Raw genomic sequence first — 144179 nt, 5'->3', positions numbered from 1 at the left:
GACAAGCATAAAATGATATGCTTGTAAGTGATGGTCGACTAAAAGATATAATAAGAGGGATGAGAGGGAAACAGAAAAAAGGAGAGAAAAAACAATAATTAAAGAAGAAAAAAATAAAAATAAAAATAATAAGTAAAAATCTGTTGTATTAAGTGGAGTGAAGACTAAATACAATGGAGACTTTGGGTTGGGAGGAATGCTAGTGAGTTAAAAAGCAAAGTAAAAAGTGCCCAAAATGCCACAAATACAAACAAATAAAGGAAAACCGGGAACAAAAGCAGAAGAAGAAAAAAAAGAACAACAACAACAAAAAAAACCCCACAGAAACTTGAGTCCCAAATTAAATAATTTGTTCGTGATTGAGGCTTAAATGGGAGGAAAAGTAAAAGGAGAAAGGAAGAAATGAATAGAAAGGAAAAAATAAGAGTAAGAGAGAAGCGAAGGAAGAAAAAAAGGAAAGGAAAAAAAAACAAAAAGGGAGAGAGTGAGAGTTAAAGGTTTTGGAGTGTAACCCTAAAGGAGAGTGAGGATGAAGAAAAGAAATAAAATGTAACACTCATGGGTAGTGTAGTTCAAGAAAAAGGTAGCATAAGATGGGCAGAGAGTAAAAGGACCAAGGTGGAAGAAATAGAAATAATAATAAAGGCAATAAGATAGAAGAAAGAAACAACAACAACAAAGAATTAGTGGAACAAGTTATAAAGTCTGTGGATTTTTCTTGATTTTGAGAGGTTAACTTCTTCCTTTTTTCTTTTCTCTCCCTCTTCCTGGTCAGTGACTCTGTACCCCAGGTTCTGCCCCTGTGTCACGCTTAGGTGGTCCTTTTACTTAGGTGTCACGCTTCCACCTTGGTCCTTTTACTCTCTGCCCATCTTATGCTACCTTTTTCTTGAACTACACTACCCATGAGTGTTACATTTTATTTCTTTTCTTAGGGATTTGCAGTTGATGGGATTCTATGGCAATGTCATATAATTGGCTTTAGTCTCGCTGGTAGTCAAGGCTTGTTGGCGTTTGCAGAGTCCAACAATGAGAGAGTTTGCTTTCCTGGAGTCTCTTTCCTAGTCTCCCCTTCCTGAATTAGCAGCCTGGTGATCCAGCTATGAGGCTGCCACTGCTTCTGTCTGGGGAGTAAGAGGCTCAAAGAGCTGGGAAATCCCCACTCTATCCTCACTCAGCGCAAGGCTCTGGGTAAGGCTCTGGCAGTCAGAGCTTCCAGTGTAATCAGGTGGGGCTGGGAGTCAATTGTTGTCAAGGTGACTGTTCAGCGCCTATCATTCAGTTGGACCACTCAACCCAGGCTTTCCACACTTGGTAGCCTGTTTTGGCTGGGAAGAAGAAGCACTAGTCGCTATTTGCTTTATGGATCTTAATATCTGCCAAGTCCCTCTTGTTAGGTATATCCCTGAATATGTAGGCTCTGTCAATCAGAAGTTGCCCCCGCCCCTTTAGCGAAAGGCACTGAAAAATATCACGCCTCTTATCTTGGATCGCTGAACTGGGAGAGGTCTTATCAATTAGAGCCCAGTGGGTGCGTAGATTTTGTAGGTTAAGCTAATTTCAGTGATTGGATCCGCAGCTGTGCTCCAGAAAGTATTTCAGGCTGTCTGCGTGCCCCTCCCCCCAACGCTTGATTGTTAGCTTGAATGGCTGGGTGAGGTGCCCCGCCCTCGGAGGGAATCTCCTGACTAGGAAAGATAGCCTTGGCGCCCCTCCCGAACCGGGGCTCGGGGCGCGTGCGCGGTTTCTCAGCACGCCAGTGGACGGGGACCGCGGCACGGGGCGCGCGCACGGTTTCTCAGCACACCAGTGGACGAGGACTGCGGCATGGGGCGCGCGCGGGGTTTCTCCGCACGCCAGTGGCCGGGGACCGTGGCACGGGGCGCACGCGCGGTTTCTCAGCACGCCAGTGGACGGGGACCGCGGCACGGTTCACGCGCGCGGTTTCTCGTCACGCCAGTCATCGGACCGCGGCACGGGGGGGCGCGAGCAGTTTCTCAGGGTATGCTGGGGAGGCTGCCAGTGCCCAGGCTGCCGTCCCCGAGTGTGGGTGGGCAGCTGCACGTGTGGGTTGACTCACCACAGGTGTACTCCCTCCTCGGCAACAGTCCCCTTGCTTTCAGTGTGTGTGTGGAACTCCGGAATGCTCCGAGGATAAATTTCTCTGTTTCTAGTTGATAAATTTGTTGAGATTTTGGGGAGATCTGTCGGACGCGCTGCTCACGGCGCCATTTCCGTGACGTCACTCCAATTGTCTTTAAATTTAAATCCAGTTTGGAGGGAATGAAGATCTTTTAATGGCACTGGGGATTCTGTCCCATGCACATAAGCAAAAAAAAAAAAATAACCAGTATCATTCAGTAACAATTGTGTTTAGATCCAGGTTTTATGTTGTTTTTATATTAAACTTGGTTAGTTTAAAATGTTTAATTAAGTGGTATTTGTAAGGAAGTTCTCATAATCTTGTGTACTATTTAAAAAGATATATATACTTTTAGAAAAAGATAACCTTCTTTGATGAAAACCAGTCACATACATTGCTAAAGCTATGTTTGAAAGAGGCACTGTAGCACCTGTTTGTTTTTACTCCTATGACTATATATATGAACTGAGGTGAGTTTTTAACTGCTTTATTAAATTAAATAACTTCTTTTTGTAAAAGGCATAGTATATTTAGTTCTCTGGGAGTACTTCAGGAAAAAAACAATCAAGACAAAAAAACTTAATGAAATAGTTCTGCATATTAGCAGAATATCCTTATTTTTACAATTTTTTTAATAGAAAACACAGTTTTCCATAAGATGCTTATGAAATCATGGTTTCCACCTGCAATGCTGGGCACCTCTAATAGGTCTTAAAGAATGTGTCCTGGTGGACCACTATCTATAACATGTGAAGGAAATAGAACCTAAAGCAAATATGAAAACTTGAAAGCTTATAACTTGGCAGCCTACCAATTCAAACAGTGTGTGGCAGGTGTGTCATATAATTGTAGAGCCAAAATAAATGGCCACAAGAAATTGCGAGGTAATACAGATATAAAGAAAATTTAAAATGGAAGAAAGAAAACATTGTTTTTATTGTTTATTCAGGAGGTTGATAAATTCATTTAAGAAAGTGCATCTTCAGATATTGCTTTACATGCCAAATAGTATCGTAATGATTTCCTGGAACAGATATTGACAATGTTCCTGTTATGTGCTGGTTTGTGGAAGTAAAGGAAAAGAAAGAAGGTGACAAGGAAAATGTAGAAAAATTAGGCAAAAGTAGGTGCTGGCAGTGGCCTTGCAAACAGCTCTGGTACAAGTTACTATTTCCATTAGATCAATAGAAAATATATATTTCTTTTGTTTTACAAAGAAAACTTTCAACAGAAAATCTGTGAAACTTTAAAGATATATATATCATATATATTAGATATATATATATATCTCATATACATTTCAAATTGATTAATTAATTAATTATATAATATATATTTTATACTTTTTTAAAAGGAAGCACCTAATTACTTATTGTGTGTGTACTTTAAATAAAAACTTTTATATTTTTCTTATAACTTATCTAGACTTCTTATAGATGAGCATTAATTAAAAGTCAAGGAGAGATGATGTCAGAGTAATGGTGGTGTGAGAGATACTTCTGATGTCTCCCCTTGAAATTTTTAAAAATTGAACAACTATAATGCAGTGAGGAAACCCCATCTGGGCTCACAAGAATGCTTGAAATATCCATGCTCTGAATGGACTAAAGTTGTTTTTATTGGAGTTCAAAATAATACCACTCTCAAAGGCCATCAAGGAAGAAAAAAGTGAATACCATGGCTGCCTAAGACAGACAAGTAATTCAGAAAGAAAATAAAAATACTTCAGAGAGCAATCTCAATCACATGGAAACCTTGGAATTAAGTGATAGAGAATTCGAAATTAAATTTTTCAAAATACTAAATAATGTGAGGATTCATTGAGATGGAATTTAATGAGCTCAAAAAACAAATTCATGAACAAAATGAGTACTTCACCAAGGAGATTGAAATGATAAAAACAGAGATGAAGAACTCAATATATAAATGGAGAACTGAAGTAGAAAGTTTAGCTAATATAATAGACCATATAGAGAAAAGAATCAATGACATTGAAGATAGGCAACCAGGGATGCTAGAGAGAGAAGAGAGAGACTCACAAATTAAAATAATGAGAAAGCTCTACAAGAATTGTCTGACTCCATTAGAAAGAGCAATATGAGAATAATGGGTATATCAGAAGAAGAAAAGCAGGAGAAGGGAATGGAAAACCTGTTCAAACAGATAATTGATGAGAACTTCCCAAGCCTATGGAAAGAGTTAGAGCCTTGAATCCAAGAAGCAAACAAAACACCAAGTGACTTCAAACAAAACAGACCTACTCTAAGGCAATTGTAATAAAAATGTCAAAAATCAATGACAAAGAATGAATCCTCAAGACAGCTAGTGAAAAGCAGTATGTAACATATGAAGGAAGGCCAACTATATTATCATGGGCTTCTCAGAAGAAGAAAGCCAAAACAGAGTGGACCAAAACATTTAAAGTACTGAAAGAGAGGAATTACCAGCCAAGAATACTACATACATCAAAGCTATCAAGCTATCCTTAAAATATGAAGGAGAAATAAGAACTTTTACTGACATAGAGAAGCTGATGGAATTTATAATAAGAAAACCTCTACTGCAGGAAATACTCAGGGGAGTCATTCAACCAGATACAAAGAACAAAACAAATCAAAACTACAAGTAAAAGGTTTAACAAGGCCACAATAAAAACAAGGATTATCTGTGACAACAATAACAAAAAAGGAGAGGATAAAGATCTGCAGTAGCAAAGGAAGATGGAGTGATGAAGCACACATAGAACAAAAGACTCTTGTACACATGAATATTTTTCTCTTAATAATTTAATGGTAACCATCTACTAAAAAGCCATTACTGAAATATGGGGCTTAAAAGCAGAAAAAAAAAAAACAGGAAAAATAAATATGCAGTATCACCAACAAAACTAAGTAAGAGAAACTCAAACAGAAGAATCAAACTAGACACAGAGGTACCAGAAAACAAAACATAAAATAGCTATAGAAAATCCACAAGCATCAATTATTACCTTTAATGTAAATGGATTGAACTCACAATAAAGAGGAACAGAGTATCAAATTGGATCAAAAAGCAAAACCCAACTGTATGCTGCCTTCAAGGGACACATCTAAGCTGCAAGGACAAAAGTAGACTCAAAGTGAAAGTTTGAAAAAAGCTTCTGCAAGCAAATAATATTCAAAGGAAAAGTAGTGTTGCCATGCTCATATATGACAATGTTGACTTTAAGACAAAAAAGGTAACGAGAGCCAAAGCTGGACATTTCATAATGGTAAATGGGATATTATATTAAAAAGACATAACACTCCTTAATTTATATGCATCAAATCAGGGAGCACCAAAATACATAAGGCATCTATCTACTAACTGATCAAAAAATAGAAGCAGACAAAAAGCACAGTCAGCCCTGGCCGGTTGGCTCAGCGGTAGAGCGTTGGCCTGGCATGCGGGGAACCCGGGTTCAATTCCCAGCCAGGGCACATAGGAGAAACACCCATTTGCTTCTCCCCCCTCCCCCCTCCTTCCTCTCTGTTTCTCTCTTCCCCTCCCGCAGCCAAGGCTTCATTGGAGCAAAGATGGCCCAGGCGCTGGGGATGGCTCCTTGGCCTCTGCCCCAGGCACTAGAGTGGCTCTGGTCACGGCAGAGCAATGCCCAGGAGGGGCAGAGCTTCGCCCCCTGGTGGGCAGAGCGTCACCCCTGGTGGGCGTGCCGGGTGATCCCCGTCGGGCGCATGCGGGAGTCTGTCTGACTGTCTCTCCCCGTTTCCAGCTTCAGGAAAAAAAAAAAAGCACAGTCATACTTGGAGATCTCAACACACTATTGACCTCTTTAGATAGATCATCTAAGCAGAAAATCAATAAAGAATATTGTCTTGAAAGGACACACTAGATCAAAAGAACATAATAGGCATTTACAAGACATTTCATCCCAGATCATCACATTATATATTCTTCTCCATTGTGCCTGAAACATTCTTCAGATTATACCATATGTTGCACCACAAAACTAATAACTCTGATACCAAAACCTAGCAAGGACAGAAAAACAAAAAAGAAAACTACAGACCGATATCTCTAATAAATACAGATGCAAAAATCCTAAACAAAATACTAGCAAATCAAATACAAAAACACAGTAAAATAATAAATCACTATCAACACAAGGATGTTCCAACATATGGAAATCATTTAACATATTACACCACATCAACAAAACAAAGGACATAAATTGTATGATCTTATCAATAGATGCAGAAAATTTATTTGATAAGATACAACACCTTTTTATATTTTAAACACACAATAAAATAGATGTAGAATTAAAGTATCTCTTCATAATAAAGGCCATATATGACAAACCATTTGCTACGTCATACTAAATAGTGAAGAAATAAGGGCTTTCTGGCTCAAATCAGGAACAAGACAAGGCTTAACACTCTCTCCACTCTTATTCAACATATTGCTGGAAGTTTCAGCCAGAGCAATCAGTCAAGGGAAAGAAATAAAAAGCATTCTTATTGGGAAAGAAGAAGTAAAAGTACCACTTTTTGCAGATATAAAAAATCCCAAATACTCCATAGAAAAACTATAAGAAAAGTTGCAGGATACAAAATCAATATACAAAGTCTATTGCTTTCCAATACACAAACAATGAAACTTCAGAAAATGAACTTGAAAATATAATTCATTTTAAAATTGCATCAAAAAATAAAATACCTGGGAATAAACTTAACAAAAGATTTGAAGGATCTATGTACTTAAACTACAAAGCACTCTTGAAAGAAATTGAAAAAGACACAATGAAGTGGAAAAATTTTTTATCTTCATGGATTAGAATAATCAACATAGTTAAAATGGCCATATAACCCAAAACAATATACAAATTTAATGCAATCCTCATTAAAATCCCAATGTAATTTTTAAAGGAAATAGAACAATAAATCACCAGGTTTGTATGGAACCATAAAAAGCCCTCAATAGTCAAAGCAATACTGAGGAAAAAGAATAAAGCTAGAGGTATCACACTACCTGATGTTAATTATACTATAGAACTAAGATAATCAAAATAGCATGATATTGGCAGAAAAACAAACATACAGACTAATGTAACAGAATAGAGAACGCAGAAATAAAACCATATATATATGGACAGATTATCTTTGAGAAAGGAGCTAAAAACACAATGGAGAAAAGAAAGCCTAGTCAACAAATGATGCTGGGAAAATTGGAAAGCCACATACAAAAGAATGAAACTTGACTACAGTTTGTCCCCCTGCACAAAAATTAATTCAAAATGGATCAAAGACCTAAATATAAGATCTGAAACAATAAATTACATAGAAGAAAACAAAGGTATTAAACTCATGGACCTTAGCCGTAGAGAATAATTTCTGAATTTGACCCTAAAAGGCAAAGGAAGAAAAACAAAAATAAATGAATGGGACTATATTAAACTAAAAAGCTTCTGCAGAACAATAGAAATTGATAACAAACAAATAGGCAGCCAACCAAATGGGAGATGATGATTGCAACCAACATATTTGGAAGGGGCTTATATCCAAAATATATAAAGAACTCACAAAGCTCAGCAACAAAGTATTGATAGCAAACAATGCAATTAAACAAATGGTGAGAGGACCTGAATAGACACTTCCAAGAGGACATACAAATGCCCAACAGATATATGAAAAGATGCTCATCTTCATGAACTATTAGAGAAATGGAAATGAAAACTACAATGAGTTAACACCTCACACCTGTTAGATTGGCTATTATCAAAAAGACAGGTAATAACAAGTGTTGGAGAGGCTGTGGAGAAAAAGGAACACACATTCACTCCTAGTGGCAATGGAAACAATACAACCATTATGGAAGAAAATATGGTGGTTTATCAAAAAAATTAAGACTATAACTACCATATGACCCAACAATTCTTATAGTGGGTATCTATCCCCAAAACTAGAAAGCATTGGTACATAAAGACAAATGCACCCCCAAGTTTATTGCAGCATTATTCACAGTGGCCAAGACATAGAAATAAGCAAAGTGTCCTTTGATAGAGCATAGAATAAAAAATATGTGGTACATATATGCAATGAAATATTACCCAGCCATAAGAAAAGATGATATTGTGACATTTACAACATGGATGAACCTTGATAGCATTATAAAGAGTGAAATAAGTAAATCTGAAAAGGTTAAGAACTATATGATTTCACACATCGATGGGATATAAAACTGAGACTCATGAAGAAAGATAAAATTGAAGTGGTTACCAGGAGGAGGGAGAATTAGGGGAGGGGGTTGAGGAAAAAGAGTTAAGAGGGACATTATAAGGTGACAGAAAATGATTTGACTTTGAGTGATGTATATACAACATAATCAACAGTTCAAATGCTATAAAAACGGTTAGCTGAAACCTATGTACCCTTATTGATTAATGTCACCCTGTTAAAGTTAGTTTTCTAAATAAAATTTTTAAAAAGTCATGAAAGAATACTTTGGGCATGTTTACTTCTATGGCTCACTGTGAAATATCCTTTCACCCCCACCCCCAGTTCAGTTTCATCACATTGATTATTGGGCAAAAATATTTCAAAGATTAAAACTATTATCCAAATATATAAGCAGAGATTACTTGGGTATTCAAAGTTTTTACTCTAAATCCGGGATAAGATCTCACTGTTATCAAATAAACAAGGGTAGATTACTCCTTATGACAACTGAATGCTCCATAGATCAAGAGTCTCAGGTATTAGCATTCCAACTTGAAAGTTTAAATTGTGAGAAAATACTCAATTTTACAGGTTTAATAAATTAAAAACTGACAGAGATGGCTAAAGCTCAGTCTGCCTTGAAAGTGCTCACCTGACAAAGCTCTTTGCTAGCATGGTACAATAGAAGGGTTAATATTGAATTATCATTTAACCTTTGACTTTTCAAAACAGTAATCTTAGGGAGTGCTAAGAAACTCTTATCTTCCAATGAAAAGGTAGAACCAGCAAAATCGAGTAACACATAATCTCTACCCTTAAGAATTTTCAAATCTAATAATGGAGAAAATTTAAGGTTATAAAGGAAAAATGTGATATGTGCCATTAGAGACACATAGTATTGTGCCATAATGAAGAGAGTAGGCTCTTGACTTAGACTGCCTGGGTTTGAATCATTGTTTAATGACCTACTAGCAAAACAGTTGTGCAGTTTGAATTAGTAAAACTTTCTCCACTTCTGTTTCTCAATCTGTAAAATGGGAACAGCACTACACTCTCTAAGAGAGATCTGGAAAGAATTAAGATTTCATGTAATTCTGAGGTATTTCTTTTCATAACTCATTTCTGTGCAGCAGTGTTTAAGTGTGTGTTTAAGAACATTCTTGAAACACAGCCTTTGGTGTAAAATTCATGGTGATTTAGAGTCTGATGTTGGAGTACTTAGTGTGTATTTCTAGAACTAGAACTACATAAACTCTCATAATCATTTTGCTTTTCTGTGGCTTAGGTCTTTTCTCTATTTAAATGAGCCAAAGGAAGTTCCATGACAGCAGAGACCTTACCAGTCTTGTTCAATATCTAGAACAGTGCCCAGCACATAGTAGACAATAGATAAATATTGGTGCAATACAACTCAGGGATATTATGAAGATGGTGACACAACAGACATGAATGTACTTTTGAGAAAGAATAAAGAGTACTACAAAAAAATGACTAGCACTTCTTCTTTAAGATTCCCAGGAGAGGGCCTTGACCAGTTGGCTCAGTGGTACAGTATTGGCCCAGCATGTGGAATTCTCCAGTTTGAGTCCCAGTCAGGACACAGAGGAGAAGCAACCATATGCTTCTCTTCCCCCCTTCCTTTCCCACAGCCATGGCTCAGTTGGCTCCAGTGAGTTGGCCTCAGGCACTGAGGATTGCTCAATGGCCTCTGCCTCAGGCGCTAAAAAAATGGCTCCTGTTGCAATGGAGCAATATTCCCAGATGGGTAGAGCATCGCTGTCTAGTGGGCTTAACAGGTGGATCCTGGTCAAGGGGCATGTGGGAGTCTGACTCTTTGCCTCTCCTCCTCTCACTAGAAAGAAAGAAAAAAAGGATTCCCAAGAGAGATAAGAGATGTGAAATGATCTCTATTATAGTTCTCTGTTGGGAATTTTTATTTATTTTTTATTTATTCATTTTTAGAGAGGAGAGAGAGAGGGAGAGAGGGGGGTAAAGGGGGGACGAGCTGGAAGCATCAACTCCCATATGTGCCTTGACCAGGCAAGCCCAGGGTTTTGAACCGGCAACCTCAGCATTTCCAGGTCGACGCTTTATCCACTGCGCCACCACAGGTCAGGCCTCTGTTGGGAATTTAACATGAATTTTCCCAACAGTCAGAAGATCTTGCCTCAACTTGTGGCTTTAACACTTAATGCTTTTTAACCTCAGATAAGTAACCTCTAAGAGCTTTATTTCCTTCTTTGATGTTTTGGGGTTATCACCTTTGCTTTAGAGCAGGTGTCCCCAAACTACGGCCCACAGGCTGCATGTGGCTCCCTGAGGCCATTTATCCGGCCCTCCGCAGCACTTCCGGAAGGGGCACCTCTTTCATTGGTGATCAGTGAGAGGAGCACTGTATGTGGTGGCCCTCCAGTGGTCTGAGGGACAGTGAACTGGCCCCCTGTGTAAAAAGTTTGGGGACCCCTGCTTTAGAGTTATTTTTTAGAGCTCCAGTGATAAATGAAATAAAAACACTTGTGAATTGTAAATATACAAGTAAGAATGTGCTAAGCAATGGTAAGTTTATGCTTTGCATTAGAGGATCATAAGTCATAAAAAGCATAATTCTGTTCTTTTTATTCAAGTCTAAGGTAGTGAAGATAAAGCTATATTGTCCTCAAAAGTTACTTTTTAAAACAAAGAGGAAAAATAAACACTCTCCCTGTCTTTTATACACAAACAAGCAGAGCTGCACGAAAGAACTTCTTTCTATCACCACATTAGCTTCCTTTAGTTGTTGTATCTAGCTTTTTCTATGCTAAATCCAGAAACAGTTCCATTCTTAAGGAAGTGGTTTTGGGCATTTGACTAGGGCCCCAAAAGAAGTTACAGGAGAAGAAGGAAGGAAGGAGGGAAGGAAGGAAGGAAGGAAGGAAGGAAGGAAGGAAGGAAGGAAGGAAGGAAGGAAGGAAGGAAGGAAGGAAGGAAGGAAGGAAGAATAAGGGAAAGAAGGAAGGAAGAAAGGTAGGAAGAAAGAAAAAGGAAGGGAGGAAGGATGGAAGGAAGGAAGGAGGCAAGGAAGGAAAAAAGGAAGGAAAGAAGGAAGGAGATGAAGAGAAATAAAGAGAGAGAAAGAAAGAAAGAAAGAAAGAAAGAAAGAAAGAAAGAAAGAAAGAAAGAAAGAAAGAAAGAAAGAAAGAAAGAAAGGAGATGAGAATTAAAGAGAGCAAGGAAAAAGAAGAAAAAAGAGAGAACGAAAGAAAGAAAGAAAGAAAGAAAGAAGATCCCTTCTTCGATTACCCTTATCTTACATAAATTGTATGAGATCATGTCCATTTTCGTTTTCATTTTTTATTTGTAAAAGTTTATTTTTTTCTTTTTTTTTCTTTTTTTTTAAATTTATTTTTAATGCAGTGACATCAGTAAATCAAGATACATATATTCAAAGATAACATGTCCAGATTATCTTGTCGTTCAATTATGTTGCATACCCATCACCCAAAGTCAGATTGTCCTCTGTCACCCTCTATCTAGTTCTCTTTGTGCCCCTCCCCCTCCCCTTCCCTCTCCCTCTCCCCCCTCCCCCCGTAACCACCACACTCTTATCAATGTCTCTTGGTCTCACTTTTATGTCCCATCTACGAATGGAATAATGCAGTTCCTGGTTTTTTCTGATTTACTTATTTCACTCCGTATAATGTTGTCAAGATCCCACCATTTTGCTATAAATGATCCGATGTCATCACTTCTTATGGCTGAGTAGTATTCCATAGTGTATATGTGCCACATCTTCTTTAACCAGTCATCTATTGACGGGCTTTTTGGTTGTTTCCATGTCCTGGCCACTGTGAACAATGCTGCAATGAACATGGGGCTGCATGTGTCTTTACGTATCAATGTTTCTGAGTTTTTGGGGTATATACCCAGTAGAGGGATTGCTGGGTCATAAGGTAGTTCTATTTTCAGTTTTTTGAGGAACCACCATACTTTCTTCCATAATGGTTGTACTACTTTATATTCCCACCAACAGTGGATGAGGGTTCCTTTTTCTCCACAACCTCTCCAACATTTGCTATTACCTGTCTTGTTAATAATAGCTAATCTAACAGGTGTGAGGTGGTATCTCATTGCAGTTTTGATTTGCATTTCTCTAATAACTAAAGAAGATGAGCATCTTTTCATATATCTTTGGCCATTTGTATTTCTTCCTGGGAGAAGTGTCTGTTCATATCCTCTTCCCATTTTTTTATTGGATTGTTTGTTTGTTTGTTGTTGAGTTTTATGAGTTCTTTGTATATTTTGGATATTAGGCCCTTATCTGAGCAGGTGTTTAAAAATATCATTTCCCAATTAGTTGGCTGTCTGTTTATCTTGTTATCAGTTTCTCTTGCTGAGCAAAAACTTCTTAGTCTGATGTAGTCCCATTCATTAATTTTTGCTTTCACTTCTCTTGCCTGTGGAGTCAAATTCATAAAATGCTCTTTAAAGCCCAGGTCCATGAGTTTAGTACCTATGTCTTCTTCTATGTACTTAATTGTTTCAGGTCTTATGTTTAGATCTTTGATCCATTTTGAGTTAATTTTAGTACAGGGGGACAAACTGTAGTCTAGCTTCATTCTTTTGCATGTGGCTTTCCAGTTTTCCCAGCACCATTTGTTGAAGAGGCTTTCTTTTCTCCATTGTGTGTTGTTGGCCCCTTTATCAAAAATTATTTGACTATATATATGTGGTTTTATTTCTGGACTTTCTATTCTGTTCCATTGGTCTGAGTGTCTATTTTTCTGCTGTTTTGATTGTCGTGGCCCTATAATAGAGTTTGAAGTCAGGTATTGTAATGCCCCCAGCTTCATTCTTTTTCTTTAGGATTGCTTTGGCTATTCGGGGCTTTTTATAGTTCCATATAAATCTAATTATTTTTTGCTCCATTTCTTTAAAAAATGTTATTGGGATTTTGATGGGAATTGCATTAAATTTGTATATTGCTTTGGGTAATATGGCCATCTTGATTATATTTATTCTACCTAACCAAGAACAAGGAATATTCTTCCATCTCATAATATCTTTTTCGATTTCCCTTAACAATGGTTTATCGTTTTCATTGTATAAGTCCTTTCCATTCTTTGTTATGTTTATTCCTAGATATTTTATTTATTTTTTGTTGCAATCGTGAAGGGGATCATTCTTTTGAGTTCATTCTCAAATGTTTCATTGTTGGCATATAGAAAGGCTATTGACTTCTGTATGTTAATTTTGTATCCTGCAACCTTACTGTATTGGCTTATTGTTTCTAGTAGTCTTTTTGTGGATTCTTTGGGGTTTTCGATGTATAGGATCATATCTGCAAAAAGTGATACCTTTACGTCTTCTTTTCCGATATGGATGCCTTTTATTTATTTGTCTTGTCTGATTGCTGTGGCAAGAACATCTAGTACCACATTAAATAAGAATGGAGAGAGTGGACAACCCTGTCTTGTTCCTTATTTAAGGGGGAAAGCCTTCAGTTTTGTGCCATTTAGTATGATGTTAGCTGATGGTTTATCATATATGGCCTTTCTCATGTTGAGATATTTTCCTTCTATACCCATTTTGTTGAGAGTCTTAAACATAAAATTGTGTTGTATTTTATCAAAAGCCTTTTCTGCATCTATTGATAATATCATGTGGTTCTTGTTCTTTGCTTTGTTGATATGGTGTATTTTGTTAACCGTTTTACATATGTTGAACCATCCTTGAGATTCTGGGATGAATCCCACTTGATCATGATGTATTATTTTTTTAATATGTTGTTGTATTCGATTTGCTAGAATTTTGTTTAGTATTTTAGCGTCTGTATTCTTTAGAGATATTGGTCTGTAGTTTTCTTTTTTTGTGCCATCCTTGCCTGGTTTTGGTATAAGGGTTATGTTTGCCTCATAAAATGTGTTTGGAAGTATTGCTTCTTCTTCAATTTTTTGGAAAAGTTTCTGTAGAATAGGAACCAAGTCTTCTTTGAAGGTTTGATAAAATTCGCTGGTATAGCCGTCTGGGCCTGGACTTTTATTTTTGGGGAGGTTTTTAATGGTTTTTTCTATTTCTTCTCTACTAATAGGTCTGTTTAGGCTTTCTGCTTCTTCATGACTCAGTCTAGGAAGGTTGTATTGTTCTAGGAATTTATCCATTTCTTCTGGGTTGTTGAATTTAGTGGTATAAAGTTTTTCATAGTATTCTACAATAATTCTTTGTATATCTACGATGTCCGTGGTGATTTCTCTTCTTTCATTTTGGATTTTGTTTATATGAGTTCTTTCTCTTTTTTCCTTGGTAAATCTTGCCAAGGGTTTGTCAATTTTGTTGATCTTTTCAAAGAACCAGCTCCTTGTTCTATTAATTTTTTCTATAGTTTTTCTGTTCTCTATTTCATTTATTTCTGCTCTGATTTTTATTATCTCCTTTCTTCGGCTGGTTTTGGGTTGTCTTTGTTCTTCATTTTCTAGTTCCTTAAGGTATGAAGTTAAGTGGTTCACCTGGGCTCTCTCTTGTTTGTTCATATATGCCTGAAGAGATATGAACTTCCCTTTTATCACTGCTTTTTCTGCATCCCATAGATTCTGATATGTCGTATTGTCATTTTCATTTGTCTCTATATATCTTTTGATCTCTGCACTTATTTCTTCCTTGACCCATTCATTCTTTAAAAGTATGTTGTTTAGTTTCCACATTTTTGTGGGATTTTTTCCCTCTTTTTTGCAGTTGAATTCAAGTTTCAAGGCTTTATGATCAGAAAATATGCTTGGAACAACTTCGATTTTTCTGAATTTGCTGACGTTGTTTTTGTGGCCCAACATATGGTCAATTCTTGAGAATGATCCATGTACATTGGAGAAAAATGTATACTCAGTCACGTTGGGATGAAATGTCCTGTAGATGTCTATCATATCCAGGTGCTCTAGTGTTTTGTTTAAGGCCGCTATATCTTTGTTGATTCTTTGTTTGGATGACTGATCTAGAGCCATCAGCGGTGTATTGAGGTCTCCAAGTATGATTGTATTTTTGTCAGTTTTTGTTTTAAGGTCAATAAGTAGCTGTCTTATATATTTTGGTGCTCCTTGGTTTGGTGCATATATATTAAGAATTGTTATGTCTTCTTGATTCAGTGTCCCCTTAGCCATTATGAAATGCCCATTTTTGTCTCTTAGTACTTTTGCTGTCTTGTAGTCAGCATCATCAGATATGAGTATTGCTACGCCTGCTTTTTTTTGGATGTTATTTGCTTGGAGTATTGTTTTCCAGCCTTTCACTTTGAATTTGTTTTTATCCTTGTTACTTAGATGAGTTTCTTGTAGGCAGCATACAGTTGGATTTTCTTTTTTGATCCATTCAGCTACTCTGTGCCTTTTTATTGGTGAGTTTAATCCGTTTACATTTAGTGCAATTATTGACACTTGTGAGTTCCTTATTGCCATTTTATAGATTGCTTTCTGTTAGTTTTGTGCCTTGTTTGATTCTTCTCTTTCGTTTGTTTATCTTTTGTTTTTATTTGGTTGTGTTCCATACGTCTTTCCCCTGTTGCTATCTTTTTTAAATCATGTGCTTCTGTGGTGGTTTTTTCAATGGTGGTTACCATTAAGTAATGAAAAGTTTTCCTACCCTGTTCATTGTAGTGCACTATTTTGTGAGTACTTTTGCACTCCATCACCCTTTGCTACTGTTAATCTCCATCCTCTCCCCCCCTTTCTTATTGTTGTCAGAGTTTAAAGTTGGTTTTGTTATGTTCTTCTTGGAGCTTTTACTTGTGGCTTTGTTGTTTTTTTTTTTTTATTCTTTGTATCTGATTGGAGAACCCCCTTTAGTATTTCCTGGAGTGGGGGCTTTCTGGTGATAAATTCTCTCAACTTTTCTGTATCTGTGAATGTTTTTATTTCTCCTTCATATTTGAAGGAGAGCTTTGATGGGTATAGTATTCGTGGCTGAAAGTTCCTCTCTTTCAAGACTTTAAATATTGGAGTCCACTCTCTTCTAGCTTGTAGAGTTTCTGTTGAGAAATCTGATGATAATCTAATGGGCCTTCCTTTATATGTTGTATTCTTCTTTTTCCTGGCTGCCTTGAGAATTTTTTCTTTGCAGTTGGTTTGTGCCAATTTTATTATGATGTGCCTTGAAGTAGGTGTGTTGGGGTTAAGAAAACTTGGAGTTCTGTTTCCTTCTAGAATTTGAGGTTTTAGTTCTTTCCAGAGGCTTGGGAAGTTCTCATCTATTATTTGTTTGAGTATGTTCTTCAATCCATTTTCTCTCTCTTCTCCCTCTGATGTACCTATTATTCTTATGTTATTCTTTTTGATAGAGTCAGATAATTCCTGTAGGGCTATCTCATTTTTTTTTAATTTTTGAATCTCTTTCTTCTTCTCTTTGTTGTGCCTCAAGTTGCTTGTCTTCTATTTCGCTAATCCTCTCTTCTATCTGGCCTGTTCTATTAGCTAAGCTTGTTACCTCGTTTTTCAGCTCGTGAATTGAGTTTTTCATCTCTGTTTGATTTGTTTTTATAGTTTCAATTTCCTTGGAGATATACTCTTTGTGTTCATCGAGTTGTTTTCTGAGCTCCCTAAATTGCCTTTCTGTGTTTTCTTGTATATCTCTGAGTATTTTTAGGATTTTTATTTTAAATTCTCTGTCGTTTAACTCCAAGGTTTCCAATATCTTAAATTTTTTCTCCATAGATTTTTTCTCATCTCTCTGTGTTACCTCTCTTTCTTTTGTATCCATGATATTCGATTTTCTCTTCTTTAATGGCATCTGAGGGTGGTTATCTTGATAGTATTAATGAGATTTTATAAGGAATAAAAAGTTAAAAAAATAAATATAAAAATAAAAAATTGCAGTTTTTTTAAAAAAATTAATCATTAAATAAAGAAAAATAAAATAAGATAAAAATTTGAGAAAAAAGGGAATTATTCCTTCCCCTCCTTTTTTCCTCTCCTCTCCTCTCCCCTCTTTCTTGAGAAAATCTTGTGATGAACTGTGAATTATATTGTACTAAATAGAACAAACAATACCTGTAGTGGAGGGCCTGAATTGGGGAGAAGTAGTAAAGGGGTAAAGGAAAAAGAAAAAAAAAAGAAAAATAAAAAATAAATAAATAAAAGAAAAAAATATATATATATATATAAAAACGGGGGGGCAGTATAGACCCACAAAAAGCAAATAAGGAAAAAATTTTGGTCAAGAATAAAATGATTTGCTTTTAGGTGTTGGCTGAATCCGAGTTATAATGAGAGGAATAAGAGGGAAACAGGAAAAAGGGGTGGAAAATTAAAAAATTACTATTGTATTTAGTGGAACAAGAACTAGATAAAATGGGGAGCCAGGGATGGGAGCACTGCTAATGTGTTAAAAAGGTGAAGTAAAAACCCTCCAAATTGCCACAAACTTAAGTTTGAGTCCCAGATAAGATAATTTGTTCGTTATTGAGTTTTGAATGAGAGAAGACATAAAGGAGAAAGGAAGAGACTAATATAGAGGGAGAAAAGAGAGAGAGAGAGAGAGAGAGAGAGAGAGAAAATGGAACCACTAAAAGAAGTAAAAAGAAAAAGGAGGAGAGAGAGAGAGAGTTAGGGGTTTTGGATTGCAACTCTCATAAGAGAAAGGAGGAGGAAAGAAAAGATAATGGGAGATGTAACACTTATGGGTAGTGTAGTTCAAAGAGAGGTGAGAGTAAGCCTGAGAGAGAATTAAATGACCAAATTGGAATAGAAAAAAACAAAAACAAAAAATCAAGAATGAAGAAAAGAGACACAGATGAACAAATATAATAAAATGGGATAGGTTATAAAGTCTGCAGATTATTCTTGATTTTGAGAGGTTATCATCTTGCTTTTTCTTTTCTGTCTCTCTTCCTGGTCAGTGACTTTGTACCCCGGGTTCTGCTCCTGTGGCACTCTCTAGAAGAGGTTTGCAGTTGATAATTCTCTATGGCGATGTCATGTATTGGGCTTCAGTCTCGTTGGCAGTCGAGGCTCATTAGTGTTTATAGGCTCCAACAGTGAGAGGGTCTCTCACTGTGAGAGTGTTCCTGGAGCCTCTCTCCTAGTCTTTCCTTCCACAATTAGAAGCCTGATAATCCAGCTATGGGGTTGCTGCTGCCTCTGGCTGGATAGTAAGAGGCTCAAAGAGCTGGCAACTCCCCACTCTATTCCCACTTAGCATAGGGCTCTGAGTAAGGCTCAGTCTGTCAGAGCTGCTAGCATAATCAGGTGGGGCTTTTGCCCACTCAAAGACCTCTGGCTCTGCCCCTCTGTGGGATAACATGGGTGCCCACTCCTGAGGCGTTCGGAGGAATCTCTTGCCCACTCTCCGTGCACACCCACCAGGATGTCAGAGCAGCCGTGTCGCACTTCGAGTGAAATCCCTATCCGCACGGAAAAGATCGAGCGTTGGAATTGGCTCTCGCTCTATCCCTGTGCGCGGCCCCCTCAGGGTGCTGGGGCGGCTCAGAGATTCCTCTCCTGACCCGTTCACAGGCCTCTGACTCTGCTCCTCTGTGGGAAAACACGGGCGCCCACCCCTGAGGAGTTCAGAGGAATCTCCTGCCCACTCTCCGTGAGTGCTGACCAGAATGTCAGGCTCAGGCGGGACGCCTCTCACTCCGAGAAAGCCCTCCTCCCGCACAGAAAAGTTCCGCCATTGGAGTTGGCTCCAGCTCCCTCCCCGTGCCCGGTCCCCTCAGGGAGCTGGGGCTCCTAGGAGATGCCGCTTTTTGCCCACACAGAGGCCTCTGATTCTGCTTCTCTGTGGGTTAGCACGGGCTGTGCCCACCCCTGAAGTGTTCGTAGGAATCTCTTGCCCACTATCCATGCGCGCACCGACCAGGAGATGCGGAAAATGGCTGCCCCACTTGTCTTTCTTTGTCTGGGTTTGGCGCACGTGTTAGCTTGAATTGCCTAGGTTTTTCCGCGGCTTGGATCTCCGTGCCACAGCCTGGTTTGGCTGTTTGTACCGCGGCCTGGATCTATTCACTCCCTATGCCCACCTTAGTTTCTATATTCTCAGTTCTCAGTGAAAGCCATCCTGTTTGGTTTAGAGAGGAAGGCGGAGCATTTCTTACTCCTTATTTCCCCCAGGGTTTGACCATATATCTAGCCAATCTTTCGCTCGACCCTACCTTCGGGTGTGTTGTGAAGCATCTGAAGACTCCAAGGATAGGTTTTTCTGTTTCTGGTTGAAGAATTTGTTGAGTTTATGGGGAGATTTTCGGTATCACTTCCTACCGCGCCATCACTCTGACGTCATCCCTGTAAAAGTTTAAAATTCAAATTTATTATTTATTGTCTGTTTCTTACTTCATGGATCTCTGTAGAAAAAATATTTTTCCAGAACATCACTGTTTATATGTATAAATATAAAAAAAATGTGTTCAGGCAGCTTATATAATGTAGGGTAAGATTTTAATAACTTAAATATTTAAATATAAACTTTAAAAGTGACAGAATATACACTTTTAGAGTAGTTTTATTATATACTGTGTCAGTCAGTGAACCTACTCTCAAGCCAGATAAGCCCATGTACAAATTGGTGACCTCAGGTTTTCGAACCTGGGACCTCGCAGTCCTAGGTCCTGTGCTTCATTCCTTTTGATGGTAGAATAATATTCCACTTTATGGATATATCACAGTTTGTGATCCATTCATCTGTTGATAGACACGTGTTTTTTCTACCTTTTGTCTATCATGAATTGTGCTGCTATGAACATGAGTGTGCAAATATCTCTGAGAATTTGAAATTTCAATTCTTTTAGGTATATATCTAGGCATAGAAGTGCTAGGTCATCTAGTAACTGTTTAACATTTTGAGAAAGTGTCAGACTGCCACAGCAGCTGCACTCTTTTACACTCCCACCAGCAATGTATGACAGCTCCAATTTCTTTCCTATTTTTTTTTTATTATAACCATCCTAATGAGTGTGAAATATTACCACATTGTGGTTTTCACTTGCATTTATCCTATTTAGCTACATATGCAGATATATTTTGTTTTCTCAAATTTATTTGCCTGGCAAACTTAGCCCTCTAGAATATGGTCTTGCATGGAACATATTGTGAAGGGACTCTTATACAAATAAGAGCAGTCAGGTCTTCTCCATGAAAGCCCTGCACTTTGCTCCCTTAGGCCCCTCATTCACTGAGTAACTAACTCTTATTCAACAGTCACAATTGACTATAATGTTTTTCTGAAGAGAAGTTCACTATGGCAGATATTATGGCAGGAAGATGAGTAAGAGTAGATGTCTAACCACTACAATGTGCGCCTGAAATTAATACAAAATCATGGTGAATATAAATTATAATTGAAATATAAAATTTAAATGAATACATACTTTTTAAAGTATAAAACAAAACTGAAAAATATCCATCTGCCACTGAAAGAGAAGTATAATACCTCCCAGGACATTTGTGATCTCGATTCTTCAACCAGAGGCCATTTTATTTTCAATATTTTCAAAGAAGGCAAAGTTACATATAACAACTTATAGAAAGATTTTCACGAAGAATGACTCAGAGAAGCGCATGTTTTACTTTTCAATGTGTGAGCTTGTACAGATTATCTAGATACTTAATTTCCCATTGGCATATGAAGAATTAGATGACATTGAACTTCATCCTTTTTTAAATTTAAATTTTTATTTACTTATTCATTTTAGAGAGGAAGGAGAGAAAAAGAGACACAGAGAAAGGGTGGGGGGGAGGGGCAGAAAGCCTCAATTCCCATATGTGCCTTGTCCAAGCAAGCCCAGGATCTCGAACCGGTGACCTCAGCATTGCAGGTTGATGACTTATCCACTGCGCCACCACAGGTCAGGCTGAGCTTCATCTTGAATATGGAAAGGACAAATAGAAAAATTCAAACTCTAAAAAGTTATAGAAGACATTGTTTTAAAAAATTAAATGAGATGTTTTTAGGAACTTTAATTCTAGATTTATTTGATACTCAGGACTTACTTTTGTGTTTGGAAATGCCTGTAATTTCAATATGTGTTCATAATGCCAGTAAATTAATCTTTCATGTATATTATAAGTAGAGTTGCTAAAAATTGTTGCTGGTTGACACTGGATTAAACTGCAAAGCTCAAAGCTGCACAATATTTGATGTGAGTGAACAGTGCTTTCTGTCTCATTTATTTGTATATGATGAAACCTTTTTCTAAGTTGTTCCAATATCCCTTCTTAGAGACTGATAACTGATTATGCATACACATAGAAAGAAAAAAAAAGAAAGAAATCCAGCATCATTTCAAAGGAGTTCTTTAACTGAAGCACATTTTACATTTCCAGCCTCTATCCTACTTCATTTTCAGTGGGTCTCCAGCTAGTTATGTTGTGATCATCAGCAACTAAATTTTAAGTACACACACAAAATTACCTCTTAAAGCAACTTAAATTTCCATAAAAATTACTAATTTTTTTTTATTTGAGAAGAGGTAATCAATCCTTCAATCAGAACATACTAAAGCCAATTTAAAGACAGATTTTTGGTAGCCCTTAGAAACTGTATACATGCAGGTGGATCATGACTGCATAGGAGATTGTAATGTCTAGTTCTGTCATTTTCTGTGCAGTGGAACCTAGAATGAATTTCTTCCTTAAAACAGATAAAAATTAAGCATTTACTTCTTTTAAATTGGGTTATTGGGTTGTTGTCCGGCCTTATATTGCAACAGTAAATCTGAGTATTTGCTTCACTTTACTATGTACAATTCTACACTGGGGAATGCCCATTTTATTTACAATGGCTCACTACACTGTGTTGCACTGTCAGTATTTTATATGCTTCCTGTTTGGTTTCTTTGTTTTTAGCGTGACAGAAGGGTGGGGTCAGACAGGAACAGACAGTCTGGAAGCATCAATATTTAATTGTGACATCTTAGTTGGTAATTGATTGCTTTCTCATATGTGCCTTGACCGGGGATTCCAGCAGAGCAAGTGACCCTTGGCTCAACCCAGTGACTTTTGTGCTCAAGGCAGCAACCATGGGGTCATGTCTATGATCCCAGGCTCAAGCTGGCGACCTCGAGCTCAAGCTGATGAGTCCACACTCAAGCCGGATGACGTGCTTCTTGTTTTAAATAGGAAATGGTTGCTTTGTTTCCAAATTTGGAGTTTAAGTCAAAATCATTATATTATATTTGCTAATTTTATTATTTTTTTGCAGGTTTCTGAAAAGTGTCATTTCTGAAAACTCTGCTGCCTTGATTCTGCTCTAGAGTTGTCACTTTATAAAACCCTCACCTTACAACTACCACTGTCAAAACCTGGTGTGCCTGTAATTCACCTTCAGCAACTTGTCCGTTCATTTTATTTATTTAATTTTCAATTTTTATAGTCAAGTATCTTCATCCTGATTTTGAAGCAATTTTTTTTCTTATAGTTGTAAAATAGGGAGAAAAACTTTTCTCCCCCTGAACTGAGACTATTCCACCAATTGAAACACAGCCAGCAACATACACTTTTTGGAAGAATAATTGAAAACATCAACTAGAGAATACATAATTATTTTTTAAAGTCCACCAGTTATTTGAAGTAACTTTTGCAGAAAAACAAAATAAAACTGTTAATATTTTAACCTTTATGGTTCCCTTCTTATGAGTTGGTCTCTAACTGATTTTTAGTTTTTCTGGTACAGTTTTTATTATATAATTGGCTTTGAGTTTGACTAAATCTAATTCAACTTAAATAAAAAGCTAAGTGCTAATGAAGAAAGATTTCACCAAAGCAATCTGTGATCTTTTTACATTTAGATTGGATTCATTTTTAATCTTTTAATAACAACAGTAATATTGTCCTAGAGAGGGTACACTTTATTTTAATTTTTTTTCAATATGATGGCTGTCAATGTTACCCTGGTTCGCGATACCAAGTGGCTGACTTTAGAAGTCTGTAGAGAATTTCAGAGAGGAACCTGCTCTCGAGCTGATGCAGACTGCATGTTTGCCCATCCGTCAAGAGTTTGCCATGTGGAAAATGGTCATGTGGTGGCTTGTTTTGATTCTTTAAAGGTGAGTCTTATCTAAATGCACATAATGTTTAAATTAAATCTGTTGATTTCTCTTTTTTGGACATATGATGTGATTTGAAATTGGTAAAGTTAATAATAGCATGAAAGTGTTAATTTTTTTAAAAGACAAGATGTAGATCTTGTGTTTGTACAATTAAGCCAGGCTAAATTTCACCCCAGCAAAGCCACTGATCAAGAGAGATAGACTTAAAGGAAAAAGAAATCAAGAATTTTTGTAGGAATGAGAAATTGCAGCCTTGCTATATTTTTTTTTGTCTAGGATTTAGGTTTTGAATACAGTGATCATAATCCTTATATAATCTAGAGAACCTCTTTACTGAATTATATATAGCTTATTATCTATGTTATCAAAACACATTTATCAGGAACTAGTCAGCTTTAAGAGAACAAAGTCATACCAAAAAAGTATACAATGAAAATCTCACTACTCAGTAAGAAAATGATGGCGTTTTGAAGTTCACCAAATAGAGCATGGAGTCACTGGCTTAGACGTGGGATCATAAACATGACCCCATGGTCGCTGGCTTGAGCTCAAGGTCACTGGCTTGAGCAAGGGGTCACTGACTAGGTTTGAGCTCCTCAGTCAATGCACATACGAGAAGCAATCCATGTTCAATTAAAGTGCCACAACTATGAATTCATGCTTCTCCTTTCTCTCCCTTCCTGTCTGTCTGTCTCTTGCTTAAAAGGGGGTAGGGAATGAAGCACTGGTAGATGCTACAACATGAATGAACCTGAAAAACATTATGCAAAATCAAAAAAGCCAGTCAGAAGGGCCAAATTTTGCATCTTTCTTTTTATATTAAATATCCAGAATAGGCAATCCATAGAGTCAGAAAGCAAATTAGTGGTTGTAAGGACCTAGGCAAGGAGGAAAGTAGTGTAGCTACTTAAGGAGTATGGATTTTTCTTTGAGGATGATGAAAATATTCTGGAATTGGAGGTAATGGCTGCATAATTTTTAAATATGCTAATACTCATTGCTACCTGTACACTTTAAATTGGTGAATTGGATAGTATGTATATTATATATTAATAATGGTATTATATTTTTAAAAGTCTACAGACACATGATAAGCAAAAAAAAAAAAATCTCATTACTGGGGAAATTTGCTACCCCAATCTTTCTCATATTCTCCTTAGACACAAGTTATTCTAATTAGAGCTAGTAAGTTGTATTTCAAGAGTAAATTATGTCCCACATAATTTGTAAAGTCTGTCTTCCCAGATATTTGTGGAAGAAGATATGTGATATTCTTAATTATTGTTACAGTTTAAATCAGTTCGTCCATTTAAGGACAGTATGGAGTGCCAGGGAGGAAACATTTCTAGGGAAAGTAGTATGGAAAATGATTGTTAACCAAATGTATACTGCACTATTATTTAAAAGCTTGAAAAGTGTTTAACTCAGAAACTATTAATACAAAGATAATGAATATTAACAAGCCACTTAATTACTTAAATATACTAACTAATCACTGCATACAGAGTTTTAAAAAATAATTTTGCATTGTTACATTGTGACAAGTCACGCAGGATATAGATGATTTACAACATATTATGATTATATTATAAAATTTTAATATAAATTTAATATTTCAAACATACACTGCCTTTTAAATGATTACTTTTTTATTTAAATTGCACAATTGTCACAGATCCATGTCTTCACAAAAGCTCTTTATTTCCTTTTTTAAAATATATATTATCTCTTACTGATGATATACTTGAAATGTATGTTAAGTTGAGGGTAACTGACCTATGTGGATTATACTACTATCATATTTATAATATACAAATAACACATCTTAATGGTTATCACAATCTTTGCTACCCTCCTTGAGTTTGTATAATTGAAATTCCTTTGAAATGCATCTGTGCACTGTTTCTTTTTTCATGAATAAATGACTGAAGCAACCATTTGTTGAGTTTTAGGCTGTTGCTTTTTGTTGTTGCTGTTTCGTTTTTGCAGTTTTGTTTTTGTAAGGACCTCATTAATACTATGTACTATACCAAATGATGATGAATCTTTGCCTTCATAATACGCACAATAGATATAATGTCCTATACTGAATTCATGATGAGGGAATGTTCTGAAAATAAAGAGAGCAAGCTTGACAATTTTTGTGCATTGTGCTGAAGTGCTATGGCCATTATTCCATGAATGCTGATGTTCAGTGATGAAGGTTGCACTGTCTTCAGATAGAGCACAAGACAGTGTAACCCATAGATTAATTTCCAGCTACATAGAAGAGTCTTGTGTTATGTTGATATGCAGCTGTTTTTGAATCAATTGCCTAATCTGCTTGACACAAATTATTTAAAAATTTTTCTCCAAAGTATTGCCTGTTTTGTAGCAAATTATTGATATTATAGTTTACCATTGATTTGATTTGGTATTTTTAGTGGATGTCTCTGAGAGTTAACAAAACATCATCACTAAAAATACCAACCTAAAAACTTTGAGATTATTTTCATAACAAAGATTGTTATCTTTACATATTCTGCTTCAACAATGGCATGATAATCTTGAACCTTCCTTTCTGTACCTGAAATAATATGATATCACTGTCTGTTTTCCCAAAAGAATATAAATGTTGTCATTATTTCATTATGATATATCAACACCTATCACATCTTCTCAATCCACTCATCATTTTGGATAGTTTTGTAATAAAAAGTTTTCAGAAAAGGCCATAGCAGCAAGCATAGTCAGACAACAATCATGTTTATGCTTATACATTCCTAAAATATTTGAATTGGGTGAGTAACACACATAAAACAGCTCTACACTATCTTCAAACATCATATATGATCACAAGCATAAATATTTTCACAAGCATGATATAAGTGAAACCTATTCTATAGGCATATGAATGTGAACCTATCTTTGTAGATTAAATTGTCCTGAGTTACCAGTATATTCAGTACTAACATTACTAGTCACAGCAGTTTTCTCTAGTTTAAAATTTGATAAATTTTTGAGTGAATATTCACTTCACCCTTATTTGACAATGGAAAACTTACCAGAATCAGAAGACTCCTAGCAACATAATCCTAAGGGTCTCTAGATTATGCAAGATTTGGGACCATATTTTGAGCTCCATCAGAGGGTTCTTCCTTACTAAAATACACAAAAGCAACATCTGTCACCCTTAGACTCACAGAAAATAACATTTTACTGAATTACCTATAGTTTTTATGATACTGACCTAAAAGAGGAAGTATCTTTGGTTAAAGTCAATGCTATATTGGACATTGCAAAAACCACTTTTGAAAGAAAAATGGAATTGTAATTAGTACTTAAATACATATTTATATTTCAGTCTCACTTTTTAAACTTTTATTTTTGAAATAGTTATAGACACACCAATGTTGTGAAAATTGTACAGAAAGTTCCTGCATACCTTTCATCCAGTTTCCTATAGTGTCACCTATTTATATACAACACATAACATAGTTAACAAAATCAGGAAATTAACTCTAGTACACTATTATTAACTAAACCAGAGATCATATTTTTATTTCACCAACTTGCCCTCTTCCTTTCCCCATTTCAGAATCCAGTTTGGAACCCCCCATGTCCTTGACTTGTCATGTCTCCTTAATCGTGTCCAATCTGTGACAGTTTCTCAGTGTTTCCTTTCCATGACACTTTCAATGAGTCAGTTATTTTATAGAATGCTTCTTAAATGTTTTCTCATGATTTGATAGGTTATACATTTTTGCAAGAAAGTCACAAAAATGATTTGCCTTCTATCAAAGAGTATGTGATATTGATGTATCTTTTCATTCAGTATGCTGTAATCATTTGATAATGATGGTGTCTGCTAAGTTCCTTTGCTATAAAGTGATTCGTTTTCCTTTTCTACAAATTGATAGTATCTTTTTATTTATTCATTGTCCCTTGAAATAAGTCATTGATTGTAAGGTACATCCCAATATCCAAACTACAAAAATGTGCATCTTATAAATAACAGGTAATGTTTCTTTATAACTATGGTCAACCAAGAAAGGGAGGGAGGGCAAAATGGAACATTAATATGACAGAGAAAGTAACAATGACAGGCCACCCAAAAGGAATGACACTGAAGAATGGAAAAGCCTAATAAATTTTGTGATGTGCATGTCTGTGTTACATGCTATTAGGGTGGCCGGCCCTTGCACTTGAGTTAATACCCACGGCTATACCTAAAATATTTTATGCCTTTATTTTCTTGATAAATAAAATTTCCCCTAAATTAAAAAAATTGCACATCATTATGAAGGGAAAATAAAATGAAAAATAAATGTTTAAAATCACATACAAGAAGATAAGAACAAAAAAAAAAGAAGATAAAAATAAAATGTAACCAAATGTAAATAAAATGTAGTCTCAACTATCCAATACCCCAGTAACTTTGATATATTTCCTTTCAGTATTTCTGTCTTTTCCTTTTTTATATAAATTTTTATTAATTTTAATGGGGTTACATCAATAAAGCAGGGTACATATGTTCAAAGAAAACATGTCCAGGTTATCTTGTCATTCAATTATGTTGCATACCCATCACCCAAAGTCAGATTGTCCTCAGTCACCTTCTATCTAGTTTTCTTTGTGATACTCCCCCTCTCCCTTCCCTTTCCTTCCCTCTCTTCCCCACCCCCCACTCCCCAGTAACTTCCAAACCCTTGTCCATGTCTCTGAGTCTTGTTTTTATGTCTTTTCTATAATTATATATACTGACTAAACCTTGCTTTACCTCCTGCCTTGCATACTATTTTTCCTCACTTGTCCCCCCTTGCTAATCCTGAACAATCAACTTCTTCTATTTCTCTTTCTTATTTTTCTCAAGATGCAAAAAAGAAAACAAAATCCAGATACTGCCTGATTTCCCCTTTGTAGACTTTTAAAAAACATACCAGTTATTGTGGTTATTTTTATTTTTTACTATTTTTAATTTTTAAATTTTATTTTTAAAATTAAATTTAACAGGGTGACTGATCAATAAGAGTACATAGGTTTCAAGTTAACATTTCTACAGCATTTAAATTGTTGATTATGTTGTATATCCATCACCCAAAGTCAAATCATTTTCTGTCACCTTATATTTGTCCCTCTTTACAACCTTCCCCCCACCCACTTCTCCCTCCCCTTTCACTCAAATCCCATTCCTCCTCCCCCATGTTCCCTTCCCCCAGCTAATCACTTCACTTTTACTTATGTCTATAAGTCTCAGTTTTATATCCCACCTATGTGTTAAGTCATATAGTTCTTAGTTTTTTCTAATTTACTTATTTCACTCAGTATAATGTTCTCAAGGTCCAGCCATGTTGTCGTGAATGTCACTGTGTCATCATTTCTTATGGTTAAGTAGTATTCCATTATATTGAGTTGGCAAGAAAGTAATTTTGGTTTTGTAGTGTGAATTAAAACTCATTTTTTATACAAAGAATAAATTTTAATCAATTATATGTTTTCCATTTTGTTCAATGACCTTTTGCCACCTTTCTTGCAGCTTCATGATTCCGTGCTCATAGAAATTTTGGTCCTTATCAGCAAAAAACTGAACCAAGTGTGATTTAAGGTCATCATTATTTGTGAATGTTTTACCATTCAGAGTTTTTCAAACTTCGAAATAAATGGTAATCAGATGGTGCCAGATCAGGGCTATATGGGGGGACACAAAATCACTTCCCAACCTAGTTCCAATAATTTCCCAGGAGTAAGTAAAGATATATGAAACTTTGCATTATCATGGTGGAAAAGAATTCCTTGGCAATTTGCCAATTCTGGCTGTTTTTCTTTGATTGTTTCATCCAGTTTTATTAGTTGTTGACAGTAAACATCTGAATTGATCATCTGGTTTCTTGGAAGTAGCTCAAAATATACAACACCTTTGTAGTCCCACCAAATTGACAGCATAACCTCTTTTCTGATGCAATTCAGCTTTAGATGTGGTTTGTGCTGGTTTATCATGCTTGCACCATGATTGTTCTTGAATGATGTTACTGTGTAGATGACCCATTTTTTATCACCAGTGATGATTCTTTTCAAAAAACAGTTGGATTCATTGTGCTTGAGATGAATATGGCAAATATTGATTTGCTGTGTTAAGTGAATCTCTTTTGATTCATGTGGAACCCAAATATCAAGCTTCTTACAGAGTCCAAGATATTTTAAGTGATTTTCAATTGTTGAGTGCAATACATTTAACACTTCTGCAATCTCTCAGTTATATGACAATTCCCTTCAATTATGACTTTGATTTGGTCATCATCAACTTCAGTAGGTCGACCAGAACGTTAGTCAACTTTGACTGAAAAATCTCCAGAATGGAATTTTCTAAACCAATTCTGACATATGCCTTCTGTTATTAAATCAACATCATAAACTTCACATATCTTTTTTGTGAGCCTCAGAAGCTTTTTTTCTTTTACTTAAAAAAGTAAAATGTAGAGGGCCAAGAGCACTTGAGGGAGTGCTGCCATCGGAAAAGGGTCAGAGTGTGGGCACGGGGGCCCCAGCCACAGCCCCACACCCAGCTCTGGAAGTGCTCGGAACCCTCAGTGACCTTTCCATGTCTGGAGAAAAAAGAGGAGAGGGGAGCAAGAATCATAAACTTTCATATGTGCCTTAGCCAGGGCTGGTATTAATAATTGCCAGGGAAGCTACGACACTTAGGGTTGAGGAACAAAAGGAAAGAAGTGAGGTGACCTGAGAGAAGATGACGATGAAGTAGGTAGAAGTTCCAACTCCCATCTCCCAGAACCAAAGTGGATTACAACTTAAAAACAATCATCTTGAAAAGCCAAGTTTGGACTATACTAAAAGGAATCTATAACCAAGGATCACTGAAGAAACCACACTTAGATTGGTAAGAAGGGTGGGGATGTGGAAAGGGCTGCCCCACTCCCAGGAGTGAGTGCAGGCCCAGAGGGACTCTCAAGGCAGGGTTGGTTGCCTGGACAGTTGTGGGTCCTCAGCCCCAGGACCAGATCTTCAGTCTAGAACCCCAAAGACCAGAAGAGGCACACGGACAGTATTTAGCTGAGAAAAGAGCTGGGTTACTGTTTGTGAGAAAGAGACAGAACACTCAGATCCCGGTTCCATCTTAAAGGGACCACAAAGAAAACCTCGTTCACAGTCATTTACCCGGGGCTCCAGGAGTGGGGAGAGCTGAGAGGAGTGGAGTTGCGAGAAGACAGTGTAATCTTGGAGGCACAGGTAGAGACACTGTGGGGGACAGCCACCCTAACCCCTGTGCTGAGTCACTCCCCAAATATAAAGTGGCCATTTTTCCTCAAAAAACAACACCAATAAAGGGAAGCAATTACCCCACCTACTGGAGGCCTTCTTGCTCCAATCAGAGCAAAGAGTCACTTTGTTTAGAAACAGGGGGTGTGTCAGGGATACGGGTTTTGAGTACTGAGCTCTGTGCTACAACACCCCCCACACTGCGGAGTACTTGCTTAAGGGCAGGCACACCTGTGGTGGCTGCAGTGGTGGGCAGATGACGGCAGTGCCCATGCCAGAGTGCCCAAGGAGGCAGCAGTGGGCCGGTGGGCAGACCACACCTTAGGAACACAGGGGCTACACTCACTGGCCAAGAGTAGATAAAAGCCAATTGGAAGAGAAAAGATGGCAGTGGAGTAGGCAGACATACAAACTGCCACCTCCCAGGAAAAAACTGGATTACAAATTAATTTAAGAATAATCATCGTGAAAAAAACAACTTTGGACTAAAAGAACAGGACTCGAAAAACAAGAAGCACAGAAGAAACCACACCAAGACTGGTAGGAAGTGCGGGAACACAGTGAGGGTTCCCCGCTCCCAGGAGCAAGGGATAGCTGAGGGTCCAGAGGGATTCTCATTGTGGGGAGAGAGATCCGAGGAGGTGGGGCTCCTCATCCTTAGGACCAGAGCCCCAGCTTACAGACCCAGAAACTAGAAGAGACAACCTGAAAGCATTAGTGGGGAAAAGAGCAGGATTTCAGTCTACAGTGGTACCTTGAGATACGAGCAGAACAACATACAATTTTTTTAAGATATGAGCTGCGACTCATTCTGTATTTTTTTTTAAATCTTATTTTTTTAATTTTAATGCAGTGACATTGATAAATCAGGGTACATATTTTCCGAGAAAACATCTCCAGATTATTTTGACCTTTGATTATGCTGCATACCCCTCATTCAAAGTCAAATCGTCCTCCATCACCTTCTATCTGGTTTTCTTTGTGCCCCTACCCTCCCCCCACTCCCTCTCTCTCATTCCTCGCCCCTTTCCCACCCCTCCACCCCATGCCCTGTTACCATCACATTCTTGTCCATGTCTCTAAGTCTCATTTTTATGTCCCATCTATGCATTGGTTCATATAGTTCTTAGTTTTTTTCTAATTTACTTATTTCACTCATAATGTTATCAAGGTCCATCCATGTTATTGAAAATGATCCAATGTCATGATTTCTTATGGCTGAGTAGTATTCCATAGTATATATGTACCAAAGCTTTTTAATTCACTCGTCCTCTGACGGACACGTGGGCTGTTTCCAGATCTTCGCTATTGTGAACAATGCTGCTATAAACATGGGGGTGCATTTCTCCTTCTGGAACCATTCTATGGTGTCCTTGGAGTATATTCCTAAAAGTGGGATGGCTCGGTCAAAAGGCAGTTTGATTTTCAATTTTTTGAGGAATCTCCATACTGTTTTCCACAGAGGCTGCACCAGTCTGCATTCCCACCAGCAATGCAGGAGGGTTCCCTTTTCTCCACATCCTTGCCAGCACTTATTCTGTGTTGTTTTGCTGATGAGTGCCATTCCAACCGGTGTGAGGTGATATCTCATTGTGGTTTTAATTTGCATTTCTCTAATGATTAGTGATGTTGAGCATTTTTTCATATGCCTCTTGGCCATCTGTATGTCCTCTTTGGAGAAGTGTCTATTCATTTCTTTTGCCGATTTTTTGATTGGATTGTTTCTCTTTCTGGTGTTGAGATTTACAAGTTCTTTATAAATTTTGGTTATTAACCCCTTATCAGACATACTGTCAAATATGTTCTCCCATTGTGTAGTTTGTCTTTTTATTCTGTTCTTATTGTCTTTGGCCGTGCAAAAGCTTTTTAATTTGATATAATCCCATTTGTTTATCCTGTCTTTTATTTCACTTGCCCGTGGAGATAAGTCAGCAAATACAATATATCGCTGCAAGAGATGTCAGAGAGCTTACTGCCTATGTTTTCCTCTAAGATGCTTTTGGTTTCATGCCTTACATTTAAGTCTTTTATCCATTTTGAGTTTATTTTTGTGAATGGTGTAAGTTGGTGGTCTAGTTTCATATTTTTGCAGGTTGTTGTCCAATTTTCCCAACATCGTTTGTTGAAGAGGCTGTCTTTACTCCATTGTATTTCCTTACCTCCTTTGTCAAATATCAGTTGTCCATAGAGCTGTGGGTTTATTTCTGGGTTCTCTGTTCTGTTCCATTGATCTATGTGCCTGTTCTTATGCCAGTACCAGGCTGTTTTGAGTACAATGGCCTTGTAGTATAGCTTGATATCAGGAAGTGTGATACCATCCCCTTTATTCTTCTTTTTTAAGATTGCTGAGTCTATTCGTGTTCTTCTTTGGTTCCATATAAATTTTTGGAATATGTGATCTATATCTTTAAAGTATGTCACTGGTATTTTAATTGGTATTGCATTGAATTTATAAATTACTTTGGGTAATATAGACATTTTAATGATGTTTATTCTTCCTAACCATGAGCATGGTATATGCTTCCACTTGTTTGTATCTTCCTAGATTTCTTTTATCAATGTTTTATAATTTTCCGAGTAAAAGTCTTTAGTCTCCTTGGTTAAATGTACTCGTAGGTACTTTATTTTTTTGGTTGCAATAGTGAAAGGGATTATTTCCTTAATTTCCCTTTCTGATTGTTCATTGTTGGTGTATAAAAATGCCTCTGATTTCTGAGTATTAATTTTATATCCTGCCACTTTGCTGAATTAATTTATCAGGTCCAGTCGTTTTTTGACTGAGGCTTTAGGATTTTCTGTATACAATATCATATCATCTGCAAATAATGATAGCTTCATTTCTTCTTTTCCAACTTGAATGCCTTGTATTACTTCTTCTTGTCTGATTGTTGTGGCTAGGACTTCCAGGACTATGTTTAATAAGAGTGGTGAAAGGGGGCAACCCTGCCTTGTTCCTGATCTTAAGGGGATTGCTTTTAATTTTTCCCCATTGAGTATGATGTTGGCTGTGGGTTTGTCATAGATGGCTTTTATCATATTGAGGTATGTTCCCTGTATTCCCACTTTGCTGAGAGTTTTGATCATAAATGGATGCTGGATTTTATCAAATGCTTTTTCTGCATCTATTGAAATTATCATGTGGTTTTTCTCCTTCCTTTCATTTATGTGATGAATAACATTGATAGATTTGTGAATATTGTACCAGCCTTGCCTCCCCAGAATAAATCCCACTTGATCATGGTGTATGATATTTTCCATATATTGTTGGATCCAGTTTGCTAATATTTTGTTGAGGATTTTAGCATCTATATTCATCAGGGATATTGGCCTATAATTTTCTTTCTTTGTGTTGTCTTTGCCTGGTTTTGGAATCAGAATTATGCTCGCCTCATAAAAGGAGCTTGGAAGTCTTCCTTCCTCTTGAATTTTTTGAAATAGCTTGAGAAGGATAGGAGTTAGTTCTTCTTTGAATAGTTGGTAGAATTCACTTGTGAAGCCATCTGGCCCAGGACTTTTCTTTGTTGGGAATTTTTTGATAACTGTTTTGATCTCATTTGGTGTAATCGATCTGTTTAGGTTTTCTGATTCATCCAGACTAATTTTTGGAAGATTGTATGTTTCAAGGAATTTGTCCATTTCATCTAGGTTGTCTAGTTTTTTGGCATACAGTTCTTCATAGTATTTTCTTACAATCCTTTGTATTTCTGTTGTGTCAGTTGTTATTTCTCCCCTCTCAGTTCTAATTTTATTTATTTGAGTCCTCTCTCTCTTTTTCTTGGTGAGTCTAGTTAAAGGTTCATCAATCTTGTTTACTTTTTCAAAAAACCAGCTCCTACTTTCATTGATCCTCTGTATTGTTTCTTTATTCTCTATGTCATTTATTTCTGTTCTGATCTTTATTATTTCCTTCCTTCTACTACATTTAGGCTTTACTTGCTGTTCTTTTTCTAGGTTTTTTAGATGCAGGGTTAAGTTGTTTATTTGAGCTTTTTCTAGCTTCTTAAAGTGTGCCTGTAGTGCTATGAACTTCCCTCTCAGTACTCCTTTTGCTGTGTGTATTTTTGATTGAGATCCGAGTGAAATTCTGAGATATGAGTCATGATTCGGGAAGTTGCAGTAGTTGGCGCATTGGCGCATGGGTCCAGTATCTGCAGCACAACATCAGCATCTCATTCTTTCTCATGAGTTACCTGCAGAATCAAGTCAAATCCCATGTGTTGTACTCGTTCTTGCATCATTTTTACTAACTTTTCTGTGAGCTATTATGGGGCCGAAGAAAGTGAGTGTAAATGACAGTGGTGAGAGGAAGAAGAGAATGATGTCAATGGAAGTAAAGCAAGAAATAATAGGAAAACATGAGCATGGTGTACAAGTGATTGAGCTGGCAAGGCTGTAGGACCGCAATACATCTACAATTTGTACTATCCTTAAACAAAAGGATGCCATCAAAAGCACAAATCCAGTGAATGGAACTACAATTCTGTGCCAATTAAGGACAAATATCCATGAAGAAATGGAGAAGCTTCTGCTGATTTAGGTGAAAGAGAAAGAGCTGGCAGGAGATACAGTGATGGAGACTGTAATATGTGAAAAGGCATGTATTATTTATGGCGACTTGAAGAAGAAAGAACCATCCACCTCAAAAGAGGCAGCAGAAGACACGTTTAAGGCAATTCATGGCTGGTTTTAAAATTTCAAGAAGAGATCTGGCATCCACTTGGTGGTGAGGCATTGTGAAGCTGTGAATGCTGATGTTAAGGCAGCTGAGGAGCACATCACACGTTTTTCTGCTCTTATCGCAAAGGAAGGCTACATCCTCCAACAAGTGTTCAACTGTAATAAAACAGGATTGTTTTAGAAAAAATGCCCTGGAGTACTTTCATCACTGCAGAGAAGAAGAAGCTGCCAGGCCATAAACCCATGAAGAACCGTCTGACCCTTGCATTGTGTACAAATGCTAGTGGTAACTGTGAAGTAAAGCCACTGCTAGTGTATCATTCCAAAAATCCTTGAGCTTTTTAAGACTCACAAGATTCTTAAAGAAAAACTGATGGTTACATGGCATGCCAATGCTAGGGCATGGGTTACATGGCAGTTTTTTATTGAATGGCCAAATCTTGTCTTTGGTCCTGCAGTGAAGACATATCTTCAAGAAAATGAACTCCTGATGAATGCACTACTAATCCTTGAAAATGTTCTAGCCCACCCACCAGGTCTTGAAGATGACATTCTCGATGAGTTCAAATTATTAAAAGTCCTCTACCTCCCACCCAACACAACTTCAATCTTGCAACCTATGGATCAGCAGGTAATTTCCAACTTTATTTTTTTTGTGTATGTGTGTGTCTTTTTTTTATAAATTTTTTTAATGTTAATGGGGTGACATCAATAAATCAGGGTATATATATTCAAAGAAAACATGTCCAGATTATCTTGTCATTCACTGATGTTGCATACCCATTACCCAAAGTCAGATTGTCCTCTGTCACCTTTTTTCTAGGTTTTTTGTGCCCCTCCCCCTCCCCCTCGTCGCCTTCCCTCCCGTGCCCCCCTTCCCGCCACCCCCGGTAACCGCCACACTCTTGTCCATGTCTCTTAATCTCGTTTTTATATCCCACCAATGTATGGAATCATGTAGTTCTTGTTTTTTTCTGAATTACTAATTTCACTCCGTATCATGTTATCAAGATCCCACCATTTTGTTGTAAATGATCTGATGTCATCATTTTTTATGGCTGAGTAGTATTCCATAGTGTATATGTGCCACATCTTCTTTATCTAGTCTTCTATTGAAGGGCTTTTTGGTTGTTTCCATGTTTTGGCCACTGTGAATAATGCTGCAATGAACATGGGGCTGCATGTGTCTTCATGTATCAATGTTTCTGATTTTTGGGGGTATATACCCAGTAGAGGGATTGCTGGGTCATAAGGTAGTTCTATTTTCAGTTTTTTGAGGAACCACCATACTTTCTTCCATAATGGTTGCACTAATTTACAGTCCCACCAACAGTGAATGAGGGTTCCTTTACAAATGGCCAACAGATATATGAAAATATGCTCATCTTCATTAGTTATTAGAGAAATGCAAATCAAAACCACAATGCAATACCACCTCACACCTGTTAGATTAGCTATTATCAACAAGACAGGTAATAGCAAATGCTGGAGAGGCTGTGGAGAAAAAGGAACCAACTTTAAAAAGATTTACACAAAGCACTTGTTCTGCCGCTGCTTTGAGGTGACTGAGAATACAAATCTCACCCTTTGAGAGTTTTGGAAAGATCTCTACAACATAGTGATATGTTTATACATTATTGACTTGGCATGGCAAAAGGTTATAAGAAAAACCTTGAACATGGCATGGAAAAAATTATGGCCTGATGTTGCTACAGACAGGGTCTTTGAAGGATTCAAAGCAGAGACCAAGATCGAGGTAGAAACATTGGAAGAGATTGTGTCCCTCAGAAAGTAAATGGGTCTGGAGGTAGATGAGGGTGACTTAAATGAGCTCGTTGAGGAACATGAGGAGGAATTCTCAACTGAGGGGTTGAAGGAGCTACAGATGATGCAACATAGGAAGGTTCTGCAAGAGATTAGTAGTGAGGAGGAGGTAGAGTCGGAAGAAGTGATTTCTACAAGTGAAATTAAAGACATGCTGGCAATGTGGGAGAAGCTTACAAGGTTCATTGAAAAGAAACACCCAGAAAAAGTTTCAACTGTTTGTGCATCAGCACTTTTTAATGACACTTGTTCATCACATTTCCATAACATTTTAAAAGGCAGGCAAAAGCAAACCTCTTTGGATAGACTTTTATTCAAAAGTCCTGCAAGTGAAAGTGCTGAAAGTGCAGCCAAAAAGGCAAAAACAGGTGATCATTAAATGAAAAATATGTAATGTTAAGCTTAGGTTAAGATTAAAGTTAAGAAAGTGAATTTATTTACAACTAAGTTTTTGTGGTTTCATTTTAAGTAAAGAAAGTGCAGTTTTAGTTTTGTTTAAAGTAAATTAAGTGCAGTTTTAGTTTACATTTAGTGTTTAAAAAGTGCAGTTTTAGTTTACATGTCTGCAGTGCCTGCATCCTTCCTCCCTCCCTCCTCCTCCGCCATTCACCTCCATTAGCCAGATTCATCTGTCTCCAAGGTAAGAATACAGTACTAAATAACACATTTTTCTTTGATTTTATGTATTTTGTTATGCGTTGGTAAAGTATACATGTGTGTTTCTTAATTAAAAATGTCGTTTTCATATTTTAGGATGGTTTGGGGATGTTTCACAGGGATGGAATGGATTAAATCTATTTCCATTATTTTAAATGGAAAAAATTTGTTTGATATATGAGTTGACTGACTTACAAGCTCAGTTACAGAACAAATTAAACTCATATCCTAAGGTACCACTGTATGGGAAAGAGCTTGCAAATAAATTAATGCTGCCTTAAAGGGATACTGCAGAAAATCTCGCTGACAGCCACTTACCAGGGGCTCCAGGGATGAGGAGAGCTGAGAGGTCTGGTCTTGTGTGAGGAGAGTCGGGGAATTAAGGCACAGGGACACAAATGGTGATGGAAAGAATACCTATGCTAAGTCATACTCCAATACTGAGGTGGCCATATGCAAGGGAAAGGGCACTCCCACAATCCAGCATGAGTCTAGCATAAGGCCAAATGACCCAACTCCAGAAAACTCTCAAGCTCCAATCAGCATGAAAGGCCTTTTGTAAAAGAGGAAGTAAAGGGGAGGAGCAGTGACTCAGGTTTCTGGGGAGATGTGAGCCACACCTCTCCCTTCTGATACACAGAATGTGCTCTGCTCCCAGAAAGTAACTGGGAAAACCACACATTCTGGTTCTTAGAGGTCACACCCAACACACTCCATTGGACTTATCATACCAAAAAAAAAAAAAAAAAAAAAAAAAAAAGGATTGGATAGAGTTTCAACTAGGGCCAAAGAGTAGAATATGCCACTGCCCCCCCCCTGCCTAATCACAGAGGTTCCCTGCTGGGATCAGCAAACCAAACAGCAAAGGAATTAAGACTTTTATGCAGCTCACCATGTTAGGGAGAATTAAAATCAAGCAACCAGCAGAGTCTGAGTAATTAAACCCTGGAAGAGGGGCCACATTCCCTGTACCAATCTCAGCTTCTAATTGGCACACAGAAAAAAAATGAGAAGACTATCCAAATGAAATGTTATGCAAATGAATCAACAAGAGAAATGCCCAGAATAAGAACTGAAAGAGATGAAAATAACCAAATTACCAGATGCAGACTTTAAATAATGATTGTTAGGATGCTTAAGGAACTTAGAACTACAACAGATTGACATAATTGAGCACCTAAATAAATAACAAGCATTAAAAAGGACATTGAAATCATAAAAAGGAATCAGAAACAGCAATTACAATATCAGAAATGAAGACTACACTAGAAAGAATCAAAAGCAGGCTGGATGAAGTAGAAGATTGTATTAGTGACTTAGAGGATAAGAAAAATAACAACAAAGAAATAGAGCAGCAAAAAGAAAAGAGAATGAAAAAGTCTGAGGAAACTATAACAGAACTCTGTGACAGTATGAAGAGAAATAACATCATATTCGTAGGGATTCCTGAAGAACAGAAAGTACAAGGGATAGAGAACCTGTTTGAAGAAATCATAGCTAAAAACATTCCAAAATTGATGAAGGAAAAAGTCACACAAGTTCAAGAAGTGCACAGAGTCTTGTTAAAGAGGAACCCAATGAGGCTTACATCGAGACACATCATAATTAAAATACAAAAGTAAAGAGATAAAGAAAAAATACTAAAAGCTACAAGATAAAATAAGTCAATTACTTATAGAGGAGCCCCGTTAAAAATGACATCTGACTTTTCAACAGAAAAACTTGGGCCAGAAATAAATGGCAAGAAATATTCAAAGTAATGCAGAACAAGAGCCTACAACCAAGACTTCTTTAACCAGCAAGGCTATTATTTAAAATTGAAGGAGAAATAGAAAGCTACTCGGACAAAAAAAACAAAAAACAAAACAAACAAACAAACAAAAAAAACCTCAAAAAATTTATTACAATCAAACCAATGCTACAAGAACTGGTAAGGGGCCTCTGTAAACAGAACAAAAGGGGAAAATTTACTAAAAGAGAAATGTAGATTTAAAGAATAAAATGGCAATAAACAACTACATATTAATAATAACCTTAAATGTAATTGAATTAAATGCTCCAATCAAAAGACATAGGGTAACTGCATGGATAAGAAAATAGGACCCATACATATACTGTTTACAAGAGACCCATGTAAAAAATAAAAGATACATATAGATTAAAAGTAAAGAGATAGAAAAAATATTTCATGCAAATGAAAATGAAAAAAAAAAAGCTGGTGTAGCAATACTTATATCTGACACAATATACTTTAAAATAAAGCCTATACTAAGGGATAAAGAAAGTCATTACATAATGATAAAGGGAGCAATCCAACAGGAAGATATGATTATAAATATCTATGCACCTAATATAAGAGCACCTAAATATATAAAGCAGATTTTGATGGACATAAAGGGTGAGATCAGCAGAGATACTATAATAGTGGGAGATTTTAATACCCCACTAACAACACTGGCTAGATCCTCAAGAAAGAAAATTAACAAAGAAACAGCAGACTTAAAGGACACACTAGATAAACTGGATTTAATACATATCTTCAGAACCTTTCTCCCTAAAGCAGCAGAATATACAATCTTTTCAACTGCTTATGGTACATTCTCTAGGATAGATCACATGTTAGTACAAAAACCAAGTCTCAAGAAATTAAAGAAGATTGAAATCATATCAAGCATCTTCTTGGATCACAATGTCATGAAAACAGAAATTACAGCAGAAAAACTGAAATACACTCAAACACTTGGAAATTAAATAGCCTGTTATTAAATAATGAATGGAATCAAAAAATTCCTTGAAATAAATGAAAATGAACATACAACAACTCAAAATTTATGGGACACAGCAAAAACAATCCTGAGAGGGAAGTTCATAGCATTACAGGCATACCTTAAGAAGCTAGAAAAGGCTCAAATAAACAACTTAACCCTGCATCTAAAAGAACTAGAAAAAGAACCTAAAGTAAAACCCAGAAGAAGTAGAAGGAAGGAAATAATAAAGATCAGAGCAGAAATAAATGACATAGAGGCTAAAAAAAATTACAGAGGATCAATGAAACCAAGAGCTGGTTCTTTGTAAAGGTAAACAAGATAGATAAACCTTTAACCAGACTCAGCAAGAAAAAATAGAGAGGATTCAAATAAATAAATTTAGAAATGAGGGAGTAGGAGTAACTGACAGAGCAGAAATACAAAGGTTTATAAGAAAATACTATGAAGAACTGTATACCATAAAATTAGACAACCTAGATGAAACATATATGTTTTAGAAATCAATATAGAAAAATCAGAAAACCTAAACAGACTGATTTCACCAAATGAGATCAAAACAGTTATCAAAAAACTATTAACAAACAAAAGCCTTGGGCCAGATGGCTTCAAAAAAAGAACTAACTCCTTCTCAAGCTATTTCAAAAAAATTTAAGAGAAGGAAAGACTTCCAAACTCCTTTTATGAGGCAAGCATAATACTGATTCCAAGATGAGGCAGACACTACAAAGAAAGAAAACTAAAACACCAATGTCCCTGATGAACTTAGATGCTAAAATTCTCAACAAAATTTTAGCAAACCGGATCCAGCAATACATAAAAAAAAATCATACATCATGATTAAGTGGGATTTATTCTGGGGAGACGAGGCTGGTATAATATTCAGAATTAATCAATGTGATTCAACACATAAACGAAAGAAAAGATTAAAATCACATGATAATATCAATAATTGCAGAAAAAGCATTTGATAAAACTCAGCACTCATTTATGATCAAAATTCTCAGCAAAATGGGGATACACATATCCAACTTTAACATGATAAAAGCCATCTATGAAAAACCCAAAGCCAACATCATAGTCAATGTGCAACAATTAAAAGAAATCCCCATAAGATCAGGAACAAGGCAGGGGTACCCTCTTTCACCACTCTTATTCACCATAGTTCTGAAAGCACTAGCCACAGCAATCAGACAAGAACAAGTGATAAAAAGGCATTCAAATTGTAAAAAAAGAAGTAAAACTATCATTATTTGCTGATGATATGATACTGTACATAGAAAACCCTAAAGGCTCAGTCAAAAACTCCTAGACCTGATAAATGAATTCACTAAGGTGGCAGGATATAAAATCAACATTCAGAAATCAGTGGCATTTTTATACACCAACAATGAACTGTCTGAAAGAGAAGTTAAGTAAACAATCCACTTCACTATTGCAACATCAAAAAAATAAATTTAACCAAAGAAGTTAAAGACTTGTACTTGGAAAATTATAATACATTGATAAAGGAAATCAAGGAAGATACAAACAAGTGGAAGCATATACCTTGTTCATGGATAGGAAGAATAAACATCATTAAAATGTGTATTTTACCAAAAGCAATCTATAAATTCAGTGCAATTCCTATTAAAATACCAATGATGTATTTCAAAGATATAGAACAAATATTCCACAAATTCATATGAAACCAAAAAAGAACACAAATAGCCTCAGCAATACTGAAAAATTTGAATAAAGTGGGTGGTATCACACTTCCTGATATCAAGTTATACTCAAAACAGCTTGGTATTGGTATAAGAACAGGCATACAGATCAATGGAAAATAACAGAGAACCCAGAAATAAACTCACACCTATATGGACAATTGATATTTGACAAAGGAGGTAATAGCATGCAATGGAGTAAAAATAGTTTCTTTAACAAATGATGTTGGGAAAATTGAACAGGTACTTGAAAAAAATAAAACTGAATCACCAACTTACACCATTCAAAAAAATAAACTCAAAATGGATAAAAGACTTAAATGTAAGTCATGAAACCATAAGCATCTTGGAAGAAAACGTGGGATGTAAAATCTTTGATCTCTCTTGTAGCAATATTTTTGCTGATTTATCTCTATGGGCAAGTGAAATAAAGGACAGGATGAACAAAAGGGACAATATGAAAATAAGAAGCTTTTGCGAATAGGCATATGAAAAAATGCTCAACATCACTAATCATTAGAGAAATGCAAATTAAAACCACAATGAGATATCACCTCACACCAGTCAGAATGGCACTAATCAACAAAACAACACAAAATAAGTGCTGGCGAGGATGTGGAGAAAAGGGAACCCTCCTGCACTGCTGGTGAGAATGCAGACTGGTGCAGCCACTGTGGAAAACAGTATGGAGATTCCTCAAAAAACTGAAAATCGAACTGCCTTTTGACCCAGCTATCCCACTTTTAGGAATATACCCCAAGGACACCATAGAACGGCTCGAAAAGGAGAAATGCACCCACATGTTTGTGGCAGCATTGTTCACAATAGCGAAGATCTGGAAACAGCCCAAGTGTCCGTCAGAGGACGAGTGGATTAAAAAGCTTTGGTACATATATACTATGGAATACTACTCAGCCATAAGAAATGATGACATCGGATCATTTACAATAACATGGATGTACCTTGACAACATTATACGGAGTGAAATAAGTAAATCAGAAAAAAAACTAAGATGAATCCATACATAGAAGAGACATAAAAATGAGACTCAGAGACATGAACAAGAATGTGATGGCAACAGGGGTAGGGGGTGGGGGGAGGGGGGAGGGGGTGAAGAAGGAGAGAGTGGTTAGGGGAGGGGAGGGGCACAAAGAAAACCAGATAGAAGGTGACAGAAGACAATTTAACTTTGGGGGAGGGGTATACAGCACAATCAAATGTCAAAATAATCTAGAGATATTTTCTCTCAACATATGTACCCTGATTTATCAATGTCACTGCATTAAATTTAATAAATAAAAATAAATAAATAAAAAAAGAAGCTTTTGCACAGCAAAAAACACTGTGAACAAAATAAAATGACAACCCACACAATGGGAGAATATATTTGGCAATACGTCTGATAAGGGATTAATAACCAAAATTTATAAAGAACTTGTAAATCTCAACACCAGGAAGGTAAGCAATCCAATCAAAAAATGAGCCAAAGTAATGAATAGAAACTTCTCCAAAGAGTACATACAGATGGCCAATAAGCATATGAAAAAATGTTCAACATTACTAATCATTAGAGGAATGCAAATTAAAGCCACAATGAGATAATACCTCACACCTGTCAGAGTGGCGCTCATTAAGAAAACAACATATAATAAGTGCAGGAGAGGGTGTGGAGACAAGGGCACCCTCCTGCACTGCTGGTGGGAATGCAGACTTGTGCAGCCACTGTGGAAAATAGTATGGAGATTCCCCCATAAATTAAAAATAGAACTGCTTTTGACCCAGCTATCCCACTTTTAGAAATACATCCTATGAATACCAAATCACTGATTCAAAAGAAGAAATGTACCCCCGTGTTTATTGCAGTATTATTTATAATAGCCAAGATCTGGAAACAGCCCGTGTCCATCAGTGGACGAGTGGATTAAAAATCTATTGTAATTGCAGCATGGTTCACAGTGGCCAAAACATGGAAACAACCAAAAAGCCCTACAATAGAAGACTGCATAAAGAAGCGTGGCACATATACACTATGGAATTCTACTCAGCCATAAGAAATGATGACATCTGATCATTTACAACAAAATGGTGGGATCTTGATAACATTATATGAAGTGAAATAAGTAAATCAGAAAAAACCAAGAACTGTATTATTCCATACATAGGTGGGACATAAAAATGAGAATAAGAGACATTGATAAGAGTGTGGTGGTTGGGGCGGGATGGGGAGGGGCACAAAGAAAACTAGATAGAAGGTGACAGAGGACAATCTGACTTTGGGTGATGGGTATGCAATGTAATTGATTGACAAGATAACCTGAACATGTTTTCTTTGAACATATGTACCCTGATTTATTGATGTCACCCTAGTAAAATTAATTAAAATAAATAAATAGGTGTGACGTCACGGAAATGGTGCTGTGAGCAGCGCATCCTACAGATCTCCCCAAAATCTCAACAAATTTATCAACTAGAAACAGAAAAATTTATCCTCGGAGCATTCCGGAGTTCCACACAAACTGAAAGCGAAAGGACTGTTATCACTTGAATCTGAGAGACGAGGGTATGGAGGAAGCTAACTACCACAGGGACGTTCATTCAAGCCGCGGAGGGAGTGTGCCTGTGGTGAGTAGGCCCACACTCAGAGATCGGCAGCCTAAGCGTTGCGAGCAGCCGCCGGCGCGCGCCTGGTGCCGCGGTCCGGTCACAGAGCGAGTACCGCTAGTGTCCCCAGCGGCCTGTGCACTGCGAGTGAGAGTCCCCAGCCACCGGTGCCCGGAGCACCCCATTCGCGCACGTGCCCTGCGCGTCCCATGCACCCAGAGCACCCTACTGGCCCGCATACCCAGGGTGCCCCATTATCCTGCGCCCGGTGCGCCACAGCCGCCAGCGGCGGGGCGAGCGGGAGATGCACCAGAGAGATTCTCTCCATGGGCGGGACACATCACCCAGCCATTCAAGCTAACAATCAAGCATTGGGGAAGGGGCACGCGGGCAGCCTGAAATACCTTCGGGAGCACAGCTGCAGACCCAATCACTGAAATTAGCTTAACCCACGAAATCTGTGCACCCACGGGGCTCTAATTGATAAGATCTCTCTCAGTTCACAGATCCAAGACAAGAGGTGTGATATTTTTTAGTGCCTCTCGCTAAAGGGGCGGGGGCAACTTCTGATTGACAGAGCCTCCATATTCAGGGATAAATGCTAACAAGAGGGACTTGGCAGATAATAAGATCTATACTACACTAGTCGCAAGCAGAGACTAGTGCCTCTTCTTCCCAGCCAAAACAGGCTACAAAGTGTGGAAAGCCTGGGTTGAGTGGTCCAACTGAATGCTACGCGCTGAACAGTCACCTTGACAACAATTGACTCCCACCCCCGCCTGATTATACTGGAGTCTCTGACTGCCAGAGCCTTTCCCAAAGCCTTGCGCTGAGTGGGGATAGAGTGGGGATTTCCTAGCTCTTTGAGCCTCTTACTCCCCAGGCAGAAGCAGTAGCAGCCTTATAGCTGGATCACCAGGCTGCTAATTCAGGAAGGGGGGACTAGGAGAGAGACTCCAGGAAAGCAAACTCTCTCATTGTTGGACCCTGCAAATGCCAAGAAGCCTTGACTACCAGCAAGACTAAAGCCAATTATGTGACATTGCCATAGAATCCCATCAACTGCAAATCCCTGCCTAAGTGTGACACAGGGGCAGAGCCTGGGGTACAGAGTCACCGACCAGGAAGAGGGAGAGAAAAGAAAAAGGAAGAAGTTAACCTCTCAAAATCAAGAAAAATCCACAGACTTTATAACTTGTTCCATTAATTTTTTGTTGTTGTTTGTTTCTTCTATCTTATTGCCTTTATTATTATTATTTCTATTTCCTCCACCTCGGTCCTTTTATTCTCTGCCCATCTTATGCTACGCTTTTCTTGAACTACATTACCCATGAGTGTTACATTTTATTTCTTTTCTTCATCCTCACTCTCCTTTAAGGTTACACTCCAAAACACTTAACTCTCACACTCTCCTCTTTTGTTTTTTTTTGTTTTGCTTTATTTTGTTTTTTTCTCTTCCTTTTTTTCTTCCTTCGTTTTTTCTTTTTCTTATTTTTTCCTTTCTATTCGTTTCTTCTTTTGTCCTTTTACTTTTCCTCCCATTTAGTCCTCAATCACGAACAAATTATTTAATTTGGGACTCAAGATTTTTTTTTTCCTTTTGTGCTTTTGTTTTTGTTTTTTTGTTTGTTTGGTTTTTTTGTGGCATTTTGGGTACTTTTTACGTTGCTTTTTAACTCAGTAGCATTCCTCCCAACCCAAGGTCTCCATTGTATATAGTCTTCGCTCCACTTAATACAACAGATTTTTACATATTATTTTTATTTTTTTTCTTCTTTATTATTTTTTTTCTCCTTTTTTCTGGTTCCCTCTTATCCCTCTCATTATATCTCTTAGTCGACCATCACTTACAAGCAAATCACCTTATGCTTGTCTAAAATTTTCTTCTTTTTTTTTTTTTTGCATTTAGTAGGTCCCTACTCCCTTTTTTTGCCCCTTGAACTCTTCACCCCAAATCAGGCCCTCCATTATAGGCAGTTTTTGTTCCATTTAGCATAATATAATTCACAGGTCATCATGATATTTCCCTGAGGAGGGGAGAGGAGGTAAAGAGAAGAAAGAAAAAAAAGGGGGAAATAATAAATTATTACTGTTTTTTTTTTATGGGGTGTTTTACCTTTTTTTTTTTTTTTTTTACTTTTTACTCTTTATTAATTCTAATTAGTGCTATCAACAAGACCACACTCAGATGCCAATAAGAAAGAGGAAATCGAATATTATGGATATAAAAGATAGAGAGGTAACACAAATAGATGTGGAAAAATCTATGGAGAAAAGATTTAACATATTGGAAGCCTTGGAGCTAAATGACAGGGAACTTAAAATAGAAATCTTAAAAATACTCAGAGATATACAAGAAAACACAGAAAGGCAATTTAGGGAGATCAGAAACAACTCAATGAACACAAAGAATATATTACCAAGGAAATTGAAACTATAAAACAAATCAAACAGAAATGAAAAACTCAATTCATGAGCTGAAAAACGAGGTAACAAGCTTAGCTAACAGAACACCCCAGATAGAAGATAGGATTAGTGAAATAGAAGACGAGTAACTTGAGGCACAACAGAGAGAAGAAGAAAGAGACTCAAAAATAATAAAAAACGAGAAAGCCCTACAGGAATTGTCTGACTCCATCAGAAAGAATAACATAAGAATAATAGGTATATCAGAGGGAGAAGAGAAAGAAAATGGAATGGAGAATATACTCAAACAAATAATAGACGAGAACTTCCGAAGCCTGTGGAAAGAACTAAAGCCTCAAATTCAAGAAGCAAACAGAACACCGAGTTTTCTTAACCCCAACAAACCCACTCCAAGGCACATCATAATAAAGATGACACAAACCAATGACAAAGAAAAAATTCTCAAGGCAGCCAGGGAAAAGAAGAGTACAACATATAAAGGAAGGCCTATTAGATTATCATCAGATATCTCAGCAGAAACGCTACAAGCTAGAAGAGAGTGGACCCCAGTATTTAAAACCCTGAAAGAGAGGAACTTTCAGCCAAGAATACTATACCCATCAAAGCTATCCTTCAAGTACGAAGGAGATATAAAAGCATTCACAAATACAGAAAAGATGAGAGAATTTATCAGCAGAAAGCCCCCACTCCAGGAAATACTAAAGGGGGTTTTCCAACCAGATTAAAAGAACAAAAGAAAACAACACCACAAGTAACAGCTCCACCAAGAACACAATAAAACCAAACTTAAACTGTGACAACAGAGGAAAAAAAAGGGGGGAGAGGATGGAGATTAACAGTAGCAAAGGACAATGAAGTGCAGAAATACTCATAAATTAGAGTACTACAATGAATATGGTAGGTACCCTTTTCATTACTTAATGGTAACCACCCTTGAAAAAACCACCACAAAAACACTTGACTTAAAAAAGATAGCAACAGAGGAAAGAAGTATGGAACACAAACAAACAAAAACAAATGATAGAAAAACAAAAGAGAAGAATCAAACAAGATACAAAACTAATAGAAAGCAATTTATAAAATGGCAGTAGGGAACCCACAAGTGTCAATAATTACACTAAATGTAAATGGATTAAACTTACCAATAAAAAGACACAGAGTAGCAGAATGGATTAAAAAAGAAAATCCAACTATATGCTGCCTACAAGAAACACATCTAAGCAACAAGGATAAAAACAAATTCAAAGTGAAAGGCTGGAAAACAATACTCCAAGCAAACAACACCCAAAAAAAAGCAGGTGTAGCAATACTCATATCTAATAATGCTGACTACAAGACAGAAAAAGTACTCAGAGACAAAAATGGTCATTTCATAATGATTAAGGGGACACTGAATCAAGAAGACATAACAATCCTTAATATATATGCACCAAACCAAGGAGCACCAAAATATATAAGACAGCTACTTATTGACCTTAAAACCAAAACTAACAAAAATACAATCATACTTGGAGACCTCGATGCACTGCTGACGGCTCTAGATCGGTCATCCAAACAGAGAATCAATAAAGATATAGTGGCCTTAAACGAAATACTAGAACACCTGGATATGATAGACATCTACAGGACACTTCATCCCAAAGAGACAGAGTATACATTTTTCTCTAGTGTACATGGAACATTCTCAAGAATTGACCATATGTTGGGCCACAAAGACAATATCAGCAAATTTAGAAAAATTGAAATTGTACCAAGCATATTCTCCGATCATAAAGCCTTGAAACTAGAATTCAACTGCAAAAAAGAGAAGGAAAAACCCACAAAAGTGTGGAAACTAAACAACATACTTCTAAAAAATGAATGGGTCAAAGAAGAAATAAGCGCAGAGATCAAAAGATATATACAGACAAATGAAAATGAAAATACGACATCAGAATCTCTGGGATGCAGCAAAAGCAGCAGTAAGAGGAAAGTTCATATCACTTCAGGCCTATATGAACAAACAAGGGAGAACCCAAGTAAACCGCTTAACTTCACACCTTAAAGAACTAGAAAAAGAAGACCAAAGACAACCCAAAACCAGCCGAAGAAAGGAGATAATAAAAATCATAGCAGAAATAAATAAAATAGAGAACAGGAAAACTATAGAAAAAATCAATAAAACAAGGAGCTGGTTCTTTGAAAAGATCAACAAAATTGATAAACCCTTGGCAAGACTCACCAAGGAAAAAAGGCACAGGACTCAAATAAATACAATCCAAAATGAAAGAGGAGAGATCACCATAGACATCATAGATATACAAAGAATTATTGTAGAATACTATGAAAAATTATATGCCACCAAATACAACAATCTAGAAGAAATGGATAAATTCCTAGAACAATACAACCTTCCTAGACTGAGTCATGAAGAAGCAGAAAGCCTAAACAGACCAATCAGCAGGGAGGAAATAGAAAAAACTATTAAAAACCTCCCCCAAAATAAAAGTCCAGGCCCAGACAGTTATAGAAGTGAATTCTATCAAACATTCAACGAAGACTTGGTTCCTATTCTACTCAAAGTCTTCCAAAAAATTGAAGAAGAAGCAATACTTCCAAACACATTTTATGAAGCCAACATAACCCTCATACCAAAACCTGGCAAGGATGGCACCAAGAAAGAAAACTACAGACCAATATCTCTAATGAATACAGATGCTAAAATACTAAACAAAGTACTGGCAAACCGAATACAACAACATATTAAAAAATAATACATCATGATCAAGTGGGATTCATCCCAGAATCTCAAGGATGGTTCAACATACCTAAAACGGTTAACATAATACACCATATCAACAAAACAAACAACAAAAACCACATGATCTTATCAATAGATGCAGAAAAGGGTTTTGATAAAATACAACACAATTTTATGTTTAAGACTCTCAACAAAATGGGTATAGAAGGAAAATATCTCAACATGATAAAGGCCATATATGCCTGACCTGTGGTAGCGCAGTGGATTAAGATTCGACCTGGAAATGCTGAGGTCGCCGGTTCGAAACCCTGGACTTGCCTGGTCAAGGCACATATGAGAGTTGGTGATTCCAGCTCCTCCCCTCTTCTCTCTCTCTCTCTCTCTCTCTCTCTGTCTCTCCCTCTCTCCCTCTCCTCACTAAAATGAATAAATTAAAAAAAATTAAAAAAAATAAAAAAAAATAAAGGCCATATATGATAAACCATCAGCCAACATCATATTAAATGACATAAAACTGAGGACTTTCCCCCTTAAATCAGGAACAAGACTGGGTTGTCTACTCTCTCCACTCTTTTTTAAAGTGGTGCTAGAAGTTCTGGCCAGAGCAATCAGACAAGACAAAGAAATAAAAGGCATCCATATCGGAAAAGAAGATGTAAAGGTATCACTTTTTGCTGATGATATGATCCTATACGTTGAAAACCCGAGGGACTCTACAAAAAGATTATTAGAAACAAAAAACCAATACAGTAAGGTCGCAGGATACAAAATTAACATACAATAAATAAATAAATAAAAATAAATAAATAAAACATGTATACCATAAAAAAAAAACTATTGTACATATACACAATGGAATACTACATGGCCAAGAGGAAGAAGTAAAACTTACCTTTTGCGACAACATGGATGGACCTGCAAAGTATCATGCTAAGTCAAATAAGCCAAGCAGAGAAAGAAAAAATATGATATGACCTCATTCATTGGAGAATTCAATGAACAATGTGAACTGAGGGACAGTACAGAGGCAGAGGAGAGGCGGTATCAAAAGGACTAGAGTGAAAGTGGTCAGAGGGAAAATGGAAGAGAATATCAATCCGATCAGTTAAGGGAAAGAGATTAGTGAATTTATAAATACATAACATAACATTATAGAGAACAGGACAGCAAATCCTGGAGGGAAGGGAGGAAGGCATTGAGGGGAGGAGACAAAGAGGGGTGCCGAGGGGAACATGAGGGTTGGGGAGATATATTTGGTGGGACACACGAATCTATGTAAACACAATAAATTAAAATCATAAATTTAAAAAATGGTAAAAAGGAATTAATACACAGTTCTCCAAAGAGGACATACAGATGGCTAATAGGCATAAGAAAAAAAGTTCATCAATAATCATTAGAGAAATGCAAATTAAAACCACCTCACACCTGTCAGAATAGTGCTCATTAACAAAGCAACATATAATAATTGCTGGTGAAGGTGTGGAGAAAAGAAAACCCTCCTGCACTGCTGGTGGGAATGCAGACTGTTACAGCCACTGTGGAAAACAGTATTGACATTCCTCAAAAATTTAGAAATGGAACTGCCTTTTGACCCAATTTTAGGAATATATCTTAAGAATTCCAAATCACTGATTCAAAAGAAGAAATGCACCCGCATGTTTATGGCAGCATTGTTTACAATAGCCAAGATCTGGAAACAGCCCAAGTGTCCATCAGTGGACAAGTGGATTAAAAAGCAGTGGTACATGTACACAATGGAATACTACATGACCATGGAAAAGAAGGAAATCTTACATTTTGAGACAACATAGATCGACCTGGAGACTATAATTCTAAGTGAAATAAGCCAGGCAGAGAAAGAAAAATATCATATGACCTCACTTATTTGAGCAATCTAATGAACAATGTGAACTGAGAAACAGAATAGAGGCAGAGGCAGGATCAGAAGCACCAGAAGGACAGCTGTCAGAGGGAAGGGGGATGAGTGGATGGGATCAGAGAAAGGGAAGCAATTAGTGAAATTATATATACATAACACAGCATTAGCCTGACTTGTGGTGGAGCAGTGGATAAAGTGTCAACCTGGAATGCTAAGGTTGTAGGGTCGAAACTCCAGAGTTGCCTGGTCAAGGCACATATGGTAGTTGATGCTACCTGCTCCTCCCTCTGTTCTTTCTCTCTGTTTCATCTCTCTCTCTTTCTCTCCCCTCTCTCTCCTCTCTAATGAAAATGAATAAATAAAAATAAAAAAGCACACAACAAAAACACACAGCATTATATTGAGCAGGATAGGAAACCTGAAGGGAAGGGGGGAAGGTATTGGGGGGAGGGCTCAATTGTGGTGTTGAGGGGACCATGGGGGTGGCGGAGAGATATATTCAGTGATACACTTGGATCTATGTAAACACAATAAATAAAATCAATTAAAAAACAAAAGTAAAATATGCCGAAAATGTTTATTTGTGCACTGCATGATAAAATTGACCCTAAACTAACAGCTACAAACAAAATTAAGTACCATTTGCTTCTGTAGTAACTAAATATGACTGACATCAAATGTGAAAAGGAAAAAACCATAACACTGACAGAAGTCCTTCAAAACAATTACAAAGCTCTCCATGTGTGACAAACAAAAATATTTTCTTGCCATCTGAATATACAGGCACCACATGTTTATCCAATCTTCTCTCCAGTGACACTGAAGTTGTTTCCATGTCTTGGTCACTGTGACTAACGCTGCAATGAATATGAGGGTGCATGTGTCTTTAAGTACCAGTATTTTCAAGTTTTGGGGGTAGATACCCAGTAGAGGGATTGCTGGGTCATATGGTAATTTGATTCTTAAATTTTTGAGGAACCACCATACTTTCTTCCATAATGGTTGTACTAATTTCCATTTCTACTGGCAGAGAATGAGGGTTCCATTTACTCCACAGCCTCTCCAACACTTAATATCTGTCTTGTTGATAATAGCCAATCTAACATGTGTGAGGTAGTTTCTCATTGTACTAGTTTTGACTTGCATTTCTTGAATAACTTGTGAAGATGAGGACCTTTGCATATACCTGTTGGTCACTTGTATGTCCTCTTGGGAGAAGTGTCTGTTCACATCTTTCCACACCACTTTTTAATTGGATTGTTTGCTTGTTTGTTGTTGAGCTTTGTGAGTTATTTATATATTTTGGATATCAACCCCTTGTAGAAGTTGTTGCTTGCAAATATCATGTCCCATTTAGTTACCTGCCTATTTGTTTTGGTGTCAGTTACTTTTGCTGCTGAGAAACTTTTTAGTTTGATACAGTCTCATTCATTTATTTTTGCTTTTATTTTCCTTGCCTTTGGAGTCAAATTCCTAAACTGTTCTCTGTGGCCAACGTGCATGATCTTAGTACCTGTTTTCTTCTATGTAATTTATAATTTCAGATCTTATATTTAGGTCTTTGATCCATTTTGAATTAATTTTTGTTCAGGGGGACAAACTAGTCAAATTTCATTCTTGTGCATGGTTTTCCAATTTTCCCAGCACTATTTATTGAAGAGGCTTTCTTTTCTCCATTGTGTGTTTTTGGCATCTTAGTCAAAGATGATCTGTCCGTATATATATGGTTTTATTTCTAGGATCTCAATTCTGTTCCATTGGTCTTTATGTCTTCCTTTCTTCTAATACCATGCTGTTTTGTTTACCTTGGCACTATAGTATCATTTGAAGTTGGGTAGTGTGATACCTTCAGCTTCATTCTTTTTTCTCAGTATTGCTTTGGCTATTCGGGGATTTTTATGGTTTCATACAAAGCTGGTAATTTTTTGTGCTATTTCTTTAAGAACTGACATTGAGATTTTGATGGGGATTGCATTAAATTTGTATATTGCTTTGAGTAATATGGCCATTTTAACTATGTTGATTCTTTCAATCCATAAACATGGGATATTTTTCCATCTCTTTGTGTCTTTTCAATTTCTTTCAATAGTGTTTTTTAGTTTTCAGGATAGAGGTTCTTCACATCCTTTTTAAGTTTATTCTTAGTACTTTATTTTTTGTTGCAGTTGTAAAAGGAATTGTTTTTTGTTTGTTTGTTTCATTTTGTTTTGTTTTTTAGTTCATTTTCCGAAGTTTCATTACATATAGAAAACTAGTAGATTTTTTTTGTATTGATTTTGTATCTTGCCACTTAATTTTATTGGATTATTGTTTCTACTAGTTTTCTTGGTGGAGTCTTTGGGGTTTTCAATATAAAGATTCATGTCATCTGCAAAAAGTGATAACTTTATCTCTCCTTTCCCAATATGAATGCTTTTTATTTCCTTCTTCTTGTCTGATTGTTCTGGCTAAAACTTTCAGAACTATGTGCAATAAGAGGGGAGAGAGTGTGCTGCCTTGTCTCATTCCTTATTTTAGAGAAAAAGTCTTCAACTTTTTTTTTAGCATTTAGTATGATGTTAGCTAATGGTTTATCATGTATGTCCTTTATTATGTTGAGGTACTTTCTTTGTAGTCTGATATTATTGTTTTAAATATAAGGCATTGTTTAATTTATCTAATGCTTTTTCTGCATCTATTGATAGCATCATATGATTTGTTCTTTGTTTTGTTAATGTGGTGTATTATGTTGATCTATTTATATATGTTGAACCATTTTAGTGCTCCTGGACCCACCTGACCATGATGTATTATTTTTCTAATGTGTTGTTGTGTTTGATTTGTCAATATTTTGTTTAAGATTTTTGCATCTGTATTCATTAGAGATATTGGTTTATAGCTTTCTTTTTGGGGGTTGTCTTTTTCAGGTTTCAGTATTACAGTTATGTTGGTCTCATAAAATGTTGCTGGAAAGTATTGCTTCTTCTATATTTTGGAAGACTTTCAGAAAGATAGGTACTAAATCTTCTTTGAATGTTTGGTAGAAATCACTACTGTAACCATCTGGTTCTGGACTTTTGTTTTTGGTGAAGTTTCTAGTAATTGTTTCTCTTTCCTCCCTGATTACAGGTGTATTTCGGTTTTCCACTTCTTCGTGACTCAATCTAGGAAATTTGTGTAGTTCTAGGAATTTATTCATTTCCTGTAGGTTGTTGAATTTGGTGGCATATAATCTTTCATAATATTCTGCTATGATTTTTTGTATATCTATGATGTATGTGGAAATTTCTCCTCTTTTATTTCGAATTTTGTTTATTTGAGTCCTCCTCACATTTTTTCTTTAGTGAATCTAGCCAAGGATTTGTTAATTTTATTGATATTTTCAAAGAAATAGCTCTTTGTTATATTAACTTTTTCTATATTAATTTTCTCTATTTATTTTAATTCTACTCTAGTTTTTACAATTTCTTTTCTTCTGCTGACTTTGGGTTGCCTTTGTTCTTTTATTTCTAGTTCCTTAAGATGTGATGTTAGGTTATTTACTTGGGATATCTCTTGTTTATTGATATAAGCCTTAAATCAGGGGTCTCAAACTCGCGGCCCGCTGAACAATTTTGTGCGGCCCGCAGACTAATCCACAAAGTTCAAAATATTTTGGATAAAATTAAGTAAGCCTAGGGGCCTACTTGTATTTTTCATTTCTCTAGCATCCTAGCTAGATATTAGCTTAGTTAACAGCAGTTGTGATGCGAACTACAGTTTCTGGTCGTTTTGTGACACTGAGTAAACTGCATGTACGATTGTGCTTGTTGTACTGATTTTTTTTTTGTTTTCAACTGCAGTGAGAAAAGTGTTGCGTAACAGTTGCCTTTTGTAGACCTAGTGCGGCCCGCCGAACGGCTGTGATCTTGCTCTGCAGCCCACATGCTGAGTTGAGTTTGAGACCCCTGCCTTAAATGATATAAACTTCCCTCTTATTACTGCTTTTGCTGCATCCTCAGAATTTTGGTATGTCCTGTTGTCATTTTCATTTGTCTGTATATATCTTTTTATCTCTGATTTTATTCTTTTATTTCTGCTTTGACCCAGTGGGTTTTTTTGTTTTGTTTTTGTTTTTTGTTGTGAAGGAGACAGATAGAAAGACAGAGAGAAGGATCGATAAAGACAGACAGACAGGAAGGGAGAGAGATGAGAAACATCAATTCTTTGTTGCAGCACCTTAGTTGTTCATTGATTTTTTTCTCATATGTGTCTTGACTGGAGTGCTATAGCAGACCAACTGACCCCTTGCTCAAGCCAACAATCTTGGGTTCAAGCAGGTGAGCTGTGCTCAAACTAGATAAGCCTTGCTCAAGCTGGTGACCTTAGGGTTTCAAACCTGCATCCTCCGTGTCCCAGTCCAATGCTCTATCCACTGCACCACCACCTGGTCATGCAACCCAGTAAATTTTTTAGAAGTATGTTGGTGGGTGGGGTGTGTTGTGAAGGCTTTATGGCTTTGACCTTATGGCTTCTGCTTCACCACTTCAGACTTCCTGCTTTATGGCTCTAACAATAGTGATCTCAGGCTTCTGGGCACTCCTTCCCACGTCTCAACAGACCTGGGGACTGGACATGGAGCACCTTTGTTCTTCATGGGAGAGAGTGGCTCTGGAGATCTAGCTGTGGGGTTTGTCTCTACTGTTTTCCATACTACGAGGAGTGGGAGGTGGGATCTTGGTGGCTGGGGGCCACACTTTAGCTTTCTCTTTCTCTGCCAAGTGCAGGCTGCAGACAGACTGGGAACATTGGCCATGAACCAGTGTTCTGGCTGCTTTGGTTTATAACCCCCTCTGCCTTTCTGTCTTACTGCTTCTCTCAGCAGAAGAAAACCTAGTCACTCTGAGTTTTCCTCTTTGTTCCCCTCAAACAAAATCCAGAGAGCCCAAGCTTCCCTCCTCCATGTAGTTCAGTAGAGAAATGAAACTCAGTCACACTGGGTTTATTTCTTCTCCTCTCCAAAGCCCACCATAATTATGTTTTATCTTTTGCCCCCATTTTCACCCCATCCCACCTTTAGTCCATTTGGTATGTGGATTTTTCAAGAACACCTACCATCTCAGCTATAGTTCCTTTACTGCATTATATTTGTTCAATTTTTTGAAATTTTATGGTGAGAGCTCAGGAGTATCTCTCACACCACCATTATTCTGACATCATCCACAAATCAAGAATTTTAACTTTAAAAGAAAGACTATTCAGTTCAAATTGCTACCATATAAAAATACTGGAGAGTCAGTGAGGAACAGTCACTTGCCCAAGGTCACATTAACAGTTATCAAAAGAACCTGAGGACTCTCATGTTCTATAAACTTAGTGTTTTTGCTCCTCCCCTCCCCTGCAGAGAAGGAGATAAAGTAAACATCAATTGGGCTACTGTTGTATTTAACCAAAGGTATCTGACCTTTATCTTGTTCACATTTTCTCATGTTACATTGTGATGAACTCTCTGTAAATTTTTGTTGCTCTCCTTCATTTTTTACACTACAAAAAGAAGGGGAAAGCAACTATCCCTTTTCTACTCCTTCCCTCACTTATTGTTTCATGATTATGTAGTTCTATTAATACTTCAAATTAAGGTTTATATTTAGATTTTTCACAATCATTTGGGCTATTAATTTTGTGAAAGAGGAAAGGAGGCATAGTGCTCTTTATTTTTAGATGAATTTATCTAACTTAGTGATTCTAAGCTTTGTTTAATTGCTGAGAGTCAGTGTACTGAGCTACATCTACTCCCTTGTCCATTCGTTTTCTTAAATGCTGCTTTGTTGAGTTAACTAGCCAGAATTGGGCATTATATCTAACTATGGGTTATGTACATATTTACTGCATAAAACTCTTTGATGTCTGATATTGGTTTATACTCATTATTATAATGGCCTGGTCAGCTGGTATGGGGAGGGCAGAACCTGTCACTGGTCAGCTGAAAATATGTCAGTAGCTGTTCAGCCTGCTTTGGGTCAAATACTGTTCTGTAAAATAACTGGAATCTTTCCCAGCTCATTTAATATGTTGTTTTATAGGAGCATAGTTCAAAATCTTCTCTGTCCTCCTTGAAGCCAAGTTTTCAATTACCTACTTGTTAAGGAAGGACCTCTGATATGACTACTATTAAGATTGATGTTTTCTAACAGAAACCACATTTAGTATAAGAGATCTGAAAATCTGAAGTTTGAGAACTGTATATTATTTGTCAACTCTTTTGTTTGGAAGAAACTCTTACATGTTCGGGAAATGCATGCACGGTCCTACTTGATCATTAAATAATTCTTTTCATGTTGTGTAGCTGTATGAAGTCATTATAAATATTTTCTATTCTCTATTTTAAGTTTTTGTGAAATGAGGTACTTTTGTGTATAAGGTACTTCTGTGCATCTGGAAATAGTAATTAGTTCTTCTAAGAACATGACTGTATAGAACATAATTTGTTGTTGTTGCTGTTGCTCTTGTCTTATCCATATTTGCAATCCTGCTTGGGTTTTCAATTTTTCTATTTTTGTGTTTCCAATTCTCACCAGAGTCAAGTTTTACTGCTAGGTATGTTTTCAAATTTAACTCACAGTTTTTTCTGTGTTTTTTTTGTTCTTTCCTTTTCTTTCTCTCTCCCTCCCTCCCTTCTTTCTTTCCTTCCTCCCTCCCTTCTCTCCTTCCTTTCTTCCATCCTTCTTCCTTTTTTCCTTCCTTCCTTCCTTCCTTCCTTCCTTCCTTCCTTCCTTCCTTCCTCCCTCCCTTCCTCCTTCTCCTTCCTTCCTTCCTTCCTTCCTTCCTTCCTTCCTTCCTTCCTTCCTTCCTTCTACCATTCCTTCCTTCCTTCTTTCCTTCAATTTTCCTTTTCTTTCTTTCTTTCTTTCTTTCTTTCTTTCTTTCTTTCTTTCTTTCTTTCTTTCTTTCTTTCTTTCTTTTTCTTTCTTTCTTTCTTTCTTTCTTTCTTTATTTTTCCTTCCTTCCTTCCTTCCTTCCTTTTTCCTTCTTTTTCTTTTATAGTGAGAGAAAAAAAGGAGAGAGGGACAGACAGGGTTCGATAAGCAGAAAGGGAGAGAGAAGAGAAGCATCAATTCTTCATTGTACCACCTTAGTTTTTCATTGATTGCTTTCTCATATGTGCCTTGACCAGCGGTCTCCAGCAGAGCAAGTGACCCTTTTTGCTCAAGCCAGTGACCTTGGACTCTAGCCAGCAACCTTGGGTTTCAAGCTGCGACCTACGGGCTCAAGCTAGAAAACATGAGGTCATGTCCATGATCCCACACTCAAGCCAGCAACCTGCTACATTCAAGCTGGTGAACTCGTGATTAAGCTGGATAAGCCCGTGCTCGAGCCAGTAACCTCCGGGTTTTAAACCTGGTCCCTTAACATCCCAAGCCAACATTTTATCCACTGTGCTACTGCCTGGTGAGGCTTTCTTGTATTTCTTAATATTACTTTCTTAAAAGTCAGTGAATGATTCCATTTTTTTTAACTAAATGATCTCCACTACTTGAATTTAACCATGTTGTCTCTAGAGTTAAAGTAAATTATTTTTCATTGCTTGTTCATGATGAATCTGAATAATATTGCTGAATGTCATGTATTATCTGTTATTTAGTGTAGTAGATATATCTATAGCACCCATCAGTTTTGGTCATGGACATTTAAATGTATGCTTTCAGTTGGATATTTTTTTTTCTTTCACAACTGGATATATGTTTTTCTATCGAAACTCAAATTTTTATCTACTGAAAATTTGTAGAAAATAAATTAACGTTTTTTTTCTATCCATGTTCTTATGAGTAGACATTGGATAACAAAGACAGTTTCACCATTCTAAAAACCATCTGTTACTTTGAAAATATAGAGTTCACAGTGACATAACTATTAAATATGTGCCAAATATAATAAATATCTTTTTTTTTAAATAATTTTATTTTTTTAATGGGGCAACATCAATAAATCAGGATACATATATTCAAAGATAACAAGTCCAGGTTATCTTGTCGTTCAATTATGTTGCATACCCATCACCCAAAGTCAGATTGTCTTCTATCACCTTCTATCTAGTTTTCTTTGTGCCCCTCCCCCTCCCCCTTTCCCTCTCCCTTTCCCCCCTCCCCCCGTAACCACCACACTCTTATCAATGTCTCTTAGTTTCACTTTTAAGTTCCACCTACGTATGGAATAATGCAGTTCCTGTTTTTTTCTGATTTACTTATTTCACTTCATATAATGTTATCAAGATCCCACCATTTTGCTGCAAATGATCCGATGTCATCATTTCTTATGGCTGAGTAGTATTCCATAGTGTATATGTGCCACATCTTCTTTATCCAGTCATCTATTGACGGGCTTTTTGGTTGTTTCCATGTCCTGGCCACTGTGAACAATGCTGCAATGAACATGGAGCTGCATGTGTCTTTACGTATCAATGTTTCTGAGTTTTGGGGGTATATAACCAGTAGAGGGATTGCTAGGTCATAAGGTAGTTCTATTTTCAGTTTTTTGAGGAACCACCATACTTTCTTCCATAATGGTTGTACTACTTTACATTCCCACCAACAGTGTATGAGGGTTCTTTTTTCTCCACAGCCTCTCCAACATTTGCTATTACCTGTCTTGTTAATAATAGCTAATCTAACAGGTGTGAGGTGGTATCTCATTGCAGTTTTGATTTGCATTTCTCTAATAACTAAAGAAGATGAGCATCTTTTCATATATATGATAAATCTCTTAAACTAAGATATAACTTATGTGCCCCCCATGATTTTCTGGCTAACTATATAGAAGTAAGTTTTAAATTCTGTCTTTATCATGCAGAAATGTAAACTTTTTTTATATCACTTTAAACACTTCACCATATTTTATAAATGTTTAGGTACATTGAGTAAACCTCTTTGTAGTATCAATCATTTCTTACTCCCAAATACCTTTTGGAGACAACATTTTAAAAAATAAAAGAGCCTGACCAGACGATGGTGCAGTGGATGGAGTGTTGACCTGGGACATAGAGGACCCAGGTTCAAAACCTCAAGGTCACTGGCTTGAGTATAGGCTCACTTACTTGAGCATGGGATCTTTGGCTTAGCGTGGGATTATAGACATGACCCCATGGTCGCTGGGTTGAGGGAAAAGGTTGCTGACTTGAGCAATGGGTCACTGGCTAAGTTGTAGACCCCCGGTCCATGCACATATGAGAAAGCAATCAAGGAGCAACTAAGATGTCACAACTATGAGTTGATGTTTCTCATCTTCCTTCCTCTCTGTCCCTCTGTCTGTGTCTCTCTAGATAAAAAAGAATGAGATTACACTTTTTAAAGTGACTTTTTTTTATAACCACATTGACGCATTGTTTTAAAATTTTTGTTCATCTTATTTTTGAAAGAGAGTAACACTGAAATAAAAATTTGAGTCTGATTACATCTTCAAGAGCTCTGTTTTCTTGTGTTAAACATTTGATGAATATCTATTTCAGAAGTTTTTTTGTTATTAGTATTTATGCTTAATACATCATTAAATAAACTTATTTTTTTCAGCTTTTGTAAAAACATAATCTCTAGATTATTTGTAATTTATTGGTTATTTCAATTTCTATTATCCAGGAAAGCATTCTATATATTTGTAGAATGAAATCTGTTCTTAATTTTAAAATAACTGAAAAAAATTAAAAATATTGTCTGTCCATTTTTATTTTGTTAGTACCCCACTGAAGGAAAGATTTATTTTTTCCTACTTTATCGAGATATAATTTACATTGTACATTTTTAAGGTATACAAGATGATAATTTTGTACAAGTATTCATTGTGAAGTGATTAGGTTAGTTAACACTTCTACCACCTCACATAATTACCTTTTCTATTTTTTTATGTGATGAGAATATTTACGGTGTACTACTTTAGCAACTTTCAGGTATATAATAAAGTATTGTTCACTATAGTCTCCCTGCTGTACATTAGATCTCCAGAACTTTTTCTAAATGGAAATTTGTACCCTATATTATCTCTCCATTTCCCCTAATTTACAACCCCTGATAAAATCTATTTTACCCTCTTTCTCAGTTCAGTTTTTTTAGATTTCTCATGTAAGTGAAATCATACAGTATTTGTCTTTCTGTGCCTGGCTTATTTCATTTAGCATAATGCCCTCAAAATTCATCCATGTTATTGTTAAGGACAGGATTTCATTTTTCCTTCTTGTGGCTAAATAATATTCCACAGTATATATTTGGCTATTGTCTTATTTTTCCAAGAAACCTTAAAAGTAGTCTTGATAAATGCCTCTTTCTTAGGTGAACTATAGAAGTAACCATGGAAATACATGAAAATAAACATGGTATCAACAAGTGAGGTAAGCATAGAAAATGCTGCCTTATAATACCAACTGTAACAAAGGCCCTTTGTGTGGCCTTGAGCGAGTCATGGGAATCCTACTACAGGTTTTTCTCTTCATACAAGGCAAGCAACAGTGTTCAGTTTGTAGGACTGTTGGTTGTGGTTTAGTACAAGGACTTTATAAATGTCAAGGGTCATTTAATGTTGAAAGTCCTGTTAAATTTCTTCAGAGTTTTGTATACATTCAATTCTCCAAAGAAATGATTCATTCAACAAACATTTATTGAAATCAATTACATGTTAGGCATATGGCTCAGTACTGTGCAGAATACAATATTACAAAGATGTGGTCCCTGCCTAACTTCTTAGTATGAAGTCGTTTTGTGTTATTTGCTTTAACCAGCTACAAACTAACCTCTAAAAGCATCCAAGCAGAGAAGCTGGGGCTATGATTACAGCCGGCTGTTGTGGTTAAAGATGCAGTCATATTAGAGGTGCTGTCTGAGGTATTCTTTGAAAGTGGTATGGGAAGATATTCAGGGCGGATGGAATACCCTGAAGGAAGATAGAGGGGGGAAACCGTGATGTGTATTTGGGTAGTTGAGTGTTATGTCAGCTTGGTTGAAGAATAGAGCTTGTGTTGGCAGAGAAGTAGCTTAACAGTCAGTGAGATACTTTATGTGTATTACTGTGGAATCTGACATCAGCCTATGAAAGATGAATGGGTAAAGCAAAAGAGACTGGCAAGAGGAGACCTCTGAGAAAGCTGTTTAAGTATTGAAGGTACAAAATTGTAAGAATTTAAATTAGGTGGTGGCAGTAGAAAAGGAAAGCCAGTGATGGTGTTGAAATACTACTGAAGTCAATATATTTAACTAAGTGGAGGTTTTTGTTTTATTCCAGTCTACTGTGATTGTATTCAGCTTACTATCTGATCTGCCATACCTGTTTTAATTTCATGTTAGATGCTGTCTTGTTTATCACTGAATTTTTTGTGCATAGCACATATAGCACATAGTAAAAGTTTAAAAGTTATTTGTTGAATGAAATGTGACTTTACAGAATCATTTTGAGAGATTTACAATAAATATGGGCCCCCTCCATGATTCCCAGTCATCTTGTTATCTGCATTTGTACTTTACTCCCAGTACAATTTTCACTTAAATATGAATGAAAACTCTATACACTGTTTTGTTGACTTTTCTCATTCAACCACATTTTAATCTTAATTTGGTGGTCTACAGATTTCTGATTTTTGTAAATTTACTTTTGTTCTTTAGCATTATAGAAATGTTCTTTGGACAGATGCCATTGTATATACTCTCCAAAAGTTGCCTTTTGAGTGTTTTTATCCTACCTATGAATTGTAAAAACTTTGCAGAGTGGCCACTGTGATAAGTTAGTCAAATTCAAGCATTATTTTTGCCTTAAATGTTTGAAATAGAATTTTACAACAGATGGCTAATTTGCAAATTAAGATATTCTTGAAAACAAGATTTGTTTTAATAAGGTTATTATGAATTAACTATAAAATCATAATTTGAAAAAAAGGGTTTTGTACAATAATAATTGTCTAACATAATAAAATACATTTAAAATTTAATAAGTAGCTTTTGCTCTGAATATACAGTGATATTTTTAAAGTTCAATAAGTTTAATCATAAAATGGTAAAGAGAAATTCTCATAGAGAAATCTCATGCATTGACATTTTAAAATACACTTAATAATAGTCCTCAATAACTATAAATTAATCCAAACAATCTGCTTTTTTAAAAATAAGAAATAAACAAAGGGAAACTAATTTTAAGATGTTACTTTCTAAAGATCTCTAAATTTATTAGCTATATTTTGGAGTTTATACAATCAGCTCAATTTCTTATAACTGTTTCATCTTTATCTCCATTTCTGTCTAGAGATTTCTGCTTTTCAGAATAGATGAATCCGAGGCCTTAGAAGCAGTCTTCAGTAACCAAGATATAATTCAGGTTTGGGCAACTGAGTCTACTTTCAGAAACAGGAAATTTCCTGGAACATTTTAGAAAACTGTTTCAATAAAGAGAAAAAGTTAATTTTGGTTATTGTAAATAATGCTGCAATGAACATAGGCTTTCATATATTCTTTTGCATTAGTGTTTCTGCTCCTTCAGATATAACCCCATCAGTAGATAAATGGATAAAAAAGCCATGGTACATTTACCCAATGGAATATTACTTGGCTGTTAAAAAGAAGGTATTCTTACATTTTGCTACAATGTGAATAGACCTGGAGAGCATTATGCTAAGTGCAATAGGCCAGTCACAGAAAGATAAATATTATATGATTTTACTCATATGTGAAATCCAATGAACAAATAAACTAACAAGCAAAATAGAGATAGACTCATAGATACAAAAAACAGATTGACAGCTGCCAGAGAGAAGGGGTGTTGGTGAGCTGAGTGATAAAAGTGAAAGAATTAAGCAAAAAACAAAAATAAATGAACAACAAAAGCAAAAATTTAAAAAAAAAACATCATAGACACAGACTATGGTTATTACCAGAAGGAAAAAGGGATAAGAGGAGGTAGAAGAGGATAAAGGGGAGATAAATGGAGATGAAAGGGAACGACTTTAGATGGTGAATGCACAATAAATACAATATACAAATGATGAATTATAGAACTGTACACTGGAAACTTAGATATACTGATCACAAAAATTAGAGGATATTTCAAAATGAATGGGAAGCAATAAAAGAAGCATTTGATTTCTTTATTAAACAAGAACCTCTGAAAAGCAAACAAGTCAAAGTAAGTTGTTTGATTATGCAAATGAGATATAAAACCAACTTTTATTTCACTGGTGAAAATACCTATACAAAAGGCTAAAAGTGCTAAAGTATCTGTATATTCCCTGATCCCTAAACTTTTTGAGCAATATGGGTAATTTTATTAACCTATATTATGCTAATGGATTTAATAAAATTTAAAAAGGAAATAAAATGATTTCAACTATTTAGCAGCATTAAGCTGATATCATTAATATTTTAAGGACATAAATAATTGTTACTTGCACATGTTAATGAACCACTGACAACTAAAACTAAATCAAGGTTCTCACATTTCCCAAATTCTAAAGTTCTCACTCAGATGGCACACGACATTTACTCCATGTTTGAAGTATTAGTGATAGAACATTTAAATGTATTTCACTTGTTTCTCCCCCAATTTTTCTATTTTCCTACTAAAGAAACATAAAAAATGACATTATTTCAAAGCAAGAGATTATGAAAAAAAGGGAAGGAAGGATGGAATAAAAGAAAGAATATAGAAAAAAGAAAGAAAGAGAAAGAGAGAGAGACAAAGAAAAAGAAAGAAAAGAGAGAGACAGAAAGAAAGAGACAAAGAAGAAAGAAAAAAGAAAGAAAGGAAGGAAGAAACAAGAAAGAAAGAAAGAAAGAAAGAAAGAAAGAAAGAAAGAAAGAAAGAAAGAAAGAAAGAAAGAAAGAAAGAAAGAAAGAAAGAAAGAAAGAAAGAAAGGTAGGAAGAGAGAGGTAGAGGGAAAAGAAAGAAAGAAAGAAAGAAAGAAAGAAAGAAAGAAAGAAAGAAAGAAAGAAAGAAAGAAAGAAAGAAAGAAAGAAAGAAAGAAAGAAAGAAAGGTAGGAAGAGAGAGGGGAAAAAAGAAAGAAAAGAAAAGAAAAGAAAGAAAGAAAGAAAGAAAGAAAGAAAGAAAGAAAGAAAGAAAGAAAGAAAGAAAGAAAGAAAGAAAGAAAGAAGAAAGAAAGAAAGAAACAGAAGGAAAATTTGGAGACAACTATTGTGAAAAGTTTTTAATTTTGAAATACTTCATCTCCAATAATAATGTATTTGAAACAAAACCAGAATGAAAATGTAATGAATAAATAACATATTAATGAAAAGGAAGTGATAGAGAAAGGAAGACTCCCTAGAGATAGAATTATTTATGCCATTTTTATCTCACATTTTCCACTATAAACTCCTCATACTTATCTGAAGCAGAAGTGAAGATCTGTTATTAATTATGGCTCAGAGAAGTCTCATTTTTTTCTATCAAGCTTGCTCTTCTTTCTTCTCAACAGCACCACTGAAAGCAACCCCAGTCATCTTTGATTTCTGTCCCAGTAGGCCAAGTGCTAGGGCCCCTTCCAGCAAAATTCTTCATGCCTCTGCAGTTGCAGGAGAGATAAGATATCTACACTCTTTCTGGGCAGATTCCATGTCCTGTTTTTCTTTATGTTTTCCACAGTATCAGCAGTCTTTTAACAGAGAGGTCCTTATTAACCAGTTTTTTTTTTCACACAATAAGAACAATGTAATTCACTATAAGTCCTATTTACTATGGTTGCCAGAAAGCTCAGAGCTAAATTTACTGCCCAGCTGAAGCAATTCACCTTAGTCTATATTTTTTATGTTTTTGATATATTTGTTGTTATTATTCCACCTTCACTCTTTCACTATTTACAGTTATGTTATTGATTTTATTGGAAATATACATTTCTTTCTATCTATAAGCTATTTTCAAACGTTTGCAGAAGAACATATTTCCATATCTAGTGCAAGAGCAAAGGAAAGAGATAATTCTATTTCTGAATTTCTTATTTGCAACTTAAGCTACCTATGTGTTTTCCCCCTTTTTGATATGTTAATGTACTGTAGGCCTTCCAGTAATGCAAGCTGAGGGTTTCAGTTTTAATAGGCCTCCAGTTAGAAGTAAACTAAGTGTTGTTGAGATAAATACGTGTAGCTCTGTAGATGTCTTTTTTTTAACAATTAAAAGGGCATAGTGTTGTATGAGCTGTACTGTTTTATTACTGCATCCTTGCTGCAGGGTACAACAGAGGAACTTTAGTTTCAGTGCTTGCTTTGAGGTCTGAGAATCTATTGATACATCATCTTCTGTTTGTCCATGCTGAGATGCCTTGATCTTCACTAGGTTGTTTGCTTCGTTGATATGAAAAGTATTTTCCTCTTAGCTTGTCTTTTTCGAGATATTTAGGGGGGGGAGTGAGGAAAAAGGGTAATGCTTACAATTGAGTGAGTATGGTTTCTGCCGTGAGTAAAAGTATTAATTTATTGGAAAGCTGAGGACATTTTACCACAAATATCCTTTATCTGCTTAAATTTGGGCACATAGCAAAAATTAAAAAAACACTCTGGGGAGGTTTGTAGAGCAAATGTAAGCAACATGTCTTACAGAGCTCTTAACTTTATAATCAATACCACTCATTATTTTGTAAACAGAAAATTATTGTTTCTTAAAAGTAGTAGAGAGGGATTTGGGAAGTTGTCTTATTTATTTTTTTTTTGGCATAACTTGAACTGGCCTTTTATAAGATTGCTAACATTATTACTGAGGTTAGAAATTTGGAATGAAGATACCAACATAACTGAATCTTTTAGAAACTGAATTATCAGTAATGTAAGAAAGTGCTTAATAAACAGTTAAATCCATTGTTGGTTAGGACAGTATTCCTACAGAGCAGAGATCCTCAGTAGTTGTGGGCAGACTAGCAGCACCAGCTCTAACGGGGAACTAGTTCGAGATGTAAATTCTTAGGTCCCACCCCAGAACTGCTGAATCAAAAACACTGGGGGTGGGTCTGAGAGTCTGCGTTTTAAGAAAACTACTTGTTGATTCTGATGAACACTAAAGTTTGAAAATCACTGTTTTAGAGGAAACAATGCCGGTCCAGAAGAGTATCAACTAAGGATGATTTATCTCAATTTCAGAATTGTCAACACTCTGTCCTTCAATGTTTCTTCTTTCATTTTTTCCCACTTTTTTTTCAAATAGCCTAATTCTTGGGTTATTTGCATTCAGATCTGGTTGAAAAATAAAATGGTGTCTGTACTGGAAGACATAAGTTTGCTATGTTTCTCCTCCCAAGGAGTAGCACAATGCTTATTAGCTAATAAGATTTATTAGAGATAAGGCTTTGAAACATACTGCACAAAAGACAGCAGTTTAACTCTTTAACCCAATATTTCTAAAAAGTCTTTGACCACAGAACCTTATTTTTGTGGAGCATATAGAAACTTCTCATAGAACATCACAGGTAGTTGGGCAAAAATAACATTAGTATTTAAATGTATGAAACCAAAGAGAAACTATAGTTTTCCACTATAACCCTTTGAAAATATTAATAACATTTTAATATCCCAACAAGTCTATTATAGGTATGACTAGCAAGTGGACTTTTAAAACTTTGTATGCAAGAAGTATGGGGATAAAAAAGGGCATACATGTAATATATAATATGTATGTATATATTTATTAGTTCTAATATGCATCATATGTTTATAATGTTTTATATATTTATTTTTAATAATAAAAATATGTATGAATGTATATATATCATATATACAAACATGTTTCACATTTGTATGAGTGAATCTTGGCTTCTAAAAGGTTAACATATTGAGATAAATATTTTTTAAAATGAGAAATTAGTTCAAAATCTTATAAACAGATTTATACTAAGATTCAATTATAATATTTTACCAATTTAAATAATATTCAAAATTCATTTGCTACAATTAATTACTTGCTGGCATTTTAAACATCATTGGCATCTTCTCTTATCATCTGTTATTTGTTTTTCTTTATCCTTCTAACTTACCAGAAAAAATGATTTGCCTGATTTCTTTTTATAATTTTAATGTTATGAATAAAATATAACAGCAGTTTCAGTTTCACAAATAAAAAATATTAAAATGTACCAACCAACCAAAGAGTGTGATGTTCCAAATCTTTCCATAATATAAAAAATACTTTAAATGTTTATTCATTATGATTATAAAGTGAATTTTCATTATGAGAGACTTTAAAGTATGAAGCTTGTTATGGTAAAAATGTGTCTCTTGATTAGATAAATAGGTCTCCCTAATTAAGCACTGGCTTATTGCCAGTCGAAAAGAGAGCAATAATTCTCCAATCTTTTCAGTTATTTGCTAGGTAAGATTAAAGCCTGAATCAACTTCTTTATACTCTGCTCTTTCACTTATCATACCACTGAGCTGTGGGAGCAGCAACTGTTTAACAATATCCAGTTCTAAGAAGAGAAGTGTCCTTGGCTCTTTAACATTGAACATAAATTCCCTTTCTAGGTATATAATAATTCATACTACTCACAATATCAAGAATTACTCATATAGTAATACATTACTTTTGTGGTGAGGAAAAGTGATAAAACACTGTAATCTGTCATGCTTTTAACACTTAATTTACAGTAACAATTTTAGTTCTATTTTAAAGAACTAATAAAGAGAAGTAAATATATATTCTTTCCAAAACATACTAAGTTTTACTTTTTATTTGTTCAAACTACCTCTAAAGTATATAAGGGCAGAAATTATTCCTTGAAAAAGTGATTAATAGAATTGGAAAATGATCTAGCCATGATCTTAAGGTAATCAGAATCCATAGCACTTAAATCCCAATCTAGCAGTCTTTCTAGTAAAATACTGAATTCATATTCAAATTCAAGCTTATGCTTGTTTTTTCTAAGAACAAATGCATAAGAAGTCAAAGTATGAATAGCCTGTGACCTGATTCCAAACAGTTGATTTATTTCAACTTTGGATTTGTTATTATTGTTATTTTTCTTATCATATTGCCTTTAAAAGTATAAGTATACTTTTTGGTTCTGTATGTTCAATTGTTCAGTTACTTATTATAAAATCCAGGTTTATTACTATCAGCAGCAAGTATCTATTACACTTGGCTTTTAAAAAATTGTGGAAAAACCTAACTGATAGTAATATTGAAAATGTGTTTATATTATTGAAATATTTATCCGATGTATCCATATATTGATTTGTATTTGAATTCTTTAATATTATTCACCTACTCAAAAATAAATTGACAATATCAGAAAGAAAATAAACATAACATTTGCTCATAGGCTACATCGGAAGCACTGAAAAAGTCAAACCCTAGTTCTCGGGCCCACAAATCATCATTATACTTTGCACCATCTCAAAGTATATATATATATATATGTTTTCTGGTCATTTGAATCAAATCCCTACTAGCTACATTTTGGTTATGTAGCTTTTTGTGAGGTGGTGTACCTGAATTCTCATTTGCCAGTACTCTTAGCTGATTGAAATGCTTCAGAAGAATATTTCGTACCACTTTTTGATATAGTTGATATTTTGTCATTGTTTGGGGATTTTCTCTGCTATGTGAAAGTGTTGAAGCTACAGCACTCAGATATTTGTAGTCTGAGTAAAACTGTTTTTAAATGGCACTACTGTGTTTTTAAAATATTCTTCTTATAGTGTGGTAATGACAGTCACAAAATGCACACAATCCACTCTTTGAGCCCCATTTCTATCTGTTCTTTGTGTCCATCGGATTTTGATCGACTGTTTTTTTTTGTCAGGTCATAGTTGTTTGTGTTTAAACTCTCACAATCCAACTCCTGATAATACAACATTGCTTCTCCCAAACCAACTGGCAAAATTCCAATGTGCAAACATTTAATAAAAAGCTGAGCTAAGAGAGGGCAGGTTAGTACTAATTGTTTTGCTTCGGGAAGGATGAAAGTTTTGATGCATAGAGAACATTTCAAACAGTGCCTACAACATACTAAATACACAATAAAGTAAGTTGTGATTATTTAGGTGGATATAGTGTAAAAATAAACATTCAATTCCCTTGTTTTATTCATTTTCAAGTTGCCCAACATCCCTATATACTTAACAAAACATCTCATTCTCCATAAATTTATTTTAGTTTCTGGACCTACCTGACAGCCAGTTGATATGGAATATTTTTATAATCTTAGAGGGAAAATAGTGTCCCAGACAGTAAAAATATTTGAACTAGCTTGTTCCTCAGTGAAGTTCATGTCAAAGTATTGTGAGGTAATAGTGTACTGGTTAGGAATGTGAGTTCCAGGTCCGAAGCACCTCAGTTCCCATCCCAGCTCTGCTACATTAGATTTGTCACGTTGAGTTTGTTTCTTTAACTCTTTGTGCCTCAGTTCCAATAAAACACTGACCCCCTAGTGTTTGTTTATTGCAGATGTCTAGCACACGGTAAATACATAATAATATCAGTTGTTATTATTCAGGTTGATGTTGTGTGAAAAAAAATGCAAAGCAGATCACAGAGCTCTATAAATCCCTTAAAGGTTTTTTTTTCATTATGACCACTTTCAAGATATTAATAGAAAATATGATTTAATGGGGGCTTCAACCTGGCCTCCAAATATGTGTCAGCAATTGTGACATGCCAAGTAACATGAGCTAAAATTGTACTTACAATTATTCTCCAGCACACTCATAAATCATCAGGTTAGTTCACTTCTAAAGGGTAATTTAACCGTATATACCAGAGTCTAGTATGCCGTCAATGTAAAACAAGAAACAAAATAAAATCAATTAAATGCTTGTTATATTTAGTAGAACAATGGGTGAAATAAGCATCAAAGATTGTCACAATGAAGTTTTACACGGCTTAGTTTATTTCACTGTATCACTTTGTAAAATATTTTTGTAAAATTAAATTTTATTTGCCTTAATGAGATACAAATTGGACTCATTTTATTTTTCAAAGAGATATTTTTTTTCTGAAGTTTTCTAATTTTATTCTAATTGTCACCAAAAGCACAATGAAGCTAGAGTAGATAGATATTTCTTGTTTTGTTTTTCCCTCACTAAAATAAGGAGTCTATTAATTAAATGGAGCCAATTAGACTATCACTATGACCCCTGAAACTTTTTTGTGGTTAATGGAAAAGGCATATGTTTTCAAAGAACACTATATTCTTGCAAGTGCAGTATTCTCCCAATAACTCTTGTTCCAGCTATTGAAACTGACTTGAGGAGTTCAATGAATAGATTTTAAAATTACTAATTAACTTTTTCTGTTCTTTGCTTTGCTTTATTTGTTGTTGTTGTTGTTGTTGTTTTAGATATGGAGATAGGCATTCTTTGGTAGAGGTCATATTTCAAATTCTTTTCTGTAAGGATATGAGACTTCATGGTTGAGAGGTTGATTTATTTAAAAATATAAAACCTCCACTTAACATTTTATCTTCTTTAAACTAATCCCATTTCTAGTCACATTGTTTGTGGATAGCCTTGCTTAGTTCTTTAAATACCAGGAACAGTTTCATCATCATCAAATATTAACCTCTTACTGAAAGCAAGTGAGCTTAACAAAGTTACCATATTTACTAAGTTAGACCAAGAGAGGATCGTTATAAATATATATATATATATATATATATATATATATATATATATATATATATATACACACACACACACACACACATATATATGTGTATATAGATAGATAGATAGATAGATAGATAGATAGATAGATAGATAGATAGATAGATTAAAGCAATCTCAACAGTTTTATCTAGAACTTTTAATATACTTGATAGATATTCAGGCCAGGGAGTATAAATTTTTACTTTTAAAGTAAACAGAATTTGTATCAATAAATTGTATTTTTTATGTCTGTAGAACAAAACAAACAGTAAGTTTATTTAATTCTAAGCATCTTAGAGCTCTTTAAAAAAATATTTTGGTCAAAAACACCAATTTATTTAAATACACAATGCTTTTGGAGTTTTTAGGATTTGTCCAATATTCTAAAACACCTACAGTTTTAATAACAAATTAACACAAATGTTTCAATAAGACTTTTAGTGATAAAATTTATATTTTTACTAACAAAATGTAGATGTAATCTATGCCTCAAAATATTTTAATGGCAGCCCAGGTAACCAAGTAAAACTTTCTGCTTGGAAATTGCATATTTCGTTCTAGCTTGGTATTTGGGTAGGGATATGAGGAAAATGCTTATTTTAAAATGGAAACATTTCACTCTGTTTAGGGTTTGAAACATGATTTCTCCCTTATGAATTTAGCTAGACCTTGTAAACAACCATTTTGATATCACTCACGCTTTTAACTTTCTTTACCTGAAAGAAGTTTTATGTTTAATAAAAGAAGGGCTGATTTTCATCTTTGTTCTTCTAATTTCAAAATTCAGAGGTAAATCAATAACTATATCTGCCCTTTATATAACCTCTTGGTGGAGGGGTACATGTCTGGCCATAGAGTTGTAATTATTTTATTTGGTCTTAGCAGTGTACAGAGCCCTGCAAAGAAATTTTTTTTTTAAATCTGAAAAATAATAAGTGCCTTTCTCACATTATGCTCTCCTTATAAGTTTGCAAGATAGTTGCCTAAATTTAATTCTTCTTTGTAACTTTCTTTTTACTTACAGACAGGAACCTTAATTCTGCCAAGTAGAAACTTCAAAGTTTAAGTTGAATGTAAAGCTAAAACCCTTAGGAATTAAGGGGATTGAAAAAAATGTTCTTACTTCCCAAGATTTAGTGCAGTTAAAACTCACCTGATACCATTATGTCATGGAATACCTGAGGTAAATGTCAAGGGTTCAAGGGACAGAAGTCATAGTGTAGGAAATACAGTTAGAGAAGACTCAAAGTGTTACTTCAAACGTTGCCTGACAAGCATACATATAAAGGAAGAAAGCCCCAACTGCTATTTGGAAATATCTGACAGAACCCACAGCCTTGGCAATGGGTACTGGGGAGATGGTTGTGGGATCTTTCTTTGTAGCAATCATAGGAAACAATCACTATCTTGTTAGCTTTGGGGAAATCAAGTGAATCTTTGAATAACTTTGTTTTGTTATAAACTTGATGAGGAGGGAAAATTGATTCCCAACCAGGGCCACTGTCTCCGTGGAGTTTGCATTTTCTTCCCGTGTCTGCATGAGTTTTCTTCGTGTCCTTTGGTTTCTTTCACGTCCTAAAGGTGTGCATGTGAACTGGGGGAGTTGGGGTATCTAAATTGTCCCAGTATGAGTGAGTGTGGGAGTGTTAGTGTCCTTGGAATGGAAGGGCGTCCTGTCCCGGGTGAGTCCTGCTTTGTGCTTAGAGCTACCAAGAGAGGCTCTGGCCACCTACCACAATGAATTAAAATAAGTGGGCTGAAAAAGAAGTCTCTTACTTGTTTTGATTCATCTTTTTTCATCTTTTCTCTGTGTGTGTGTGTGTGTGTGTTTGTGTGTATGTGTAAAGCTCCCATTTATTTTCATGTTTAATATTGGAATTGTTTGGGGGTATTTGTTTAGAAGTTTGGTGATGTCTTTGTGACCAGAAATATGCAGTGGAAACTTAACTCTTGTTTCCAATTAGCTAATATCAATTAGCTTCTGGTAAAATTGGTTTCCTTATATGTCATTTCATTTAAAGGCTCAGTTTCCAAGAACCTATTGACAATATTGAGGTGAGACTTACTGTATAAGCAAAAAATGTTAAATGTCATTTCAATGGAAGATCCAGTTACTTGGAGTTCACCGTATTTTCCTATTTAGGAAAGAAAAAGATGAAGTTATGGAGGAAAACTAACAACTTATAAAAGGCAACAGGGCTTGGTTTCAGCTTTAGTTAGAGGGAGATGAATTAGAACAGTACTTTCATTAGTATACTCTAGTGAGATATGTTAAAAGGTGTATGATGAAAAAAGAGGGATGATTTTTGTGATTAATCAATGTTGGGAAATTCTGGTAAACAGATTTCCTTACTGTAGGACTTAGACAATCTTTACTATTCTCTGATGTGTTGTCAGTCTCTACGAGAGGAATATATTAAATAGTTTGCCATTTTCAATAAGTATTTAACCAAGAAACTAAATTTTTGAGGCTTCTTGGAAACAGTGGTCTGTGGTTACATACACTAGCAAATGCTGGACTAAATGATCTCTAAGAGCCTTTCCAGCTTTACTATTTAATATTTCTATGACATGTTGCGTATTATATAAGCTTCCTCAGTAAAGTACAATTTTTATTCTTTCTGACTGTACTAATTCTGAATCTGTGATAATTATAAAGAAGGAGTCTGCATTCTTAATGAATAAAAAATAATTTCAGGATTGTGTCTATAAACTGATTCCTAAGTGTTCAAAATTGCCACTTCTGTCATATACATATTCTGTTATATGGAGCTATTATGGATTGCCATTTTTCTGAATATATTATTTTGTTTATGAGAATTAACCATACCTCTCTACTTCTTCCTGTCTTTTAATATGTATAATTAAGGGTTTATTGAAAAAGAAATATATGCAAATAATGGCTATTTAAGACATTTTTGCATGTTTTGAGTATGTATCTCCATAGATCTTACGTGTGTGTATATAGAAACATTACGTTAAGCAGTCATTTTCCTGGGCTTCTGTGGATGTCTGATGCTTTTATTTGAATATTCCACAGACAGAGCTGAAGAGAAAAAAAGTTAGTTTGCCCTTCTCACCCCCCCACACACATATAAAAACCTTGAAAATATAAAAGCCTTATCTTCTTGTAATAATTCATGTGTTAAAAATTTTGCACAAATTTATTAGAGTCAGTAATTAGGCATGGTGGTCACTCACCATGTCTGTCTTCACCCCAACCTAAAGGAGGAGCTCTGCAGGCATCAAAGTCATTTGAATATACACTGGCACCAACCCCTTTGGGTGGAAAGCTGAGTGGCTGACTGGGTAGGAGCCCTGTGAAGCTTTTGATGGGAGGAGCTATGGAATAAAAACTGCTTTCCCCAACAGTCAACTTCCTCAAATTCCTTGTAGCTGGTCAGGTAAGCTGGGACTGAGAGTGCCTCTGGTTTGCTTTGGGCAACTGAAGGCCAAGTAGAACTTGGGCTGATTCCATGGAGAGGGCTGCTTACAACTTTAAGGTAAAGGGGGTAAATTGAGTTTTGGAGAATTTGACTCTGTTTTGTTCAACTCAACCAACATAGAAAAATGAATAAGGAGAGAGTTAACAGAGAATGAATTGTATTGAACATACTTAGACTAAAAACTATTTGTTTATCTGAAATTCAAATTTTATTAAAAGTCCTGTATTTTTATTTGATAAATTTGGCAACTTTAGATAGGATTATAAACCAAAAGTTTAGTTGGGAAGCAAGAATGCAGATAGGTTACGTGCTCTTTGTCCTTGTTCTAAATTGCTGTGGTACGTGACTGGATGGGGTGTCCAGAAAGGAGAGTGAGGAAACCCTAAGTCAGGAGATTTTACTGACTATGGGCTGAGAAAGATACCCTTTATGTTGTATTATAACAAATTCTATGTAGTAAGTAGATTTTAAAGTAGTATGATTTTATGTAAATTTATTTCTTGAAGTAACAAATTGAATGTCATGATTTTTTTCTTTCTCCCCCCTCCTATTTTAATGATATTTTGTGGTCACTATCAACAACTATTTTAAAGACAACTTAAATGCCTTCTGACTTTTGGTAACCTGGTACCAGTGTAATTCAATTGTCTCTGGGCTTTAATTTGATTTGGATTGGCTGTTTTATAAAGAGAGATGATGCATTCTTGAGGAGCTTATTATTTAACAGATATTCAGCTAATATTTTTCTAAAGCAATTGAAAGTACTTGATTAGATAAGAGGAAAATTGGAGAGAAGGCTGAAAGCATATTTGAGGTATTGATGAGGCAGGCTTGATTTCACTGTGAACAGCAGCTATGATTTTGTTATTTGCCCTTCAAAAGATTTCAAGCAAAATATCAAGCTCATGAGGTTATTTAAAAATAAATGTTTAATGTGAATGCAGCTGTATCTTGAAATACAGGGGAGCATTTTTCTTGTAAGAAGTCAGTATACAAGAGTGTGGTGGTTACGGGGGAGGGGAGGAGGAGAGAGAGGGAGAAGGGAAAGGGGAGGGGGAGGGGCACAAAGAAAATCAGATAGAAGGTGATGGAGGGCAATCTGATTTTGGGTGGTGGGTATGCAACATAATTGAATGACAAGATAACCTGGAGATGTTTTCTTTGAACATATGTACCCTGATTTATTGATGTCACCCCATTAAAATTAATAAAAATTTATTAAAAAAAGAAAAAAAAAAAAGAAGTCAGTATATACAATAGAGGTCCACAAGAAGGCCCCACGTTATGTGATTATCCCAAAGCCAGGTATTCTACCTTTGTCCAAGTAGCTTCTGGGTATTTGGTTTGCAGTTTGTTTAGAGAAATATGGGGTGGGGGTGGAACTGTTTGAGAAGGCAATTTATTCTAAGCCAACCCCATAAATACAGTGCTCTTCTTAAGCAGGTCCAGATACTCTTTAAATATGAATTTCCTGCTAGTTTCTTTGTTCAGCTCTGCAGCATCCTATATTCTGGGGGTTGTTGTGAACACAGACCCCTGGAATTAGACCAGAGTCAATGTTTATATACCTCTTGGATTCCTGAAACTTCTGCTTAAGTTACATTGAATTACCAGAATTTTTACCCATATGGTCACATACACTTCTGAGTATATATTCATAGCAAAAAAAGAAAAAGATAAAGATAAAAGTTAGTTACTTTCTAGGCCTAAAGAGAATAATGGTTCATTTGGAGCAGACAACCAGGAACTTCAGTCATGTGTTGTCCATGATTCTCTTCTTGGAGCAAGATAAAATAACTTACGAAAGGAAATAGAAAAAGAAAGAATTAGGCTTCTAAGGAAGACTTACTGTTAGGCCTTGTAAGATTGTTTTTACAAAGTTTGTTCATTCATTCATCAAACTTTTATGGAGTGGCTACTATTAACCACGCACAGAAACATTCCTAGAAGATTCAACGATGAGGAAGATGTAGCCCTGCCTTTAGATAAGCTCAAAGTCTAATGGGGAGATAGGCATGCAAACAATTTATCACAGTGTACACAGTGATAAGTGCAACCATAAAACTGAGTACAAGGTGCAGCTGGAGTCACAAAAAAGAGGGAGATAAGTTGGAGTGGGGTTGGGGAGATGAGCTCAGGAAAGTTTTTACAGAGGAAGAGTCATTTGAATTGAAAATCCTTATGGGGTAGAGAGCATCTAAAAACTTGGCTTCTGTTCTTACTGCACTGCTTATTAATTAGGACAAGCCACCTCATCTCTTTCTCTGTAAGATAAAGATGCACAGGATGTTCCTTAAAATCTGTTTCAGCCCTAAATGTTACAATTCTGGTAAACAAATTATCTTAGTGGTCTATTTCAGAACAGTGGTGTGATTATTCAGCCCATTTCTCCCTTCATGTTTTAGAGGTCACAATTTGAAAGTTTTCTTGAGACAGATAAACAAGAATATTATTCTTCCCTCTTCCCAGCTTCCTCCCAGCTTATTCAGATTAGGTTTCTGGTTTGCTCCAAAGTCATTGCCTGTACATGTATATCAGTGCTGACTACAGTGGAGGTATGTGTACTTGGCTGGCCCTCTCCATGGGATCTACGTTCAGCCTCATTAATTTTACCTCAATATATTCAGGAAATGGTTGATAAGCCTTTTTATTCAAAGAATTTCTTGTCTGCATCCCATATTAAAATAAAATTTGTATGCAAGATTTTAAAGATTCTCTTCAAGCATATATATTGATATTCATAGATGGTACAATATTGGAGGAGAAAATAATGCAGATTATATTTGTTTTTATAAAGACAGAACTCTGCAAAGAAGAAAGTAGAAAATTTGCCATTAGTATGCTAACATCTGGCTAATACTCAGTTTACATCGAGGCACCTCACTTTCAGTTCTTTCATATTGTTCCTAACCTTTACTAGGTCTGTAATGGTTGGAGTAACTAGGCAACCTAATATGTATGATTTGTAATTCTAAAATTCTTATTATGATACTTCTGAGAGGCCATGTCTATGCATGTAAGTAGGTTTCAGTGAAGCAGTATAAAATCAATAGGACTTTTTCATTTAATACATGATCACTGAAATGGAATAACATTTTTTCCCATAGAACAAATCATATGTTCATTGCCTTTATTAAAATTTAACTTTTAACTCTTGATAGTCTAGCAAAGCAGTGAGATGTCTTTGATACCATAATTCAGTTACTGTATTTGAGAGAAGGATTTTTTCTCCATAATTCTAAATATATTTGAAGAAACAAGTTGTTTTCCAAACAGCTATTTCTGTTAAGATGCAGTGATTGACAAAGTATAAATTTGAGCTTCCTTGGGCTTGTTTCTTTTTCTGATGGATAGTAGAACTTTCTGTCATAAATATAAAAAAGTACATTTCAAAAGTTTTTTCTACCACCAAAAACAGGGTAAGTCTCGTATGTGACAGACTCTCATAGTTACCAACTTAGGTGGATTTCAAATCTCTACAATGTTACTGTACTTTCCTTTCTCAGCGAAAGGCTTTGTATTCATTTGCGTAAAGAAAAATGGATTGAATTTTGGAAGTTTTATAATTGCTCTGTAACTTTTCTTTTGTCTGCCATCAACTTTTTGATTCAGATGTATTTTAGAAATTTCTCTCCCTGCTGCTTTTTTGGATGCATTTTGAAAAAAAGGTAGATAAGGGAGGAATGTTAGAAGATTCATAAGTGTAATAACACTTATTTCAGCAGAGAATCAATCACTTGCTATTTGATTACATTGTTATTTTCTTAACTCAGTTACATACTGAAAGACCAGATGTCAAAGATTTGTATTTAAGGCCAAAGTAAATGGCAAAAGAGTGAAATTGAGGCAAGCATAACTTTTTGTACTATAATCTCTTCAATGCTTCTTTAAAATTGAGTTTATTGGGGTTACATTGTTTTGTAAAACCATGCAGGTTACAACTGTACAACTCGATAATATCTTCAGCACACTGCATCATGAGCCTAATCTCTTTAATAATACTTTTTAAATTTTTGTGTGCGTATTTAGGAGAAGGAGAAAGAGATTTGCATGGCTTGACTAGTCTTTGCTGCTATTTTTTAAAACATTGCCAGTTCTACCAGTGGATGGTGGCTGTCATAGGTACATTTGTAATTGTTTATAACATTGTCTAACACATTGAACTGAGCATGTGGCAACTCTGAACCTGTGAGTCTAGATTCTAGACTCTAGAAGGAGGATGTGGGACACTATTGACTTGGCTTGGGGATTCTGAGGGATAATATCCATATTTTAAGATCAGTAACCTTTCTGGGCAGTTGTAGACCTAGTATGAGAGGGTGCCTTGTGGCCCATTTGGAGTGATTAGATGGCCTAAGGAGAACATTTCTACTTTTCTAATTCACAGTTATTGATTTTCCAAAGGACAAAAAAATAGGTGATTATATATTATGTTGAGCAGTCCCTTCCCTGCCTCCACCTTATCTCATTCATACATGCTTACCAAAAAAAGCCCTAATTCCTTATAAGGAGTAACAACAAATGTTAGCCAAAGTCAAATTAACTTTGCCCCCCCTACCTCCAAACTCCAATTAAAGTATTTTGGCTTATAATTAAGTTTGGGCCTCTTGAAGAATGAATACTATGCTGAGGAGATTTATTATGATCTAATGTTGTGAATATTAATATATTATCCTGAGATCTAATGTTGTTTTGAAAAGAAAAAATGCTTAAGTGGTTTAGTTTTCTTTTGAAACACTGTATCCCACAGATAATATTCATATTAAACTATATGGTCTTCTCATCTACTGTTTAGATAAAAAATGCAGATATTTTTGTATTTTATAAACTTTTCTTAACATAAGCAACAGTGTCTGGTAAGGTAGTATTGCTATACATCGGCATTGTTCTAGAATTAAATTATGGGTTCTGTCAAGTAAAATCTCATAAATACGATGAATAAGTTTTTTAAAAATAATATCATGCTGCTTAATATTCCTTACTTTAGTCTTAAAGCCCAACTTGATGTAATTTTTAAAAAGTATTTCTTTTTTCCTATTTTTATACTGTTTTACTTTGTAAAAAAAATGTCATTAGTTGATAAGGATAAAAGCTTAAGAAAAGTTATTATATGTAAAGGGAAATCATATAAAAGCACAAAGGCAGATGATTTTTATTGATAGAGACAGAGAGAGTCAGAGAGAGGAACAGATAGGGACAGTCAGACAGGAAGGGAGAGAGATGAGAAGCATCAATTCCTCGTTGCTGCATCTGATTTGTTCACTGATTGCTTTCTCATATGTGCCTTGACCCCAGGGTGGGGCTACACCAGAGCTAGTGATGCCTTGCTCAAACCAGCGATCTTAGGCTCATGCCAGCGACCTTTTGGCTCAAGCTAGTGATCATGGGGTCACATATATGATCCCATGCTCAAGCAAGTGACCCTGTGCTCAAACTGGTGAGACTTGTTCAAGCCAAATGAGCCCGTGCTCAAACTGGCGACCTCAAGGTTTCGAACATGGGTCCTCCGCCTCCCAGTCCAATGATCTATCCATTGTGCCACTGCCTGGCCAGACCAGGTAATAATTCTTTATCTGTAGATTGGTAGAAAATGTGCCAAATACCCTGTTTTCTCTCTCCTTTCCTTCCTTCCTCCTCCCTTTCTGATTGCATTCAATGTAAATGATGTTAAAACTAAGCTGTAACAAATGTTAAAATTCTAATGTATTGATTTCCCTTTTCTTAAATTTTAAATTATCCATTGTTTAGAATTTCTGAAAATGAGAAACAGTCCTCATTGTACTGCCTTTTTTTTTTTTTTTTTTTTTTTGAGGGAGATTACAAATTGTGTTCTGTATAAATGGCTATGGTTACATTTGCTACCTGTCTGGGAAAACTCTCAAGGTGGGTTTGCAATCCTAAGGTAAATCTGCTCAGAAGGTGCCTCATTTCTTTTTTCATTGCTGCTATGTAACCCTCAAAGTATGGGGATTTGAGCAAGTGTCCTAAATGTGAGTATGTGGTATGAGGAAATAGTCTTAAGGAGAAGAAAGGTCAGAAGTCAGTTATTTAGACCTGGTTAGGGGATAGGATTTCTAAATGCTGCTGCAGTTAGTGATAAAAAAGGACTGAAAATCAGTGAGATAAAAATGTAAGATCTGGGCCTGGTCAGTTAACTCCATGGGTTAAGAGCATTCTCCTGAAACAATAAGGTTGCAGGTTTGATCCCAAGTCAGAGCACACAAGGGAAAAACAAAAAAAACAAGAAATGCACAACTTGAGTGGAACAACAAATGCTTCTCTTGTCTGTCCCCTTTCTTTCCTGTCCTCTCTCTGTCTTTCTAAAAATCAGTACAAATTAAGCCCTGGCTGGATAGCTCAGTTGGTTGGAGCTTCATCCTGGAGAGTGATGTTGCCAAGTTTGATTTCCTGGTCAGGGCACATACAGGATCAGCTTGATGCTCCACTCTCTCTGCCTTTCCTTGCCATCTCAGAAAAAAGTCTAGATCAGAGTAATTTCTGTGAGAGATGGAATTTTGCAAGATTTTCATTTATCTGAGGAAAACAGATTGGAGAGGTGAGCAGAGGATTTAAGACCAAACTTTGTGGAAATCTTTAATGTTAGGCTGTGGGAAGAAGAAGAAAAACACTGAAGTATAAACTAGCATGCTTGGGTGTGGAAGCCTCCAAGCATCACTGTATCCCAGGGTTGTTAATTCTGAGCCAGATAACCTCAGTTATGCTGGGTTGAGGTTGAAGAATTTTGGGACTAAAACTTTTGTGGTAAGTATAAAAAGAAAGCTTATGTTATCTATTGGAAGGCATATTAAATGGGGGAAATCCTCCATTATTGTGACCTTTAAAGGATTTTTTAAATTTAGAAATTAAATTTAATGGGGTGACATTGATCAAATAGTGCAGAAAATAATTTTGTTACAGCCATTATATGAGCTGAAATTATGTAGCTGTTCTTAAGCTACTTTTACAAACTTTCAGAATTCAAAGAAAAATGTAAAGCTACATTGAAACTAAGATATTATTTGATTTTATAAATCATTTAATTGATTAAAAATTAATTGATCAATGGGAGAAACAGAAGGACAAACCTGATGAAAAATAATAGTTTAACCTTTAATTTCTGAAGTTATGTTTTAAGTTGTACTCAGCTTCTTGCCAGGGGAGGTAAAATAATAGAGCCACCTTGTCTCAGTGATTTAACTTAAAAGAGCAGTTTCAATGCATCTGATTTTCCATTATACATAGCTCTATAAAGTTTTAAAGGAGATAATTTTATTTTCAGTGAAATTATAGGAATTCTTTAGTAAAAAGGTAACTAAATATGGAAAAGTGATTGTATACACTATTTAGATGTCATAAATAAGGAAAATTGACAGCATGTGTTCAAAAAATGTGATGAACTAACTCATTTTCTCCTGGGAATTCAGGAGGCCTAGCAAGTTGCACTTTCGGGTCAGAAAAAAAAAGTTAACTTTTTCTCTTCGCCCTTCTCTCCGATAAGTTCATGCAGTGTAATGAATCTTGGCGCCTGTGGGGGTAAAAATTCTTTGCAGCTGTGCTTGTCTTAAAAGAATTGAGGTAACCCTAGTACTGTAAATGAGAGAATCATTATCTGCTTTATATAACACTCATGAGTTAAATACAACAACAGATCACATTTGACAATGTGATAAATATTTGTTCAGTTTTGCTAATACATAGTAAACACTATGCTTAGTAGCCATGTGAACATTCAGGCAACATGAAAGATGCTTGATTCCATAAGACTGACATTATTCTGTTTAGAAGTGCTTAAACCATCAATAAAACATACAAATAGCTGACACTCCAAAATAAACTTTGCTCTCAATCATTCAAATGATCTAGAGCCGTGGCCTCTGAAACCTAAGAAACAACATGGCTGCCAGGTATAGCCATTTAACCTATGGTTAACAGAATGTCAGTGGATTTCAGGATTTTTCTCACATTATATGGATTCATTGAAAAAGAACTTTATACCTAAAAATATCCAGAATAATGGATGTGAAATTTAGATAATATATTTATGTGCATATAGTATATTTATATTTTTCCACCCTTTAGTTGAGGAAAAAGTTAACATTGCTTCCTCAATATTCTTGATTGTTTGATATACTTGTATATTTTTAGCCATATCAGATTTAAAAAATATTAATGTGTATTTATTTTTTTAATTTTATTTTTAGGGGCGGTGTGGTAGAGACAACTGCAAGTACCTTCACCCTCCTCCACACTTAAAAACGCAGCTAGAAATTAATGGACGGAACAATCTGACTCAACAAAAGACTGCTGCAGCCATGTTTTCCCAGCAGATGCAGTTTATGCTCCAAAATGCTCAAATGCCATCACTTGTAAGTCACAACATTGTCTTTGAAAAATTGTGTATGTGTGCCTTTTTTTTTTTTTTTTTTTTTTTTTTGAGAATATATATCTACATTGGGATAACCTTGCAGAGTGTTTGGGAAGTTAGTTACAGAAATATTTAGGACACAAACTAATTTATTAATTGACACTACAAAGCTGTCCTGCATGTGAAGGCAATAATCAACTGTGTTTGATTTAAAATCTGGGTTGCAAGCATGAATTCAGTATATAGAAGAATATTAATAAAGGAATAAGAGCATTTTAAGGTGAAGAGATGTTTTGATTATTATTACATGATATAAATCATGAATTTTAAGATATTAATTCAAACAGTCTTTGATGATGGTTTTATACTTATTTTAATAGACTTTTTATTTTGAAATAATTTTAGATTCAAAGTAAAACTGCTAAGTTAGTATCGAGAGTTCCCATATTATTCTTCATCCAGTTTCTCCCACTGTTAATATATTTATTTCCATGGTGTTTTATTCAAAACTAAGAAACTGACATTTACACATTACTATTAATTAAACTCCAGACTTTATGCAACTTCATCAATCATGTAGTCTTTCTGTTCTAGTATTCAATTCAAATCATGTTTATTTGAATCTTGTCTTCCCTTTTTCCTCTGGTCTCTGACCATTTCCCAGTATTTCCCTGTTTCCCACAACCTTGACAGTCTTGAGGAATACTGATCAAGTATTTGATGATGATTTTAACTTAACCTAGTCAGAGAGTTTCCCTTTGCAGAAATTAGTAAGATTATAGTGTCATTCTAGATAAGTGGCTAGTAATTTTGTAGAACAGTAAGATTAGATAGATCTTTTAAAAAGCAGTTTTGTCTTATTGAAAATCCATCTTGTCCTGCTATGTTAAAATATGAAGTTGCAGTTTGGTATTTCAGGGGTCCTTGAAAACTACCTTTTTTGCTGACTTCTACCAGGTCCTAAATTTAGTGCAGTGGTATCTAATTCTAATTCCAGTTGACCTACTTCCTTTAAGCATTAGCAGATTACTAATTTGAGAGTTATGTCATCTTTATTTGATACTTATTTCATCAGTGATTAAGTAATAAATGCCCTGAAAACTGCATATTTTATATACAGCTATATATGTATATAGTAGTTAGATGCAATGCAAATGTGGGCACCAAGAGCAAAATGACTATCCTATTATAAAGCTCATTCTCAGAACTCAAGGGGATATGTGTAGATATATCCCTTAACTAGTCCATTCTTATAATTCATAAAACTGGTGGTAGGGGCATTGGTAAGTCACTAAAAATTTGCTCTAAAATTCTCATTGTTTAGAATGTCTAGATAAATTTAAGTAAAATAGATTTTTATGTTTTATACTATTAGCTTGACAAAAATATTTGCCTTGGAATTCAGTGTTGATTAATTACATTATAAATTAGTTCCTAGAAGGTCACCAGTGAGCTCCTTAGAGCTCCTCTTTGGCCTTCAATATTACTTTACATGGTTGAACTTCTTGAAACTTTTTCCTGGGCTTTCACACAAATATTTCAGTTCCTTCCTACTTCTAAAGGGATAGGGGAGAAAAAGTCTACTAGATATTGAGACAGGATAAACAAAGCCACAGAGAAATGTATGTGTTTGGTGAGTCCAGAAAATGTAAGTAGATCGGAAATAAATCAAGGAAGCTTTTCACTCACCCTTACTACTCTTAGCCTTTCATGTGATGCCCTAAATTCAACAAGGAATAGGAGCCAGATTTTTTAAATTTTATTTTATTTATTCATTTTTAGAGAGGAGAGAGAGAGGGAGAGAGAGAGACAGAGAGAGAGGAGAGAGAGACAGTTAGAGAAGGAGGGAGGAGCTGGAAGCATCAACTCCCATATGTGCCTTGACCAGGCAAGCCCAGGGTTTTGAACTGGTGACCTCAGCATTTCCAGGTCGATGCTTTATCCACTGCGCCACCACAGGTCAGGCAGGAGGCAGATTTTATCACACACCTGAACCCACCTTTTCCTATAGAGTTAGTGTATATATCTTTTCACAAGTTAATGGACAGCATCAGGGCACCAATCATGTGCCCTGTTTCAGGAAATCACAGTTAAGCCTGGGGGAAAGTATGGGTAAAGAATAAGGCTGATTATTCATCTTCTATTCAGTCACCAGTAGATTCTCTCCATTCCAAGTCTCAACCCTTCATGCATTATCGATGATGCTAGCTTACACTGGTGAATAAGGAGTGGCTTTTTAAGAGTCTAGTAAGAGATACATTGAGTTTTCTGACTTCTAGTGCCTTATAATTTGATTCTCTGTGCTTTCTATAACAGAATACATTTTCTTTATTTCTTCAGTTAGGGTAATTTCAGATTTCAGGCTGCAGAACATGACTAATATGATTCACAATAGTACAATTTATTGTATAGCATATAATAAGATACAAGATATTTCTTAGAAGATCCCAAGGAGCGATTGGAAATAGTTTTTCTAACTTGTAGATTATTTAACAATAGCTGTTGTGATCTGGTAAACTGATAAAATATTAATTTCTACATTTATTACGTGTCCAAAATATTAGCCTCACAATGGTTAATATGATCCTCTTTTTAGGTCTAGGAAGCTGCTTTGTAAATGTATTGTAATTGAACTAATGACAATTTTAAGGGACATTTACCAGTCTGATTAAAATAAATGTTTTTTATTAAGGGTCTTGATATTACTATAGAAGTAACATATGATTTTACTTAATTTCTCTGGCACCTACTCTCCCCAAACAATCTTCTATCCCTTTTAACACCCTCCATAGTCTCATTGTTTTCTCTAAAACGTTCAAGCTTCTATTTAAATTTTCAGTACTGACGTTTCTATGGTTGCATATTAAGACCTATTTGATATCACTGGAGTGAAATTCAAGTCTTTCCACAAAACATATTTTGATGTGTTTCCAGGATACCATAAGAGCATATTTGCTTTTGGAAAAACGATTATTTTTGCTTATTATAAGCTCTCTGATAAAGGGAATGTCAGCCTAAATTGTATGGTAGTTAGAGAACAGATTCTGTTCAGTGTGACTAAACAATGAATAAAAGCCACACCTACTTAATATGGTGGAATGCTTGCTGAGGCAAGCAAGTTTGTTAACTGTATTTAACAGGCTGGAATTGACATTCACTAGTACAAAATTCCATTTCTGAAAGCTTTTGTTAGTTTTATTGAGAAAGTTTAGCAAGTGAGACAAAGGGTTTGACTCTCTAATATTTTTCAGTGATAACAGACAGAATTTCTGATGTTCATGGCAAAAAAAAAATAATCATAAGAACTCCCTTTGCTATAATTAAAGAGGCCAACTTGAGCATTGTACAAGAATTTAAGAAAGCCTGACCAGGTGGTGGTGCAGTGGATAGAGCATTGGCCTGGGATTCTGATGACCCAAGTTCGAAATAATGAGGTTGCTGGCTTGAGCACAGGCTCATCCATCTTGAACATAGGCTCACCATCTTGAGTGCAGGTTCACCAGCTTGAGTGCAGGGTTGCCAGCTTGAGCATGGGGTCATAGAAATGACCCTGTGGTCACTGGCTTGAGCCCAAAAGTCACTGGCTTGAAGCTAAATGTCACTGACATGAGTCCAAGGTCGCTGGCTTGAGCAAGACATCACTTGCTCTCCTGGAGCCCCCTGGTCAAGGCACATATGAGAAAACAATCATGAACAACTAACATGCCATAATGAATCGATGTTTCTCATCTCTCTCCCTTCCAAGATGTCTATCCCTTTCTGTCTGTTTCTCTCTCGCTAAAATAAAAGAAAAAAGAATTTAAAAAAATTTGACATCCTGGATTACTCTCAAATAAAGCTAATGGTTTAAAAATCCAGTATCACAACTAAGAATTTTCATTACAAGGACAAAGAATTCTCACTTCTAGATGCAATGATGCATGTATAAAGTGGACATAGTATTATAAGGCTATTAAATATTTTTGATTTAGACATTTTGCATATTCTAGACCTGTCTATATCTAGTAAATTTTTTTAAATTTCTCTTCCTGAATGTGTTGATTCACATGAAGTCAGTTCTTTACAGACAGGTAAACTTGACTCAGTCAAGTGCATTCAATATTTAAACAGATTTTTGGCTTGAAACATTTGGCTCAATCATTGGGGAATGCCAAATCTTCTGTTCTGCTATATGATTTTCATGGGTTGTGTTTCTGTGGTCAGGTTATGGTGTCACAAACCAAAGAGTTTATAAGCATGAATTTTACTCCCAGCTTTTCCTTTATCACAGTCATCTGTTGTATCTCTGGACTCTGTCCAAATTTTTACATCATTTGTATAATTCTATTTACCAAATACAATTCTTAAAAACAAGCTTATATGTTTATCTGACATTAATATAGTAAGAAATAAAATTATGTAACACTTTAAAACCAAAGACGGGACAAATAAGAAGTTCCAGTTGATAGGAAGAAGAGAGACATACTAATAAATAATGTCATTATTTTTAGACTTCAATATTTTTAATGTCTTTCTTTTTTAATTAAATAGGAGCTATAAGACATGTATTACTTTGTGAACCTTTGAACTAAAACATTTTTAAGTTCATGGAAGTAAACTTGAAAAACTTTTATTTAATTTTCATGAAAGTTAGTAGTTAAAGACAAAAGGATAGTATCTTTCCCTCACCAAGATCCATTATACCTTTGCATATTCACATCAGAGTTACAGTTTTTCTAGTTCACATAAACTAATTTTGTTGACTGAAGTCTGAATGCTATCTCCTTATTGTCATGGCTCTTTTATTAAAAATTATAATGAGGCTCTGGCCCATTTGCTCAGCAGTAGAGCATTGGCCCGGCATGTGAATGTTCTGGGTTCGATTGCCAACCAGGGTACACAGGAGAAGTGTCCATCAGTTTCTCTACCCTTCCCCCTCTCCTTTCTCTCTATCTCTTTCTTCCCCTCCTGCAGCCAAGGCTTCACTGGAGCAATGTTGGCTTGGGCACTGAGGAGGGCTGCATGGCCTCCACCTCAGGTGCTAGAATGGCTCTAGTTCCAATGGAGCAACACCCCAGATGGTCAGAGCATCACCCCCTGGTGGGCATGCTGGGTGGATCCCAGTTGGGAGCATGCAGGAGTCTGTCTGACTGCCTCCCCACTTCTAACTTCGGGGAAAAAATATAATGAAAAAGATGGGCAAGGTATTTTGTAGATTTCAATAAAAATAAGCTATGTCCATATTCCAGATTACCATTCTCATGGTTAGTACAGAAATGGTAGTATATTTTAATGGCAGTTATACAGTGTGTTTATCAGTTTACTTATCTGAAAATTACAAATGATGATGTTTCACTGTTTCATATCAATATGGTGACATTAAATGTTTTGTAAAGTGATTTTTGTGAAATGTTCAAGTCAGTGGATAGCAAGCATTATGTAATTATAAGACTAATATGCTCTTAATATAATGATGACTGTTATTACCATGTATAGCTCCATACTGACTAAAGTTGACCAAATCACATCACAGGAATGGGTGGAGGGAAACCATGCAATGAGCCTACATTTCATCTGGATTTCACTATGCTCTCTAAAAGACTGGAGAAGATTTTACTTATAAATATAGCAACTGAAGTTTAACATTATTTATTTATTTAACAAATTATTTCCAGGGGTAGACTTACATTGAGGTTGGTGAAGGCTCAAGGACCCTCTATTTGTATGATCTCCTTACAAGGCCCTTAGAGAAGCCCAAATAGTATGTTTACAATTGGTTTGTAAAATTCCCAGAATACCCATCACCCAAAGTCAGATTGTCCTCCGTCACCTTCCCAGAATACCCATCACCCAAAGTCAGATTGTCCTCCGTCACCTTCTATCAGGTTTTCTTTGTGCCCCTCCCCTTCTCCCTTCCCCTCTCCCTCACTCTCCTCCCCCCCCCACGTAACCACCACACTCTTGTCCAGGTCCCTGAGTCGATTTTTTATGTCCCACCTATGTATGGAATCATATAGTTCTTAGTTTTTTCTGATTTGCTTATTTCGCTAAGTATAATGTTATCAAGATCCATCCATTTTGTTGTAAATGATCTGATGTCATAATTTCTTATGGCTAAGTAGTATTCCATAGTGTATATATACCTTGATTCACTGATATCACCTCATTAAAATTAATAAAAATTTATTTAAAAAAGAGAAACAAAATATAAGCTGTCAGAGGATGATTTGACTTTGGGTGATGGGTATACAGCATAATCGACTATTCAATTGATGTGGAGATATTTTCTCTAAATCTATGTACTCTAGTTGACCAATGTCACCCTGTTAAATTTAATTGTCTAATTAAAAATTAAAAAAAAATTCCAGAATATATCTCTTTATAAAGTTTCCTTCCCAACTCTACCAAAAAATCTTCAGGCCACACAGATCCTGGATTCACTCCCAATTTGCAATTACTGGTCCAAAGTAGAGTGGTTGTTCAGGCCCTTTTCCAATGCTCTGTATATTACACTGCTTAAAACTCCTTTTACAATAAAAATAAAATAAAATAAATCACACCAATAGTAGGTTTGCTGCCTTATGCCAACTCTGTTAATATACAATGTGGAATCATTTTTCTTTCATAAACAGAAATGCTACACTTCTGCAGCCAAAGAAAGGGCACTTGTACATTATATCTTTTACAGAGCCCAGTTTCTTTGATAATTATTAACTTCAACATTCTCCATTTATCCTCCCTCATATATTCCCATGGGATAAATTTAACATAGTCTCCTGTCAGTTCATTTTGTATCCTTTTCCTCTGGGGCTGGATAGTTCAATTGGTTACAGTCTGGTGCTAACAAGAAAATGGAGAAAACATGGGCCTGTTAGCTTCCCTATTCTTGGTCCCAGTTTAAGCTACAGCCAACTACCTTAAAATTTCTTGCTATGATCACTAGTGAGATGAAGACAGGAAGTTGGGAGAGCTTTGTAAAAATTGTTTTCTCTGATGGAAGATAAACAAAACAATAACAGAAATAATAAACAAAACCAATGTTTGACAATTTTACCTATGAAGAATGATATTTTTTTTTTATCAAGTCATCCCCTTCCTCAGATCTCCATCAGGAGACCTATTATAAATCCTGTGGTTGCCCCTGCACATGATAATAATCTTTTTTTTTTAAAAAAAAAAACAAACTTTTTACTTAGAAAATTAAATTTAGCAGGATGACTTTAATCAATACAAGTATGTAGATTTCAGTTGAACATTTCTATAGCATTTGAACTGTTGATTACGTTGTATGCCCATCACCCAAAATTGAATTATTTTCCGGCATCTTATATGTGACCCTCTTTATACCCTTCTCCACCCCCTCCTCCACATCCCAGATAATAATCTTAAAGTTAAACATGTTCCCCAAACAACCCTAAGATCCTTAATATCCCATAAGGATCTACTAAATACTACTTTAGCTAGTCATATTAACAATTCACAAGTACCCTAGAACCACACATTTTGTGAAAAGAAGTTACATATTTTGGTCTACAGTATCACTAAACTGTTTTTCTCAGAACTCTTCATTGAATACCTTTTTGTGCTGATGACTTAGCCATTAATTTAAAAATGTGTACATGCATATGTGTGTATGTGTGCATCCATATACATCCACACACACGTGTGTGAGCATATAAAATACCCATGCTTCTCATAGCATTTCATCTAACATTTCACACCTATATCAAAAGATAATTTGATTGGCATTCTGTTTAAAGTCTCCCTCAGTAGAAAGTTAAACTGATGAATTCATCCACTACTTTTGATCCTTGAGTGTTTCTTTTGTACTGTGATTTCTGAATTGGCTTTTTCTAATTGGTGTTCATAAAAATAAGTAATGGCTTAAGAACCCTCTTTCACTCAGTTCTGTAAATATTTATTGAGCATCTACTCTGTGACAAACATTTAAAAGGGTAATAAGTAGATAAAAAGATGTTTTCAAGGATAGAAACAGTCTTTACCCACTAGGATAATACTGTATAACAGTAAGATGGTGAAATATTTTTTGTTAGCCCCTTAATTTCTGATATATAACTGATCCTCTGTGTTTTTTATATAACTTTGAGCTTTTCTTTTTTTTTTCCTCTATAGAGTTATCTTGCTATTAACTATGTGAGACTTTGTTTTGATTTGTGTTAGTTTGGTGGTTGTTGAACCCTTGATTATTAAAACCTTTAGCATCCATTTATCCTGGACTTGCACTGAGATGTTTATAATCTCTACATGTCTTGTTCGTTCTTTGTTTTGTTTTTAAGCTCTTGGCATCCCCCATTAAAAAATAATGTATATTTTGTTTTATACCTTTTGTTTAAATTGGGTAACCACTTGATTTTTTACAAATACTTTTCCTTTCCTGGTGGAATACTAAAATGCTAAAGTAATTGAATTGTCAGTATCACATGTTAGTTCACCAAAAAAAACTTTCTAGATACATTCTTGTTCACTTGGGAACAAAGTCAAAATTACCTCGCCCATATAAGAAAGAAGCCATTTGCCCTCTTGCCAGATCCTTACTTCTAATCATCACATGATGTTATACTGATCTGTGTCTAGGTTTTCCATTATAGCTCCTTGCCTACTTCCTAGCTTCTTCTCCACTAAATACAGGCAGATCTAAACCATGATTTGTCCTCCCTTGCATGCTATAATTTACACCTTTTTATACTCACAATAATTTATTGATCCTTCACCGACCTGCCTACCTTTACTGCTTCCTCTTATTTGGAGACTTCTGTGATTAATAAGGTCAGAAAATCCAGGTCTAGCTTCTATCTATCCACTTTTGACCCTTGTACTATTTTTTTTCTTAGTTTTCTCTGGAGCCACAGTTACTTATTCATTAACAAGTATGATTAGTATATAAACAGCACTATCTGCTGTGTCTATTCATAAAGTTAACTCTCAATTACCAAGGGACCAATTAACTTGTAGAGGTTATGTGGGTCTACTGTCTTGCTTTTTGGCCACTTCAGTCCCTGCAGAAAATCACACAAAGATGACCAAACAAAACTGTGAAACCAAGATTATTCATTTGTGCTCCACGGGAACAGTTTCTAAAGTCTGATAGAAACAAATATTATACATTTCAAAGGGTTTTGGAATAATCTAAGGATAGAAATATGAATGGTGATGGTGAAGTAGGCTTCCTTTTATACTATATAAATGATTATAAATGAGCAATAAAATTAAGTATTGAGTGTTAGTAAAAATTAAGAGTACTATTTTTCTAGTATTAAAATCAAGTCCACAAATTGTTACCAAATGTTTACCGCCCTATAAATAAAAATGGTTAGTCATTCACCTCTAGGTAGAACCTCAAAGTTGGAAGGCCTCAATTATTATATTGATTTCAGGGCAAGATTAGCTGAAGTGACTTAATGTATTTTGCATTCATTCAACAATAATTGTAACTGACTTTGGATATTATTGAAGTGACTACGGATAGATCTGGGCTGTTGGGGAAACACAAAGATGGATTTAGTGTAACCTTTACTTTTTATTTCTTTGTCCTAGCATAAGGAATACACTATTTTAAATATTAAATCAATGTTTCTAAGCTATATGTGTAAATTAGACATATCTATTTGAGGCATAGTTTTTCATTGAATTATATTAATATTCAGAAGTACTTCAGAATCTTTTAAGACCAATATATGGTGACTCTTAAAATTTTATCTTTGTAGGATTCTATCAAACTTCATCACTGAGTAGTTATTTTTCTATTAACAAGTAGTTTAGAGCCCTAATTTTAGTGACTATATTAAAGATCATTTCAGCGAGTACTTTAGTATCAGTTTCTAAAGTTAACTTTTTCAACTTCTAAATCTTGCCACAAGTATTAAATTTACATTAAAAGATTTATATGATTAGCACTTTAATCCAAAAATTGATGAAGTGCTTTATTTTTGGGAATTCTCTAGATCAAGGGGTCAGCAAACTTTTCTGTTAATGACTAGATAATGAAGACTTTAGGCTTTGTGGGACAATGACAAAGTTGAGGATATTATTCAGATACTGTACTTCTATAATAAGAGAGAAAACAAGTATCTACAACCTTTGTAACACAGATCTCCTAATGAGAAAAGTGAACTTTATAGACACTTGAAATATTAATTTCATATAATTTTCATGTTTTATGAAATATTTTTATTTATTTATTTTTTGTATTTTTCTGAAGTGAGAAGCAGGGAGGCAGAGAGACAGAGTTCCACATGTGCCCGACAGGGATCCATCCGGCATGCCCACTAGGGACCTATGCTCTACCCATCTGGGGCACTGCTCTGTTGCACCTGGAGCCATTCTAGCACTTGAGGTGGAAGCCATGGAGCCATCCTCAGTGTCCGAGCCAACTTTGCTCCAATATAACCTTCGCTGCAGGAAGGGAAGAGAGAGATAGAGAGAAAGGAGAGGGAGAAGGGTGGAGAAGCAAATGGGTGCTTCTGTGTTCCCTGAATGGGAATTGAACCTGGGACATACACACACTGATGCTCTACCACTGAGCAACTTGCCAGGTACAATGAAATATTTTTGATCATTTACTTTTTTCAACCATTTAAAAATGTAGAAACCATTCTTATCATTCTGGCCATATAAAAACGAGGCAGACAGGACTCAGCTCAGGGTTTGTAGTTTTCCAACTTATCCTAGAACACAAGTAAACAGTAAGTAATCCATAACTACAACCAGTGTGAACTTCATTGAAGTTCATGAACTTCCTGAGATTGTGTGCAGCATTTTGTGCACATATGAATTTTTCTGTGAACAAGATCCACACCTTTGATATGACTCTCAAAGAAATCCAGGACTAAAAAAGATTAGGGGTCATTGTTCCATAGACAATTCACTGATATTTAGGAGGCTTTGCTAAGACTGTTAGAGTTTCTAGACACTATGTAAATCACTGAAGAACCCGTGGGAATTCCTATCTTAGGAGATTATCCTGCTAGAGACAATGAGAGTAAATAATTATCTGGGTGATTTTTTTTAATAAAGTCAATTCTTTTTACCATTCTTGTTGGTTTTATAAAACTGAGAGAAAGCTGAAAATCCACATTTCCGGTTTTAAGACAGACTTCCCATATTTTCAAATATTAATAAATAATTTAGGTTTGAGTTAATATCAGAAACATTTAAGTGTCCAGGCCAATTCAGGCTAAAATTAGAAATCAGATTTAACCTGTCAGGAACCTTTTTCTTTTCTTTTCTTTTTTTTTTCTTAACTGAGAGGTAGGGAGGCAGAGAGACAGGCTCCCATGTGTGCCCTGGGATCCACCTGGCAAACTCCACTATGGGGCAATGTTCTGCCCATTTGAGGATGTTCCTTCATTGCTTGGCAACTGAGCCATTTTTAGCACCTGAGGAGAGGCCATGAAGCCATTTTCGGTGCCCCGGGCTAACTTGCTCCAGCTGAGCCATGGCTGGGGGAGGGGAAGAGAGGGATAGAGAGAGAGAAGGGAGAAGGGTGTTGGAGAAGCAGATGGTCACTTCTTCTGTATTCCCTGACCAGGAATCGAACCTGGGACTTCCGCACACAGGGCCAATGTTCTACCACTGAGCCAACCGACCAAGGCTGAACTTTTTTCTTTAAAATAAAAATTACCTTTTGTATCAGTTTATGATGCCTCAACTGACATCTAAGGCTGTGATATAGTATAAGCAGGATTAAAGTTAATAATTACAAGCTGAATGTATGGGATTGCAGCTGCTTGGCTTAACAGGGGGCTGTTTCCAAAGCTAAGCCCTAGAACAGGAGTTGGGAACCTATGGCTTTCAAGGCAGATGTGGCTCTTTTGATGGCTGCATCTGGCTCACAGACAAATCTTTAATAAAACAAATAATAACGTTAAAATATAAAACATTCTCATGTATTACAATCAATTAATTTCCTACCACTCATGTTCATGGTTGTGGGTGGCTGGAGCCAATCACAGCTGTCCTCTGGGAGAACACCAAATTTTTATTGAATAATGCCTAATGTACACAAGTCATTGTATGGCTCTCACGAAATTACATTTTAAAATATATGGCGTTCATGGCTCTCTCAGCCAGAAAGGGTCCTGACCCCTGCCCTAGAATGTTCAAATTCATGAAGTGGAGTAGTTACTCTGGGGCAGAGGTAGGAGTGAGAAAAAAGAAATGTTCATTTGAAAATAAATAAGAATCTCAGACTTCTTGCTTATGCCCTAGAATTGGGAATAGGGGAAGTTGCTTCTTTTGATAACAGACTTATAGAATACAGTTTATACTCAAGGAGTAAAGGTTTATAAAAGCTGTAATACTTACTAACTTTAAAACATAAAGACGGCACAGTCTAGTATGTGGTGAAACGTTAAAAACATCAACATTTTTAGCAAGTCCCTTGTACCATTTACATAGATTTTAATTAATTTACAACTTATTTTTATACACATGTAACAAAGTTAAGAAGGTTAAAATATATTCCAACGAAAGCAGAACTTAACCAAGAAAATCCCCCGCCCAAAAAAAGAAAGAAAAAAGTATAAAGTTCAGAACTACTATAATTAGGATGTGTTGATTACATGTACATAAGGCTTAATTATTAGTAATTAATCAGTATTTATTAGTTTTTAATGATGGTTTTAGTTGGAAATTCCACACACTTACAGGTCTTTCTTTTAGTTCAATAGTTCTTTTCTTTTTTAAAAAAATGTAATAATGGTCCTTGTCAGTTCTGTAAAAGGCAAAAGCAAAAAGTATCCAGAGGATGGTGGGGTTTTTTTGTTGTTGTTTGTTTGTTTTTTAATTTATTGTGTTTACATAGATTCTAGTGTCACCCCAAATGCATCTCCCCTGCCCCATATTCCCCTCAACATCTCCCTTGTCCCCTTCCCCACAGCGCCTCCCCACTTCCCTGCAGGATTATCCCATCCTATCATCCCCTTTCCCTCTGTCTTCTTTTCCTCTGGTCCCTTTGATCCCTCCTCTGTCTCAATTCTATTCCTCAGTTCACATTTTTCCTTGGATTCCTCAAATGAGTGAGGTCATATGATATATTTCTTTCTCTGCCTGGCTTATTTCACTTAACATAATAACTTCCAGGTCCATCCATGTTGTTGCAAAAAGTAATATTTCCTTCTTTTTCATGACCCATAGTATTCCATTGTATATATGCACCACTGCTTTTTAATCCACTTGACCACTGAGAGACACTTGGGCTGTTTCCAGATCTTTCTGTTGTGAATAATGCTGCCATAAACATGGGGGTGCATTTTTTTTTTGAATCAGTGATATGTTGTTCTTGGGATATATTCCTAAAAGTGGGATGGCTGGGTCAAAAGGCAGTTTTATTTTTAATTTTTTGAGGAATCTCCATACTGTTTTCCACGGGAGCTGCACCAGTCTGCATTCGCACCAGCAGTGTAGGAGGGTTCCCTTTTCTCCACATCCTTGCCAGCACTTATTATGTGTTGCTTTGTTAATGAACGCCATTCAGACTGGTGTGAGGTGGTACCTCATTGTGGTTTTAATTTGCATTTCTCTAATGATTAATGATGCTGAACATTTAACCAAGGAGGTTAAAGGTTTGTACTCAGAAAATTAGAAAACATTGATAAAAGAAATCAAGGAAGATACAAACAAGTGGAAGCATATACAATGTTCATGGATAGGAAGAATAAACATCATTACAATGTCTATATTACCCAAAGCAATTTATAAATTCAATGCAATACCAATTAAATACCAATGACAGACTTCAAAGATATAGAACACATATTTCAAAAATTTATATGGAACCAACAAAAAATATGAATAGCCTCAGCAATCTTGAAAAAGAAGAATAAAGTGGAAGGTATCACACTTCCAGATATCAAGTTATACTACAAGGCCATTTTACTCAGAACAGGTTGGTACTGGCATAAGAACTGGTATATAGATCAATGGAACAGAACAAAGAACACAGAAATAAACCCACACTTTTATGGACAATTGATATTTGACAAATGAAGTAAGAACATACAGTGGAGTAAAGACAGTCTCTTTAACAAATGGTGTTGGAAAATTGGACAGCTGCCTGCCAAAAAATGAAACTAGACCACCAACTTACATCATTCACAAAAATAAACACAAAATGGATAAAAGACTTAAATGTAAGCCGTAAAACCATAAGCATCTTAGAAGAAAACATAGGCAGTAAGCTCTCTGACATCTCTCGCAGCAATATATATATATATATATATATATATATATATATATATATATATATATATATATATATATTTGCTGATTTATCTCCACAGGCAAGTGAAAATAAAAGACAGGATAAACAAATGAGACTATATCAAACAAAAAAGCTTTTGCACAGCTAAAGTCAATATGAACAGAATAAAAGACAAACCACACAATGCGAGAACATATTCAACAATACATCTGATAAGGGGTTAATAACCAAAATTGATAAGAACTTGTAAAACTCAACACCAGGAAGACAAACAATCCAATCAAAAAATGGTCAAAAGGAACGAATAGACACTTCTCCAAAGAGGACATACAGATGTCCAACAGAGGATGGTGGCTTTAGTGAGAAATTTATTTTGACAGAGAAAAAAGGAAGTTCAACATAGAACACTATTGTGTGGTTCAAATATAAAGTTTTTATGATTAGAGACTTGCTGATTTTGAGAAAACCATAAATCATCAAATTAATAAGGTCTACCTTTTTGTGGAAGTGTGCCTGAGTGACTGTTTCCAAGAGATTTCTAACTCATTATGTATAAGATATTATCGCATCAGCTAATTTCTGGATCTTTATATCTTATTCAATAAAAGTATGACATGTCTATAAAGCTTCTTACATCATAGTACCTAGTTAGGCTAGATCACCCTTGACTGGTTGTCCTCAATCCTTAAAAGCACCTCCCTGATGGCTCCACAATCTTTCTGGCACCTGATGTTGCCCCTTTCTATTTAAAGCTCTTGGCCCCATGCCCTCTCTACAGACACTAGTGAACCTTGCTATTTTTTTTTGGGGGGGGGACTCTGTCCTTCCCCATTGCCAATTAGCTAGTTTGATAAACTCATCTAAGATAGAGTGGTAATGGGGAGATCCTTCCTTCACAGATGAATGTGGTTTATAACAAAGACTTTAAGAAGAATATTATGCTGATGAAAATTTCAAGTCAGACTATAGGTGATGGAGTGAATATATATTGCTCTTCACTTCATACTCCACAACCTCCTATTCTAACTGTATTTAAGTAGTTCTGATTAGTGTGATTTATCAAAAGGTGTGAACACAGCTGGTTGTCAGTGTAGCAGATACATTATTTTTTTTCAATGAAAACAAAAATTTTAAAAGGCATAAAAGGACACATCTTTTTAATAATACATGGTAAAACACTACCAGTTGCACAACAAAGCACTACTTTATAGAGTCTCTTTTTAAAATGTACTACATTGAATCATGATTTATTATTAATTCATTTAAATATTATTTATTTTTATTTTTTGTTACATTTGTTTTAAAATTTAACATTGATTATATCAGTCAATCAATCATACACTAAGTATTGGGTTCTACAGTGGTGACAAGAGAACTATCAAAGAAATTATGACCACGTTGAGAAGTCCAGACTCACACATGTGTAACAACCTAAATTACAGCACAGTAAAGTGATAAATTATATGTTTACAGGTAATAAAGGTAATATATATATCATGCTCTTTAAGATTAAGACTTTTTAAAAATAGAAAAACAAGAACTCTGTGTTTATAAATATTTTTTTCTTTCTTTTTTAAATTTATTTTTAATTTTTTAAGATTTTCTTCACAAGTTATACTCCAGTTTATGTACTTTATACTCTTGCTTTCTTATTTCTTCCTGCCTAACGGGATCCTTGTAGTATTTTTAAGGCTTCTTTTTGAACTGTTGATATCATCTGGCCCCCTAGATAAAGACAACTCTAAGCAAGTCCGATTAGTTAGTGAAATGGGACCTTTAATTTATTTTTAAATAACCATATCAATCTCATTTTAGGTAGATATCATGAAATTGATACACTCCCCACTTTTCAAAATCTACCTCTTTATTTCTGACTCATTGCTGTCTTCTGTAATTAATAATGGGTAAAGAAAGCAAGTGTCTGGTAGAGCAAGAGGAAACTGTGTAGGACAAGCAGCCTTACAGCCAAACAGTGCTGATGGGGAAGAGGAAGAAAGAGGGTCTAACAAAGTGGGCTTTCAGGAGAAGCAGAAATCTGCTTGCAAAGTCTATGCCTATGGAAGAAGACAAGGCTGATTGTCCATAAATATTATACCATTGGTGACATTGTTTCCTGGGTAAAAATTGAAGTGCTAAGGAAAACACATTTGGAACACAATCCATCCATGACATTAAATTTAACTAACTCATGATTGCTAAAATTATGTGGCTTGTTTTGTCAATTTACCAATAACTTTGTTACTCAAAGAAATTTGATGGTTTAAAAACAGTTCCTATATGAAATTGATATGAATCTAAAAGAAAGTCTAAGAAACAATGGCAAATTTTGATATGATAAGGCTTTCTAAAAGAATGCTACCTTGTGTTTTAATAGGAATAATCTGTTTACCTCTAACACTTTTTCTTTTTTAAATGTACAGACTTCCTTTCCTATGACTCCATCACTTGCAGCTAATCCTACCATGGCTTTCAATCCTTACTTACATCATCCTGGAATGGGCCTGGTTCCTGCTGAACTTTTACCAAATGCACCTGTTCTGTTTTCTGGAAACCCACCTCTTGCATTGCCAGGAGCCGCTGGTCCAAAACTGATGCGTACAGATAAACTGGAGGTATTTCTGTAGAAATATATGTGTGTACATATACATATACATATAGGTTTTGATATTAAGTTTATGCGCAAAACAACATTCTCAGAGCCCAATGTTTTGAATGCTTTAAATAAGTGTATCTGGGTTGTTAGCTTACAGAGTATAAATTCAAAAAATATTAAATGTCTTACTACTGCAATTATGCTTTTTGTGAAATGCATTGATTCACTTGTACAGTAGGCCAAATAATGCCTTAGTGTACCCACCTCAGACTGCATCTCCTTTGCACGGGAAATCTGGTGGGAATGCTGGTTTTGACCAGGTTTCAACTACATAGACTGGAACTTCTATATATATTGATGAATCTCTATTTGATAGAATAATCAAACAGAAAAAAGTAGACTAATCTATGAATATGGGATGTAAATGAGCTTCATAGTATCTAAACCTCTTTTTTTTTCCACTTTAAGAATGATGTATCAGATATTAAGTATCCCTTGATGCCTAAGAAAAGAAAATCTAAAAGAAATTTCAAACAGCTTTTTGATTTACTGGAGTCCTTCAAACATCTCTTGTCATTCTTCATAAATAACTAGTCAATTTCTTACAAAATCTGCTTCATTTGGCAGCTTCTTAAATGTCTGATAGTGTATCACAATGAAATTTGTTTTTACACATAATGTCATTCAATGACAGTCCAAAAATCTGCCCCTGAAAAACCACATTGTTGTGTGATGAAAACTGGTTTGGGACCTGACCTGTGGTAGTGCAGTGGATAAAGCAACAACATGGAACTCTGAGGTCGTTGGTTCAAAACCCCGAGCATTCTGAGCTAAGGCACATACGACAAGTAACTACTATGAGTTGATGCTTCCCATTCTTACCTTTTCTTTCTTGCTCTCTCCTCTCTCTAAAATCAATTAAAAAATAAAGATGAACCTTGAAAATTAACAAAACAATTATTTTTTCAAACTTAGCTAATTACACTGTAGGCTGTATTAAGTGGAAAATTAAAAATTGTTTTCCAACAGTGCTCTGAAGCACTTTTATTTCAATGTAAAAAAACCAGACCACTTTCTTTTGGAGATAAAAGATTTATTTTTCTAGGAATAAAAATTTTGTCTGTGTTTACATCTGATAGTGAATATGGCTTTACCTTATCCTTCAGGTTTTTTTAGATTTTTCTAAATAGATTATAAAATAACATATACTATGGCCCTGGCCAGTTGGGTCAGCAGTAGTGTTAGCCCCGCAAGTGGAAGTCCCGGGTTCGGTTCCCTGTCAGGGCACACAGGAGAAGCGCCCATTTGCTTCTCCATCCCCCCCTCTCCTTCCTCTCTGTCTCTCTCTTCTCCTGCAGTTAAGGCTCCATTGGAGCAAAGTTGGCCTGGGCACTGAGGATGACTCCATGGCCTCCACCTCAGGTGCTAGAATGGCTCTGGATGCAACAGAGCGACGCCCCAGATGGGAAGAGCATCGCCCCTTGGTGGGCATGCTGGTTGGATCCCAGTCGGGTGCATGCGGGAAGCTGTCTGCCTCCTCGCTTCTAACTTAAGAAAAATACAAAAAATAAAATAAAATAACATATACTATTGCTTTTAAATTCGTTGGCAAAATAAATAAAACCTAATCACCTTCTTTTTTTTCTTTAAGGTTTGCCGAGAATTTCAGCGTGGAAATTGTACCCGAGGTGAGAATGATTGCCGCTATGCTCATCCTACTGATGTTTCTATGATTGAGGCAAGTGACAATACTGTGACCATCTGCATGGATTACATCAAAGGCCGATGCTCCCGGGAGAAATGCAAGTACTTTCATCCTCCCCCACACTTGCAAGCCAAACTCAAGGCAGCTCATCACCACATGAACCATTCAGCTGCCACTGCGATGGTAAGAACAGACCAGGAATTGCAGACTATTTATTTGGGGGTAAATGATTAATATATTCTCCAATGTATCTAGTCTGTTACAACTGTAATCTTGGATAGTCACTAGTGGACCTTAATATGAATAGCCAATCTATATGCTGGAAAAGAGAATCTATTCTACTTCATCCACTAAAATTTTCTAAAGGTAATTATTGAAAAGCTTTACTAATGATTTTAGTCTATTGTGCTTTTTATCCCATTTTTAGAGAAAGAGAAAAAAATATATATATATAATTTATAAATATATATATATATATATATATATATATATATATATATATATATAATTTAAACAGTAAATTAGTTTTGAATGGTTCAACTGGCCTTAGTATCTGAAAAAGACAGCAAATTGCCTCTCTGCCTGTGAACCATCTCCTTGGGCATTTTTCTAGTAATATCCTTAATGACTTAAAAACAGAGGACTTGGAAGATGAGATGATAAGTAGCCTCTCATTTTGCAAAGGTTAAGATTCTCTTTTCTTTCTTGAGGAATGGTTTCAAGGAAGCAGCCAGACAAGGCAGGGGGACATTTCTAAATAGTTGGAAGAAGAGGCAGGAAGAGTTGTACTAACAAGTCAGTAAGGGGGAAAATTTAGTTCTAGTTAACTTTGAAAAAAAAGAGCTAGGGAAAATATTTGCATGACACACTATGGTATGAAAGGCTGGGGAATAAGAATTATGATTAGTAGTTTGTCACAGCTGTCAATTATTTTGGTAATCTGCTTGCTATTTCTTTTTTGGCTTGGGAATTTCTTATTGTAATAGGATATAACAATCCACTAATGGACAAAAATCCTGGGGAATCTCACATTTCCTGGCTGTGGAAAAAAATCACAAGACACTGAAGAACCTGACAGACCCCTTACCTTTAATAAGGGAAATAGATTTATTTTCAAATCTCCCCATTTGTTAACAATATTTTCTTCATGATAAGTTGAAATTCACTTCACTGTAACTGGAACTTACACTTATTTCATTACACAGAGTAAGTCAATGCTTATTCCATTGGAGTGGTGACTCTAATATCTTTTTCTCTAAATGAGATACCCCAAATTTCTGCAAACTTTTCTTGGTAAACTATGACTTTAATGACACAGCACCAATTTTGGACTTGCTCCACTTTCTCAATACCCCTATTCTCTTAGAACTGAAGTCATTAATTCGTGAAAGATCTGAGCACCAAAGTAGTACAAACGTATTTTCTACTTTGATCTGGACAATATTATCTGTTTATGAGTGTTAAAATAAAAGACTTCACCACTATATATATATATATATATATATATATATATATATATACACATATACATATACATATATATATATATGAAATTCTTTCAAATGAGGGGATCTTAATCTGTGAAAATAAGACATATCCAGAATATTCAATGCAGAATATAAGCCTTCAAGTTTTAGATTACTTTTGTTGGTGGCAAAGTTCAGAAACAGCATGGACCTATTATAAAAGAGAAAAATATAGCTAGCCCCCTAAAAATAAAGGTTCTCATTATTTGCAAGGTATATAAAGAACGGCTTGCTGGTGCCATTATGTACCTGTCCCCCATATGGGCATGAGACCTTCATACATATTTGCTTATTTCTGATAATTTGGGTGTTTTTACTAAAATGCACATAAGTCAGTCCCAAATTTCCATGTCAAAATTTAAACATTACATAGTTGGCCTTCAATTGAATGTTACTTGTAATGTCAATATATATATTTTTTTCTGAGTAACTAATCAGAGCAGAGTCTTAGTGGTAAAGGCAAATTGGCCCATATGAATTTGTCTGAAATAAGTTTAAACAAAGGAGGTTTTCCATGAAGAAGTTTGCTTTTCCCTTACATGTTAGGTGGGAGATAAATAGTTATAAAATTTGAATCTGGCCTGACTAGGCAGTGGCGCAGTGGATAGAGGGTCGGACTGGGATGTGGAGGACCCAGGTTTGAGATCCCGAGGTCGCCAGCTTGAGCATGGGCTCATCTGGTTTGAGAAAAAAGCTCACCAGCTTGGACCCAAGGTCGCTGGCTTGAGCAAGTGGTTACTCGGTCTGCTGAAGGCCCACAGTCAAGGCACATATGAGAAAGCAATCAGTGAACTAAGGTGTCAGTTTACTAAGGTAAACTGATGATTGATGCTTCTCATCTCTCTTCATTCCTGTCTGTCTGTCCCTATCTATCCCTCTCTCTGACTCTCTCTCTGTCTCTGTAAAAAAATAAAAATTGAATCTGTAGTCCTCATATAATTTAGATTTTGTTTTATAGAGCTACAGTATCAGGCTATAATTACTAATGATCTCTTTCATCACCTCTATACCATATATCTCCTAAATTCATATCAAACTATTTCTTTAGAAATTAAATTTACTGTGCCTGGCCAGAGGGTTGTGCAGTGGATAGAGCATCAGACTGGGACGCAGATTAAGCAGGTTCAAAACCTGAGTTTGCTGGCTTGAGTGAGTGCTCATCAGGCTTGAGCACAGCCTCACCAGCTTGAGTGCGGGGTTGTTGGCTTGAGCGTGGGATCATAAATATGACCCCATGGTCGCTGGCTTGAGCCGAAGGTCGCTGGCTTGAGCAAAGGGTCACTGGCTCTGCTGTAGCCCCCCAGTCAAGGCACATATGAGAAAGCAGTCAATGAACAACTAAGGAGCTGTAATAAACAATTGATGCCTCTCATCTCTCTCCCTTCTTGTCTGTCTGTCCCTATCTGCCCCTCTCTCTGACTCTCTCTGTCTCTGTCAAAAAAAAAAAAAAAAAGAAATTAAATTTACTGGGCTGACATTGGTCCACTGAAACACATAGGTTTCAGGTGTTCTTCTCCATGGCATGTGAACTATTCCTTGCATTGTATGCTGGGGAGAGAACTAAAGGGGGTCAAATAAACAGTATTGTAATTTTAACTAGAAGAAATTTTTTTTTCCTGCTATAGCAGTTTCTCTGCTAATCTCACTTTAATAGATTAATAGATAAGCATCCATGAAATGTTAATTTTTAATACTTATTTGCTGTTAGCAGCTTCTTGACACATTCTGCCCAAATGGTGATACGGTGATGTCCTTTCATATGTGTCTAAATTAGTGAAGTTGAAAACCTTCTTTTTTTCCTTGTGTGAGTGTGTTGTTTTTTTTTCTGGTTTTGAACTAAGTTCTCATTTAGTGAACTGCTTAATCTCTGTGGTTGGTTACCTTGATCGATGGATGTGCCTGCAGAGGGTTTCTAGACTATTCCTTATCTAACTGCAGCTTGCTTGATTTGAGTACATTATTTACTTTATTTGGTATTATTTATTAATCCATACCTCCCTCACAGGCCTTACAGCCTAGTGCATTTCAACTGATACCGAAAAGATCGGCACTTGAAAAGACCAATGCTGCCACATCAGTCTTCAGTCCCAGTGTTGTACACTGCCAACAGGTTCTGGCTAACCTGCAGCTTCCACAGCCGCCATTTGTCCCTGCAGGTGAGAACAGGGTTCTGGATAATGCGAATGTGATGAAATTTTGAATGTATACAATGCACACCAGCTTCCAAAAATATATTATACCAGAACTGTCAACAAATATTTTGACTGGAAATAAAACAAAGCAGTTATTTTTTATCTGCTAGTATATATAAAAAATACTTTGTTCCTATGATCCCTGAAAATTAATTATTTGGAAACAAACTAGTAAACACTGTCAACATTTTTCTTTTTAGAATTTATTTTTGGCTTCTTAGCATTTCTTATTATTGATTCACTTCGTTCCATTTCAAACTAATTTCTTGAGTCTTAGGTATAACTTTCAAAAACATCGGTCTGCCCTCAAAAAAACCTTTCTTATTTTCAGCATTGCAAAATTATGAAGTCTATACATCTTTGATTTACTGAGGTTATAATAAAACTACCTTTAAATTTATAGTACAGTACTATATATATATACAGTACTATATATATATATATACTTATATCTCAAGTAGTTCTAGCCTCTAATTCTTAAAGCAATTAATATAAAAAACATAGCAGTTTTTCTGACATATTTTCCTGACACTTTGCAGCATATTCTTATCTCCTACCTTCAACTATATTTAGTTACATAACAGTTTTGTACTAAATTGAATAAATAGTTTTAAGACAGAGCTTTTTTTTCAAATATATATATATATATATATATATATATATATATATATATATATATATATATATATATAAGGGAAAATACTTATCTTTTAGTAGTTCAGTGTTTAGAATGAACATATAGTCTCTTAAGAATAAATTGAAAATAATAACAACTCAGGAGTACAGTAGATTTTGTTGCCAGAATTACAAATGGCCAGTTAAGATACTATTATTAAATGAAAATGACATGATTTAAAAATTAATTTGTAAAACCTTGTTAACGGTATAAACATACTAAATGCATAGTATTATATACCTGGACTTGAAAAAAAACCCTTTTGTTCAATCAATAAATTAATCAGTCAATAAATTTTGAAAGAAGCTATTAAAAGGTATTTTGTCTAGTACTAACCACAATAGTTGTTCATGGTATCATTTAAAAAACACAATTTTTACTATTTTAAAACTTTTTGCTGGATTTGGCTAACTTAAAATTTGGATTTATTAGAAAATTATCCAAAGAATCTTGTCACCTTTAATTAATAGCAAATTAAAAATCTCTCAGACTGAGAGCACCCTCATGATGAAAAACCTGTTTGCCATATATTCATAGTCAAGTCCTCAGTTACAAGGTGGAAGAGTCAGTGATAATAGATTAATGCTTTAGATTGAATTATTGGCATGAATTACTAGATCTTGGTGAATCTTTTAAAATAATGTATGTAAAATAATGCTTTCAAAGAAAAAAGTTAATATTCATTTTTATACCTAAGAATCCAAGAATTACTTTGATTTACCTGGGTTTTTGATCTTAAAACTAGGCTGTAATTGTAAGTAAAGGAGATTACTTGGATATGCATGAGCTGAGTAATTAATATTGCAAAGAATATCTTTCTAGTTAAAAATTACTTCTATCAATAAAGCTTTAATAATGAATTCTCTCTTTTCTTTACATTTCACGCTTTTCTGCATGATGCACAGGGCATATACTATGCATGGCACCTGCTTCAAATATTGGTAGGTTTTGTACAAAAATTCTCAACTTTTTCTAATCTGAAAAACGTTTTTCAGTCGTGACTGTGAAAGAGATGAGTGACTGAATGATGTGGTTGGGCATTTTCTGAGTATTTAAGGTTTAATATGGTACTGTTTGGCATCTTTATGGAACCCTAATAGTCCTGCACTCTCAAGGCCTACCTGGTTGCCACTGTGATCAAATAATGACCCTGCCATTATCCTATTTTCACCCTAAAAATTATAGCTGAACTATCTTGAAACATTTTTTTATCTGGCCAGAATGTACAATTTTGTTCTTAACTTTACATCTGTTACTAAAAAAATTATGAAATAGTTTAAATATACAATTTACAAAGTACAAAAAATTCTTCCAAAAGAAGCTATCCATAAGATCTAAATTATTAAATACTCAGATTAGTGAATTTTATAATGTTCTAGGATGAAGCACATGTGCATGGAAAGTAGGCACAATAGAATAAATTTCAGAATAACCTTTTGTGGGTTTGTGACTTTTAAACAGTTACATCAAATCCTTTAATTAATCACCAATACAATATGGTAGCCATCTCAAAACTATTTTGTAAATTACTAATACATAAGGAGACAAGAAAATGACTTGTTTCTCTGTCTGGACTTCTTGAGACATTCACAGTTCCTATAGTCCCCCTGAGCACTAGGAACAGAACTGGAGAAAATAGCTTCATTTGATACAAGGAGAAATTATTCCACCTCACCTCACCATTTCATATCAATCCAGTTTCTTTCATTGTTTTCGAGCATTTGCAATAGTTTGACCTATGTGTCATTGGTCAACCAGAGTAGATGCAAAGCCTCAAAAATACAAAGAGTTTTATTGAGAAAAAAACGAAAGGTCAAAATGACAGCCACACAGTAGTAACACTCACTGGCTATGGAGGTAAGGCTTCTTGTTATTGAAGGATTGGCTGTTACTATAAGAATGAAAAACATTTCCATTGATACTAAAAACAGACTTTTGTAAGTTTGTGAAATGTGTCTCTACCTTCACATTTTGTGACTCTGATCCCTTCTCCTTTCCCCTAAGAACTCTGTGTTGGAATGCAAACTGCATGCTTCAGTAGTGCTGCTTCCTGTATAGTTGCTATACTCCCAAAGGGAAAACAAGAGTATTTGTGAAATTGACACACTGTACATAAAGAATACCTATAAGTAATGGACAACTAGAGATAAGCATAGGAATCATTACAGAGTTTTTGTTAATCACCATTTGAGGTACAACTGTAGTTTCTATGCCATTGAGTATGTTGATTTTTCTCTCTCTAGGCCATTCATTTCCTCTGTAGACTTTCAGAAAATCAGAATTCAATGAATGTAATGTAAACTATACTACATGAATGCTGTCCATTCACCCACAAACTCCTTGGTTTGCTTCCCAAAATAAGATAGCAATGAGAAAAACACCCAAAATCTTTTAAAATATGGTACAAAATAGAAAAGGCAAAGAAAAAACATCCTGAAAGAGATGTTGCAGCTGCTAACCATTGTGGCTGTAATATTTAATCTGAAGACAAGATTTTGTCAGATATTTTCTATGAAGTATCTCGTGTGTTTATTTGATAAATAGGCTGTTTCAAGGGGTTTGACCCCCAAATAGCTAAAACAGCCCTGAGGAAAAAGAATAAAGCTGGAAGTATCACACTACCTGACTTTAAATTATGATAAAGAGCCACATAATCAAAACAGCATGGTATTAGCAGAAAAACAGACATACAGACCAATGGAACAGAAGTGGGAGCCCAGAAATAAAGTCACATATATATGGACAAATAATCTTTGACAAAGGAGCCACAAACACACAATGGAGGAAAGAAAGCCTCTTCAATATGTGGATAGCCACATGCAAAAGAATGAAACTTGACTACAGTTTGTCCTCCTGCATAAAAATTAATTGAAAATGGATGAAAGACCTAAATATAAGATCTGAAACAATAAATTACACAGAAGAACACATAGGTACTAAAATCATGGACCTTGGTCATAGAGGTGTATTTAAAGAGCTGCACATGTAGGTCCTTATATACTTCATATCTGTTTTCCTACCATATACCCACCAATTGAGCTACCATATTTTTATGTAGATCATGTGAGAATACATATACCTGTCCCTTTGAACCTGAAAATCTACACAGCAGTCATGTCTATAAGTTAGTAAACTCAAACATCAACTCATAGTTCCCTACTCCCATTTTGTATGTGCAACCCAGTTACTTGTCTGCTTAACTAGCTATTCATTCAGAGTAAATAGCCCTTTATAATGGCAGTGTGAGAGATACACCTGATCTCTCCCTTTGAAATTTTAAAAAATTGAACAACTATAACACAGCAAAGGAAACCCAGCCAGCTTGCAGGCACACCTGAAAGATCCATAGACCAAATGAACTAGCTGCTCATTAAGATAGCCTTGGTAAAATCAGATTTTACTATATGCAGCCATTGAAATCTCATATGGAAATTTGTCTTTTTAATTTAAATAAGATGTAATTCTACTCAAAAACTAAATGTTGAGAATAATTTTGTTTTTTTTTTTAATGTAAACTATAATTGGTTTTCCTTTTTCTCTTTTGAAAATTTTTCCCATTTCCTGCTGTGTTACTTTTCAATGGCTGTGATTGCATGTTGCACTTTGGTGTATCCATCATGATGGTGTCACATGGCTTGTTGCTGTGATGTCTACTATGCCCCATTTCATCGTTTATGTCATGGTTGCATAAATGCTCATCATCCCATGTGTTGCTTCCATGGTTTCCTACTGCAAGTGCCCATGATGCATGGTGTTACACCTACCACTGTGTCTGCAGCAACAGCACCTGCCACCAGCATTCCCTTCGCTGCAGCAGCTACAGGCAATCAGGTTTGGTGATTATTTCACATAGATAATTACAGTGTGGTGATAAGACACAGTATATGCTTTATGGATTGGTGAGGGACATTGCTCTATATTCTTATGTGTTTCCTAAGAAATCACTACATTTAGAATTTTTATTTTTATGTTTATTCTAGAGCAGTGACTTTAACCTGTGTGCCATGGCACATTGATGTGTCACAAGAATCTTTAAAACATGCAATACATGATTATTTAGTTTGAGGCACTGATTTCTTTTCCCTTAGATTGTCAAATTAAAAAATGACAACAGCTAAAACAACAGTAGCCATCTGGTGTTAATGAATCAAATTTGTATCTATTTTTCTTGTTATATCAGCAAAAAATATATTTTGGCATGCTACAGAATTTTAATAATTAGTTTATAAATGCCATGAGATGAAAAAAGGTTGAAAATACCTGTTCTAGAGTGATGTATTTGCTTTCCTACTTATCCTGAGATGAATCAGCAAAGTTTTCTCATTTTCAATCAGTTACCAGATGATTTTCTTGATATACTATATGTATATGATATATGTACATGATATATATACTATATATATATATATATATATATATATATATATATATATATATATATATATATATATGATTGTTGCTATCACACCAATCCTTAAATATATATACTGTTTCTTAAACACTTCCTCATTGGTCAAGAGGTGAATTTGTTTTATTTTACTACTATTTTTTATTATTGTGTTTAAACTTTCACTTAGTACAATCATCACCTTTACTTTGAGATCTACTGGGAAAAAAGCAAGTAAATGCATTTCTTTCCAAGGCACAGATATCCCTATAATTACCAAATAATTATGTTAGAAATTTCTTCTCATACTGACATTAAGTGTGCTTGTGATGTTTTGATTTTCATTTACTTTAGGTATTTACAAGCAGAGTCACAAGACAAATTACAAATTTGGGGGGAGTCTTGAAACTGTAAGGAATACATACAATAATTATTGTGCAATATTATGACTGTTTTGTCTTATTAAAGTGGTAACCATGCTTAAAACTGAGAGTTCCACTTCTGTTTCAATTACTTACAAGTATGATAACCCTATAGCACACTAAGCATTAATTAATTGGGGAAACAAATTACATTCTAGTCCATGCTTTGAAAAATTAAATATTAGTGGATACAATTAATATGTCTAAATTTTCCTGTAAATTGATTATGGTATTGATTACCATATCTAAACAGTGAACAAAATAAACAAAATTCTCTCAAGAAAATATTTTAATCTAAAATCTTTTTTACTGCTATAGATACCCCCATTATCAATAGATGAACTGAATAGCAGCATGTTTGTTTCACAGATGTAGAAGGTACCAGTAGAACAGTAAGTTTCTTTAAGTATTAATGTAAGTAATATTTATAGGTTATATCTTTACATAATTATATTAGCTAAAGCTTTAGTAAATACTTTAACTAATAGATATTCCTTAAAACTTAGAGCTTGATTTAAAGCATTCTTAAATTTCCAAATTGCAATATAGAAAGAAAATATGCAATTTTTATATGAAAATGACAGTCATTTCATATGAGACTGTATTTTCTCGATAAGCTTAAAAATTCTGAAATGTTTTCCTGTTATTAAAGGGGTATGATTTGTCAACCAAAGACAGAGATCACATTTCAATTTTAATTATTTAACCTTTTCTAGGTTCTTTTTAAAAAAAAATTAAGTAAAATAATTTTGTTACAATTTGACTGAGATTGTTATCTTAAAGACAGTAGGTAATATGCTTCTCCTATGTCATTATAGAAACTAGTGGCCCTGGCCGGTTTGCTTGGTGGTACAGCATTGGCCCGGCATGTGGATGTCTTGAGTTCAATCTCCTCAGTGTCTGGTCCAGAGCCTGTAATAGTGCACACTTAATTTGATTAATCCGAGTAATCATTCACTTGGAGCATGTGACTTTTAAAGCCACTTAAAACTCCTAGGTATCTTAATTAATTATTTATAAGGATTCATTAAATAAGTTTATCAGTTATGTATTGCATATATTAGTCACTGAAAGCTTGAAGTTCCCACAACCAGAGAGTGTCATTTAGTTGAAGGAGATGACAGTCCTATTCTCTTGATGGGCTAGTTCTCCAGAACCTGGCTGGCATTTTTTTCCTGCTGAGGACAAACAGGCCCAAAACACTGTTTTGGACAGAACCTGTACCTACCTGACTGTGCATTAGATAAACAGGCTCCTTCAATTATAAGAAATGTTTTAAAAACCTACCTTTGAGTACACAGAATAACTCAAATAGCTGTAAAATATGATAGTTTTCAAGGGTATCATTTTGGGAGAGTGGCAACTTGGGAATAGCACCAAACATGAGACTGTAAGTTTTGCAAACACTTCCCTGATTCTCATGGGCTGCTTCAGATTAAAGTAATCAAACTAACTTTCTAACAAAACATGTTCGGGAATAGTGATTCTTTTTTTTTTCTCTATTAGAAAATGTAGAGGTATTTGGGTATTTGGCACACCGTAATTACTTTAATAACATATGTGGAAAATTTCTCCAACTCCAAAGTTCAAAAACTGTAATCTTATAAAATACTATAGAATACCTAGTAGCTTAGCCTCCAATACATTTAGATAAAATGTATAAATTTTTAAAATATTTTCATGTTTCAAATGTTTGGAATTAAACGTGTTTTTTTTTTAATTTTTCAATTACATTTCACATTCAATATTAGTTTATATTAGTTTCAGGTGTAAAGATGTTTTGTCAATATACTTGTTGAAGGAAGTGAATAGATGGGTAGTTGTAAAATAGTTTTGTCATTAGATGATGCATTAAACAATTGAGTGAGTCTTTGTAAACTTAGGGAAATTCTTAGGGCAGTTCTGCATATCAGCACTCAGTGAAAACCATACATTATCATGGTACATGACTTTTTCGAGACCATTTCCAACAGCCCCATTTTTACAGATGTTGAATATGAAATTCAGAGTGGGGAATATCTTGGCATACTTCACCTAAAGAACTGGACAAGAGCCAAGTATCCCGACTCCTGCTTCAATAACCCTTAATATTTATTACTCTTTTTTTTTTCTTTTCAGTTGAAATTCTGAACAACAGTTATGAAGTATCAGAATCTCTCTGTGAGAATCTCCGTATGGCCTTTCCTTATATATTCTTGTATGTCCTCTTCTACGAACACACCAATAAGCATGGTGCAGTCAATATAATAAGTAAAAAACAAAAATACCAACCAACAAATCAAATAAAAACTAAAGCATTAAACAATCAATGGAGATGTTAAAACAAAATATGAATAGAAAACTACCATCTATGTTATTTGGATTATTAGGTAGAACACTACTATAAAACTTTGTAATTTGTCACACTATTTTTTGTGATTTTCTAATAACTATAGTATTATGCTGAATGAATCTCCACAGTGGATTTTTGGCTTACTGTTCATTTTTGGTGGTAAATATTCATCTGTTTGAAGTATTACCTTACTGTTTTCTTTGTCCAGTAACTTATTGGTTTGATTTAAAATGTAAAAATTATATCCAAATATCATTTTACCCATTTCTGTATTGTACTGTATTGTGATATATTGTGTTATGTTAGGTTTTTACATACTACAGGGTTTTCCAGTAATGTGTGGTCTTTGGTTTCAACTAAAATAGTACTAATGAGAAATAGAAATATGTGTGCTTAAAAATGTGAAAGCTTAATATTAATATACTCTCTCTGTTTAGAATATTTCTGTAAATTCCTCGAGGCAGATATGTTAAAGACCTCTCTTTTGAGCCTTCACAAAACCTAAATCCATAAACATGCATGTGAATAATTTATGCCTGTAGATTTGACCCTGCATAATATAATTACATTAGTATATTATGTGAGAGATATAACCACTTGCAAAAAGAAAAACCCAATAACTTCTTAAAACATTAACTCCTAATTTCATTCCTTAAATAATTTAAAAACTAGAATTTACTTTTAAATGAATTTCCCAATGTTTATACTAAAAATATGTAAAGTATCCATTAAATTTTTGTGGCACAAGGATCATATCTCCTAGTTTGAGTGCCTAAAACAGTAATGTGTCATCCTCAGCTGAAAAAAATTGGTTCTTGGAGGCTTAAAGGTATGTTAACTACAGGTTATAAATTAACCCGGGAGATGGGTACATGGGAATATTTTTTACAATATTGGAGGAAAGCCTGTAAAAACCATTGCAATGTAACCTTTTACACAAGAGCCATTTTTGAATTAAAATGGCTCATGCTCTTTAGACTACTCTGAATAATAAGTAAGATGCAATCTAGCAAAAGTCAATCAGAGTGAAAGAGAATTTGTTTCAAGTGAGGTCTTTCTTCTGTAATAAAGTCTTTTTTTATTGATCACAGTTGGAGCCTGGGTATAAGTTTGGAGAAATTGCAGGAGGAGAACAGGAAGGCATTTAAAATTATTCTTTGATTTATTTAAAAGTTCTAGAAAGGATGTCCTCTGTAGGCTTTAGTTCCAGATCAGCTGAATTTTCAGTTTTGTTAAACACTTCAGTGAGAGAGCAAGCACCTGTGATATATGTCCAGTGTTGCCTCCCACAGCTTTATTAACAACAGAGTCTGTCTTATCATAACCAGTGTTGATTTAGATGCATTTGTTTTTATATATACATATTTTAAATTATAACATTAAGGTTTTAAGATCTTTTTGATGAGACAGAGTAGCTGCACACCACAGAGCTGAGCCGAATTCACATTGCTAATTCTCACGGAATAATTTTATCACCAAGTAAAATAGTAATTAATTTCCTCCACTTCATTCAATTATTAAATTCACTATTATTATACAGTGGTGAAACCATATAATATTTTGTATCACTTAGATTTAATATTTTGTACTAAATATATATTCTCTCACTGGTAAGTATGAAACCATCAAATTTGACCTGTATAACAGATTTGTTTTCCCCTTCATGAAAATGAGAAACAAAGAGAAAATCTGATGTAGGATACCTTAAGCAGACTAGTAGTGTTTGAAAACCAGATCAGTGGAGTTGGTAAAACCGTCTCACAGTTGATGAAACTGAGGCCCAGGGCATGTGACTTGCACAAGATTACCTACCTAGTTGGAGATATTTGGACCCAGAAATACCTTTTGGTTCTCAATTGCTCCTCTGTTTCACATTGTTTGTACTTCAGGACATTTGAGACTCCATACAAAAGCAGATTATTTTGGCTCAGTATACAAAAGAGTAAAATTAGCTCTTTAATAGTTGATACCCAGATGATATTAATTATTAACCCAAATCATGATCATCAGTGATTTCCAAATGATCTTGCTTGTATGGAGCCATTGACATATGTTTACAAAATATTGCCTGTAGTTAAACAAGAGGTGCCCTGACTTTTAAGTATTGATTCTTTGAACCAGTAAATTTGTCTTTCCTCCAATTTTAACATTGTTAGAGATGAAAGGAGAGTATACTTTTATGAAGTTACTTGTCTTTACAGCTGAGTTTTGTATGTCCTTTCTGGGTGGATCAGGACAGATCTGATCACAAAATTCCAGGAAGCAAGCATCTGAGCTAGACTGGATATATTCCTAAAATGATAGAGATGTTTCCAGGGAAAATAACCTTTTATTGTGTGTTTGATACTTTGATGCAACATACTGTCTCATTTCATTTTTTAAACTTCTGATGAAGATGTACATAGATAGCAACCTTAGAGTACAACTGTTTTCATGTTGCTTTAAGCACTGGAAGACATTACTAATGACTTATTTTTTTTTTATAATGAGTTATTTTTAGTAAGAAGTTAGGTGAGGAATATTCAAGATAGTTGAATTTTGGGTGCCACTATTTTTTATGTTGTTGGCATTTTAAAAATTGCTTTATAAATGAATTTAAAGAAAGAAAAGTCAAAGCACTAAATTTTTGATGCAGATGCAAAAGAATTTTGACTAAAATGCAATTTTAAGATAGCATTCTTAGTTGTGCAATGACTTGTTGAACTTATCTTAATTCAAGAAAAGAAGAGTCATTAGACTATAAATTCTCTGATAAAAAGAGAAGTCACAAAACTAATCAGTGACTCTAAACAATAATTTACTGAATTAATTGTATATATAAAATTCTAATCACTTGTGATTCCTCATTAACATTTTATATGCTTTGTAATTTGCAAGGGCCTCTATTTTTACTTATCCAAAAATTTCTTGTTTATTTCTCTCAGCCTTTTCCAAAAATATGCCAGAGTGCTGAAACTTGAACAAAATATGTCATTCACAGAGAAAATAATCTAAAAATTATTTTAAGAGGATTTTAATAATGTCAATTTTTTAAAAGCACCATGATCATAAGTATTGTTTAAATAAAGATTAAGACTAAATCAAAGTTAAGTAGATTCATAAAATTGCTATTTAAATAAAGTATTTGCTTTTGCACTTGGAGCATGATTTTATAACCAGCTATTGCATTTCATTTCACTCGTCTAAATTAGTTTTTAATTTGTAGTTGATCGTGATGTGAAAAGCTACCTTCTCCCTACTCCATCATGCTCCTTCATTTGTTTATGAACATTTTTTAAAGTACTTTGATCTTGCCAAAAATATTGTCCTACACCACTAGGCTGTGTTCACTAATTGGAAACCTCACCAGCTCTCCAGTTTGGGAAAAATAAGTGCCTCCTCACTACCATCAACAGGAAATGAATAAAATTAACCGTTACAACTTGAATCTGTTTTTAATGGTAACACCAGTAAGCATAGTAATGTCTGAATAAGGACAACATTGGCATTAAAATATATTAAAGAATATGTGAGAAAGCCTTGTGCTACTTGGAATGTTATTTGTTTCTTTTTCTACTCCTTTGGAGAGATAAATGAGGATGTTCTTAGGTAAAATGCAACCACAAGGTTTCCAAGCTATTTTGGTATGTAAGGGTATGCTTTTATTCACAGAATGATTAGAAACTGGAATCCTCTTTTATTTTTTTCCATATCTTATACATTTTAAACATATTGAAAAAAAATAAGGAAATATAGTTTCCCAGTTTTGTTGGATAGATTTAGAAAGGTAGTGGTGTAATTTTAATTTACCAGTGCTTGTTAAAGGCAGTAGAATAAATAAAATGTAAAAGGGTATAACTTTTTTTTGCAAATTTAGTTGATAATCTAATCAAACTGTAAATATAATGACAAATTAAGGTTCTTAGCATCAACTCAGTAATTGGTGCCATGTTTTCATTTTTCTTGTTAGTTTATAAGGTTTTGATTTTATTACTTTTTATATCTCTAAGTAACTAATGAATATACTTTTGAAGGAGAGTTAGAGAAAGTTTAAGATTTTACTAAATGTATTTAACCTGCTTAGATAGATTTTAAACTGACACTGAAGCATGACAAGATACAGAGTATCATCTATAACTATTCTTTACAGTTCACAGTTTAAGAACAAAATTAATGTTATATACAAATAATTTTAACTAATTAAATTTAGTTTTTTTTCTTTAGCAACAAAACCACAACGTGGCTACCTTGAGACACCTTCTTTTGGTGAAAATTTTACTTGTAAACTATACATGGTTTTTGACAGTATGGACATGTAGAAGATCCATCTCAAATCTCAGAAAACCTATATGATTGATATTCTTTTTATCTCAAATTCCCATGTGAAAGCTGAATTTGTGTCCCTATGTGACTTTTTCATCAAAATATTGATGAGACATGGATTCTAGAATCAGGCTTTATAACTTATAGAATTTGTTGTGTGGATAAGGTTATTCCATAGTATTTAGATTTCAAAACACAATTATTGCATTTCTGATGTATTATCTGACCTTTTCTCATAATTTCATTTATTCAAAATCATTTAAGTGGTATACACATAGCTGCAAACATAATCTTTTCTAGAATTACATACTTAAACAAATTTATCCAAATGAGGATTAATGAATGGTGAAAGCATATTATAAAATTAGTTCATTTGTGAAACCATGCATAAATGTACTGTGGAATGACCCCTTAACAGTGTTTAAGAGACATATGCTGCAGTTAACTGACTGTCTCAGTTAGGGTGTGAATGTGTGAGACACAACTCTTTTGCACTTATGTACATAGTTCATAAAAACAATCCTTGGAGCTTTTTTTAATATAAGAAATCTGTGAGAGTAGTGGGAAAGTTAGTAAGAAAGAGTTATTTCTAAGGCTTTGAGAGAGATTTTTTTTTTTCTTTTTTGCTATAAGACTTAACTAAAGCATGATGTTGCTTTGCTGTTCTAATTTGCTACAGCTGACCAAAAATGTAGACTGGTAAGAGGCAACAGCTCAACTTCAGCTAGCAGCACTGAACAAGAGTAAAACTACTTAATCTTTTAGTAAGACCACTAGCAGAGATTGTTTGTTTTTAAAATGAATCCTCACTGTAAAAACACACACACACACACACACACACACACACATGCATACAAACAAACACACACACACACACAGCAGTTTTCTAGCTTAAGATTTTTTTCCAATCATTGCAAGTAGTGAAATACCTTGTAAATTCTAAAATGGATATTCCAATTATGATTAAATTAGATTGACTCTTTCACAGAAAATTATTAATTGATATGTCAGTTACATAAATTAGTATCTATTTAAGTGGTAATCAAATTACTAATGTTTACCACTATTTCACCTTTAAGATCCAGAACCCAAAACCAAATTGGCATCATTGAAAGATTTAATTTAACAGTTAAGTATGGCCAGCATGGAACATTTCATTCCATTCAACAAAGGAAATAATGCTCCTGGCAGAACTTTATAAATGCTTTATTTGCCTTATACCTGTTCAGTGAAAGCCCTTTCCTTTCCTTTCCTTTCCTTTCCTTTCCTTTCCTTTCCTTTCCTTTCCTTTCCTTTCCTTTCCTTTCCTTTCCTTTCCTTTCCTTTCCTTTCCTTTCCTTTCCTTTCCTTTCCTTTCCTTTCCTTTCCTTTCCTTTCCTTTCCTTTCCTTTCCTTTCCTTTCCTTTCCTTTCCTTTCCTTTCCTTTCCTTTCCTTTCCTTTCCTTTCCTTTCCTTTCCTTTCCTTTCCTTTCCTTTCCTTTCCTTTCTTTTCCCTTTCCTTTCCTTTCCTTTCCTTTCCTTTCCTTTCTTTCCTTTCCTTTCCTTTCCTTTCCTTTCCTTTCCTTTCTTTTCCTTCCCTTCCCTTCCCTTCCCTTCCCTTCCCTTCCCTCCTCTCCTCTCCTCTCCTCTCCTCTCCTTTCCTTTCCTTTCCTTTCCTTTCCTTTCCTTTCCTTTCCTTTCCTTTCCTTTCCTTTCCTTTCCTTTCCTTTCTTTTCCTTCCCTTCCCTTCCCTTCCCTTCCCTTCCCTCCCCTCCCCTCCCCTCCTCTCCTCTCCTCTCCTCTCCTCTCCTCTCCTCTCCTCTCCTCTCCTCTCCTCTCCTCTCCTCTCCTCTCCTTTTTTCGTTGGAAACTGTTATCCAACTTAACCATTACCAGGTTAGAAAGTACTTCATTGTGCTACATCAGCCTTCTACTGTTTTAAGTAAACAGAAGAGAATCAGTCAAAATCTTTTATACATAGGAGCAGGAAAAGAATATTTTGATCAGGCTGTCTTTGATCCGCCAATTTCAATTCCCACATCCACCTACAGATAACCATTTAATTCTTTTGTTGCGTCCAAGCAATCAGATCTAGAAAAGGTTGAGGTTAGAAAGGTTTAAGGACAGATCAGCACAGGTACTTTGAGTCCTTCACATCTTTGGATTTGTTGTCCTAGCCCTGGAGAAAGAGCCTATCCTGGGGTTGAGGGAATTATTAGTATTGTTATCCATTCTCACAGTTCTCACTTATAGAGACAGCAAAATAAGCCAAAGGTAGAAAACAATTTCAGCCTTACAGTTGTCCAGAAGCTCAGGGCCAGTTAGTTAGCAATTTCTTTTTTTCTCTTCAGCCCATATCACTTAGAGTTAACTGTACAACTAACAGCTGGACCATTTGACCAGCATTTTCATTGATATGAAATGTAAGCATTAACTTATTCTGATTGAAGATCTCCAATTTAACCTTATAACCAATACATTTCCTTGAATGTTTTGCCACAAGAATATATTTTCATGAGGTCAATAGAAATATAATAAGATTTTAAGTCAGGAAAAATCATCTGTAAAACAGTAGGAATGGACCTAGAAGTATCACAAAAGATATGGCGTGCTATGCCTGCTGATAGCCACTGGCTCACACTCTTTGGAAATTAAACACAGTGACTGTGTTTATATAAGTAAAATTAGAGAATGAAGTAAACAAAATGTGAATAATCTGAGACCAAAAGAGGACCTCTGTTAGTAAGACTAGAAAAAGATTTAGCTAATTTATACAGTATCTAACCTCTCTAATTGTCTTTGCCTGGAAGAGAACTACCCATTTAATACTTTGAAACAAGATTATTTCAGAGAAATGTTATCTTTAAGTAGAATCCATCCTCAATTATAGTGCTATACCTAAAAGAAAAAAAAAGTATCACTATAAAGTAAGTTATAGCTATTTGCAGACATTGCAAAATCCTCACTGGTCATCTTCTACATCATATTACTTAAAAAAAATGTCTCTATAAGAGGATCTAAAAATAACCAAATTTTTAGCAGTGCTCTTTTTTCCAAAGCACACAACCTAAATACTTATGTCATAGAACTGCATAGTTTCAGAGATTTATCTCTATATACAGATGCTGTTTGTTAACGATGAAAACCAAATTATTGTGTTGCTGTCTTTTGTGTTTAGCAGTTGAGAGAATTATATAACTATCGTATTGTTGAATTCTGGGATTGCTCTTTTCAAAATAAATTCCCTTTCATTGTTTTTGTCCCTGCTTTAATTATTTGAAAATGAACCATTTGTTATATCTACTAATTACAATAATTTAAATTAAGAAATTTTTAAAAGATATTCTTAAATGTACTCATTTTTAAGGGCTACTCTTGCATTTATAGAACAATTCAGTATAATGTAGAAAATGTAAACATGTATTTTGCATAAAAATGTCAATTTTAAAATGCCTATAAATAAGAAAATTTCTACCTATGTACAACAATTATTGTTTTTGACCATAATATTTCAAATATATAAATTTTCTGTAATATTTTGACTCCAAAATGCAATAGCTCATTCCCTTAACTGCTGCCAATAGGGCAGATACTTTGATTTGATTTTTATGTTTTCTTCCAAGTTTTATTGCTGTACTGCTTGTTTGTGTTTAAAAGCATGCATTATGCAACTCATTTTACTGTGCTATTTCTATGTTTATTTTCTGGTCTTTTAATAAAATGTTAAATTTCTTGGTTATGTCTTTTTTATGAATCCATATTCATGCATTAGTTCACTTTAAATCTGTTCATATTCTAGAATATTAATCCTAATACTTAGTAATTCTAATATAAAATTTAACTCTGTAATTTGGTTCAATGTTATATTTCATACTTAAAATGAATTTATTTCCAAATATGTCTTCAATATTTTGAATTACATGGATAATACATCCATTGTGTTAAATGCATTATTTCTATGATAGTGAAGTTACTAACAGAAGACACACTTATATTTTAGTAAAAGAATTAAAAATTTTGAGTAATGCTTACTGATTTTTTTGAAATTCAGAAACTTCAGAAATTGATGCATACTCTAAGATATATTATTAGAAGTTTATATTTTCTAGTCATTTTTTTTTACCCTGAATCTTAATGTAATATGAAACCAATGCCGTTCATTTTATTCTATTCAAGATGGGCATCAATGGTTTCATAACAATGGAATGCAAAGATTTTTCTATTAAAATATTTTCTCTCACTTAAAATTGATTCTGTCCAACAAATGACACAGGAATAATAGGATAAACATTTTTGTTATTTAAGAAAGTGAAATGTAACTTGGCAATATTTTATTGAGTCAGATTTCTAAATAGTTAAAAACACCAATTATTAACTTTTCATTGGCCACAGTTCAGTAGTGAGGCTAATAGAAAACTATGGTGGTGGCCTGACCTGTGGTGGCCCAGTGGATAAAGTGTCGACCTAGAAACACTGAGGTCACCAGTTCAAAACCCTGGGCTTGCCTGGTCAAGGCACATATGGGAGTTGATGCTTCCTGCTCCTCCTTTCTGTCTGTCTGTCTGCCTGTCTGTCTGTCTCTCTCTCTCTTCTCTCTAAAATGAATAAATAAATAAATAAAAAGAAAACTGTGGTGAAGAGGTTTTAGATGAGACGTTGTGACAAAATAGAGTATTATTGTTCACATGTCTGTATCACTGATAAATGGCAGGGAGAATGTTGGTTCCCTGTCCAATATTAGCTGAATTATACAGAGCCACTAGCTCCCTTCCCCCCTGTGCTTTATTGTTTCTAAGTGTGGTTCTCATTATGGTATTTTTTGATAAGCCAAGTTTGAGCCCTTTGATGAGTTGTTGTGGGTGTTTCTGTAAGTCTGTGATAATCCCAGGACTAAAACCAATTCTACTTTTTTTTAATTTTTTTTTATTTATTCATTTTTAGAGAGGAGAGAGACAGAGAGGGAGAGAGAGGAGAGAGAGACAGAGAGAGAGAAGGGGGGAGGAGCTGGAAGCATCAATTCCCATATGTGCCTTGACCAGCAAGCCCAGGGTTTCGAACCGGTGACCTCAGCATTTCCAGGTCGACACATTATCCACTGCGCCACCACAGGTCAGGCCAAAACCAATTCTATAAAAAGACATTTACAAGGAGGATGGCCTCTTCAAAATTCACTTTATGCTTTTCTCTTTGAAAGTGATTAATGATAGGTAAGAATTCAGGGCAGGCATTCCTGATCATCATGAAAATTGAGTTCTTACTGATCATAAGAAAATCGACCCACTGGCAAAACCGGATATAAACCGAGTTTGCCTTGAAATATTTGACCTCTTTTACCTAAATTCTTCTAAACCCCTTTTTTTTTACTCCTCATGATGGCTTCTGGCCCTTTAGAAGCTCCATAGTAGCAAGTTACCAAGCCTATTTTCCCATGTAGATCTGGGCTTTTCTCCTTCAGAGCTTCCCCATTGAGCATCTCAGGATATGGAGAATAGCTCATAGCTGCAATCTAAGAGATAACTCATGTTACATTGTTAAAGATTGGAAGTGCCTAATGTTAGCTCCCCCCTCCAAGGAGTGTTTTAATTTTAAAAAGCATGACTCTCCAGTGGTCAAATATCAGATGATCATATATGTACATGAGAGAGATATGTTTTACTGAAACAAACCATTGGCGTTTGAGTTCCTATAGATCAGGGGTTGGGAAACTTTTTGGCTGAGAAAGCCATGAACACCACATATTTAAAAATGTAATTCCATAAGAACCATACAACGACCCATGTACATTACACATTATCCAATAAAAATTTGGTGTTGTCCCGGAGGACAGCTTTGATTGGCTCCAGCCACCCGCAACCATAAACATGAGTGGTAGGAAATGAATGGATTGTAATACATAAGAATGTTTTATATTTTTACATTATTTTTTTATTAAAGATTTGTCTGCGAGCCAGATGCAGCCATCAAAAGAGCCACATCTGGCTCGTGAGCCGTAGGTTCCCAACCCCTGCTATAGATGATTCGTATAGTCATTTACCTCCTCAAGAAGTCCAGGAATGAAGACTCGCCATTTTGTTATTGTCAGGATAATTCTGATACAATAATGAATCTAAAATAGTGATACCCTAAAATTCCACAGGCTACAGCAATCTAATGCCTGTACTTGCATTATACTACTTCACAGAAGGACACAATCTGATTTTTCACTTGACTCTTTCTGTAATAGAAATACTCATTTAACTTATTCCTGCCAGGTTTTCCTCTCAGTGCCTAGTCTTACACTTCTCATTTAAGCAGGAAGACAGTGAGAGTCTGGAGAATAAAAGCCAAGAGCCCCAATGATAGAAATGGAAGCTACCAAGAAATAAGGGTTAGGTTTGTCAGAGGAACAATAGGTCTGATTTCTGTCTTACCAATGGATGCCAAAAGCAAAGGCACAATATTTTGAAATAGATGCAGAAATTAGTATAATAAAAAAGTTCTGGTCAGTATACTCTAGTATTTTGTGTTGTGCATGAAAACTGAGTGCAGTGCAGAAGCAGGCAGGGCACCTGGGCAAAGCACAATAGATAAAAGAAAAATCCTAGGTTTTCCTAATGAAGGAGAGGTAGGTTTCTCCTCTTAAGTGACTCAGTGCATTGCATGCATTTACAAGTGCAGAGAAAGAGATTGGTGAAAAATCAGAGTAACAGTGAATGATTAAGCAGCATGTGATAGAAACAACACCTTTTAAAGTATACGAACTGTTCATTAACAACTGGACTTTAGAGAACACAGAAGAAATATGAGGAGTCACTGCCATCAGCATACCTTTTAGAGACATTATAATTACAGACAATAATGGTCAACCCACTGAGGATCAGTGTAGGTCTCAAGAAGAGAATGGGAAAGAATAGTATCAGGAATAAGACTTTGCTTTAGCCATCATGACCTGAATAGTTGAAGAATAGTTGAATGATTCTTTGCTGAGAAAATGGAAAGGTAAGTACAATTTTTAAATGTAAAGTGGTTATTGATGTGCTTTTATTAACTATTTTATAAATGTATGTGTAGTTCATTCAAAGTGTTTTGGTTTTTCTCTATTTCTATTCCAAAAGCCCAATGTAAATGAAATCTATGGGTTATTATCCTTTGAACACCTAAATCCACATGAATCCTAGAAATGGATGGTCACAATTTGGGGCTCCAAGTAGAAACTGCTAATAAATGAGGCATTTGTGTTAATAGTCATGCCTCAGCTTGGATTGTGTACAAGACCTCACTGAATATTACATAAGTGTTTACCATAAACTGAGCATCAGTCAATGGTAAAGAGAGACCAATTTAATAAGCAATTTCTTTCTCCTGATGGACACCAACAGAGATATTCTAGATCATGAAGATGCCTGCAACCTCAAGTGTTATGAGGATGAGATTGTGGGGCCACTCAAACCATTCATAAAAGGAGCCAAAAACCGTCACACATTCAGCTACACCTGCTGTTTTTGTCCTCTACTCTACGTCCGGGAAAAATGTAGGTAGAGTAAAAATAAAAATGTACTGATCGAGATATTGTTAGGGGACTCCAAGAAAGGTTATCCATCCTGACCAGTGGATAGAGCATTAACCTGGGACTCTGAAGGCTCAGGTTGGAAATCCTGAGATCGTCGTCTTGAGCATGGGTTCATCTGGCTTAAGCACGGGCTCACCAGCTTGAGCACAGAGTCACTGGCTTGAGCATGGAATCATAGACATGACACCATGGTTGCTGGCTTGAGCCCAAAGGTCACTGGCTTGAACCCAAGGGTGCTGGTTTGTACAAGGGATCACTGGCTCAGCTGGAGTCACTTGGTCAAAGTACATGTGAGAAAGCAATCAATGAACAAGTAACAGTGCCACAACTACAAGTTGATGCTTCTCATCTCTCTCCCTTCTCATCTGTCTGTCCCTGTTGGCCCTTTTCTTTCTCTCTCAAAAGGAAGGAAGGAAGGAAGGAAGGAAGGAAGGAAGGAAGGAAGGAAGGAAGGAAGGAAGGAAGGAAGGAAGGAAGGAAGGAAGGAAGGAGAAAGAAAGAAAGAAAGAAAGAAAGAAAGAAAGAAAGAAAGAAAGAAAGAAAGAAAGAAAGAAAGAAAGAAAGAAAGAAAGAAAGAAAGAAAGAAAGAAAGAAAGAAAGATCATGAATTATTATTCTGTCCAGATTCAGTGCTATGCCATTCAACCCATACTCCACACTACTAGTTGAGTCATCTAAGATAAAAAATTGGTTACTTTCCTGACTAAAAGTTTTTCATGGCTCTTCATGTCCTATAGAATAAAGCCAACATTCTAACATGGAACTCTTCCTTACTTTGACCTTAAACTTGCCTTCTTGTTTCATCTTCTGTACCATAAGCACTCAAGACAAACAAAAGCACTGTTGAGGAAATATAATTAAAAATGAGATCTTCCATTATGTAGTTTTTCAGGAAACCATACTGCTTTCCACAGTGGCTGCACCAATTCATATTCCCACCCACAGTTAATGAGGATTCCCTTTTTTTGACAATCTCACAAAAATTTGTTGTTTGCCACTTTATTGATGATAACCATTCTGACTGGTGTGAGGTGATATCTCATTATGGTTTTAATTTGCTTTTCTCTGATGATTAGTGCTGTTGAGCACCTTTTCATGTTTATTGGCCATCTGTATGTCTTCTTCGGACAAGTATCTATTCAGGTCCTTTCCCATTTTGTTTCTATTTCTTCTTCTTTTCTTTTTCTTAATCTCTTTTCTTTCTTTCTTTCTTTCTTTCTTTCTTTCTTTCTTTCTTTCTTTTTTTTTCTTTTCTTTTCTTTCTTTTTTTTTTTTTTTGAGAGAGAGAGAGGGAGAAGAAGCAACTTGTTTTACCTAGTTGTGCCATTGATTGTTTTTCATATGTCTCAGACTTGGGCTCAAACTGGTGACCTCAGAATTCAAGCCATTGCCCTAAGAATTGAGTTGGCACCCTCTGGGTTGAGCCCTGACAGGAGATTGGTCCTGTTACCCTGGGTTTAAACTTATGTTCTTGGTGCTCCAGTGCAATACTCTATCCACTGTGCCATTTCTTAATTGGATTGTTATTTTGGTGTTGAGTTTTAAAAGTTCATTGTAAATTTTAGATTTTAATTTTTTTAGAGACAGAGCAAGAGTCAGAGAGAGGGATAGATAGGGACAGACAGACATGAATGCAGAGAGATGAGAAGAATCAATCATCAGTTTTTCGTGTGGCACTTTAGTTGTTCATTGATTGCTTTCTCATATGTGCCTTGACTGTGGGGCTAGAGCAGACCTTGGATCCAAGCTGGTGAGCTTTGCTCAAACCAGATGAGCCCATGCTCAAGCTTTGGGAGATGGGTATGCAACATAAGTGAATGACAAGATAACCTGGACTTGATATCTTTGACTATATGTATCCTGATTTATTGATGTTGCCTCATTTAAAAAAATTAAATTATTAAATAAATAAATAAATAAAAAGGATTTCAAAACCTGTAAAAAAAAAAAAAAAAAGAAATACAACCCAATTAATCAACAAGAGAAATACCCAGAAAAAGAACAAAATGAAATGGAAGTTACTAAACTACCAGACACAGAGTTTAAAATAATGATCTTTAGGATGTTCAGGGAGCTTAGAGCAACAATGGATGGTCAAAATAAGCACCGAAATAAAGAGATAGTAAATATGAAAAAGGACATTGAAATTATAAAAAAGGACCAATCAGAAAAGACAATATCAGGAATGAAGATTGTACTAGAAGGAATCAACAGTGGGCTGGATGAAGCAGAGGATCAAATCAGTGATTTAGAGGACAAGATAAATGTAAGTACAGAAGCAGAGCAGCAAAAAGAAAAGCGGCTCAAGAAGACTGAGGAAACTCTGCAACAACATGAAGAGAAAAAACATAGTTATCATAACAGTTCCTGAAGGAGAAGAGAATGAATAAGGGATAGAGAGCCTGTTTGAGGACATCATAGCTAAATTTTTCTTAAGTTGATAAAGAAAAAAGTCACAAAAGTTCAAGAAGCACAGAGACTCCCATTAAAGAGAAACCCAAGGAGGCCTACACCAAGACACATCATAATTAAAATGCCAAAGTTAAGAGACAAAGAAAGAATACTAAAAGCTGCAGGAGAAAAGCAGTTAATTACCTACAGAAAAGCCCCCATAAGAATGATATTTGACTTTTCCACAGAAACACCTGAGGCCAGAAAGGATTGGCAAGAAATATTCAAAGTGATTGAAAACAAGAACCTACAACCAAGACTTTTATTTCCCGAAGTTAGAAGCAGGGAGACAGTCAGACAGACTCCCACATATGCCTGAATGGGATCCACCCAGCATGCTCATGAGGTAGCGAAGCTCTGCCCATCTGGGGCATCTCTCTGTTGCAGCCGGACCCATTCTAGCATCTGCAGCAGAGGCCATGGAGCCGTCTTCAGCACCCAGGTCAACTTTGCTTCAATGGAGCCTTGGTTGCGGGAGGGGAAGAGAGAGATAGAGAGGAAGGAGAGGGGTAAGGGTGGAGAAGAAGGGCACTTCTCCTGTGTGCCCTAACCAGAAATCAAACCCGGGACTTCCACACGCCAGGCCAATGCTCTTCCGATGAGCCAACCGGCCAGGGCTTACAACCAAGACTTCTTTATTCAGCAGAGTTATCATTTAAAATTGAAGGAGAAATAAAAAGCTTCCCAGACAAAAAAAAAAAAAAAGACTCAAGGAATTCATTACAACAAAACCAGTACTAGAGGAAATGTTAAGGATACTGCTATAAAAAGAGCAAAGGAAAAATATTTAGTAAAAAAGAATTGTAGGATTAATAAATAGCAATAAATAAGTACATGTCAATAATAACCTTAAATGTAAATGGAATAAATGATTGAATCAAAAGACATAGGATAGCTGCAGCATGGATAAGAAAACAAGACCCGTGTATATGCTGTCTACAAGAGAACTATCTCAAAACAAAAGACATATAGACTGAAAGTGAAGAATTGAAAAAAAAAAGTATTGGATGCAAATGGAAATGAAATATAAAAGCTGGGGTAGCAACACTTATATCTGACAAAGTAACCTTTGAAACAAAGGCTATAATAAGGGATAAAATAGTTCACTACATAATGATAAAGGGAGCAATCCAACAGTAATATATAACCACTCTAAATATTTATACACCTAAAATAGGAGCACCTAAATATATAAAGCAGATTTTGATTGACATAAAAGGTAAGATAGAAAGCAATGCCATAATAGTAGACGATTTTAATACCTCACTAACATCAATGGATAGATCCTCCCGACAGAAAATTAAAAAAAAAAAAGAAAGAAACAGCAGCCTTAAATGATGCTCTGTATGGCCCTGGCTGATTGGCTCAGTGGTAGAGAATTGGCCCAGTGTGTCAAAGTCCTGGGTTCAATTTATGCCCGAGGCACACAGGAGAAGCGCTCATCTGCTTCTCAACCCTCCCCCTTTTACTTTCTCTCTATCCCTCTCTTTCCCTCCCAAAGCCAAGGCTCCATTGGAGCAAAGTTGGCCCGGGCACTGAGCATGGGCTCCATGACCTCCACCTCAGGTGCTAAAATGGCTTCGGTTGCAATAAAGCAATGGCCCAGATAGTCAGAGTATGGCACCCTACTGGATATGCAGGGTGGATCCCAGTCAGGCGAATGTGGGTGTCTGTCTCTCTGCCTCCCTGTTTCTCACTTCAGAAAAAAAAATATTACACACTAGATCAATTGGATTTAATTGATATCTTCAGAACCTTTCACCCCAAAGCAGCAGAATATTCATCCTTTTCAAGTGCTCATGGTACATTTCCTAGGATAGACCACAAGTTAGGACACAAAATAAGTCTCAATAAATTTAAGAAGATTTAAATCATATCAAGCATCTTCTCTGATCACAGTGAAGGAAACTAGAAATCAACTACAATAGAAAAACTGAAAAACATTCAAACACTTGGAGGCTAAACAGCATGTTATTAAATAAGAAATGGGTTAATGATAAGATCAAGGAAGAAATCAAAAACTTCCTAGAAACGAGTGATAATGAGCATACAACAACTCAAAATTTATGGGACACAGCAAAAGCAGTCCTGAGAGGGAAGTTCATAGCATTACAGGAATACCTTAAGAAGCAAATAATAATAATAATAATAATAATAATAATAATAATAAATCAAACAACCCTGCACTTTTAAAAAAACTAGGAAAAAAACCCAGCAAATTAATCCCAAAGGAAATATGAGTAAAAAAATAATAAATATCAGGGAGGAATAATGTATAGAGCAGTGTTTCCCAAACTTTTTTGTGCCATGCCCCACCTTAACCTTTCTAAAATTTTTATGTCCCTCCCCTATGTAACATATATAATTTTTAACATTAAAAAATTGATTTGTTCACTTAATAAACATAAATGATAGGTTCTAGGAAGAAATCACTATGAAATTGTTAACAAAACACAGTAAGTAAAATTTCAAAACATATAATAAAAAACAGAAATTTAAATTCCAAATAATTTTAATACAGATTTTTCTATATTAATTTATTATTTTAATTTAGTGTGATCCTTGCACTTGATGCTTGCTGCACAGAGATTTTTTATATTAGGTTCCAATTTGGTTAGCTTTAGTCTCAAGTCTCCACGTTGTGTTATATCCAGCCAATTTCTTTTTTTTTTTTTTACCAGTAAATCATTTACAGGACTAAATCCACATTCAGCTAAAAATGAAGATGGAAATGGTAGCAATAGTTCTCTTGCACATTTGATTGAATTTGAGTATTTGATTTCTGTTCCTCACAAAGCCATGCCATCACTCCTTTGATATTAAATAAAGCTTTAACTGACTCATCATTTTGCAATTCTGTGAGTTCTTCTTGATACTGCATATTTGATATATCAGACAAATCCACTAACATTGGCTGCATCATCCATGTTGGGAAATCAATTTGTTTTAAATCAGAAAATCTTTCTTTTAAATCAGCCGATAGAATATTCAAATGATTGACAATAACAAGTAAAGCGGTATCAGTTACTTCACATCTTTGGAGCCAATGAAACTGTTTAAAGTTTTTGTTGTTAATATGTTTCTGACATAACTCAATATTGGTAATGAAACCAAATATCTTTGCTTTTGCATCGACAAGAGTTTTATTTGTTCCTTGAAGTTGCTTATTTAATATATTTAGTTTTTCAAAGATATCGGCTAAATAACTCACAAATGCTTTACCATCTATTGTTAACAGATACTTCATTTCAGGTTTGTTGCTTAAAAAATCACTAAGAGTATCAAACAGTTCCATAAATCTTTTCGAACAGTTTCCTTTAGATAGCCATCTTACTTCAGTATGAAGTAAAAGTCTCACATGGTCTTCATTTTGTTCTTCACAAAGTAGCTTGAAAAGACGCTCACATTTGGCACTAGCCTTAATAGCATTAACACACTTTATTACTGTATGTAATACTTCATTCAGAACAGGCGAGATGTTTTTAGCTACCAAGTGTTCCCTATGAATAACACAATGCACAAGAATCATTTCTGGATTCACATCTTTCATTGATTTTAAGCAGCCATTTTTCTTGCCCATCATATTGGGAGCACCATCTGCAGCACAAGATGTTATATTTTTCATTGGTATATCATTGACATCTAAGTAGTTTTTTAGCTTATTATATATATCTTTGGAGGTAGTGGTGCTTTCTAATCTTTTACAGAACAACATTTCTTCAGCAAAATGTCCTTTATCAATATATCTTACGTAAGTTATCAATACTGCCTCACTGTCTCTCAAAGTTGATTCATCCATTTGCAAGGAGAATTTTCTTGTTTTCAGCTTTTCAATAAGTAGTTTTTCAATATCCTCACTCATTTCGTCTATTCTTCTGCTAACAGAATTGTTACTGAGTGGCATAGCTTTTACATCTTTGTCATCTTTTTCAAGAACTGTTTTAAGAAATGCTGATATTGACAGTTTTATTAAATTCTCTCCTATAGTGTGATTTTCTCCAGCTTTAGCGATGAATAAAGAAATTTGATAACTAGCCTCAAGAACACGATTATTAGTTGAAGTACGAGCAGTAAATAGAGACTTTAATGTTGTTCTTTTTTCAAAATTTTTCTTTAAAGTTTTAAAGTAACTCAAATCTGAATTAATATGAGCACTGTGTTTCGCCTTCAAATGCGCCTCAAGACGACCTCATTTCATTAATTCGTTGGTCAAGCATTGCTGGCATAAAAGACAAAAAGGAATCTGCTCATTGTGAACAGCGGGTATGAACCCAAATTTTAAATATTCCTCCGAATATTGATGAGTTTTTTTCTTGCTTGCACCACTCATTTTACTATGGGCTATAAGAAATAAAAATAAAATCAATTAAAAATTAATATTAAAATATGTGTTAAAATATATTCAATGTGACATAGAGTAAATGTATACTAAAAATTCATATTTATTTAAATGTATATAAAACATTTACTACACTACCACCGCAAATCAAAAGGTATCTATATTTTTTCCACTTGACAAAATTTTCTGGAAAGTTATGCTTCTAAAATTAAAATTGTCATGCATGCACTATTATAGCCCCAATAATATTTATAAAATATTAGTGCTTTCTAGCCCCGATGCAAGAAGTACTTAATAAAGACTTTAATATTGATAAAAATAAAATGAAATACTTACCAATTATATCTATACAATATATATATATATGTATATTTATTAAATCAACGAGCTTTTACAACAGTTTTGACTGACACTTATTTCAAATTAACACCAACTGAATGATGTGAAACACTACAGAAGTTGTGATGGGCCAATTAGGTGAGAATAACTGCGTTGTTTAGCGAGTTTTTATTTTTTATTTTATTTTTTTTAATAATTTTATTTTTTTTAATGGGGTGACATCAATAAATCAGGATACATATATTCAAAGATAACAAGTCCAGGTTATCTTGTCATTCAATTATGTTGCATACCCACCACCCAAAGTCAGATTGTCCTCTGTCACCTTCTATCTTGTTTTCTTTGTGCCCCTCCCCACCCCCTTTCCCTCTCCCAGTCCCCCCTCCCCCCCGTAACCACCACACTCTTATCAATGTCTCTTAGTTTCACTATTATGTCCCACCTACATATGGAATAATACAGTTCCTGGTTTTTTCTGATTTACTTATTTCGCTTCGTATCATGTTATCAAGATCCTACCATTTTGCTGTAAATGTTCCGATGTCATCATTTCTTATGGCTGAGTAGTATTCCATAGTGTATATGTGCCACATCTTCTTTATCCAGTCATCTATTGATGGGCTTTTTGGTTGTTTCCATGTCCTGGCCACTGTGAACAATGCTGCAATAAACATGGGGCTGCATGTGTCTTTATGTATCAATGTTTCTGAGTTTTTGGGATATATACCCAGTAGAGGGATTGCTGGGTCATAAGGTAGTTCTATTTTCAGTTTTTTGAGGAACCACCATACTTTCTTCCATAATGGTTGTACTACTTTACATTCCCACCAACAGTGTATGAGGGTTCCTTTTTCTCCACAGCCTCTCCAACATTTGCTATTACCTGTCTTGCTAATAATAGCTAATCGAACAGGTGTGAGGTGGTATCTCATTGCAGTTTTGATTTGCATTTCTCTAATAGCTAAAGAAGATGAGCATCTTTTCATATATCTTTGGCCATTTGTATTTCTTCCTGGGAGAAGTGTCTATTCATATCCTCTTCCCATTTTTTTATTGGATTGTTTGTTTTTTTGTTGTTGAGTTTTATGAGTTCTTTGTATATTTTGGATATTAGGCCCTTATCTGAGCTGTTGTTTGAAAATATCATTTCCCATTTAGTTGGCTTTCTGTTTATTTTGTTATCAGTTTCTCTTGCTGAGCAAAAACTTCCTAGTCTGATGTAGTCCCATTCATTAATTTTTGCCTTCACTTCTCTTGCCTGTGGAGTAAAATTCATAAAATGCTCTTTAAAACCCAGGTCCATGAGTTGAGTACCTATGTCTTCTTCTATGTACTTAATTGTTTCAGGTCTTATGTTTAGATCTTTGATCCATTTTGAGTTAATTTTTGTACAGGGGGAGAGACTGTAGTCCAGTTTCATTCTTTTTTAGCGAGTTTTTAAAACGTTCGGGGTTCCCCGCGGCAGACGGCACGCTCCGCGGTGAACCCAGGACGAAGTTTACTTGACGACGCCAATCACCCAGTTGATATTTTGGTCTCATCAAACGAAATTATACTTAATAATTATTTACTGCAATTATTTAAGAATTGCATTTTTTGTTAAATTTGGCACCGATATCTAGCATTGCATTTAAGTGGCCCGGGGCGAAAGAGTTAAAGTTGTGTCCAGTCCATTTTCAAATTGCCCCCCTTAACTATCGAATTGCCCCCCTGTGGGGCATGGGCCCTACACTGGGAAACACCGGCCTATAGCCTAACCAGGTGGTGGCACAGTGGATGGAGTGTCAGACAGGGGGATGCAAATGAGAGAGGTTGAAAACCCCGACTTTGTCAGCTTGAGCACAGGCTCATTTTGCTTGAGTGTGGGCTCTCCAGTCTGAGCGTGGAGTCACTGGCTTGAGCGTGGGATCACAGACATGACCCCATGGTTGCTGACTTAAACACAAAGGTCTCTGGCTTGAAGCCCAGGGTCGCTGGCTTGAGCAAGGGGTCAATTTCTCTGCTGTAGCTCCCTAGTCAAGGCACATATGAGAAAGCAATTAATGAACAGCTAAGGTGCCACAACAAAGAATTGATGCTTTTCATTTCTTTCCCTTCCTGTCTGTCTTTCCCTATGTCCTTCTCTCTATCCCCCTCTCTATCACACACACACAAAAAAATATTTTTACCATCTTGGGAGATCTTCATTTTTTTTGTTTAGATAAAAATTTTTATCTGTTATAACTCTCCTTTAGGCTGAATAACTTTCTTTAAAACTTCTTGTATTATCTGTTAGCTTTTGTTATGTGATATTCTTGAAGGCTATATTCTTAAATGCTATTTGGAACTTTTAAAACAAGATCACTTCTTATTTTTACTCAGAAGTACACAATCATTCTTATCTTTTTCCTCCTTCACAGTATTTCTTTTTAACCTCTTGCTACTTTTGAGATTTTCCCTTTATTGTGGCTTTTCAGAAATTTTATTATTATGTATCTTTATTTTGTTTTCTTGAAATTTAACTTATTGCTTCATTGGGATTCTTGGATCTGTGGGTGAATCACTTTCATTAAATTTAGAAAAAATTTGGCCACTATTTCTTCAAGTATATTTTCCAACTTTCCCTTTTGCTTCTTTCTGGGATTCCAATTAAACATATATTAGAGTGTTTGGTATTTTCCTACAGGTTTCTGTTCTTAGTTGTTGAGTTTGATTTTGAGCAGAGGAGTTTCAAGTTACAGCTACCTGGACTCCTTTTAGCTGCAAGGTGTCAGATTGGAATTTAACTGCCCTCTTGCTCACAATCTGACAACAATGCCTTCAATATCCAAAGATGGGAAGTTTAGACTTAGAAGATTGGAAAAGCACTTTTACCAAGGGGATGGTTGAAGCAATTGGGACAGAATATTAAATTAACCCTTGGAATTGGAAAGAATTTATAAAAACTGTTCTTACCAGCTAGACCAATCTCAGGCCAGCCCCTCCCCCTAGATATTTCATATACTCTAATCAGCAGGAAGTAGCTACAGAAGAAGAGACCTTTGCCCCTTGTTCTTAAACAACAAAAAGCTGGCATGTTAGATTTGGGTCCAGAACTCCTTTAAACCTAGAGCCCCTTTAAAAATTCAAATTTCCCTCGCCCAACCCTCTCCTCCCTTTAAGCAACTCTCCGCACCCTGGGAAGGTTCTAGGAAGTATACATAGGAAAAGGCCTTCAGTAGGGTCCTGAGAGTTGGGAAAGAAAGACAGTCTGTGACTATGGCCACAAGCCTGTTATAACTGTGAGAAAGAAGGACATTTTCAGGAAGATTGCAGGCAGAGCCTCATAGCAACTATGTAGCTTGGCTTTTTTGTGTGCCCTGAGAGGATAATTAAAACCCAATCTAAAAATTCCTTATGAAGTTCCAGCAAAGCAGATTTTAAAAAGAAAATATGATCAGTTACTGTTCTTGCTGTGCTTATGCAAATTACCAGACCAAGTTAAAACTGGACTTAACACTATATCTAGGATAATCTTAATTTGGATTTAAAAGTAATTAAGGGCAATTTTAGGAAGGAAAAAAAGAGAAATCAGGTTATTTAAATAGTTTAATTAATATATTTCAAAGTTCTTAACAAAAGATGTTTGTTTTCCTTAGGTTTACAAAAGGATATTCTTCAAAGTATCAATCTATAATTACTAATTACTAACTTAGTCCTCACTGTAAGTTAGAGTTCTTAGAAGTTGAGAATTCTGATTAATTAGAAAGAAATTGTATAGTTTTAATGATAAAAAGTATGCAGATACTTTTGAAAGGAAAAGGAAAAAAAGTAAAGGGTTCTGAAAGCTGGTTATTTCTGAATAGTGAAGAAGGCTTGTGTAAGATGCAGAATGTTTGTGTAACTTTCAGAAGGTTTGTGCAGGTTGTAGAAGGTTTGTGCAGAGAAAAAGAGAAGAAACTGAGAATGTAAACAAAAGTCAGAAAAGGAAAAAAGGGCTTTAGAAGAAGGATTGTTCTGAAAGGAAAATAAAAAGAAATATTAAAACATTCTTAGAGGCCTCAGGAGATTGAGAAATTCACCCCACACTTACAGGTACTGCAGAAAGAGCCAATAGTCTTCTTAAGCCCCGACTACACATAAAAAGGGGGACTCAGGAGGAGAGACTCACCCCACAAGAACAATTATATAAGGTTCTTTTTACTCTTAATTTTTGAAACATTTTATCTTCTGAAGTTACTGCAGCCAAGAGGCATTTTATACCAGCTGAGCAATGGCCTAAGCCTCTCATATTGTACTGGGATACATTAGCTGGCCCTGAGTGGCAGAGTCCATTCAAAATACTATCCTGGGGGTGAGGCTATGTTCCAATTTTGTCATTGAGAGGTCCTCTTTAAATACCAGCAAGGAATGTAAAGCCTTATCATGAGTTGGATCCAACCCCTAGAAAGCAAGCTGGTTCCAGAGATCCAGAAGCTGATAGTGAATCCATCTCTAGAAATGAACCTGAAAAAGAGAAGGACACCTAACTCACTCTCAGACACTTAGGCAGTACCTGACATCACCTGGGACACTTTAAAGTATCTAACCAGGTGTGCTGAAAAAGTTTTGCCAAATATAGGCATGCCTGTGACCCCTAAAAACCTGTTTCTATCTATGCTTACCTTCCACTGCAACTACCTAACCATCTTTCTCTCTGTTAATCTTTACTAAAACAGAAAAGGATGGTATGTAGAAATATGCTCTGAAAATATGCAGAATTAGGAAAACAATTGGAGCCAGCAAGGCAACCTAGGGCAAAAGCCCTAAGAAGACAAGAGTCTAGGGGACTCTCTGACCCATACTGGAATCAGTGTATGCTGGAAACAGCAAAACAGCAGGATAAGAGTCAGTAACAGAAATGTTTAGGCTCTCAGAACAGAGATTAGACATCAACATGTTTCTTGTCCTTTACTTCATCCCATGAAAACTTCTTGTGTCTGCTTCCTTGAGTTATTTGTACTAGCTAATATGCATCTGAATAAGGCTGGGGATGGGGCTTCTGTCTTTTGGTATGCTGACTTGGGTCGTTGCCTCTCCTTGGCCCCCTGGAGCATGTCAGCTGGCCTTCAAGTAGTTCATTGTAGCTACAACAAACAAGAAAGTAGAGTTCAGCTTGATTGTTTCAGTTTCTTATAGATCACATGCCTGTACCTGAAAACCATTACTGAATTTTGTAATGAGATGGAATTCTGACAGCAATGAGTAAACTTATTCTCAAACTTGATATTATTAACACTTTCAGTCAGATCATTATTTGTTATGGGGAGCTGTCTGCATTGTTGGATATTTAGCAAGTGTCTGACCTCTACTCAGTAAATGCCAGTTGCACTCCTCAATTTGTGCCAATTAAGAATGTGTTCAGGCATTGTCACATATCCTGTTGGAGGCAAAATCCTCAATTGAGAACCAGTGCTCTAGAGAATGATGAGACAGTGAAGGTGGTCTGAATCTCAGGGCATTAGATTAACCCCTTATATTCTTTAAGACACCTGCTTTTACACCTTTCATCTATATCTATTAAGAATAGTTGAGCCCTGGCCAGTTGGCTCAGTGGTAGAGTGTCTGCCCAGAGTGTGGAAGTCTTGGGAGGGATTCTCAGTCAAAGCACACATGAGAAGTGACCATCTACTTCTCCACCCCTCCCTCTATCTTTATCTCTTCCCCCCCTGAAGCCATGGCTTAAATGATTTGAACAAAGTTGGCCTTGGGCACTGAAGATGGTTCCATGGTCTCACCTCAAACACTAAAATAGCTCAGTTGCTGAGCAATGGAGCAGCGGCCCAGATTGACAGAGCATTGCCTGGTAGGGTTCTTGCAGGGTGGATCCTGGCCAGAGTGCATGCAGAACTCTATCTCTGCTTTTCTATCTCTCACTTAATTAAAAAAAACAGTTGAGAAAACAACTGAGTAATGTGAAAATCAGTAGATAGGTGCAAAATGGAAAAAAAGTAGTAAGCGATTCTAGGTGTTCACAATAAGATAGTCTCAGTATTATAGGCTTCTTCTCTCCCTGAAAGGTAGAAGAGTTTTCTATTACATAACATGAAGCATACAGGCTTTAGATTCAGATAAACTTGTTTCTTATTATAACTATAACACTTTTTGTTCAGTCCTAATCAAGTGACACTTCTTACATATATATTCATATTTATAATCACAACTTTTTTGGAAGGCAGCTATGCTCACCACTATACCACCAACGCTGCTTCACAACTTTTTTGTAATGAGTGAATATCTTTCAAGTAGACTGCTTGTTTACCTTCTGAACACACTGATAAAGTTGACTAAACAAGTGTGGATGTTATAGCCAGTGAGAATTGAAATAAAATCGGTAAGAAGTTTCCAAAAGCTTCCTAGAGGATATTAAAGAAGAAACTAAGAACAAAGTGGAAGAAGGAAGACAATAAGATATAGTGCATAGTTTAGCCCCATACCTATGATGTCCAGAACTAGAATAAATTTACTATATTTATAAATATTTTGTTCAAAAGGCAAAGTTTATGAATTTGCATGTGTTTATGGAAAATAAACAAGAAGCTGAATTTCACTTGAGGGTTGCCACTTTAAAGACAAAAGTCACGAGAGAGGCAACAGAAACCCAGGAAACAGAAGTTATAGAAAATGGGGGTGAAGTTTTCATTTCTACAGGTAGTGTATTTTCAGGTTTGGAGTTAATTTTACTTGGAGTCAAAAGTAATGGAAGCCCTAAATGACATTTCAAATGCATGCTAAAATGTGAATAAAAATATCTCACAAGATTGTATGAGAATAAGTGATAATACAAGTAAAGAGTACACATGAAAACAGGCCTGGCATATATATTGAATTTCATAAATGGTAACTATTATTATTTTTTGGTGACAGAGATAGAAAGAGAGAAAGAGAGGGACAGATAGGGACAGACAGGCAGAAAGGGAGAGAGATGAGAAACATCAATTATTAGTTTTTCGTTGTGACACCTTAGTTGTTCATTGATTGCTTTCTCATATGTGCCTTGACCAAGGGGCTACAGCAGTCCAAGTGATTCCTTGATCTAGCCAGTGACCTTGGGCTTAAGCTGGTGAGCCTTTCTTAAACCAGATGAGCTCGTGCTCAAGCTTGTGACCTCAGGGTTTCAAGGCTGGGTCCTCTGCATCCCAGTTCAATGCTCTATCCTCTGTGCCACCACCTAGTCAGGCATAAATGGTAACTATTATTAAGTTGAATATTACCAAGAGATAGTTGGATGTTTAATAAAATATCCTATTTTGTCACTTTCTTTCCCTTTGGCAGTACTATTTGATCCCACCTATCACATTAGGAATTTACCTTTCTATAATCTTTACCTCTGCCTGCTATATCTACAGAGGGTTACCAGTCTGTGACCTTTCATCACTAAATATAAGGTTTCCCTTCTTCTAATCCAGTTTCCCTTGCTTACCATGGCAGCATTTTATTGATATGCACCTTCCTGTTTTACCTGTAAAAGATTATCTATTATGTCTCTGCCTCTTCCCTAAGCCCCCAGCTATTTTGAAGTATCAGGGCTTAATCTTCATGTTCTACCATCAGTAAAAGTAAGAAACCTTGGATCTGTCCTGTTCATTGGGTCTTATATCATGATATATAAAACTCCTGACAACTACATTTTTATTAAATCAGTTTCTTGGCTTTTAGTAATAGCACTAAAATTCAACTCCAATATGCCACAATTTAAAATATATATATATATCTGTGTACTTTTACAGTTACTACAGTAGTAAAGTTTGCACTCAACAGTATTATTATGATTTTCTGTTATTAGAAGGTATAATTGGTTCATGTTTCAAAATCAGGGAAGGAATGAAGTAAATAAAATTATTGCTATTAATACTACTGCAATTTTTTTCTGTTCACAAAACTCACTGACAGTGATACATATAACAACAGGTTGCCTGTAAATACATAAAAGCCTGTCTTGGAAAAAAGTGGGCTTTTTGTTTCCATCATGGAGAAACTCAGCTCCTTTGATAGGATGATTGATTATAAAGAAGGTACAAGAGGGTTAGAAGACATCCATGTGCACTCTACCCAGCACCCTGTAAACACATGAGCATAAACAGTGGCCTAACTACTCTTAGCTTCCCAAGATCAAGTGACCCAGACTACAATTTGCTGTTGATAAATGGAGCAGCCTTGGGTTCAGGTAGGAGTAAATGTGTGATGGAATCTTGTCCACTTTTAATTACACTTTCATTTTACAAAAAGATGCTTTGGGGTAGAAGTTTAATGGTGTAGTGGAGTGGCCCAACAAGTTTCTATGCCTTCTAAATTTGTTAGTCTCTGTTTCTGAGCAGTTGGATGTCTGAAGCTCATGTGGTTCTCCTTCCTATATAATTTGAAAAAAGCAGAAATAATCTGTGTGGAGATGATTAGTTTGGGGATTTGGTTTCTGGGTAATCCAAACTAGAATTGGACTAGTCTATCTGGAGCAACACAGGGAGCATTTAACAAGAAGATCAGTCAATGCTAATGGAAAAGTCCAGAAGTTTAGTTGTTTGAGGTTTAGTATTAGTAGGAGACAGCCTATGGAAAACAAGTTAGTGGATCTTATTGGATCTTTGTTAATAGCCTTGTAGGTAGGTTGATACATGGTGTGTGAATTTAATGGTTTGGTTATAGTACCTGAACATCTAAAAGCCTTATTATTTCAACTCTATATATTTACTGCCTAGCAAGTTTCCACTCACCAGACTTAAAACTAGGACTCCTCCAGGAGAGACAAAAGGAGGTGCATTTTATAATAGACTCATTTTTACTGTTTTTTCCAAGAGTAAAACCCGTGAGTCAATACCTTCATTTTCAACATTCCATTTTCTACCCATCCCCAAATTTGTTTCAATATCCTAAAACATTAACTTTTTGTGAAATATCCCTTTATTTTGAAGGACCCTATTGCATTTAAGCACTTAAGGGCTTATGAAACATTTCTTTCTACTTCATATTTTTCTCAGAGTAAAAGTAAATAAAAAAGAACAAAGTAGTCATATAGACAGGAAGAATGGAAAACTCTGTTTCCATTTTATCATGTTGAAAACCCCTGAAAAATGAATTTTGGGAGGCTGGCCACAGGGCTTCTATAGGGTCAACTCTAGATAAAGTTTTTATTAAACTTGGTTCACAAATACCATAAACCAAAGTGTGAAATAAAATACAATGTTAAAATTATTCCAAACGTCGTATGCAAAATAGTAGTGAGCTCTGGTTGGTTGGCTCAGTGGTAGAGCATTGGCGAGTGTGTGAATTTCCAAGGTTCAAATCCCAGTCAGGGCACACCGGACAAGTGACCATCTGCTTCTCTACCCCTCACCATCCTCCTTCTCTCTCTCTCTCTCTCTCTCTCTCTCTCTCTCTTCCACTCCCACAGCCATGGCTTGATTGGCTTGAGCTCATAGGCCCTGGTCACTGAGGATGGCTCCATGGAGCCTCTACCTCAGGTGCTAAAACTAGCTTGGTTTTAAGCATGGCTCCAGGTGGGCAGAACATTGGCCCCAGACAGGAATTGCTGGATAGATCCAGGTTGGAGTGCATGCTAGAGTTTGTTTCTCTATCTCCCCTCCTTTCACTTGGAAAAAATAAAAATGGTATGGAGATGAATATATAATCTGCAAATACAGGCATGTTAATTAGTTTAAGACATGCTTCTCCCTGGAAATGTAGATTCAAGTTCAGTTCATGGCTTTACGATAAGCTCAGTCATATTTGGTTCTGAGTCCCACAGATTTTGGTTTAGTAAACTACAACCTTTTCTTTCAGTCTAGGCTTCTTATTTTCTCTTATAACCCATGAGGCTCTTTCTTGGAACAAAATGTCAGTCTCTGTAATTTTGCTCTTGCTCTGCTTCTCCTCAACTCTGGGGTTCCACTTCCAAAGTTCTATTGATACTTCCCCACTCTTAAAGTTGGAAGACAATTATTGCTCCTTAAGAATTTTAGATTTGTTGTTCAAATACAGATTATTTAGCATTTAAGAGACTGCAATCCTCCCACCACAAAATAACTTTAAACTTTATGGTCTTCTTTGAGGAACATTGGAAAAGTTAACCATAAGCTATTGTGGTTTTAGTGGTACCTCTCATGCTGTCCTGAGAATATTCCTTCTTAATATACAACCACAATACAGAATGTTTTGGTTCTCTGACTCTATTGTGAGTGCTCTGACTCCTAAGGAAATGATTCTATCCTTCTTCCAGAGACCTTGTTGAAAGTCTTTTTGTAGATTATTCTTCAGTGTTTAAATCTCCTTTCCTATTTCTAACAAGTGGCTCCTTATAAATAAATTGAAGTTCATTTGGCTATCCCTAATATTTTCAAGTTTCCAATGTATATTTCAAATTAGGCACATATAGGACCTTTCTATAGTTTCCCCAACCAATGACACTTTCACAGTCCTTATAAAGCTGTCACATTCACCCAAGCTATTCCCTTTTATATTGTTACCTTGAGAGCATTACTCTACCATCTATATCAACTCTGAACCCAGCTTCTTGGGTATCTACTAAAATATTTGATGAATTAATCAATCAATGATTAAACAATGGGAAAAAGAAATGATTGAAACAGATTTCCAAATGTTAAACAGTTCTAAACAGGTTCACTTTGGTTTCATCCTTCCCTATCTTTCTCTTATTTTATGTTTGTTTTTTAAACCTTGATTGAGGTAGCTCTGATAGAACTCCTAAATTAAAGGTGTACTCTATTCTGACTCCATGGCCATAGTTGTCTCAGAATTGGGTGTTTTCATTCATTAAAATGTTTCCCTCATCCAAATCAATAGGCACTCTATCAGTCTTGAATTTGGTCACATAATCACTTCTGGAATTGAAGATAACTACAGATTGTGACTCATGTGCTTTACCCTTGATTCACAGTTCCAAGCCTAAGGAACTAGATTATTAATATGGCAAAAGATAATTATGGCATAATTAACTTCACTTT

The 144179-nt window shown here is 35.4% G+C and overlaps 1 protein-coding gene across 6 annotated transcripts; it reads left to right on the top strand.

The window, feature by feature from the left end:
* Window positions 1–23164: 23164 nt before the first annotated feature.
* On the top strand, window positions 23165–119874 carry MBNL3 (muscleblind like splicing regulator 3). 6 transcript variants are annotated; one of them, XM_066356474.1, is made up of 9 exons: window positions 23165–23338; window positions 84069–84233; window positions 100853–101044; window positions 102677–102913; window positions 106262–106412; window positions 108030–108065; window positions 110861–110955; window positions 112252–112325; window positions 114052–114189. In XM_066356474.1, the coding sequence occupies exons 1-8, from the start codon at window positions 23165–23167 to the stop codon at window positions 112306–112308; spliced, it is 1107 nt and encodes a 368-aa protein (XP_066212571.1). In that variant the 3' UTR covers window positions 112309–112325; window positions 114052–114189. The 6 variants fall into 6 exon arrangements, with proteins under 6 accessions (XP_066212571.1, XP_066212574.1, XP_066212573.1 ...); XM_066356476.1 differs by lacking the exon at window positions 23165–23338 and adding an exon at window positions 75819–75924; XM_066356477.1 differs by lacking the exons at window positions 23165–23338; window positions 108030–108065; window positions 110861–110955; window positions 112252–112325 and adding an exon at window positions 75802–75825 and having other exon boundaries at window positions 114052–119874.
* Window positions 119875–144179: the final 24305 nt, after the last annotated feature.

This window comes from Saccopteryx leptura, chromosome X (assembly GCF_036850995.1).
Source record: "Saccopteryx leptura isolate mSacLep1 chromosome X, mSacLep1_pri_phased_curated, whole genome shotgun sequence".
In the NCBI taxonomy this organism is placed as follows: Eukaryota; Metazoa; Chordata; class Mammalia; order Chiroptera; family Emballonuridae; genus Saccopteryx; species Saccopteryx leptura.
This window is presented reverse-complemented; position numbering and strand designations above follow the sequence as displayed.

Excerpts from the sequence above, each read along its gene's own strand:
- MBNL3 (XM_066356474.1), top strand. The coding sequence starts at position 23,165 with ATGGCTGTCAATGTTACCCTGGTTCGCGATACCAAGTGGCTGACTTTA. Across the intron at positions 84,234-100,852 it reads ATGCTCAAATGCCATCACTT|ACTTCCTTTCCTATGACTCC; the intron begins GTAAGTCACAAC and ends TTAAATGTACAG. Across the intron at positions 101,045-102,676 it reads TGCGTACAGATAAACTGGAG|GTTTGCCGAGAATTTCAGCG; the intron begins GTATTTCTGTAG and ends TTTTTCTTTAAG.